General features: G+C 41.2%; 2 protein-coding genes and 1 pseudogene across 3 annotated transcripts; 1 reads left to right on the top strand and 2 right to left on the bottom strand.

The window, feature by feature from the left end:
* Positions 1-6,891: 6,891 nt before the first annotated feature.
* Positions 6,892-72,807, bottom strand: PCOLCE2 (procollagen C-endopeptidase enhancer 2). 2 transcript variants are annotated; one of them, XM_044251543.1, is made up of 9 exons: positions 72,596-72,807; positions 71,476-71,584; positions 34,431-34,686; positions 30,201-30,325; positions 26,820-26,956; positions 16,457-16,611; positions 12,368-12,451; positions 10,156-10,323; positions 6,892-7,467 (listed from the first exon to the last, which is right to left on the bottom strand). In XM_044251543.1, exons 1-9 carry the CDS (start codon positions 72,676-72,678, stop codon positions 7,337-7,339), a joined length of 1,248 nt encoding a protein of 415 aa, XP_044107478.1. In that variant the 5' UTR covers positions 72,679-72,807; the 3' UTR covers positions 6,892-7,336. The 2 variants fall into 2 exon arrangements, with proteins under 2 accessions (XP_044107478.1, XP_044107480.1); XM_044251545.1 differs by lacking the exons at positions 71,476-71,584; positions 72,596-72,807 and adding an exon at positions 65,447-65,539.
* On the top strand, positions 63,660-63,784 carry LOC122910930 (annotated as a pseudogene).
* Positions 72,808-131,968: 59,161 nt separating the features above from the next.
* PAQR9 (progestin and adipoQ receptor family member 9) lies at positions 131,969-140,647 on the bottom strand. Its single transcript, XM_044251546.1, has one exon. The coding sequence runs from the start codon at positions 140,645-140,647 to the stop codon at positions 139,514-139,516; it is 1,134 nt and encodes a 377-aa protein (XP_044107481.1). The 3' UTR covers positions 131,969-139,513.
* Positions 140,648-144,179: the final 3,532 nt, after the last annotated feature.

Consider the following 144,179-nt stretch of genomic DNA (forward strand, 5'->3'; position numbering starts at 1 on the left):
ATACTGACACTGAAATTCTTGTATTCCTCAGAAAATACATTTATAAAATCCAGATAGACTGAGGTTATAGGCAGGCCCAGAGGAGTAAACCAGTTGGGTCTAATTCAGAATTACACTAAGAAAATATTAATGGTAACAGGGATATAGCTGCCCTGAATTTCTCATTTGTAAGCTAGTTTATTAGCTTTCTGGCATCACTGTCCTGTTTATAAACATGTGTCTCTTAAAGATATACTTAGAAAAATCTCCAATTACAGCATTTCTCTTCATTTGATAATTTCACATTGTTTTCTTCTCCTGCCCCACCTTGTCCCCATTTTGAAATAAATACTTTTGATATGCCATTCAAAATTAGGAAAAATTTTATGTGACACCTACATGTTTTAAAAATAACCATATTTAAGAGACACGACTTCTGATGTAAATTAGATTACAGTAATACAAGAAGCAAAACAGCAGGTTTATGTAGGAGGTAAATGTATGTTTAAAAAAAGAACTGTTTCAGCCAGAGAAATGACAGGTAAGCTCCATTTCCTTCATTCTGCAGTCTAGAGTTTCCTCTGTATGTGTGTCTGTTTCTTGGTCTCTCTCTTCTTTAGAAAGGTTATTTAACCCATTCTTCAATTTTAGGCAAATTATTCCTATTGAAAGATATTAAGAATTATCAGGTGCTATTTGAAAAGAACTTTGAGGAGGAAAATACTGCCTCAGTAACTCATCCAGAAACTTAATTAATTTTGTAAGGTTATTTTAATATTTTAAATTTCAGATATTTAAAAACACATTGCCCCCATTTAATATTTCATTGGAAATAGCAAAGAGTCACTGTATTTTTTATAATGATTATTTTAATGCAGAGGCTTTTTTTTTTAAGTTATAAAACTAGGCAGAAATATTTCTCTCGATGTTGGTGGTGAATGGCACAAGTTTGCTGAATGAAAATTTAGCATTATCTACTAGGACTGACGTCCAGTCAGACACCTATCTAACAGTTTTATGCTCTAGAACCTATTTCATTGTTTGGATTGGAGGAAAACTTAGATCACCTACTTTAACCTTCTAATTTTATAGGTAAGAAAATCACATTTTAAGTAATTTGTCCAAGATTGGATCATGTCTGACTTGAGAGCCCAAACCCGATTTATTTTATCAATTAAGATATATTCCTAGAGCTTTGCATTTTTTAATTTTTCATGGTAGGTTTATCTTGGTCAGAGATGGGAACTTAAGATGCTTAGTCCCTGCCTTTCCAAATGAATAGTTTATTCAAGACTTAATTTATTACCAAGGACAGAAACAGAGACCAGTGAGAAGAGCAAGAATAAGAGGTTAAGAGGAGCGGTGGAGTAGTAAACATAAACAGACCCAGGAGTCAGTCTCAAAAAAATAACAAGCCAGACCATGTAGATTGAACCAAGGGCTCAGAATGAAGACACTGGTTGATTTTATTTCTGTTCCACTTTATAACCTGATCAATTTGGCTATTCAAGGATCTAGAAAATTTAAGACCTATATGGGATCTCAGAAAGGATCCAATTTGCCTTTCTCATTTTATAGAAAAGGAAACTAAAGTTCATAGCTACCCTATGAAGGAGAATTCAAGTCTTTGCCTCATCCAGGAGACGCTTAATTACATTATATCACTGTTGTTATTAATTTCCTGTTTGTAAGATAAAGCAGCTAGGTGTATGAAATCTTTAAGTTTTTAAATTTTCTTAATAGATTTCTGTACTCAAAAGCTCTATCTCACAGTTTAAATGTAACCTAATCTTAGTATCAGAAGGCCATGGGAATATCCTTCCAGCAAAAGATAACACTTCAGATTTATAATCAAAGTTTAGCCTTTTTAAACCTGATTGTTGACTTTGTGTTTTAGAGGAAGAAGCAAATTATAAAAACAAGTAGAAGTCTAGTTTTTTTTTTTAAAGATTTTATTTATTTATTTGACAGACAGAGATCACAAGTAGTCAGAGAGGCAGGCAGAGAGAGAGAGAGGGGGAAGCAGGTTCCCTGCAGAGCAGAGAGCCTGATGTGGGTCTCCATCCCAGGACCCTGAGATCATGACCTGAGCCAGAGGCAGAGGCTTTAACCCACTGAGCCACCCAGGCACCCCAGAAGTCAAGTTTTTAAAATATTTTTAATTGAAGACTAGCAGACACACAATGTTACATTAGTTTCTGGTGTACAACACAGTGAAGTGATTCAACATGTTTATGCATTATGCTGTGCTCCCCCAAGTATAGCTACCATCTACCCATACAACACTCTTACTGTAGCATTGATTATATTCCCTATGCTGTACCTTTCATCCCCATGACTTAAAAGTTAGGATTTTAAATAACAACTTCAAAATTATCCAGAACAAATTTCTATGTACGTCCCAGAGCTACTTGTCTGAATACCCAAGGATACTCCCATACTTATACAACCTCAGGCCCCATGTTAAAAAGGGGCTGTTAGGGGGCACCTGGGTGGCTCAGTGGGTTAAGCCGCTGCCTTCGGCTCAGGTCATGATCTCAGAGTCCTGGGATCGAGTCCCGCATCGGGCTCTCTGCTCAGCAGGGAGCCTGCTTTCTCCTCTCTCTCTGCCTGCCTCTCTGCCTGCTTGTGATCTCCATCTCTCAAATAAATAAAATCTTTAAAAAAAAAAGGGGGGGGGGCTGTTAGTGTACGGATCATGGCCCTCACATATTTAATTCAAAATGCTTAATTATAAAAGATTTTTTAAAAAATCAATATTTTTATCCTTGGGCTAGGGCTTACATATACATCTAAGGAACAAACTTGTAAAACTATTCATTCTAACCACTTACCTGCAGGGTTTTTTTGGCTTTTCTGTTTGAATTAGCATATACTCTTTGCATTAGAAGAGTCATTCTTCTGGGACACCTGGGTGGCTCAGTGGGTTAAGCCACTGCCTTCTGCTCGGGTCATGATCCCAGAGTCCTGGGATCCAGTTCCACATGGGCTCCTTGCTCGTCAGGGAGCCTGCTTCTCTCTCTGCCTCTGCCAGCCTCTCTGCCTCTGCCAGCCTCTCTGCCTGCTTGTGTGCTCTCTCTCTCTCCCTCTCCCTGACAAATAAATAAATGAAATATTTTTTTTAAAAAGTCATTCTTCCTGTCCAATATCATTCATCTCTTTTTCTTTCCTTACTACATTAACTAGACCCACCAGTGCAATTTTGAATAGAAATGTTGACTTTAGGCATTTTTGTCTTATCGCTGACATTAAAATGCTTTCAATATGTCACCATTTGCTGCAGGGATTTTTTGTCAGCTTAAGGAAGCTCTCCTATTTTTAGTTTCCTCAAGGTTTATTTTGTCATGAATTAATGTTGGAGTGTATCAAATGCTTTCCTGCACCCACCCGATGTGAATCGAGGCCCCAGGCATCCAAGACATTATCTAGGAAGGCCAAAGAAAACAGCTCGTGGGTGGCTGTGTGAACTGCTCCCAGTCTGGCCCTATCCTGTTGAGCTCTGGTCCCTGTGCTATAGCTCTGGGGGTGTTGGTAGTGAAAGAGGCCTGTGGTACTCATGAGTGTCAATGTTTAGTTGTGCCCCAGACTGCCTAGCTGGCATTGCAGATCTAGGAAAGCAGTGTAGTGTGAACATCGAATTTCCTGATGTAAAATCAATCATGCGTTCCTGGGATAAATCCAACTTGATCATGACCTATTTTGTTTGTTGGATTTTTGTCTGATAATACGTTTTTGTACCTATGTTTGTAAGTGAAATCAGACTGGATCCTATGTTTGCTGAAGTCTTGGCATTAAGATTATGCTGATCTCTTAAAAAGGATCACTGAATGTTACTTCCTTATTTATACTCTGGAATTTTGTGTGTTAGATTGGCAGTATTTGTCTCTTAGATATTTCATAGTCCTTCTGAGTCAAACTATCCAGACCTGGAACTTAATCTGAAGAGAGTTTAAATTACTGTTTGAATTTCTTTAATGGTTAGAGGACTGCTTAGGTATTCTGTTTCTACTTGAGTTTGAATTGGTAGGTACAGTTTAGCAGTTTGTTCACTTCATGTAAATTTTAAAATCTATTTATGTTCTCTGCTAGTTTTAAAGTTTCAAACTCTTTTATAGTTACCCTAGATATTTTAATGTAAAAACTTAAGTTATCAAAGTTCTAAATTAATATTTTTATCTTTCTCTCTCCAATTATAAGGGCCTTAGAACACTTAGGGCAAGCTCCTCCTCCCCACCTTCTTTAAATGTTTGTTTTCTACTTGAATTTATTTTTTTTTTTTTGAAAATTTGTTTTCACTTATATAAATATATCCATGAATTCAAGCCAAAGGAGTTTCTGCTTGATATTACTTAACTTATATTAGAATTACTAATCAGGGGGCGCCTGGGTGGCTCAGTGGGTTAAAGCCTCTGCCTTAGGCTCAGGTCATGATCCCAGGGTCCTGGATTGAGCCCCGCATCGGGCTCTCTGCTCAGCAGGGAGCCTGCTTCCCCCTCTCTCTCTCTGCCTGCTTCTCTGTGATCTCCGTCTGTCAAATAAATAAATTTTAAAAAGAGAGAATTACTAATCAGTAGCTGTTTTTTAATTAATTAATTTTAAGATCTATTTATTTGTTTGAGAGACAGCTCCAGCAAGTGTAGGGAGGGGCCCAGTTAGAGGGAGAGAGCATCCCAAGCAGACTCTGCACTGAGCATGCAGCCCTAGGCCAGGCTCGATCCCATGACTCCAAGATCATGACCTGAGCCAAAATCAAGAGTCTGATGCTCAACCAACTGTGCCATGCAGGCGCCCCTTCAGCTGTTTTATTATAAGGCTTTTCTTTAAAGAAGATTTTTGTTAATAGTTTAGTTCAGTAAGCAGTCAGAAGATCTAGTGGAAGCCTGGCAGCACTTTCTTACAGAAAGAGAAAAAAAGAAGGTAAATTTCTTCAGCTAAGGTTAACCTTTAACTAAGTAAGTTATATTGCAGAATTTAAGATTTGGGAACTTGGCAAGATTCATATATTTTTATTACAGAAATTGAATTCAAAACATGAAAATTAAGCTAACAGGAATATTAGTTAGTATGGTCACCCATTTGTTTATTGTGTGTATTTGATTCCCCAAGTACAAGAACTAAAACCAAATACAAACCTTAATCAGTTATACTTTAAAAAAATAAAATTTTAAAAAGAATTCCTAAAAGAGAAACAATTCCCAGAAATCATCTAGTCTAACTCCTTCAATTTATAACTAAGGAAGCTCAAGTTCAGTCAAAACAAGTGACTTATTAAACAAGAAAGAAATTAAGAAAAATGGTTGTTGGACCAAAAAGAGCAGTGTTACTATTCAGTTTATCTCTGTTTTGAATAATTGAATTAAAAGACAAACCAGTGCCGTTCATTATTAACCACTAATTCCCTCAACAGTTGAAAGTCTTGTGTCCGAGATGTAAATGGCATAAATAGTTTGGATTACTCTTCCCGATTTTTACCTCAGTGTGACCCAGAAGCCAATGGCAGTCTTTCTGCTGGAAGTGGCGGAGGCTGAGAGTTGGAAGCATGTTGCCTGTAATGCACCAATTAGAAGACAAGGAGAAGAAATTCTACATTTTTTTTTTTTTAAAGTAATCTCCACACCACACGGGGGCTCAAACTCACGTTCGAGAGATCAAGAGTCACATCTATGCTCTCCTGGTTGAACCAGCCCAATGCCCCCCAAATACTGAAATCTTCAGTCATCACTGCAAAGCCTCATAGCATGTGTTCTTGAAAGGAACTCACTTGCCTCCAGGAGGTTAGAATCCATCAGGATTCCACAATTACATCCTGGCTGTGCACAGCGGTGACGTCCAGAGGGTTGTGAGGGCCTTTCTAGAAGGTGGCACTGGCTAGGAAAGCCAGCCACCAACTCCTGTAGTTTATCCACGTTCTCAGCTGGAGAATTTTCTGGTACAGATGGGGGCAGCCCAGTGGCAGGGGTTAGGAATAATTCCTGACACCACAATCAGCCCGCATTCATTGCTTGCATGTGCTCAGTCAGCTGCCAAAAGAGAGGGATTCTTCCTTTTGAAATTCGTTTTTGTTTGTTTTTTGGGGTTTTTTGGCCTTTTGAATGTCTGGTCACTTCTAGGGCTGGGAATTGTTGTTTTTAACTCAACAGAATATTTTTCTTATTTCTAAAACTTTGGTTCTACCATGAGAGACCTTGTGATCCAAGTCTTTGCTTCTCCCTGAAGTGCCACCTCCTTCAGAGGGGGATGGTGGGACCTCTTCCACAGGTCCTGGCTGGCAGCCTCCTAAGGGCAGGTTGCCACAGCCGTGGCTGGTACAGCTGCAGATTAAACAGCTGTGTGCAGATGTGGGGAGTTCTTTCCCAGTTCTTTCACCACTGGGTAAAAAGGGAGTCTTCAAAGGCAACTGCAGAAAGCATCAGTTAACGGGATGAACAGGACTGGGGCATCAGACTCCCCTCTACTTTCAAGTCCTATAAAACGACCAGTTATGATTTGGGCTGCAAAAGAAACAAAGAGCAGATGCTGCCGAGCCAGGATCTGAGGATTTTCCTCTGGGCCTGAGAGGGCTTCTTCGCTGGCGGGGAGGGCACTGGGTTGGAATCAGGACTTCCAAGCTTGAGTGCCAGCTCTGTCCCTTGGGAGATGTGTGCTCTAGACAAGTCACTAACTAGACCTGAGCTTCAATTTCTGTCACAAACTGAAGGAGTTGAATTCGATCCCAGAGGGATACCACATTCTCTGGTTCTACAGAGAATTCTAGTCTACTTACATTACTGGATCCATCTGGTCCCCGAAGTTCTTGGAATGCACACTCTTTCAGCAAAGTGTACATCCATGCCAAATTGGTATGTAAAAAGCAGGGAATATTCTTTTTACAGTGCCCCATTTTCTATAAAAACAAGCGTAATGGCTGTTACGTAATCATTTAAAAATATTTTATTAAGCAGTGACTTAAAAAATGCAAGAGAATATAACCCCTCAGAGCAAATGCTTGAAGGTAAAACAAATATCACTATAAATATTGCACTTATAAAATCTCTTTTTTACATCTTCACTCCACTCATTTCTAAAATACCCTTTTACAGAGACGTATAAATAAACTGCTTCCACACTGTCAGTGCTTGATACATTCAGTTTCCTATCGCCGCACCAAGTCTGCAAGTTGTCAATCATGTATCTGCTCCTCTCGGCGCAGGCACAGAACTCCCACCGGTGGTACCGGAGTCTCATACCTACATCATGTGAAGAGTAAATCTTTCTGAATGCTCAATATTTAATATAAGACTTTTTTTTTCCTACAGAGAAAAATAGAGATCTTTCCAAGGCAATGACAGAATGCAGCTTAAATCGACACAGTTCATTATTAACATTGCTTGTTTTTCAAGGCATCCAGGAGCTTCTGATTCTTGGTCTTGAACATCATGATAAAGCTGTTTGGCATGATTTTGCCTCGCCCGTCTTCACCCACTTGGCCCATAATAATGTAATTTAGACCTAAAAAAAAGAGAACATAAATTAATTTTTTTCTCCATGTGTATATTTTTTTTATTATTCTTTTTAAAGATCTTATTAGAGGGGTGCCTGGGTCACTCAGTCGTTAAGCATCTGCCTTCGGCTCAGGTCATGATCCCAGAGTCCTGGGATTGAGCCCTGCATAGGCTGTCTGTTCAGCGGGAAGCCTGCTTCTTCCTCTCCCACTTGTCCTGCTTGTGTTCTCTCTCTCGCTATTTCTCTCTCTGTATGTCAAATAATAAAATCTTAAAAAAAAAAAAAAGATTTTATTAGAGCGAGGAAGCACATGCAAGTGCAGGGAGGAGGGGGAGAGGGAAAGGGAGAGGGAGGAAAAGACTCCCTGCTGAGCAGGGAGCCCCAACGGGGGGGGGGGGGGGGGCGGATCGTGCCCTGAGCCGCAGGCAATGCTTAACTGACTGAGTCACCCAGGTCCCCTCTATGTGTATTGTTTTGATAAAATTTAGACTATAACCTACCTCTAGATAAATGATCTGTAAATGATAAAACTACACGTTTAGTCTATTCAGGATAAAATCAGGTTTAAGCCTCTCATCAGAAAAAAAAATCTAAATTCAACTAAGTTACATGTTCCAGCTCTGCCAACACTAGGAAGATGGGTGGAATGGTGAGATCCTGTCGTGTCCTGCTCTGTGGTGCCGTGGGTCTGGGGCATTTACTGAGTGTCTGCTGTGCACGATGCCCTGTGTTTATATGAAAGATTGTCCTTCCTTGAGGGGCCGCAGTGCTCCCTGACACGTCCTCCTCAGATGGCCTCTCATCCTCTCAGAACACTTCTGGATTCCCAGGCCTTTGGCAACTAATGGGCCATGTCTTCTGCTCCTGTGGTCGACTTGAACTCTTCTCAACACCTTGAGCCTTTATACTACGTTCGTTCCTTGAGGACATGGTTGCATCATCTATTTCTTTGCATTCTCACAGTTCCTTGCAACAAATAGTTATGAAAAAGTACTTCTATCAGATAGACACTTTTTTAAAAAAAATCTTATTTGTCAGAGAGAGAGAGGGAGAGCGAGCGAGCACAGGCTGACAGAATGGCAGGCAGAGGCAGAGGCAGAGGGAGAAGCAGGCTCCCTGCCGAGCAAGGAGCCCGATGTGGGACTCGATCCCAGGATGCTGGGATCATGACCTGAGCCGAAGGCAGCTGCTTAACCAACTGAGCCACCCAGGCGTCCCAGATGGACACTTTTTTGTATCACAGTGTGTCTGGCTAAGTTAGGCCTAGACTGGGGCTCAAGCTGAGGTATGTCGGGTTCAACTCTGAAGACCTACCCTGTCTGAGAAAAATGTCATAAAGCAAGCGTGTATTACAGTCTCCTTCACTCTCCCTTTCTCCTGTGTGTCATAAGAGAAACATGTGTATCCTTTTTCTCTGTTATAATCCTTCCTCCATGGGCTAACATTGTCCTGTAGTGATCTTGAGCCTGTGCAAGTGTGGAGGGCTGTGCATGGGGGGCCCCTCCTCAAGGCTGGACTGCTAGCATTGTGAGGAGACCCTCCAGTAAGTATCTCCATGTATATTACTTGCTTCTCCTGGCAGTTCTGGGGAGAAGTGTTATCTCTTACAGAGCCTTTCCCTCTGAAGAATCAACATTCCGCTGCTAGCCTCCAGACTTTTCTGAACAATCTGAATGCACAGTAAAGCTTTCTGGAAGTGGATGTTCTCTTGCTCTCTCTGGGGTGTGTGTGTGTGAGTGTGTGTGTGTGTGTGTGTGTGTATGTGTGTGTGTGTTGTGGTTTGGTTATTGTAACAAGACTGAGGAAAGGAATGAGCTGAGATTGGATAGAGAAAGCATGGTATATCACACAATAGAATACCAGGCATTATCACCATTCCAGAGAGAGATCTATCTATAGGTTCTATTTGTGGAAAGATATCTGTACACATCATGTGGGGGAAGCTGCAGTAGAATATTATAGCACAATCTCATTTGAGTGTGTATGTGGGTGCTTTCTGTAGATAGAACTTTCTAGAAGGAACTTTCACAGTATCTCTAGGGAAAGGGAAAAGGCTTCACTTTTTATTTTATATCCTTACTTACTTAAACTTTTTAAAAACCATAGACCGTACACTACTTTTATAAGTTAAAGAACTTGTTAAAAAAAAAATCATGCACCTCGGGCTCTGGACTTTTTCCTTTTTTTAACTTTCCTTTTTCCATAATTTCTCCTAATCTGATTTCCATGTGTGGATTTAATGATTCTGTGTCTGAAAATGATTCCCAAATCTTTAATTCTAGCCCATATATACCTCTGTCTTCTGAATGTCAGCTCCGAATTTCCTGCTCCTTGCTGGATATTTTCCTCTAAAACTGTATTGGAACTTTAAGGGCAAAAAGAAACTCTCTTTCCCCCGAACTGCTCCTTCTGTGTTTGTTCCTTGTTGATCCAGCTTCAAATGCTTCTTAAACCCTTTTATCACTTCCACTGTCTCATCTTCTGCCACAAGTTACAAGAACTGGGACCAGAGCCCTAGTCTACCTGACTCCAAAGCCTTCCTTCTACACCAGAAGTGGCCAACAGATGAAGCTTGATTTTAGTTCCCTTGCCCAGCCAGGGCGTGGAAATATCCGTGACTTGCTCGGACTTTCTCTCGTTCCCTTCTCTCTCCCTGAGCTCCCCTCCAAGACAGACTAAAGTTTTCCTCCTTACCTCTCCTGAGGAGAGGGCACTGCTTGCAGACCACAGTGATCTTGGCACTCATGTTCTTGCCAGCCTGCTGAATTGCCAGATTTCCCTCCTTGTAGATGTTGATGATCGAGACAGTGGCATGCAAGCTTCCACCTCGGGTGACAGTTGTGATCACGGTGCCAGCCAATACTGCCGAAGAAAACATTTGGAAATAATATGACTGTGAAGGTAAATGTAGGCAGAACTGAAAATCACTGTACATTCTTCTAAGTTTCTGATAGGAAATGTTTTAATGTTCAAGAGAAGGGCCTAATAGAACTATCGGATTTGAGTCTGTGTATTTGTCCCCAAAATCCAGGTTGGAAAAAAAGAGGCCATGGAGCCATAATGTTACCCAGGTTACCTATGCCAGAAACTGAAATGTCTCCTGCCCTGCAAGCTACTGCTGAGATGGGGACTCTTGACAATGTTTTATCCAACATGGGGACCATTTACCAAGTAAGGCAGAGGCTTATGAGCCTCTACCTCTTAATTCTCAATAAGATCTTGAGTCTTTAGACACAATACTATACTGAGGTTGCATGGCAGGGGTTCAAGCCATTAAGACATGAGCCTTCCTGTTGGTATGGTTGAGTGCCTACCTCTCTGTATCTTTCCCCCTTTCTCTTTAGCTGTCCTCTCTCCTTCAACTTTGGTTCATCCATGGGTCCCCATCTCTAATTATTGGTATATACCTGTGTTTTTCTGGGTCTTTCTTATCTACCTTGTTTATCTCATTTAATAAAGTATAGAACTGAGTAAAACAACATTTTCTTGCTTTAAAACACACACACACACACACACACACACAAATGACCAAAAAACCCTAGCCAAACTCAGTTGCTTTTCATTATGTAATTTCTCTTTCTTCCATTGTGATGTAAGAGGAAAGAGTCTCACTTTGGAGCCACAAGGAAAGATGCTATGTTTCTCAAAGGCATGCTTTTGGCATTTTGTGGGTGACCATTCCATGTGGTGCAGGACTTGGGTTGGAAGACTGTTTTAGGAGCCCTGTTCCTGTTACCAGTGCAGGCGGAGAACCAGTGGGCCGCTGGGGATAGTATTTGGTCATTTTACCAGGTAAGAGAGTAACAGTGGACTTAATCAAGTTTTGGACTTGGCTGACAAGACCCTTGAGGTTAAGGTGAGAAGTCACTTCTTAGGTAGCAGGCAAAATTCATAAAATCAGAATTTTTATCATGCCCTACTTTGATTCCTGGTGATGTGTTCACTGCAAAATGTTAGTCGATAGCCAAGGGAACTCAGGGGGCTCCAAAGGACATGGAGGAGATTGCCTCAAGCACCTCCCACAGAAGACTAACCTGGGTGTGACAGCAATTTATTTTCATCTTTATGCCTATTATTTGAATTTCGGTACGGAAACTCCAGTAAGATTTAGGGCCCATTGGGTTCTTCAGTGCCTTCACGCCTTTGCTACAACTTATTCGTCTGCACTTCAGATAGGAAAAGGCAAGCAAAGCCTTTTCCGGGAGACTGTTCATTCTGGGTAACATACTTAGGTTTTAGCAACTTTCTTTTCCTGACAAGAATTTTCTTCAACATCCCTTTTTAAAAAAACCCACATAATTAAATTTGGTATCTCTTGCTTTTCAGTGATTTTTTTACAGGAAGTGCCATTTTTTTAAACTGGAGAAAGCTCTTAGAAATTCTAAATCATTAGGTAGTATCTCCTTAGGTTCCAACTTACAAGTCATTCCCAAAGAGATTTCAGGTTCCCAAGTCTTAATTTAGTACTTTGGAAGGACATGACAGAAGAAATACTTGAATTTCTTCCGAGAAAGGCCAGCTTGGATATGTTTCTAATTTACTTAGGTGGAATTACAGATGTGTGAAAAAGTGCTTCGGACATGAAAAATATGTGAGAAAAACTTTGTCGGCTTTTTCAGGATTACCGAGCCACTGAGAGCACACAGGGTAGCGGTATCATACTCCAGAGTCAAATTATTAAGTTAAATTAAAAGCACATTTTCTGTATATGTAGTATTCTCAGTTGTGAAATCCAACACTTTGAACAGCACTAGTCAACATACCTCAGGGTATAGGAAAATATTTTCTTAGGTAAATGAAGAGTGTAACTGACACTGCAGCGTCACATTCATGGCAGTTCCTTTGAGATTAAGCATGCGGTCTCAAGTTTCTGATTAAAGAGAAAAGCCTGGGTTTTATTTCTTACCAAAGTTACTTGAACAATAATTGCTCTCCAGAGTCCCCGTCCGTCTACACTTTTGTTGACACAGGGCCACGGTGGGTTTTAAACCTAAATTCAAAGCAGACAGACATAAGATTCAGGAAAATGAATTCAAGTATAATTGGTGTTTAGACCTGAATCCATCTACTTAAAATTCCTATTTATTTCCCTGGGCCACCAAGCTGTCATTGCAATGAAATAATTAGAAAACATTCAAAAGAAATTCTTTATGCTACTAACTACTGCTCTAATTTCCTCAGGGTAACTCAATGCTCTCTGCTGAATTTTAAACCTGAGATCAAAGATAACCCAAATTTAGCCCTATTCTCTTCTTCCTTTATATATAACAAACACTAACCAAAAATAGATGCAGTCTCCATGCACCCAGCTTAGAAAACCCAGTACATCAAATATGAACTCAGAAAATACATGTTAATTCTTCACTTTACAAAAGGAATCGACTGGTGTTCCCCTTGAGGATGGAGGGAGCTTTCTTGGTGCATTTAAAAATACCCAACTGTCCAAATGTGAGTAGTATGACTCTGTAGAAATACTGCTCATGTGTAAAGCGTGTTATGCCTGTAATGAGATGTAACTAGTCATTAAACATTTATTTTGAGCCCGTCATTGCCTATAAAGATCTTAAGAACTGGGAAGTTGACTAATTTAAAAATAAAACAAAATAGATAAACACAGTAGTTCTCCAGCAAAGGTGATTTTTGTCCTCGGGTGACATTTTGCCATGTCCGGAAATAGTTTTGGCTGTCCCAACAGGGTCGCTATTGGCCTCTAGTGGGTAGATACCAAGGATGCTGCTGAAAGTCCTACAAGAAACAGCCCCAACAGCAAAGCATCATCTGGCCTAAAATGTAAACACTGCCAAGGTTGAAAAACTGTGAGTTAACAAAATCAAAGTAGTTAATTCCCATTATCATCAACAAAGTTTCCAAAATATTTGTTAGTTATTCACTTACACGTGGCAATATGCGAGGAAGAACTAAACAAATCAACTGTAACAGAATTGTACTTGTTGGGCAAGAATTTGTGAACTCTTCTGTGAATTTATTATTTATTTAGTTTTAATTTGTACCTATACTTAACTCCAAAAAAGGACTTCAGGTGAATCACATTATTAAAATATGTACATATAATAGGATCTGTGTGTGTATAAATTTTTTAAGACAAAGAGCTCAGACAACATTTAGAGGGAACATTGTTCTAGAAGTTGGACACCTAAATATACCTAATTAACTGAGTCAAAAAGTAGTGGCATTAGTGGTTCTCTCTGTATGACGAAAGAACATCCTTTCTGTGGGCTCTGGAAACCGCTCCTCTCAGCTTGGGAACATCAGTCTGCAAAATGGGCGCATGTCCCACCCTGCTCATCCCCTCCCTTCAGGAGATCCCTGCGCTCTTGGCTTTAAATCAATGTTAGAGCACCCTGACCCTGTAACCTCACTGTCTTACTCTCTCCCTCCACTCCCCAGGTGCCATGTGGTCCCAGCCTTCTTCTCCGGGTGCATCTGCAACCACCTCACTGCGCCCCCCCCGCCACGGTCCTCTCAGTGCTGTGGCTCCATCACTCCCAGACGTTCCCTCTGCTCTGTGTCTGTCACTCAGTGCCAGGCTCACATGTCTTTCTCCTAGAGCTTCATCACCAAGCTCTCAAGCTTAGACATCCAAGCTGCCTCTCCTTCAAGCCCTTCTCTTTTCAGTCTCCTTTGCCATTATAGCTTCCTTTTTAAAAAGCTGGAACTTCTAGAGATTGAATTCCAGCCCTTTCTCCACCTTTCTCTCCTAACCTCTCCCTAGATGACCTCCTCCTGGGCCAACCATGTATATACTGATGATCTGCAAATGTAAATCTCTTGCAGAAATCTCTTCTGGAGGAGACCATGGATCAAACTGGACTTGACTAGTCCACTTGAGTGTCACACACTCAGGCCCAACAAGCCACAGCTTAACTAATGACTAGAGCCTTAAACCCAGTTCTCTGCTTCAGTGATGGTCTCATTATCCTTGGAACAGAGCAAGCCAGAGACTTGGGAAGCATTCTTGACACCCCACCTTATCTCCCTAATGAATCCTAATGAATCATCAATGAAAGACCTGTCAGTATCTCCCAAGGCCCCTGCCTTGTACAACAGCCAGCATTTCTTGACTCTGTATTTCAGCACAGTTTCCCTGGATAATCACAAGAACCTGTGGCCTCTTGACCCTCCCATCCATTCACTCACACTGACCAGACTGACCTTCAAAAAGTGAGAATCTAATCCTGAACTTTGCCTAAATCCATCAACAGTTTCCCCCCAAATTAGGAAAAAATCCCAACACTCTAAAAAATCCCCACACTTGGGACAGAATCCTAACACTCTAAAATACTTAGAAGCATAAGGAGAGAGGTGGTAGGACCTAACGACGGAGCTAGAGAGAGGAGCTAAGCACAGTGTGTGAAGGGTCTTATACATGGCATGAAGAAACTTGACGCCTGTACTGCCCATTCTGATAGCCACTAGCCACATGAGGCTTCTTACATTAATTAAATTAAAATTCAGTTCCTCTGCATCACTAGCCACATTTCAGGTGTCCAGCAGTGGCTATGGTATTGGATAGTACAGGTGCAGACAATGAATTCCAGTGGGAGACATGATCTGCTTTGTGTGTGGAGGGGGGCGTGCAGTGGGGAGGTAGGCGAGAGGAACTCAAGGATGACTAAGAGTGTGGCTACTAATGCTGTGGGCATGCTTGGGGAAGCCGTGGAGAAGCTGATTTAAAGCAGAAAATAGTGTGATCAAAATAAGTGGAGTTTGGTGTGTTTTAATTTAAATGTTTTAATTTAATTTAAATTTTTTAATTTAATTTAAATGTTTAGCAGTCACAAAACCCTAGGAGATAATCCTAAATTGATGCTTGCAATTTCAGAGAAGTTTAGGACTGAAGATAAAAATCTAGGGAGCCATTTAATTCACTGAAAGGAATAACAGAGTCCCCTGAGACGAGCTGGAGAAATATGAAATGGGGCTTCAATGTAAGGCAGTATATCTCTAGGCCACAAGGTGGCACAATTGTGGAGTGTCAGAAGAAACAGCCCTTTGTAGAAGCGCCTGCACTCAAGTCAGGCGGACTTTCGGGGGCAAGCAGAAAATGGTGGGCAATAAAGCTGGGCTCATTTTCAACCTGTCATGTATCCTAACTTTAGATCTTTCATTCCCACTTTTTTCTTTCTCCAGATTTAGATTTTGAGATCTGATGCCTGAAATCTCACTGGGTGGAGCTGACAGGCTGTAGGGACTCAGCATGGGGCTCCCCTCTTGCCGCTCCATTTCTTAGATCATGCTCCAGAGTTTCCCAACTAGCTACTATAACCCATTGAGTATTTCTGTTTGATTAACCCCATTTTGAAAGAAAAAAATGTATTTTGCACAACACATTTCAGAGGGAAGCAAAATAAAAACAAAAACCAAAAAAACTGGCAGATGGGAAAATAGACAGGTATCAAGACCCTAGAACTTTAATCTAAAATACTACAATTCTATGTAATAAAGTCATAATTTTTTAAGTACCAGAAAAAGAAAAACTGGGCTTATAATGATCTATGCCTATGTCAGGGTTCCTAATATTTTTTAAGTGGTCATAATTTTCTTAGATGACATTTGAAAATTATTAGCTTCTACACACTTATACCTTATACTTTTCTTCCATGAATGGAGTCATATTATTCCCTTAGATAAGTTTGTTGTTTTTTGGGTTTTTTTTTTAGATTTTTTATTTATTTATCAGAGAGAGAGGGAGAGAGAGCGAGCACAGACAGACAGAATGGCAGGCACAGGCAGAGGGAGAAGCAGGCTCCCTGCCGAGCAAGGAGCCCGATGTGGGACTCGATCCCAGGATGCTGGGATCATGACCTGAGCTGAAGGCAGCTGCTTAACCAACTGAGCCACCCAGGCGTCCCCCTTAGATAAATTTTCATCTTATTTAATTTAGTTTCAAGTATCTTTAATTTTTTTTTGTTTCAAAAGAATTTTTCTTATACTCCTGAAGTGTGTGTGCAAACATCAAAACAGAAAAACTCACCTGTAGTTACAGGGAACGTGGTGGTAACAGGTGATGCTGTAGTTGTAGGCAGTTTTTTTGGCCTGAATTTGTAGTGACCAATAAACCCATCTGCAGTTAAACTTAAGTCTGATAAAAACTGAATGAGAAGTTCATTTCTCTCAGATACAATTGGCCTAAAAGAAGAAAAGCATTAAAAAAAATTTTTTTTAAAGTGGCACCTCTCTGAAATGTAGACTTCTGCTCTCCATTCATTTCTGACAATAGATTACGGTATGTGTGAACTTAAAAGTGGAATACTTCAAAAGGCAAAAGTCTCAATCTGCTCAGTATTAATGCTACTTAGCTAACATTTCCTGAGTGTTTGTTCAGCTTAGCACTAGGCTTTAGGCAAACTCTCGAATTCCACCTTCACGGCAACTCTATTGTTATCCCTTTCTTACCAAAAAGACAACTGAACTTCAGAGTTCAAGTGATTTGCCCGAGGCCCTACAGCTAGTGTATGTGGGGAAGGCAGGATTTGAACATAGGACCAGGTAGACCTTGGGACCAATGTAAACATGGAAGCTGTGCCTGGTTCCTCATGAGCACCTCAGCTTTTGGTCTGACCTGGGAACCACACGCTGCTTTTGACAAAGAGTCGGGACCTAAGCTGGCCGGGCAGCTAGGGATGCTGGCCCCAGAGAGTCAGATGGAGAAATCTGAGGAACAAATTCCTACACCCCACAAAGACTCAGCCAGAGGGATCATCTCAGTGGGCTGGTCACTAGGGGATAAAAAAAGCCATGACTTCCATTTTATATTTAATGAGACCTCTGGTACATGCCCAAAATGGAAACATTTCTGTTTATAATCTCAGTGGCAGAATGCTGTGAAGGAGAAAGTGATTGCTTTGGTAGTTATGAACAACATCATGAAGAACTCTAATTTTAAAGCTATTTTGGGGGCTTGCTGATTAGCTGGCACTAAAGATTTACTGGTGATGATAACTGAGGCTCAGAAGCACTCATAAGTCTTAGGGGATAACTATTACATAAAAGAGTTTCATTTGAACTTTTTCTATTATAATTTAAGCAATGGTTTAAAAATGCTATGTGGCAGGCGCTCAGTGGGTTAAGCCTCTGCCTTCGGCTCAGGTCATGATCTCAGGGTCCTGGGATCGAGTCCCAGTCGGGCTCCCTGCTCAGCAGGGGGCCTGCTTCCCTTCCTTTCTCTCTGCCTGCCTCTCTGCCTACTTGTGATCTCTGTCTGTCAACTAAATAAATAAAATCTTTAAAAAAAATGCTATGTGGCTAATTCTATTTAAAGACTAGTTAATTGAAAAGTGGGGGAAAAAAAACAAAACCTGAACAGGTTATTTAACAGAGTTAACTGGCGGTTTGACTAAAGTTTTTTGAGGCATCTTCTCAGCCAAACTACTTCTCAGGCATTATGGACAGCAAATAAGGAGGCACTGCATCCCCCCGCGCCCCCCCCCAACACCTGACAGCTACTTTGAGTAGGAATGTCTGTGTGTGTGTGTCGGTGAAGGAGGTAGATCTGAATTTGACCAAACCAGCTAGAAAAACTGCAGGATCTTTTCTGCCTTGAAGGCTACTACCTCCTGAGCCAAGGGATGGGACAAACCTAAGAGTGAGCTTTGTGACCTATAGTTAGCATCCTTGTCATGAAAGTGATTGAGATCATTGAGAATCAAGCCTTTATCAGAAATATTCTGTCTTCATGACAAAGTGCTCCACATCACTCGGCAGCGGGGAAATACAAATCAAAACCACAATGAGATATCACCTCACACCAGTCAGACTGGCTAAAATTAACAAGACAGGAAATGACAGATGCTGGCAAGGATGCGGAGAAAGGGGGACCCTCTTACACTGTTGGTGGCAATGCAAGCTGGTGCAACCACTCTGGAAAACAACATGGAGGTTCCTCAAAAAGTTGAAAATAGAGCTACCCTATGACCCAGCAATTGCACTGGATATTTACCCTAAAGATACAAACGTAGTGATCCAAAGGGGCACATGCACCCGAATATTTATAGCAGCAATGTCCACAATAGCCAAACTATGGAAAGAACCTAGATGTCCATCAACAGATGAATGGATAAAGAAGATGTGGTATATATACACAATGGAATACTATGCAGCCATCAAAAGAAATGAAATCTTGCCTTTTGCGACGAAGTGGAAATAAGTTATTTCCACTTAGCGAAATAAGTCAGTTGGAGAAAGACAACTATCATATGATCTCCCTGATATGAGGAAGTGGAGATGCAGTGTGGGGGGTTTGGTGGGTAGGAAAAGAATAAATGAAACAAGATGGGATTGGGAGGGAGACAAACCATAAGACTCTTAATCTCACAAAACAAACTGAGGGTTACTGGGGGTAGGGGTGTCGGGAGAGGGTGGTTGGGTTATGGACACTGAGGAAGGTATGTGCTATGGTGAGTGCTATGAAGTGTATAAACCTGGCGATTCACAGACCTGTACCCCTGGGACTAATAATACATTATATGTTAATAAAAAAAATTTAAAAATTAAAAAAAAATTGTCTTGCTTTTGAAAACACATTCCATTAAATAAATACAAACAATGTGCATGAAACACAATTCCCAACTACAATAAAATGTTAAACTTGTTTAAATGATAAAATTACAAAAAGCACTTATTGTAAGCGGCAAAGGAAACCTCAAGACCTAATCAGGTCAGCCTTCTGGGCAAATGTTATAATTACAGTCATCATCGAATGCCTTTTCTATGAACTAATCTTGGGAGCGTTAAATTGGAAGTTGACTTTTCTCAAGGAAGAGTATTTTAGTAACAAAGACATATTTTTGTTACATTGCTACTGAGCTTTAGGCATGAATGTGACAGAATCACAGAGCCATAAATGTTCTGAGGGCCATGTGGTGCATCTGCAAACTAATGTTACACATCACTAGAAAGGCAAGAGGAACTCGCACTTGGGTTCATTCCATGCTGGCAGGTCCCGGGAAGGGATGGAGGAGGCTGTTTGGTCTTACAGAGCTAGCTGTGTTAGTGGTCGCTGCTTTGTCATCCAGCCTTCCTCATCTTCATCTCTACAGCCAGTCAACCACCATGTCCTGCCAATCTTGCACCCTGAGCATTTCTTAATCCACTTCCTGTCCATCTCTACCATTCTTTCCTGCCTCCTCAACTTCACTGGGACACCCTGCCGCAGCCTTCTTTTTTTTTTTTTTTTTTTAAAGATTTTATTTATTTATTTGACAGACAGAGATCACAAGTAGGCAGAGAGGCAGGCAGAGAGAAAGAGAGGAGGAGGCAGGCTCTCCGCAGAGCAGACAGCCCGATGCGGGGCTCGATCCCAGGACCCTGAGATCATGACCTGAGCCAAAGGCAGAGGCTTTAACCCACTGAGCCACCCAGGCGCCCCCTGCCGCAGCCTTCTAACCGGACTCTCTTGCTCGTCTTGTCAAAGATGGAGATTCTAAGGCAATGGTCCCATCATTTCCAGCCTAAATGCACCCAAAAGGTTCCTGCGTCTGCAGGATGTGGAATCCTGTTCAGCGCTCCTGCCTCCTCTCTCTCCCCCTAGGCCCCAGTGCAAGGTTTGTGTTCCAGAATAGCACATACCTCCCCTGTGTACCTCTATTAGCGGAGCTCCTTCTAACTTGGAATGACTCTGTCCTCCCTTCCACCTGTGACCAACACCAGCCCTTCAAGACTAAGCTTCAAGAGGCACAATCTCCTCCGAAAAACCTCTCCTGACCTCCTCACCACTTGTCCCGACTGGACTGAAGGACCCCTTGACCATCTAATGCCATTTCTTTTTTTTTTTTTTTTTTTTTAAGATTTTATTTATTTATTTCACAGAGGTCACAAGTAGGCAGAGAGGCAGGCAGAGAAAGAGAGAGAGAGAGAGAGAGGAAGCAGACTCCCTGCAGAGCAGAGAGCCCGATGTGGGGCTCGATCCCAGGACCCTGGGATCATGACCTGAGCTGAAGGTGGAGGCTTTAACCCACTGAGCCACCCAGGTGCCCCTCTAATGCCATTTCTATGAACTAATCTTGGGAAGGACTAATCTGACTCCTTGTCAGAAATCCTGGACCCGGGGGTCTTTGTCAAATATGTGACAGACACCAGTTTCTGTTTTGTACCTTCTCTTTTCCCTCTCTTGAAGGTGTATTTTGATGAGTAGAAATTATCATTTAAGTTTCCAATGCATCTGTAGTTGATTTTTGTGTGATAGGATTCATTTTACCCATAAGAGTAAGATTTATCCCTGCCTCATTTTTCAGTGGGCCATTTTCTTACTAGTGGACATGTGGGTCTCTGTGTTGTGCCTCATCTGCAGACATGTGTGGATACGTTTGTGGCCTCCCTTTGTTGTCGTCATTAGTCTGTTGGTCTATCTCTATTAAAACCACATTGTCTCAATTATGACAGCTTTCTGAAATGACTTCATCATGTAAGGCAAATCCTCCTGCCAGGTTCTCCTTCAGAACTGCCTTAGTGTCATCTCCTTCCCCCACCCCCTTGCAATTTCATGAATTTTAGAATCAGGCTGTCATGGCTAATGAAAAACGGATTTTGTTATTTTTAAATGACACTAATTCTTCCTATTCATGAGAAAGTATATAACTCCATTTATTGAGGTCTTTTAAAATACCTTTGACTAAGGTCTAATTTTCTCCATTAAGGTCTTATATAGAAGTATTAGATTTATTTTTTAATATCTTTTTAGTTGCTATGAAAATAATCTTTCTAAAAATACCAACTTTTTTTTTTTTTAAGTATTTAAGAAATGCAACCTTTTCTTTTAAGGCTCCAAGCTGGGCATGGAGCCTACTTGAACTCACAACCCTGAGATTAAGACATGAGCTGAGATCAAGATTGGATTCCCCAACTGACTGAGCCACCCAGGCACCCCCAAATTTTTTATTCAAGCTTTTTAAGAAAAGGAATTCTTGAATAATTAATGTTTCCAACCCCCCCCAAAAAAATATTAAATCTGCAAGTCACACTTTAATCTAGTAATGTATTTTCTAAGTTCAAACCAACCTCAAATTCCTGGTTAGAGCGTCTTTTTTATACATTGTTAGATTTGACTTCCTAATATTTTTTCTTTTAAGATTTGTTTTTCATCACATTCGTAAGTAAGATCAATCTTTAATATTCTTTTTTGGGGGGGATTCTGTCCTTACCTTGTTTTGGTGTGTATTTATACTAGCTTTATAAAATCAGTTGTGGAGGGGCGCCTCGGTGGCTCAGTGGGTTAAACTTCTGCCTTCTGCTCAGGTCATGATCCCAGGGTCCTGGGATCGAGCCCCGCATCGGGCTCTCTGCTCAGCAGGGAGCCTGCCTCCCCCTCTTTCTCTGACTGCCTCTCTGCCTACTTATGATCTCTCTATCTCTCTGCCAAGTAAATAAATAAAATCTTTAAAAAAAATCAATTGTGGAACAATCTCTGTTTTTCTCTGGAAGAATCTGTATAGTGTTGGTATCGTTTGTTCCTCAAATGTTTGTTGGCACGCATGGAGAAAATCAATCTGGGCCTGTTTCCCCCAAGAATGCCTCCCCCCATTAGGAAGACTTTTAACAACCAATTAAGTTTCTTTAATGATTATTTGGCAATTCTGGGTTTTTCTTTTCCCTATGTCCATTTTTGCTTAAAAAATATATTTTCCCCAGTTGCTGAATGTACTTGTTCCCTATTTATCCATTAGATAACCTATTAATTATTTTTCAAATCTTCTATATCCCATTTTTCCATCTTTCTCCAACTGACAGTTAATCTCTCAACTATTCAAAGAGATGTGTTAAGAATCTCCTACTGTAATAGTAACTTTGTAGATCTATTAATTTTTGTTTACCTATTTTTTGCTTTATATATTTTTCTGTACATACAAGTTTACAGTTATTATACCTTCCTGATAAACTGTACCTTTTATCATTACATAGCAACTATTTTTAGTAATGCTTTCTGCCTAAAATCTACTTTTCCCTAATATCAATAAAACTATGCTCGTTTTCTTTCAACCAACATTTGGTTCCAATATCTTTTTCTATCCTTTTAGTCTCAAATGTCCTGTGTTCTTATTTTTGTTGGAAATGTGTCTTATAGACAGCATATATTGGGTTTATTGTCCAGTCTAACATGCTTTGTCTTCTCACTGATGATTTGATTCATTTGCATTTATATTGATTACACATAGATCAAAATATAAGTCTACCATCTTATTTGGTAAGACTTTTTTTTTTGTCTTGCCTTTTTTTTTTTTAAATGTTTCTCCTTTTCTCTTTTCTTGCCCTCCTTTGGAATGAACTTCTTTCTCATTTCATGTTTTCTCTCCCCTGTTTTGGAAGTTAAAGACTCTAATGGTTGCCCTAAACTTAACATCTTCATTTACTTTAGCATCTTATACAGCTTAATAATATCTTCACCCTGTTCCTAAACGACACAAGGGCCCATGAGTCCTTCAGCGCTTAGAACCAGGATCTTTGCTCAGGGTTTCGTCCTGTAGCTCAGTCCTTTATCCAGCGACCGCTGCTTTTCCGCTTGAAGTACAGAATGTGAAGCTACTTTAGTTACGGTCTATTGGTAGAAAACTGTCTCAGCTCTTGTTTAAATGAAAAGGTCTTTTAACTTCTTAAATGAGAGGTTTTCCTGAGTAAATAATTCTAAAATGACATGTTACTTTGTCTGCATTTTGAGGATACTGTTCTAAGAGCTTCAGACTTCCACTATTGCTATGGAGAAGTCAGATGTTAGGCTAATTGGCTTCCTTCTGTGAAAATCTGTCTTTTCTCTCTGCTGTTTTTAACATCTCTCTGTTGTCCTGTGGTTTTGCTATAATACATGTAAGGAATTGGTATATTAATATATATACTGCTTAGGATTTGAGTTCTTGAACTTGATACTTGGGGTCTTTCGTTTATAATGGAAAACTTGGCTATTATTTCTTCAAACATTACTCTCCTATATTCCTTATTTTTTTCTTATGAAACTCCAACTAAATGTATTCTAGAGCCTCGCACTCTAGCCTCTATGGCTCTTAACCTCTCTTTCATATTTTCCATCTATTATCTTTTTATGCTATATTCCAGGTAATTACTTCACAACTATTTCTCAGTTCCCTAATTCTTTTTGGAGCTATGTCTTATCTGCTATTTAACACATGTATTCAGTTTTCTGTGTAAATTATCAAATGTCTCAGTTCTAGAAATTCTTTTAGGCTCTTTGTTAATTCTGATCATATCTCAAAGTCTCTTGTTTCTTCGTCAGACTTCCAATAATCTGCACCTTCATTTTGTATGAATTTCTTTAAGCATATTTATTTCACATTCTGTATGATAATTACTATATATGGCCTCTGATTATATTATTATTATATATTATTATATTATTATCTGATTATATTGTTTGTTTCTGCTGGTTCTTGTTTATGTTAACTTTTCCTTTATGTTTTGTGATTTTTAGATTGGGAACTTACATTTCTTGAAACTTACTTAAAGGAATCATTAAAGCCTATGTTAGATGCCTTCTCCCAGACAGGATTTGTGTTTTCTCCTCTCAGCCCCTCTGGGCACTACCAAATGGGAAACCTTAAATTCTGGGCTGCAGTTTTTTGTACAGTCAGGTAAAGTATCAATTCTAACCTCAGACTCACATGTGGACTGGTTTTTGGTTAGGAATTCTCGTGAGAGAATACCTTTTCTTCCCTTTACCGAGTGCCAAATTCCCAACAGCCAATTTCCTTACCTTCACCCTTGGTGGGGAGGAGAATGAGGTCAGTCACATTGGTGTCACTTTCTATGGGTGCCTGACTTATGTTCTGGTCTTTGATCCAATCTCACCTCTTGCCTGGACCTTGAGCTCTGTCTCCTACCTCGAAGCCTGGTCTGCTGTGAGTGAAGTTCTAGGTTACCAAGAACTGGCACATGTCACCTGCAAGTACTTATCCTTTCGGATATAGGTTTCTTAACATTTTTGACATCTTATGAGTTCTCTTATTTTTTATCAACTGAGCAATGCTTAAAAAATTTTTTTAACTTAGGAACACTGTTCAGTACTTATCCCTGTATGATTTTTATTTTTTATTTTTTTTTTAATTTGTCTGACAAACAGAGATCACAAGTAGGCAGAGAGGCGGGCAGAGAGAGAGAGAGGAGGAAGCAGGCTCTCCGCTGAGCAGAGAGCCCGCCCTGTATGATTTTTAAAGGCTATCTTCATTTCTGTATTGCTAGAAAATGAAACTTGAGAAAATTTTAAAAAAATATTTGAATATAAAGAGAAGGAGAGATATGGCAGAAAAAGCAACAGCAGGATAGAGTCAAGAAAGGGCTCCTTTTTTTTTTTTCCCCCTTAATTCAGTAACTTAAATTTACAGGTATGGGAAAGAAATAAAAACAAAAAGGAGGCAGAGGTTAAAGGTGGAGATGATGGAGAAAAAGAAGAGGACTATTGGACAGAGGGAAGTATCAAGGGAGAAAAGGAGAAGGTCAGAAGGAGGATATAGGCGTAGGACTGGCTTTGAATAAAGGAGTGTGTGGTAGGCTGAGTAGTGGCCCCTTCAGTGTGTCCACATTCTAATCTTCGGGGCTCGTCAATACGCTATCTTATGTGCAAAGGGACTTCGCAGGTATGATTAAGTTAAGGATCTCTAAAAGGGGAGAGTGTCCTGGATTGCTTAGGTGGGCCCTAAATGTAACCACAGGTGTCCTCAGAAAAGAGAGGTTTGACTCCAGAAGAGGAGAAGGCAATATGGGACAGAAGCAGAGATAGGAGTGATGTGCTTTGAAGAGCGAGGAGGAAACCGCTGCCAAAACATGCAGCAGCTTCTTGAAGCTGAAATAGGCATGGAAATAGATTCTCCCTCAGAGCTTCCAGAAGCAAACAGCCTGCTGACAGCTTGGCTTTAGCCCAGTGAAAGTAAGTTCAGACTTCTGACCTTCACAACTGTAAGGGAATAAATGGGTTCCTGCAAGCCACTCAGTTTGTGTTAATCTGTTAGAGCAGCAACAGGAGAAGAATACAGAAGGAACACCTTTTCTGAGAGCTTGGAAATGCGCCTTTCTCTAACACATTCAGCTGGAGAGTCAATTTTGGGTATGGTAATGTTCAAATTTGAACCAACTTGCATGTATTAAGAATTCTTTGTATTATTAATCTTAAGCTAAATGAATTTTTTTTTTAAAGATTTTATTTATTTATTTGACAGAGAGAAATCACAAGTAGATGGAGAGGCAGGCAGAGAGAGAGAAGCAGGCTTCCTGCTGAGCAGAGAGCCCCATGCGGGCCTCGATCCCAGGACCCTGAGATCATGACCTGAGCCGAAGGCAGCGGCTTAACCCACTGAGCCACCCAGGCGCCCAAGCTAAATGAATTTAAATTGAAAACTACTTTACTGTAACTCAAATGCATCAAGGGGAATCATAGACATGCATGTAAAATCAAGTGACACATATAATCTAATTGTGTTTAAGCAACAAAGTAGAAAGGGTATTTCAATTGGCATAATGGTGACTTTGACAGCAAGCTGTAGTAATTTTTTAAAGATGTTATTTACTTATTTATTTAACACAAAGAGATGGAGAGAGAATGAGAGAAAGCACAAGCAGGGGAAGCTGCAGGCAGAGGGAGAAGCAGACTCCCTGGGGAGCTGACACAGGACTCGATTCCAGGACCCCGGGATCATGACCTGAGCTGAAGGCAGATGCTTAACTGACTGAGCCACCCATGATCCCCCCCCCCCTTTTTTTTAGTAATCTCTACAGGCTCAAATTTATAACCCTGAGGTCAAGTGTTGCAAGCTCTACCCACTCAGTAAGCTAGACACCCTGAGCTGTGGTAATTTCAATTTCCACTCTGATGCCTGAGGTCACCTTTGTAGAGCAGTGACGTCTCCAGGTATCTGGCTAGCAGCTGACTCTGGGGCATCACCAACCCTGCTTCTGTTATCTGTCTGGCTGTCGAGGCCTCACTACACTCATCAATGTTGCCTTGCTTTCTGGGCTGGCTAACTCTTAGTGCTGGTGCTGTATGGGACTCTACAGCCATGGAACCCCAGAATTTGTGAACAAAACAACAACAGCATAGAATCCTCCAGAAAATAAAATATAGATATATAATACATATATTTATATATAAATAAAATATAATAAATATATTTGTATATTTATAAATAATTAAAATTTTAAAATAAAATTTATAGATAAATTTTATAAATATAAAATAATTTTTATATATTTATATAAACATAAATAAATTTCTAAATTAATTATAAATTTATAAATAAAAATATATTTATATATAAATAAAATATAAATATAATTGGTTAATTGACTAAAAAAGAAGTCTAGAGACACTGAAACATTAATGAAATAATACAGGCATTACTTACGCAGGTGGGCTATCGCCACAATATTTTCCAATTCTTTTAGCGTCATTGATTTCTCCACCATTGAACACAGCCACAAAATCATACCGGCAATAGTTGTCACGCTCAACATCAAACTTCTCAAATTTTAATTCTATAAGCTTTAGAGAAAGCACAACATTAGAAATATTAAGATAGCACTGAGGAATAATCTCAAACGGGAATCTTCCTCTCCCCAGATCTGCAAGATTCTCCTTGGTAAAGAATGTGTTCATTCTGTTTGAATTATTTGTTTCTTATTGTTTTCATATTTCTTCTCTAACAAAACTGTGGTATTTTTTATTTTAATCATTCTAAAAGATCAACCTTGGTTAAGATCTTAAATTTGAGAGATCTGTTCACCTACAGTTACAAATGTATGGGAACACCATGTAACCCTAACAACCTACGTTAAGAACATAACTGGATACGTGTTGGAGTGGGAAGCAGAGGTATATACCAACTTCATTCTTCTCCTCTGACATGTCCCCTATGTTAGAGTGTGTTGAGGTGTGGTGTATGTGTTACGTATTTGGGTAGGTGAGATGCTGGATAGAGTTGCTCCTCTTTCAAGGGAAGGAGAATGATATTCCTCTTATATGTAAGAAGATAAATTCTTTAGGACCAGAGATTCAGGAAGTAGAGATTGACTGTGAGTCTTCCTGAAGTTTGTTTGAAAAGTGTGCCTACTGAGTTGAGCACAGCCTACTTGGTGATGTGGTTGATTTCTGAAGAGGCTGCTTGAAAGCACTGATAAACAAAGTCAGTGTTAGAGTTCTTAAGTATTAGTTTTTTTGTACTAGTACCAATAATAGTATCCTTAAGTTATTCAAGTCAATAGGAAGTTTTGTTCTAATAGGCAACGTTTCCCTCACAAGCCGATTTTTCCAGGGCACCTCCAATTTGTGAATCAAAGGAAATCTCAATGGGTCATCAATACCCGTGGTACCCAGATAGCTGGTTCTAAGCAGGTGGGCAGGCAACCCCCCCTGCTGCTTAGAGAAGATAACGGGCATTAATTTCTGTTAGGCCAGGCCGTAGTTATTAGCTAAAGGAGACTCACATGCAATAATTGGATGAAGATGGTAACAGTAACAGCACCACAGAGGGACCAGTGGTAAATTCTGGCTTTGAACGTAACCGTCACATATCTACATATTTACCCACCTTTAAAAAGTCAGCACCAGTTATGGCTGAATAACAGCTTATTCATATTTAGCACTGTTTTAAATTATACTAAAATATTTCCTCTTTGGGTCCAATAATTTCTAACCGGTTACTAATAAAATGTTTTCCAGATTATTAAAAATTGGCTGAATTTTCTCTACTTAGAAATTAGTCACATAATAACTTTTGGAGAAAGGATTAAAAATGAGTAAATAAAAAGGAGAATAAAGGGAAAAGCTATGATTAAAAAAATGAAAATAAGTCTTAACTTATGCTCATAGGTTTGCACAGAAAGTACTTAGGACTTAATCTTCCCATTATATTCTACTTTGACAGTGCTTCCATGATTTCAGGCATTGCAATAGTCATTAAAAACTACTTGGCTGGGGGCGCCTGGGTGGCTCACTGGGTTAAAGCCTCTGCCTTCAGCTCAGGTCATTATTCTAGGGTCCTGGGATCGACCCACATCGGGCTCTCTGCTTGGCAGGGAGCTTGCCTCCTCCTCTCTCTCTGCTTGCCTCTCTGCCTACTTGTGATCTCTGTCAAACAAATAAAATCTTAAAAAAAAAAACAAACTTGGCTGAAGCCAAAAATCACATTAGTAAAATGAAAGCCAAATTTAAGTTTAAATAATCAAAGAGATGAACAATGGAAAAAAGATGCTGAATTGTAATCTGCAAGGATAACTAGGCTGAAATTATTTAGACTAATTAATACATTTCCAAATGTCACAGAGAGAAAAATGACCAGCACAATCTCAAGAATTACATAATGGAGGGGCATCTGGGTGGCTCAGTGGATTAAGCCTCTGCCTTTGGCTCAGGTCATGATCTCAAGGTCCTGGGATCAAGCCCCATGTTGGGTTCCTACCCCATGTTGGGCTCCTGCTCAGCAAAAGCCTGCTTTTCCCTTTCCCAGTCCCTCTGCTTGTGTTTCCTCTCTAGCTGTCTCTCTCTGTCAAATAAATAAAACCTTAAAAAAAAAAAAATTACATAATGGCTTAAATATCAAGAAATGTGATTTTTAAGTGTTAAACTATTAAAAAGTTCAATAAATTTGTAGAATCTTTCATCATTAAGTAAATGACCATATTTTTATTCTTGAAAATAAAACTGGGTTTGGAGATTATGTTCAAATCACTAACTTGCATGGTATATTTGCCTGAATAATTTTCCATTAAAAAATCAATATATGACAAATAGTATTTGTGTAAGTCATACAAAAAATAAGCTTAGAAAATTTTTTAAAGATTTATTTATTTGTTTTAGAGAGAGAGAAAGAGCATGTGTGCACACACGAGTGGAGGGGCAGAAGGAGAGAAGCAGATTCCCTGCTGAGTAGGAAGTCTGAGGCCTCCATCACAGGAACCTGAGATCATGACCTGAACCAGAACCAAGAGTGGGTTGCTGAACCAACTGAGCCACTCAGATGCCTAGAAAAGTTTTTTTTAGACAGTGTCCTAACACTCACCCTCTAGTGTTTGAGTAAAGTCTGTAGTGTTTATAACAATAATTTTTTAAAAGTTATTTCCCCAAGTCCACAAAGTAGACTTGGTCTATTCCCATGCTAAGTTTTGTCCTGAAATTCATATCTGAAAGTGGTTCCCAGAAATGGTAAAATTTCATATAACCACAAACTAATAAGCACTGGAAAACCAGACCTTCTCTGTTGGTTGTTTTATAGCAATGAATGAAGTTATTTGTGGGGAACCTGAATAAATTTTATATTAAACAACAACCAAAAAAAATACCCACAAGGCAGATTAGCCTTCAGACTCGTTCTCTGAGGGGAAGATGTAGTGTGCCTGCCCCAGCTTTGTCCGGGTGAAGGTGTCACAGTTTATCTGCCACGTGAACAAATGGTGACCTGAAACCTACATGTACTTGGGGATTCCAATCCTCCCATACTCAGTCACTGCTGTTTATAACACCTTCCCCAGGGTTCAGAAATCTCACAGGGATTTGCTTACAATTATACTGAAATTTGAAAATCATATTTATATACTAGGAAATTAAATGCACAACTTTTGTAAGTCAAATAGTGCAAAAGCAATTTTAATCTGGGTCTTTGTATGAAAAGACACCTGCATCCAGCAGGGCCTTCCTCACCCTGCATGCTAAGCTCTTGAGAGATGGGCCCCTTGCATCATCTAGGCAATTCACACACACACACTTTCTTCATGTTTTTAGGGAATCTTACCTGATTCTTTGGGGCTACAATGTGCCACACACAAGTGACTCCTGCAGGGTAATCTCGCTCTGGCCAGTTGGGGGTTTTAAAAGAGCCGGAAGGTCTTTCAAGGCGTCCTCCACAATACCGATCCCCTGAATTTTTAAAGTATGAAAAAAAAATCCAGGTTATGGCAATGCAACTGTAAGAAGACTGGGATTTGGAATATTGGTAATAATACAGTGAATAAAGCCGCTGGCAGAAGCTCTTCAATTTTTTCCTAAAACATGGTTACACAGCCTCCTACACCCCCACCCCCCACCCCCAGCAGCCACACACTGAATGATCTCTGTTACCTGACCTATCACATGAGCACAAGAGAACACAGGAGTGGAGTCAGGCCTATAGCTTCTTTTCTTTCTGTTTTTTTGGATAAGTGAAGACAGACATTTGGGCATGAAACATTCAGAAATCATGCTGGCTCAACAAATCATACAGATTTTAAAGAACCTTCATGACAGAGGTGTTTATTAATAGGATTAAAATGCATGCCCACAGACAAAATTTGAATATGTTGGCAGAGAATACTCTCATTACCAGAAAACTCTATACGCTATGCATCTTTAATAATTTTAAGAACAGATTTTATTTGTAAAAAGTGTTTATAAATTTTCAGCAATACAAAAGAGCATCAAGAAGAAAAAGAAAATTACCCCAAATCCAACCACCTAAAACTAACCATAATTAATATTTGAGAAACATCATTTCAGTGATGACAGTATATATACATGTCCATGCATATATACTGATAGGTCAATAGGAATAATTTCAGAACAATATATATATTTTTAAAATTTTTATTTATTTGACAGAGAGAGGAGATAGTGAGAGCAGGAACAGAAGCATGGGGAGTAGGAGAGGGATAGCAGGCTTCCCGTAGAGCAGGGAGCCTGATGTGGGGCTCAATTCCAGGACCCTGAGATCATGACCTGAGCTGAAGGCAGAAGCTTAATGACTGAGCCACCCAGGTGCCCCAAAACAGTATTTTAATACAAAGTTCTAAATTTAATTTTATTTGAATTAAACTAACAAAAACTGAACTGAAACTAAGAGAACTTAATATACTTTATATTATTTCTTTGACGCAGAAGAGAATCATTCTTAAAAGGCATCTCTAAGAAAATGCACTATAAAAATTGAGGCTGGATAATTTCTAAAACTGTTTATCATGGAAATTTTCAGGCAGATACAAAGTAAATAGAATAATATAATGAGCTTCTATGTATTCGTCACCCAATTTCAACAATTAATTATTATTCTACTGTTCTTTTTATTAATACCATTATCCAATCCCCACCATCTGCTTTATTATTAGAGATTTCAGGGAGATAAATTCATGTAATGTGAAATGCACAAATATTAGCTATACTAATTTGAAAAATTAATCTCCTTGTGTTAACCACACTCCTGTGATCATACAGAATCCATTTCCCACCAAATTCCTGTATCCCTTCCCAGTTGGCCAACTCTTCACACCACTTTTCTGAAAAATTTTACCTTAGATTAGTTTTATTCTAGTGCTTCCCAAACATGGACTCATGTACTGTGAACTCTTCTGCATCTGGCTTCCCCTGCACGGCATCTGAGATGGATTCATATTGCCGTTTGTATTCATAGTTTGCTGTTTTACTCTCCCGGGTGATTGAGGGTGTGGAAACACAATTTGTCTCCCTCTTCTTCTGCTGGACATTCCTTTGGGTGTTTCCAGTTCAGGCTATTGTGAGTGAAGCTGCTGTGAACTGTTCTGTACAAATCTCTTTGTGGACATGCATTTTCATTTCTCTTGCTCAAGTACCCAGGAAAGCAATTCCTAGGCCAAGAATAGCTGTCGATGTTTAATTTCAGAAGAAACTATGAATGATTTCCCCTCGAGGCTGCAGCATTTTGTAAGTCTCCAGGTACGAGCACTTCGGTCATACTTGAATGATGTCAGTTATTTTTGCCAATCTGGTAGGTTTGTAACGGTTCCTCAGGGTGGTTTTAAAATTTTTATTTGTTTGACAGAGAGAGAGATCACAAGTAGGCAGAGAGGCAAGCAGTGATGGGGAAGCAGGCTCCCTGCTGAGCAGAGAGCTCAATACGAGGCTGGATGCCGGGCTGGATGTGGGGCTCGATCCCAGGACTCTGAGATCATGACCTGAGCTGAAGGCAGATGCTTAATGACTGAGCCACCCAGGCGCCCCAGTAGTCTTTTATATTTACCATTTCCAGTGGCTGCCAATCCTATTACCTTCGTGTTACCCTGTGGGACCATTTCCCTTCAACTTAAGGAACTTGCTTCAGTATTTCTTGGGATGCAAAAAATGTCCTTAATCCACTTTCATTTTTAAAGATCAGGTACAGAATTCTGGGCTGATAGTTTTACTCCAGCTACTTTAAGAACGTTACTCTACTGCCTTCTGGCCTCTATTGTTTCTAATGCAAAGAAAGCCATCCTTCACCCCATCTTTCCCTTGTATGTGATTTTATTTCCATCTCTCTAATTTTAAAACTTTCTCTTTATATTTAAAGTTCTGCAATTTTGATGTTCCTCAGTGTGGCTTTTTAAAAATTTATCCTATTTGGGGTTTGTTGATCTTCTTTGCTCTATAAAATTAACGTTCTTCAATGAATGCGGGTGGCTTCAAGCCATTATTTCTTCAGACATTTTTCCTGTCCTACTTGACATTGCCTCACTCTCTTGGGCTCTTTTTCTTTAATCTTTTTCCTCCTGGTTCTTCAGATTGGATCATTTCTATGTAGATCCACTGAGTCTTCTGCCATCTCCAATCTGCTTGAAAGCCCACCAGGTAAATTTTTAAATTTCAGATTCTCTTTCAGTTCTAGAATTGCTCTTTTATTCTTTTTTTTTTTTTAATATAGTTTATAGTTTCATAGTTCTGTCTCTGTTTCTCTTCTGAAATTCTCAGTCTGTTTACTTACTACACATCTGTTTCCCTTGAAGTCCTTACGCATAGTTACAATAGTTTCTTTAAGTGCTTATCTGCTAACTGCCACATCTGAGTTCTCCTGGGACTGGTTTTTACTGACTGCTTTTCCTCTTGAATATAGACACACTTTTCTGGTTTTACCACATAGATAGCAGATATTATGAATGATACCTTACAGAGACTCTAGATTCTGTTGTGTTTGTGTGAAAAAGGATTTGGGTTCCAGCAGGCATTTCACTTGCCTAGACTCAAGCTCACGGTGGGTCTCCCTGGCCGCGTGCAGCAGCTGTAATCTCTGCTCACTTTCACCTTTTAGCTGATGCTTTTGTGACGGGTCAGGGGGACTGACCCGCACAGTCAGTCAAACACAGAGTCTGGCTGTCGCCCAAAGAGAGATCTCGGTGGATTTTACATGTACATTCTGTGCCTCCATTCCTCTGTAGCTCCCAGCCAGCATTTCCTCCCAAACGTTCTGGCTGCTCTTGGCAGCCCCAGAGCCTGTTCTCTGACATCTCCAACCGAAATGCAGTGCAACAACCTAAAGCAAGAGCAGACTAAGAAATGCCCTCCAGGAAAAGGCTGCATATTTAACAGATCTTGCCCAATCTTAACTCTTCAAGGTAGACGTTTCTACCCATGGGTGCTCATATGTACTGACATGAAAACACCCAATATGTAGTGCTTCAGTGAAAAAAAAAAAAAAAAAAGTTGTGAAATAATATGAATGTATGATCCCACTTAGATTTTTTAAAAGCACTGCAAAATTGTACCTAGAAAGGGATGGCAATCACTGACCACGTCTCTTTCCAAGATGGGACTATAATGGAGTGAAGGGATATGTTTTGATATCTGTATGTGTATATGTGTATGTTAGCTTCATATTTTTACTCCAGGAATTTCTATATTTGAATTTTGATAAGAATCACATGGGCTTTAAAAAAAGAGACTTTTTTGAAAAAATAATAAAAATAAACAAAATAAAATAATAAATAAGTATTATAATAAATATATATTAAATATAAATAATAATAAATAATACACGATTATAATAAATAAATAAATAAAATTTAAAAAGAGACTTTTTTGAATGGTCTCTTGGTGGTTCAACACCATTTATTAGCTCTGCCTGAGAAGAACTGCTCTTCAACTTTAGGCTAAAGGAGTAAATACATACAAAGAGCCTAAGACGAGGCTCAGCCAGGGACAGGAGGCACCCACTAACACGTAAGCCATTATTACCGCCGTGATTGCTATTATGTGAAAACACTACCTCTTTCGTTTGGTTCAGCAGCAGAGAACATGGCCATGAAGCCATTCCCAGCCGTGTTGGCATCGGAAATCATCTGCACCATCATCTTGTTACCGCTGGACACAAGGGCTCCAGGCCGGAACGTGCCACAGAAGCGCCCGATACGCTGGCCATTGGTGTGACCATTGTACACGTCTACAAAGTCATAGCGGCACAGGTTGTCGCTCTCCAGATCTATGAATCGGAAATTAAGAACTACCACTTTTCCTTCAGGAACCTGGAGAGAAATTACCAATTGGAAAACCATGTCATGAAAACAGTATCTGAAGTCTTCCCATCTAGCCTGAAGTGAGCAGATTAAAATACAATATACCCAAGACGATGCTTTTCTTCCCACAAATCTGAACTAACCCAGAAAAGGTTTTCTACCATAATGAATTACTAATAAAATATAAGTATTTATTGTATTTTGACAAATGCTACAATTCATGAGGGAACACAATCTTATTCCTAGAGAGTTTATCTCAACAAAGTTGCAAAATGTTGGGTTAGTCTTCAAATTTATTAGTCACTGCTTACAAAGAATACCAGTTCTGACTGGACCTTAGCACCCCCATTTGTAAATTGTAAAACATCATGGCACCCAGAGGTATTGCTTGGCAAAGAAATATTTGAAATAGCATTCTTCACAAATAATACAACAGGATAATCTCAATATGTAGAATACTTCTATCAAGTTTGGATTGTTTGGCAACTGTGCAATTAATTTACAGATACTTCAGTTTGGGTCCTGAAAAATCCAGATCAACTATTTATACTGATGATGCTGAGCAATTACCGAATCATCTCTTCTCAGAATCACTGAGTTTTTGTTTTCCACATGGAAACTTTATATACCAGGTGTCCTTGAAACACAATGCACTGATGAAAAAGTTGAGTTTTCACTTTCTTATACAACTTTCTTCACCATAATTTCCTCCATAGAATTCTTATGATGCTTCCCTCCTTGTTCCCTGAACAGGCAGAAAAATGGCTACAAAAGCATTCGGCAGGATTCTAACAAAAGCCCCATTTCTTTTTCAGTGCACACTATCTTTTAATTTACTCATCCAAGCATTTGATCATAAAGTCTCACAACCAGATGCATTTTATCTTTTCAGCTCGATGAGCTCTCCACTGTATGATGTAAAAATTTCATTTTACAGATGACAAAAAGTCAGTGATTTGAAAGACAAACCCACAACAGTCAAAGGTAGTTGGTTTATATTCATCTTAAGTAATTATCTCCTATTCAAGGGTCAATAGATGCTTTAATAGAAACGTGGCTTCCTACGTTGGTGAGTTCAGTGCCATAGTTGTTTTTATTTTTTTTTCCCCTCTGTGATAAGAAGCAGTGTTTCAGTACCATTTGCCTCTGGTGTCAAAGACATACACATCCCATGGCAAAAACCGTAGTGCAGGAGTCTCAAAAGGATATTTTGGCTTTGTCATGGCTGTATTCTAATTGCTAGAAGCTTATCTTAATAGTGTATTAGATGTTCCAAAGCCACAGTCTATGAAGCTGATAGCAGAAAATGCAATTTAACTTTTGAACATTCTCACTGAGATAGTTCTTGGAGAACTCCTCTGGGTTTTTTGGTTGTATTTATTTTTTTGCATGCAATCTCTAGTTAGCCTATGATCAGAAAATTACAAAAATGTGATGCCACATCTGTAATTGTAAATATAAGCTATCAATCACTGAAATTTTTCCAGCCCAAAAAAACCCCAAAACCGTTCTGAGCTACATTAATTTAACATTGGTTGTCTCTGCATGAAGAGTGACCGTGTAAATGTGTAGATAAACTGTATGGAGGGTAATTCAAAGCTCTGAGACTCTTCCACGTACAGATTAAGTAAAAAAGGGAAAAGGTGGAAGGACTGACCCCTGGGGGACTCTGATGCCATCGGGTCTTCCAGATACGGTCAAACTGAGTTAGAAAGTAGGATGCAATCAGAAGTCTGTGGTGCCCAGAAGCCAGGTGAAAAGAGTGTGTTGAAAGAGGAAGTAGTCTGCTGAGTTAGGAGTGGCTACTAACTAGGAGGATGTACTGGAAGATGACTGCAAGATGGCCACTGGGTTTATCAACCAGAGGTCGCTGGTAGCTCTGAAAAAGCTGTTTCGGTGGAGCAGCAGGGATAAAGCCTGGTAAGAGAAGGATCAAGAGAAATGGGTGAGAGGAATAGGGACAAAGTTTTCAAGGAGCTTTGCTGGAAAGATGAACAGAGTAATAGGTGGGTAGCTGGAAAAGGGGGTGGGAGTCAAGACAGGATAGTTAAAATGGGCTCTATTAAGGCTCATTTGCATGCCAATGGGAATAATTCCACAGAAAGGGCAAAACTGATAAAGTAGGAAAGAGATAGAGTTGCTGGAGAAATGGCATTGGGTAGGCAAGGGAAAACGTGCTCTAAGACACAGATTGTGGGGGGGAGGTTCAGTCTTTGAAAGGATCATGGACTGTTGTGCCTAGAGAGAGGAGGGAAGGCAGCGGCAGGTGGGGCTGTAGGTGAGGCTGTGAGAGCAGATGAAATTTTTCTTCTGTGAAATAAAGAACAAGGTCATCAGCAGCAAACATGGATGTGAGAGGAGCTATCAGGAGTCTGGGAGCAGAGGAGAGCTGTGTAAATGATTAAGGACGTGTAGCAGGAGTGTCAGGAGTGCTGAGAGCTCACTTGAGGCAAATAAATCAAGAGTGAGGCCTCTTTGCACGGTCGTGGTTTCCCCCCCAGCCACACACAGTTCCCGGGTGAAGATGCAGAGCAGGTGGAGGGCTGGACTTAAGCAGCAGAGCGTGGGAGGTTGGTGGAATGGGTAAGTTTGCCAAGCAAGGACTATGGAGGGAGGGAGAGCCAAGAGAGTTAAGGACATAGGCAGGGGAATGACCATAATGATGGGCCATGGCATCTAAGCTGGGGAAGGATAGAAACCTTGAATCAGTGGGGTGAGGGCAGTAACAACCTAGGTTGTGGTGGAGACAGGACAATGCAATGGAAGTGGGTGGCCAAGGAACAATGGAGGATAAGCTTATGGAGGATGGGAGCTGCAAGACCCAACAGGATCCCCCATGTAGGCACCGAAATTACTATGAATTGTGACAAGGAAGAGTGTTGAAGACAGTGGCAGCAAGCCAGAGGCCAAAATTTTTTAAGAAATGAGGAAAACTGCCCTGGGGATTTTCTACAACAAGAGGAGCAAAGAAGGGCAGAGGAGGGCAGAGTCTTGTTTCACTTGCAAGTTCTCAGTTCTTTGGTGCTAAGAAAGCTCTGCTGGTTCGTTTCTGTGGTCAAGCTGGATACTCATTTCCAATGGGATAAAGCAGCATTTGTTCGGCAATAGAAATGAGATTACGGGGGCGCCTGGGTGGCTCAGTGGGTTAAGCCGCTGCCTTCGGCTCAGGTCATGATCTCAGGGTCCTGGGATCGAGTCCCGCATCAGGCTCTCTGCTCAGCAGGGAGCCTGCTTCTCTCTCTCTCTCTCTCTCTCTGCCTGCCTCTCCATCTACTTGTGATTTCTCTCTGTCAAATAAATAAATAAAATCTTAAAAAAAAAAAAAAAAAGAAACGAGATTATGTCACTGAAATTTTGAACACCTGCTGATCCCAACAACATCCCCTGGCAAAAACTCCTTTGAAGGAAGGACGCAGAGATTGGTCGGTATCAGTTGTGGGTCTACTGTAACCAGAAACAAACGCCATTTTGCACTGAAGGCCAAGGGCAATCTGTTGCAGGTGAGATGCATACTTCAGGGAACCCTTTCACGACCACACAACAGCTGTTCTTCATTTTAATGTGAGTAATCAAGATTGTCTGGAGCCCTCCCATGTGAACTTTGCTTAGAGCTCCTAGAGGCTCATTCTAAAGGACTTTGTAAAGCATATTCTTCATAGGTGACCTCTCCACTTGAAGAATCTACAGTCTGTACTCTTGATTTTCCTTTGTTAAGGATATTAAAAGAATATATATATTATATATATGATAGAGTAATATAACAAACACCTAGGTACCAGCCATCCAGAACTAATTACTCTTAACATTTTGGCAACACATTTTTAATGTCTCCTTTAATAAAATAAATACAGGTTTTCAGATAAAATGAGGTTTATCGTCCCCATCCCAGGACCCATTTCCCCTCCTTTCTCAGAAGGGACCACTGTCATAAATTCAGTGGGCTTCCTTCTGTGCCATTCAAAATACTTTTGTATAAATATGTCTGTATTTAAGCAAAATACATGGCTGCATTTTTGTGTCTGTTTTAAAAATTAACGAAGATGGGATAATGCTCTACATATTCTCCAGCCTGGGCATCCTTGAGTTTTCTGGGTGAGGAAGAAGAGAAGGGGGAGAAATAAAAATAAAAACAAAACCACACAGGGGATACCTGGATGGCTCAGTTGGTTAAGTGGCCAACTCTTGATTTCAGCTCAGGTCATGATCTTGGGGTCCTGAGACTGAGCCCAGGTTCCACGCTCAGTGTGGCGTCTGCTTAAGACTTCTCTCCCTCTCCCTCTGCCCCTCCCCCTGCTTGTGCCTCTCCCTGTGCCCTCCCCCTCTCTCTCCCCAAAATAGATAAATAAATCTTAAAAAACAACAAAAAAAAAACCTCATAGGCCCTTCACAAGCTATTCCTTCTGCCTAGAATACGTTCCCACCTCTGCCCTTCTTTCACTCATGTTGAAGGTCTCAGTTTCAAGGTCACCGCTTCTTGGAGGCACTCCCAGACCCCAGCCCCTCCTCCCACAATGGGCTCTGCCCAGTGAGCTACCTGCCCCTTGTCCCTGAGCATGAGGTCACTCAACCCACCTACTCCCTGACTGTCTATTCTCCCTGAAAGATGGAGCTCTAAGAGGCAAGGCTCCCTCCTGCCTTGGTCACTGCTGCATCCCAGCTTCTGGACAGCGTATGCCCCCAATCAGAGGGGTCTCATGAAGACGTGTTAAGTGAATGAATCTGCCAGGTACTCAAAGGAACACCAGCTTCTTTGCACAAACCCTGAACAAGGCACCTACTAGGCAGCCCCACCTCTTGTGTCCTAGTATTTCCTACCCCCAAGAGCAGCAAGAGTTCCAGAAGGCTGCTCTCCTTTCTAGGTCATTCTTTACAAACAAAAGAAGATGCAGATCTTTTGGGAAACCTTATATTTCAAATCTGCTGGGATGCTAATACTTAATGCAGAAACTCCATTAAGATGCTTTTTTTGGTGGCAATGGAGAAAAAGCTGCTGTTTTGTGAGATTATATGGACCAGGGGATTCATTATCTGCCTGTAGAAAAACAATTCTATATTCATGCTTCTCCCTGTCAACAGCTGAGTCCTGTGTGGGCCAAAACCTCGTTCATGCTGCAACAATGACCTCAGCTCACCCCACAGACCCTGGGATGTCCTTACTGTCACCGGCCAACGTGCCAAGTGCGGGAGCTGCTGCCAGAGAACCAATAGGGGAAGTACATTTTAAGCTGATGGTTTGCATTTTCAGAATCCTGGGAGCAAAATGCAAATAGGAAGGCAGCCTCTTTTGTATGGAATCGATTTCTGTAGAAATGGTCATTCTCCTTCGTGTCTGCAGCTTTTCTTCCCCCAACACTCCATTTACAAATTTGAGCAAAAAGATCGGTTTCTGCAGCATGTTTGATTTTTTTTAAAGCCATTGTTTTAATCCTAAAACTGTCCTCTTCCACAAACAGACCTTTGGAACTACATGCTCTAAAATACAAGGCCGCCTTTTATTTACATGAAGTTCAAGAGGTGTGCACCTTGGTGTCATCTCACATACCCCCCGAATGCAATGCAGAGAAATTTCCGTGCAAACTATGCACCAATATTTGGCTCTATTTCGTTGGGGAGGGGGGCGGTGTGGAGGGGATAAACCAGAAGCTTACAAAAGTTTATTCATGTATATTCTTTGTATATTTAAATACTTTGTATATTTAGATATCTTTAGAGGGAATCTTATAAATGTTCAGAAAATAAAACATACATTTTCATTAATGGAAACATGTGATGTTTTCAAAATTCTGGGTGGGGGGAGATTGGTAATTTCACCAAAAAAAAAAAAAAAAAAAAACCTTTACAATCTCATGTCTGGAAGAAGGGAAGACACCCCCACCTCAAGCCCAGCCTGGCTGCACCTGTGGACAATAGGTCACACTCCTTGCTATAAAGTGTCCAAAACTTTCCCACTGTGCTTAGAATAAAATCCTCTCTCACTGTATACACTTAACATATATCACGTGCCAGATATTTTTCTAAGCGCTTTACACATGAGCTCGTGTAATCCTTTACAGTCACCCTATGAAGTTGATATTATTAGGCCTATTTTACAGGTGAGGAGACTGAGGCACAGACAGGTGAAAGCCCTGCATGACATGGCCCCTATCTCTGACCTAATCTTTCCCTCTCATGCAACAATTCGGCCATGCAAGGATCCCTCCAAACCGGTTTTCCACCCCAGGATCTTTGCACAATTTGGCCCCTCCTCTGGGCACAATCTCCTCCCAATATTCATGTGTCTGCCTCTGGGTCATCCTTCGGGTCTCAAGTGCTGCCTTTCCAGAGAAGCCTATCCTGAGCCCTTCAGTTGCTTTAGATCATGTAGATCGCAAAACCATGTTATTTCTTTATAGATTATTTATTGTCTGTCTCTCCACCAGAATGTAAGATCCAGGGATCAGAGTTTGCCAGTAGCTAATCCAATGCCTGACTATTACAGGAGTTCAAAATGTAGTTAGTGAATTGATAACCGGGATCCCTATACTCTTAATTTAAAAAAAAAAAAAAAAAAGAGTGCAGGCCACAACCCCCATTACCAGCACATACATTTATACAACAATGTGAACTCACTTACAGAAACAAGGCAAGCAGTGTCAGCACCCTTACCGGAAGTTAGAAACAGCTCAGAGTGGTTCTGGTGACTTACCTAAAGTCACCCAGCACATCAGCCGCAAAGCCCAGCTCTGACTTCTACCCAGCTGTTCTTCCATGGCCTGACACAAGGGCTGAGGAGACGCTCAGCCATCTTGTTTCCTCTGCCTGGGCACAGAGGACGTCAGCAGTTCCCAGCCTCCCTGCAGTTAGGTCGGGGCCATGGGCTGGGTCCTGGTCAATGGCACGTAGGTAGAAGTGACGCATCCACCTCTAGGCTTAGCCACAGAACGTCCAGTGCAATCTTTTTGGAGCTCTCTTTTTGCTCTTATGGAGAGAATTCAACAGAGGAAATAGGAACATTCTAGGAGACAGCAGAGCCACAGAGGAGTTAATGCTCAGAGGCCAGCTGCCTGGGACAGCCATCCACCTGCACTAAGCTGTGAAGGGTGCAAGACCAAGCCATTCGTTGGGTCAGGCCACTGAGACTTGGGGTGTCATTTGTTACAGCTCTGCACTTTGTGTTAATAACCCTGGTTAACAAACGGTTAGTTATGTTCACCTGTTGTCCTTACCCACCAGGGCTGTGACAGCAACTGTGGAGACGTTTGTTCTTTTTGCTGCATATAAATTCTATATGAATCAACACTGTAATAGAGCTATCTATCCAAAGGGCAGACTGTAGGCAATTGGGAGCAACTGCAGAAGTGAGTAAACTCGGCTTCACTGAGGTACCTCTGTAATTTCAGTGGCGGCTGCAAAAGTGTAACTCAGGCCTCTGGCTCCACTATCATGACCCTCTGAGTCTCTTCTGTATAGCCAGTCAGCTGGGGTGACACGGCAATCAACAGCCGTGAGTGCTTCTTGAACTGAGAAAAGACGTGGACCTTTTAGCCAGAGGCTTGGCTGTGGAATGAACCAGAAACTGGGCTTCAGAGTATGCCTCTTTTGCAAATGCTGCCTAAGGATGAAGAAGAAAATGCCAGAGGGAGATCGAGGCTGGGCTGGCGCCCCCCCCACCCCCAGCGCTGTGAGGGTTGCCGAACTCAACCCTGCCAAGAGAAAACACAGATGGGAAATACTGGAACACCAAAACAATGGGACCCCTGAGGTACTTACAGCCAGGATTGGGGGACAAGCAATGGGGCAAAGAGCTGTGGTTTAGGTCTTGCTTGGGGGAGGAGATAAAGTTTATAAATGTAGAGTCCAGTCGTCCTCCTCCATCCATAGGACATATGTTCCAAGACCCCCAGTGGATGCCTTTTCTACACTATGTGTTTTCCTATACATACATACCTATGATAAAGTTTCATTTATAAACTGGCATGGTAAGCCATTAACAAAAACTCATAATAAAATAGGACAATTATACAATAAACTGCAATAAAAGTTATGTGAATGTGGTCTTTCTCAAAATATCTCCGTCATCTTCTCTTCCTACGATGACGTGATATGGCAGATCGGCTCCAGGATGAGAGGGAGGGTGGGGGACGACGCAGGCGAGTGGCGTAGCTGGAGGCTGCTAGACCAGGGCCGACTGTGGGCAACCGTGGGGAGCAAAGCTGCAGATAAGGGACAATACTGTGTTCTTTCCACAGAGGTGCATCTTCTGGTTTCCCTGTGGCTACTATCACTAGGACCCGATGCTGGATAGAAGGGATGACAAATCTGAGCAAGCTATGCATGCATCGTCAACTTCCTTGAAAAACTGGAAATTCACTACTTGATTTTCATTAAACATGAGCTTTCTAGTTGTTTGTTTCTTAAAGGGTTTACTGCAAAATAAAAAAAAAGCATTACCAAACAGTACAATTGTTCAAAGCCCTGCCACACAATAAAATAAATATTTCTAAAACGAAGAGCTGTAAATTTACACCAAGCAGTAAGTAACAAAACCGCTGTAGCAAGAGCAGTCGGACTATTCCTCAACAGGAGGGATCAGCTTCCATTTCCCAGCATCTATCCCTTGTACAGCAAACCTTTACTTACCGCGTTGTGCACTGTATCAGCCAACTGGTAGCCTGGTGGCATCAGGCATCTCCCTGACCAGCGTGCAAACCACAGCACTGGTACCACGTGGCTGCTGGAAACAGCAGCATCGAACCCTTATCACCCCTCCCCCCAGGACAGGAACGTAGTGGCCAGTGCCCAAGCTGTTTCATGTGATTCGTGTCTTACTTAAATGCTGTTCTTAAAATGTGTTAACTGTGTCAAGTGAAGACGTGAGCTGTCACATTTGTCTTTTGCACTGAACCGTGTGTTGAAGAGAGAACTCTGGGCACGGCATATGTGCCTGATACACCTCTAGACAAGACCACAGCAGAAGATGCGACTTCAAAGTGAGCTCTACCAAGCCCATCCTAGGTTATTTTAATTATTGTTTTAAATTTAAATTCAATTAATTAACATATAATGTAGGGGTGCCTGGGTGGCTCAGTGGGTTAAAGCCTCTGCCTTCGGCTCAGGTCATGATCTCAGCGTCCTGGGATTGAGCCCCGCATCGGGCTCTCTGCTCAGCGGGGAGCCTGCTTCCTCCTCTCTCTCTGCCTGCCTCTCTGCCTGTCAAATAAATAAACGAAATCTTTAAAAAAAATATATATATATATGTATATATAATGTATTATTAGTTTCAGAGGTAGAGGTAAATGATCCATCGGCATTATATAATATCCAGTACTCATTACTCCCGTGCCCTCCTTTTTTTTTTTTTTTTAAAGATTTTATTTATTTGACATAGAGAGAGAAGCGAGAGCAAGCACAGGCAGACGGAGTGGCAGGCAGAGGCAGAGGGAGAAGCAGGCTCCCCGCCGAGCAAGGAGCCCGATGTGGGACTCGATCCCAGGACGCTGGGATCATGACCTGAGCCGAAGGCAGCCGCTTAACCAACTGAGCCACCCAGGCGTCCCTCCCGTGCCCTCCTTAATGCCCATCACCCAGGTACCCTATTCTCCCACCCACATTCTCTCCAGCAGCCCTCAGTTTCTTTCCTGAGATTAAGAGTCTCTTACAGTTTGTCTCCCTCTCTGATTTCATCTCATTTTATTTTTCCTCCCTTCCCCTATGATCCTCTATTTTACTTTTTAAATTCCACATTATCAGCGAGATCATATAATTCTTTCTCTGATTGACTTATTTTGCTCAGCATAATACCCTCTAGTTCCATCCACATCATTGCAAATGGCAAGATTTCATTTTTTGATGGCTGAATACGAATTCCATTGTATATATATACCATATCTTCTTTATCCATTCATCTGTTGATGGACATCTGGGCTCTTTCCATAGTTTGGCTATTGTGAGCATTGCTACTATAAACATTCTGGTGCACGTGCCCCTTCAGATCACTCCATTTGTATCTTTGGGGTAAATATCCAGTAGTGCAATTGCTGGGTCATAGGGTAGCTCTATTTTCAACTTTTTGAGGAACCTCCATACTCTTTTCTGCAGTGGATGCACCAGCTTGCATTCCCACCAATAGTGTAAGAGGGTTCCCCTTTCCCTGCAACCTTACCAACATCCATCATTTCCTGACTTGTTAATTTTAGCCATTCTGACTGGTGTGAGGTATGGTTTTGATGTGTATTTCCTGATGCCAAGTGATGTTGAACACTTTTTCATGTATCTGTTGGCCATCTGGATATCTTCTTTGGAGAAATGTCTGTTCATATCTTCTATTTTTTATTGGATTATTTGTTCTTTGGGTGTTGAGTTTGATAAGTTCTTTATCAATTTTGGATACTAGCCCTTTATCTGATGTAATTTGCAAATAACTTCTCCCATTCTGTCAGTTATCTTTTGGTTTGATATTATCAACTGTTTCCTTTGCTGTGCAAAAGCTATTTATCTTTATCCTAATAGTTCATTTTTGCCTTTGTTTCCCTTGCCTTTGGACATATCTAGCAAGAAGTTGCTGCCTGTGAGGGCGCCTGAGTGGCTCAGTCGTCAAGCGTCTGTCTTCGGCTCAGGCCACAATCCCAGGGGATAGAGCCAAGCAGTGGGCTCCCTGCTCAGCAGGAAGCCTGATTCTCCCTCTCTCACTCCCCCTGCTAGTGTTCCCTCTCCTGCTGTGTTTATCTCTGTTAAATACAAAAAATAAAATCTTTTTTTAAAAAAAGTTGCTGCCCATGTTCTCCTCGGGATTTTGAGGTATCTTTCATCCATTTTGAGTCTGTTTTTGTGTATGGCATAAGGAAAGGGTCCAGTTTCATTCTTCTGTATGTGGCTGTCCGATTTTCCCAATACCATTCATTGAAGAGACGTTTTTTCATTCCATCTTCTTTCCTGCTTTGTCGAAGATGAGTTGACCATAGAGTTGAGGGACCATTTCTGGGTTCTCTATTCTGGCCCACTGATCTATGTGTCTGTTTTTGTGCCAGTACCATACTGTCTTGATGATTACAGCTTTGTAATAGAGTTTGAAGTCTGTGATTGTGATGCCACCAGCTTTGGTTTTCTTTTCCAATATTCCTTTGGCTATTTGGTATCTTTTATGGTTCCATACAAATTTTAGGATTATTTGTTCCAGTTTTCTGAAAAAGTTGATGGTATTCTGATGGGGATTGCACTGAATGTACAGATTGCTCTAGGTAGCATAGACAGCTTAACAATATTTGTTGTTCCAATCCATAAGCATGGAATATTTTTCTATTATTTTTGTGACGTCCTCAATTTCTTTCATGAGTGTTCTATATATAGAACTACAGTTCTATAGTTTTCTATATGGTTTTTCTATTATTTTTGTGACTTCCTCAATTTCTTTCATGAGTGTTCTATTTATAGAACTATAGTTCTATAGTTTTCTGAGTACAGAGCCTCTTTGGTTAGGTTTATTCTTAGGTATCTTATGATTTCTGTGCAGTTGGAAACGGGATCAACCCCTTCATTTCCTTCTGCCTCACTGTTAGTGTACAGAAATGCAACTAATTTCTGTGCATTGATTTTCTATCCTACAATGTTGCTGAATTCCTGTATGAGTCCTAGCAATCTGGGGGTGGTCTTTTGGGTTTTCCACATAGAGGATCAGGTCATCTGCAAAGAGTGAGAGATTAACTTCTTTGCTGATTCAGATGCCTTTTACCTCTTTTAGTTGTCTGGTTGCTGAGGCTAGGACTTCTAGTACTATGTTGAACAACAGTGGTGAGAGTGGACATCCTTCTTGCATTCTTAACCTTAGAGGAAAAGCTCTCAGTTTTTCTTCATTGACAATGATATTGGTTGTGGGCTTTTTGTATATGGCTTTTATGATATTGATATTCATTCCCTCTATTCCTATATCTTGAAAAGTTTTGATCAAGAAAGGATGCTGTACTCTGTCAAATGCTTTTTCTGCATCTACTGAGAGGATCGTATGGTTCTTGTCCCTTCTTTTAACATAGTGTATCACATTGATTGATGTGTGGATGTTGAACCACCCTTGCAGCCTAGGAAAAAATCCCGTTTGGTCATGGTGAATAATCCTTTTAATGTGCTGTTGGATCCTATTGGCTAGTATCCTGGTGAGAATTTTTGCATCCATGTTCATCAGGGATATTCATCTGTAATTCACCTTTTTGATGAGGTCTTTGTCTGGTTCTGGGATCAAGGGGTTGCTGGCCTCATAAAATGTGTTTGGAAGTTTTCCTTCCATTTCAACTTTCTGAAACAGCTTCAGAAGAATAGGTATTAATTCTCTCTCTTTTTTAAAGATTTTATTTATTTGAGAAAGAGAGAGAGAGAGAGAACGTGCACGAGTGGGAGAAAGGGGCAGAGGGAAAAGCGGACTCCCCACTGAGTAGGGAGCCCGATGCAGGGCTAGATCCCAGGACCCCGAGAACCTGACCTGAGCTGAAGGCAGACGTTTAACTGACTGAGCCACCCAGGTGCCCTGGTATTAATTCTTCTTTAAAAATTTGATAGAATCCCCTAGGAAGCCATCTGGCCTTGGACTCTTGTTTGTTGGGAAATTTTTGATTACTGCTTCAATTTCCTTGCTGGTTATGGGTCTGTTCAGGTTTTCTATATCTTCCTGTTTCAGTTTTGATAGTTTATATGTCTCCAGGAGAGCACCCATTTCTTCCAGATTGCCCAATTTTTTGGTATATAGTTGCTCATAATATGTCCTTATAATACTTTGTATTTCTTTGGTGTTGGTTGTGATCTCTTCTCTTTCATTCATGGTTTTATTTGGGTCTTTTCTCTTTTCTTTTTGATAGGTCTGGCCAGGGGTTTATTAATCTTAATTCTTTCAAAGAATCAGCTCCTAGTTTCCTTGCTCTGATGAGAAGAATCACAGTAAGGTAATCAACACATTTAAAGCAAAATAGATGCAAACGTGAGCAGCCAATGTTCTCCTGAATGAGACAAAGTTTACACAGTAGCATTAGGCTGCTACAAGCTGGAACTAAAATTGTTTTTAAACCCTTTTTTTTGAATCAAGAAATTCTTGTCTATAGTTTATAATCTAATAGTACTACAAGGGGCGCCTGGTTGGCTCAGTGGGTTAAAGCCTCTGCCTTCGGCTCAGATCATGATCCCAGGGTCCTGGGATGGAGCCCTGCATCTGGCTCTCTGCTCTATAAGAGCCTGCTTCCTCCCCTCCCTCTCTTTGCCTGCCTCTCTGCCTACTTGTGATTTCTCTCTCTCAAAAATAATAATAATAATAATAATAAATAAAATAAAATAAAATAGTACTACAAGATTTTAATGAAAAATGAATCCTCACCCCTCTTCCTGTCCCCTGATTCCCCCTCCTCAGAAGCAATCAATTTTAACTCTTTCAGCTATTTTATCAGGCATCTACCTCTTTGCTTAATAACATGCTTGTGCTGCTATATCTTAATTTATCCATTTTAAACATCTCTTTGCTTCCTCTTATTGCCCAAATCCTTCATCAAAATTCTGGTTAAATCAAAAGTCAGGATTTCCATTACTACATAAATATTATTCACTGCTGAACTGAGTTGTTGCACTTATACAATTTTTTGCTTTTCCTAAGGCTAATCATTTCCTTGTTCTTTAAGTTTCCTTCGTTTTCTATCTACCTATCACAAAAACCCCTCTAAATAATGGCCAGGCACTGGTATCCTGTCAGTTCCAATTTCTTCCTGGAAACATCCAACCTAGAGCTCTCCATCCTCCTGCCATTTCTCTGTCCAGTCTTGATTAGCTGCTCTCAATGCATGCTACACAGCTAAGAGGCTGGGACTTGGCTTTATTCAACTCAGGAAGTCCCCATAGGGATCCTATGTCTTTTTTCTTGCTTGTTTTATTCCCTTATTTTGCTGGAGCTCATTCTCTTGCAATTTTCTTACAAAGGGTGAATAGGGAGAAGAAGATCTGACATTTCTAAAAACACCTTTAATCTGTACTCACATTGGTCTACCAGTTTGGTAGGGTATAGAATTGTAGCTTTAAAGTAATTTTCATCAGAATTTTTAGGGCATCATTCCACTGTCTTCTTGCTTCCAAAAAGCTGATGTTGTTCTTTCCTCTCTCTCTGTGATTTTCCCCTCCTCTAAAAGCTTGTAGGATTTTCTCACCTAAGTTGAACAAAAATGTGCCTTGGTGTTTGTCTTTTTCCTTTCATTGTGCTGATTATTACTTTTTTGATTATTCCCTCCCCTTCATAGTCTCTGTTCTCTTTCCCTAAAACTCTCAAAGAACTCTCATTAGTCAGATCAAGGCTTCCTGAATAGATCCTCAAATCTTCTTAAGATTTTATTTATTTATTTGAGAGAGATCTTGAGAGAGAGAAAGAACACATGTGTACACACACACAAGCAGAGAGAGGGGCATTGGGGAAGGAGAGGAACAAGCAGACTTCAGAGCCCAATGTGGAGCTGATCTCTAGACCCTGAGATAATGACCTGAGCTGAAATCAAAAGTCAGACACTTAACCAACTGAGCCACCCAGGCACCCCATCTTCCAGTACTTTTATCAATATTTTTATTTCCATTATCAAGTTATTAATTTCTGATCACGTTTTTAAATCTTGTTTCTTTCTTTTTTTCTCCTTCAAATTTTAATTTAATTCTAGTTATTTAACATACAGTACAATATTGGTTTCAGGAATAGAATTCAATGATTCATCACTTACATACAACACCCAGTGCTCTTCCTAACAAGTGCTCTCTTTAATACCCATCACCCATCTAGCCCATCCCCCACCCACCTCTCCATCATCCTCACTCTGTTCTCCATAGTTAAGAGTCTCTCATGATTTGTTCCCCTCCCCTTTCCCCCCCCAAAGGCTCATTTGTTTTGTTTCTTAAATTACAAGAGTGAAATCATAGTATTTTTCTTTCTCTGACTGACTTACTTCACTTAGAATAATATACTCTAGCTCCATCCACATGATTGCAAATGGCAGGATTCCATTTTTTTGTTTGTTTGTTTGTTTAAGATTTCATTTATTTATTTGTCAGAGAGAGAGCAAAGTAGAGTTGCATGCAGAGGCAGAGAGAGAAGCAGGCTCCTTGCTGGACAAGGAGCCTGATGCAGGACTCGATCCCAGGACCCTGGGATCATGACCTGAGCTGAAGGCTCAGATGACCTGAGCAGCTTACCTGACCGAGCCACCCGGGCGTCCCAGGATTCCATTTTTGTTTTTTAAGGTTGAATAATAGTCCATGATACACACACGCATGTGCACACACACACACACACACACAGCACATCTTCCTTATCCATTCATCAGTCAATGGACAATTGGGCTCTCTCCCCAGTTTGACTATTGTTGATAATGTATTTGTTTGTTTGTTTTTTGGCATTTTGTTTTATTTTACATGCATTATACCTCTTCTGATCTAAAGATAATAATAATCATCTTGAAATCTTCTTCAGCCCTGTGTATTGTCTGTTTCCTTGGAGTGTTTTGTTGTTATTGTTGCTGTTTTCCCGTTTGGGGCTCCACCTCTTCATGTAATCTGCTTTCTTCAAATGTCCAGTAACCCTTGACTATCCATATTCAGAGCTGAGGGGAGGCTGACTGGATGCTCTATGGGAGGATGTGCCACCATCATGTGACTGGGGACAGGCCGGTGTTTTCACAGGGCCTCTCAATAGTCATTATTTGGAGGTCCTATCTCTAGGGATGTTTTCTTTAAAATCCTTCAATACTTTGCCTGACGGTTAAACCTTTGCTGCAGTTTTCTTGGAAGGAGCAGGAAGAGAGGAGGTTGGGAGGGCCTCAGGGTTCAGGATGTAGACTTAATTTCATTACCTGTTTTCAGTGCCACACCTCGGCCCAGCCCCATCCGCTGGAGTTGAAGTTCTCAAGTCAGGAGCCCCTCTGGTTCCCAGAAAACAAGCCTTGCCACGATGGGAAGGGAGACAGGCCCCCTGATGCACTTAGTGGAGGAGGGAACCTGGAAGACTAATTGCTCTTAAAAGGTTTTTAATTGTAACTCCAACCCACCTGCTCTGCTGCCTTCCAGGAAATCTGGTGCCTCCAATTCCTGAGCCTTTCGGGGATTCTGGGGCATGCCCCTCCCCTCTAGCAGACAACACTGCTTTTCATTCTCTTTTTTGCTAACTCAGTTACCACTGACTATTTGCTTTCTTCTGAAATTTTGTTGATATCTCTCATCTACTGTTAATTCCATTCCAGTTCCCTTTGTCTTTGTGAGTTTAAACTTTTTTATTTCCTCACTAAAATTTTTGTGGGATTTTGAGAAAGGGTAGAAATAAATACACGTGTTTAATTCACCATGCTTAACCAGAAGTCACTAATGTGATTTTTATTAAGAAGTAATAAGAACATTAACACGGAGCACCTGGGTGGCTCAGTCAGTTAGGTGACTGTCTTTGGCTCAGGTCATGATCCCAAGGTCCTGGGATAGAGCCCTGCTCAGCAGGGAGTCTGCCTCTCCCTCTGCCTGTGCTTTTTCTTGCTCGCTCTCCTGCTCTGTCAAATTAATAAAAAAAAAGGAGATAACACTATATTCTGAGGTTATTTATAACAGTTTATATGGTATAACATTATAAAATTATATGTAAGAGCATATTTAAAAATAAAAGCCAGATTCTATTAAGCACCTGTAAATAACACCAATGATGCCAGATGCCAGAGGATTCAAAAGAACTGCAAGACAGGGTGCTCACTTCGGCAGCACATATACTAAAATTGGAAAGAACTGCAAGACAGGTATATTACCATTTTTAATGACTTTATGCTACTCTAATGTACACCTATACCATATTTTATAGAAACAATCACATCTTTTTTCTACATTTAGTATGTTTCTAATTTTTCATTAACATAAACAATGCTGCTATGAACATAATTATATAAACCATCCTCTGTGAAAGGGAATATTTCTATAGAATAAATTACTAGAAATGGATTTGCTAAGCTAAGGAATATAGGCATTTTAGATTATAACAGCATACTCCCAAGAAAAGCTAAATTAAATCACGTTATCATTTTTCACATCCTCAACTACACGGATGCTGCCAATAGTGATTAATCAGGTCGGCAAAAAAATGGGACATCATGGTTGTTTTAATGTCATACTAGGCATTAGCAAGGGGATGCTGGCTTCCTTTAAGCGGTGGAGTTGGAACAAGGGGCAGCCGGTAAGAGAAGCCTCATCGACACCGACCTCAAGGTTTGAAGTCCCATAGGCAGCGCCCACACCAGAAAGGCAGTGAGGAGAGAGAGGTTTCATGTTGTTTTGTTTTAGAGAAAGGTACTGCGGAAGGACAGAGGGTGTAATAATTTTGGTCTTGAATAGGTCAAGTTTAAGATATTAGAGGTATACAATTCTGTATTAGAAGCCAGTTAGAATGATGGCTTGAGGAAGGAGGATTTTAAAAGGTGTAGTTCTGTCAGCAAAGAGGACATGGAAAAACTTTTACAAGAGAAAACAGTCTGAGGCCACAGAAGACTCTTCCCGTAGCCAGACGTCTCACAAATGTGTAGCCACAAGGAGAGGGTAAGAGAGAAAGAGGGTGTGTGAAGGGAAGGACTCAGAGATGCCAGAAGCCACAACCCATAGGGCATGGCTGCCAGTGGTGGTTAGGAGCACAAACAAAGGAGGCACCTTCATTATTTCCAACCATCCAGTCCCAAACCTACCAACAACCTAAAGAACTTTGTTTATAAATTCTCTTCCACTCAGACCACCCCAAGAGAAGAATTTTTTTTTAAAAATGTCAATGAGATGAAAAACAAAAGAAAAGTGGATATAAACTAACATGCTATTTAAGAAAAACCTTTAGATTCCCAGAGGAGAGTTTAGTCAGCAAGAGAAAAGACAGTGAGTCATTTTGCTCCAATGGTGTGACATTTAAATTAAATGTTCTGTGACAACAACACATTTAGGACAAATCATAAAAAAGAAGACATTAGTGGATACGAAAGAGTAAATCGGAGAGGCTCCGAATGAACTCACTTGTCTAGAATGCATGTAACTGGCACAGATGGCTTGAAAAGTTTTGGCGAGGTAGAGGTAATTATGTTCAAACATGCCTGGCACTTCCTCCACGGTCCTTAGAGGTCCTATCTGTCCTTGTTCCTTCAGTTGCAGATTTTGGAATTGCTCATAAAATAAGAAAACCCAAGTTTCACCAAGGCCCCTCTCCTCAGCAGCCTGAATTGATGGCTGATGTTGAAGAGGGGGCATTATTTTGTGGTTTTTCAATTCAAGGGGCTGATTCTTAAAACTGAGAGTCCTATAAGGCCCCAGACACAGCCATTCTGCCATCATCATTCCCCACTTGGTCACATGTCTCAGGTGAGTCTTGGTGTTTCCTTAATATCCCAGACCCCATTCAGAACAGAATTTTTCAATCCTAAAACACTTAAACAAACAAACAAAAAAACACCTTTCAAGATGCCTGGGTGGCTCAGTTGGTTAAGTATTATGTAACTCTTAATTTCAGCTCAGGTCATGATCTCAGGGTCATGGGACCAAGTCCTGCATAGGGCTCTGTGCTCAGCGTGAAGTCTGCTGGAGATTCTCTCTCTCCCTCTGGCCCACCCTCTAACCCTGCTTGGGAAAAAACAAAAACAAAAACAAAAACCTTCATCATAGTAACATTTACACACCATACAACACACTAGTTGAAGCATACATTTCAATGATTTTTAGTAGATTTTTAGAGTTTGGCCAAGCATCATCACAATCCAACTTTCAAACACTTCCATTCCTGCAAAAAGATCCCTCATGTCTGTTCACAGTCAGTCTTCATTCCCACCCCCAGCCTCAGACAACCACTAATCTACTTTCTTTTCTGGACATTTCTATAAATGGTATCATATCACCTGGGCTCTTTTGCATCTGGCTTCTTTCATTTAGCATAGGGTTTCCAAGTTCATACATACTGTAGTGCTAACTAATGCTTCATTCTTTTTTATGGGTAATTAATATTTCCTTGTATGGATATACCGCTACTATTTATCCATTTATCAGTTGATGGGTATTTGAGAAGTATCCACTTTTTGGTTATTATTAATGATGCTTTTATGAACACCATTGTGCAAACTTTTATGTGGTGCATGTTTTCATTCTTCTTGCCCCTAAGAATACAATTGCTGGGTCCTACGATAAGTGTTTAACTTTAAAAGAGTCTGTTTTCCTAAGTGGCTACAATAGTTTACACTCCTACCATTAGCGCACAAGAGTTAGAATTTCTCCACATCCTCAACCACTCTTACTATCATCTGTTGTTGTTGTTGTTTTATGGTCATCCCTAAAACCATCCAGCCAGCCAGCAGAGGTGAAGCGGTATCTCATTGTGCTTTGGGCTGCATTTCCCTAATGACTATCTCTTCTTTTGCTTATTGGCCACTCATATATCTTCTTTGATGAAATGTCTCTTCAAATCTTTTGCTGTTTTTTAAATCGTCAATCCTAAAACGCTTTGAAAAGCATCAAAACTTGTCTCAAAATAAAGATAAGCATCTAAGTCACACTGTAAAATCTGGTTTCATATACCCATTTTAAGGCCAAAGGAAGAGGCGAGGCCTCCCTAACAAGCCTGTTTGATGAAGTTACTCTACACAGAATAACAGCGAGCTGACAACTCTCTGAGAAACCACTGGTTAGGAACATGGGCTTCTCACTTTTTAGTTTCTCCACAAGCAACCGTTCTACAAAGTATAAAAAGAAATAACTCCCTGCTAAGGATGGGAAGCCTCTCACTGCTTTGCAGAGGACAGTATGAAAGAGCAACAATTCAAAGACATAGGAAAGTTTTAGAAATAACTACAAATACAAACACTCTAATCAGCATGCTAAGTCATGATATAGAGTTGAACTCTATATGTTGGGGATGCCAACTGAAAATCTGCATACAACTTCTGTCTCCCTGAAACTTAACTACTAATGGTCCTACTACTGAATGGAAGCCTTACCAAAAACAGAATCAGTTGATCGACAACATATTTTGCCTATGCATTATTCACCATACTCTTACAATAAAGCTAGAGAAAAGAAAGTGCTAAGAAAATCATAAGGAAGAGAAAATACATTTCCAGTACAGTACTATATTTATAAAAAAAAAAAATCCACTTATAAATGGACCCATGCAATTCAAACAGGCATTGTTCAAGGGTCAACAATGATATCAGTAAAATCAAACTGAAGTGTGGACAGCTTAGAATAATCTGTGTGACTGGGAAGAATAAAAATGTAGATATGTTAAGATTGTTTAATCTAAGGCTCATTTTTCTCTTCTAAAAGTGTGGTTTACTTAATTTGTTGTTATCACCATAATACGATGTTCAAAAGACTTCTGCGAGCAATGGCAAACCAGTCAAGAAAGGCAAATAGATCAGTGGTGTGGAATAGACAGTCCAGAAATACAGCCACACTTACATGGTCAATTTTTGGCAAAGGCAGCAAAGCCCTTCAATGGGTAAAAGGACAGTTTTTTCAACAAAGGATGTTGCAAAACCTGGAAATCCACACAGAAAAAATATGAACCTTGACTCCCACCTCAAACCATTAAGCAAATTCATTTGAGAAGGATCACAGACATGAATGTAAATGTTAAACCTATGAGACTTCTAGAAGAAAACAGAGAATACTTTATAATCCTGGACAGCAAGAAAACACTAACTACAGAGTAACATTAGATCAACTGGACTTCAAAAATGTCCTAATTTTTGCTCATTGAAGGATACTATTAACAAAATGAATAGATATCCATAGATGGGAGGAAAATACTCGCAACACATATATCTGACAAGGAGCTTATATTTGGAATAAAGAACTCCTACAGTTTAATGATATAAGACAAATAACCCAATAAAAAACATGGGTGAAAGACTTGAGCAGACACTTCAAAAAGACAGACCAATATGCACACAGAAAGCATTCAACCTCAGTACCCACTAGGGAAATGCAAACTAGAATTACAATAATCACAATAAGACATTAACTACACACCCACTAGAAGAGCTAAAAGCAGAAAGGCTGACCAACACCAAATGCCAGAATGTAGAGCAAATACAACTTTCTACCATTGCTGGTGGGAGGGTAAAATGATGCCATCACTTTGTAAATTGATCTGGCAGGTTCTTATAAAGTTAAACATATACATATCCCATGACTCAGCAATTCCACTCCCAGGTATGCATCCAGGAGAAAAGAAAACATACGTTCATAATTAGCCTTGCACAAGAAGGTACATAGCAGCTTTATTCGTAGTAGCCCGAATTTGAAAAAAGCACAAATGTCCATCAACAGGAGAATGAATAAACAAATCGTGGTGTGTTTATACAATAGAATGGTAATTAGCAATAAAAGGAACAACTACTAACTCAACAATATAGACAAATCCAAAAACATTATACTGAATAAACTATGAAGGAAAAAAAGAGTACATTCCGTATCATTCCATTTTTATGAAGTTCTAGAATAGGAAAAACTAATCTATGCTACTTGCCTCTTGGAGGGATGGGGAATTGGCTGGAAAGGAGTAAGAGGGAGGATTCTGAGTGCTGAAAATGTTTCTTTTGATACAGGTGTGATTTAGACAGATGTTTGATTTTGTCAAATACACTGAATTGCAAATTTAAGATTTGCACACTCTATGTAAAGTATACCCCAAAAAAACCCAAACTAAAACAAGCAGAAATAGAGTGCTGTGCAGGTGGCATAAACATGTATCTATCAGTTTACTACCTTTAGGATGGTGCTTGTCACTTACTTAAGGCTCAGTAAATGCTGGTTAAAATTATAAGTATTATCTATCACAACAAAGCTACCAGCTAAGTGTCATCCACATCACCGTGCAAACTTGAAACCTGCTATTTGGGACAAGTCTGAAATTGATACGAATTACTATGAAACCCAGTCATCCTCCATCACCCTGTGACCTATCATAAAAATCTTACAAGTTTTTACATGCCACATCCAATTTATCCTGTCTTGTTAATATCAACTATAATCTTAATTAGAAATAACAGCCACTCCATATATAAATAAATGTAGAAAATATCAGTGGGTAATTTGACAATTTCCCAAAGAAGCTAAAGCTGGATTGTCATGGAGGGTTGTGACTTGTGGTTCTTGGCCTCTGCTCAGAAAAATACTTGAGGCAGGTGAGAAAACTGAAGCAGAATGTTGATGAGAACCTCAACTGCGACTGGTATGAAAACCTGTCATTGGTCAAACTCAGAAGTGCAATGGCTGAAAGCTCTTGACAAATCAATCTAAGTTCCTTGAAAGTGGGGCAAGGACCATAAGAGAACAATGACACTCTCTTGTTTTTTCCCAGAAAGGCGATCCAATTTTTTCCAATATAATCAAATATTTATCAACTACCTATGTGTCAGGTCCTGTGCTGGGGTCTAAGGAGAGGAAAAAGGTAACTGTGGCTTCTGCTCTTAAGGAAAGCATTATTCAAGAGGGTGTTTCTCCAACTTTTGCTCTCCATGTTACCATTTAATGGATATTGGGAATATACACAGTCAATTAATTTTAGGTCTGATTCTAAAAGCCTAAAATCAAGGGGTTCCTGGGTGGCTCAGTTGGGTAAGTGCCTGCCTTTGGCTCAGGTCATGATCACAGGGTTCTGGGATCAAGCCCCGCATCGGGCTCCCCGCTCAGTGGGGAGTCTGCTTCTCCCTCTGCCTCTGCCCCTCCCCCACTTGTGTTCTCATTCTCACTCTCTCCCTTTCTCTCTCTCTTAAATAAAGTCTTTTCCTAAAAAAGCCTAAAATTAAACTTATGGAAAGTAGTATAATGATGTACTATATGCTGGCTAATTGAATTTAAATTAAACAAAAATTTTTTTAAAAAGCCTAAAATTAATTTACACTTAATAGTATTTTCACATAAACAAGAGAGATGATTGTAAAGTATGCCAATACATTTGGTACTAGTCTGAAAGGCCGTCAGTTTGATTTTTTATTCTTATCACTACAAGTTAGAAAAGCCTAACTGAAAAGAATAACAGGATGTCAAGAATGGCAGCAAGTATCTTCTGGCTTTGTCAGATAGTTCCGGGTACTCAAATCAGATTAGGACCCAGAATAATGAGGTGATTTCTCATTATAAACTACAGCATTCTGTAAAATGTCAGGCTGATGGACAGATCACAATAAAGACCTAGAAAGCTGACTGTTTCAATCTGGGCAACAGCAGTGAATGGATTCCCGATTCTGTGTTTGATAACATTTAGCTCTAGAAAGTATTTTTCATGTTCTGCTCCAGCATTTAGGTGTGGCTTGAAAATACGCCCCATATTAAGTTACTGATTTATTTTCCTGAAAAGTGAAGAAAAACATCCAGTGTTGGGAGCATGCCAGACTCTCAAGCAACCAAACTGTTTGTAAAACGGTTCAATCTCAAAAGATTCCAATACCTTATTTTCAATATAAAATAGTGATATTTTGCCTCTGAATAATAGGTTTACACTATCAAGAAGCAGGATTTATTACTCTAATACACCAGAGAAGGCCTTTACTGGCATTATCACGGTTTACCATGTTACCATTTTTCATTTCAAAAAGCACCTTTATCTTCAGCTGCTACCACACCTAAACATAGCCATGTCTGCAACCAGTTTCGTGAACCTCACACTTTAAAGACAGGGGCTCACCCACTGCCATCTGATCACATTTCTACCTTTTGTTACTTCCTAAAGCACTGTTTCAAGAATAGGGAGTAAACCGTTAGCTGCCACCTGGTCTCCCTGCAGGAGACGTAGTATTCGGAATAGCATTTTGCTGTGAGATCTGATGTACACCTCCGCTTAACGCTGTCAAAACATGTGACCTCCCCCACCAAAGCAGCTGTACCCTGGCCTCCCAGTCATGGCTGATGGATTGTACTTCCATCCTTCTGGTTTACTCCAGCCAGTAACTGTGAAGCCATCCTCGGTTCCTCCCCCCCCACCCCCCCCCCATCCCACACTTCTTGGCTCTCTTTTAAAGTATATCCAGAAAATAACTAGCCCTTACCACCTCTATGGCTTCCATGCTGGTTCAAGCCATCGTCCTCCCTCATCTAAATTACAGGAGTTGACTCCTAACTAGCCTCCTATTATCTATCACTCCTGCACCCCAATCTCTGCTCTCAACACAGTATCCAGGGCGACCCTTGTCACTCCCCTGCTCCAAACCTGCAGTGCCTCTGTGATGGTTGGTTTCACATGTCCACTTGGTTGACATGGTTATTCGAATGCTAATCCAGGTACTGCCGTAAAGGTATTTAATAAATGTGTTAACATCTACAGTCAGCTCACTTTATGGAGACTATAAGACAATATGGGTGGGCCTCATCTAATCAGCTGAACGGCCTTAAGAGCAAAACTGAGTTATCGCTGAGGAAAAAGAAATTCTGCCTCAAGACTGCAGCATCAGCTCCTGCCTGATAGATTCCCTACAAATTTCAGACTGGTGAACCATCACAACTGCATAAGCCTATTCCTTGAAACAAATCTTTTTAAGTATGTATGTATATATACATGTATATTTCTATGTATTTGTGCATATGTTATTTAGAAGGACACATGTCGATGTTTGTTATGTGCACATGCCTTCATGTATATGCATATATATTTCCTACCAGTTCTGTTTCTCTGGAGAACCCTGACATAGGCTTCCTGTGTCAAATAGCTTCTATTTGCCCCTCCAGATCCGTTCTCCTTCCATTTCCACTTTACTCTCCTTCCTGAGTGGTTGACCTGAATAAATGGATCAACAGTTGTCCTCCAATTGCTTGTGGGAAGCACAAAAGGAATTGAAAATAAGAAAGGGAGTTTGGTCAGGACATTTATTTCCCCGGTTCTTTCCCTATGAAGTCACCTTAATACCACACATTCAATAACTAAATCCCCAAAGTTATCCCATGAGGTAGGGAATATCATTAGTCACATTTTAGATATGAGGAAAATGGGGCACAGAGAGGTTAACTAACAAACTCAAGGCCATACAGCTAGTAAGTAACTGTTTTGGTAACCTATTGCTGCATAAAAAAACATCCCAAAACTCAGTGGCTTAAAACAATGTACCCTTCTTTTTTTAAGATTTTATTTTTTCATTTGAGAGAGAGAAAGAGATCATGAGAGGGGGAGAGGGTTAGAAGGAGAAGTAGTCTCCGGGCTGAGCAGAGAGCCCCCCATAGGACTTGACCCTGGGATCATGACCTGAACTAGAGGTAGATGCTTAACTGAGCCACCCAGGAGCACTGTATAATTATTTCTTACAGTTCTATGAGTTCATTGCCCTCAGCTGGGTGGTTTCTGGCTTGAATCATCTTACATAATTATCATCAGTTATCAGCTAGGGCTTAAGTCATCTGAAGACATAACTGGGCTGGTTGTCCAAGATGACATCTTCACACCTGTGTCTAGCATCTCAGCTGGGAAGACTGGAATAACTGGGGCCTGCCTAGGCATCTCTCTCTCCCCATCTCTCTCCCTCTTCACCCCCACTCCCCATCATGAAGCCCCTCTACATGGCTGGCTTGGGCTTCCTCACAGCATGGTGGTCTTCACATGGCCACTAGTTCCCCCAGAGTGCATGTTTTGAGACTAAGGCAAAAGCTTTAAGACTTCTTATGCCCTGGCCACAAAGTCATGCATGTCCCTTCTGCCCCACTCTATCTGCTTCACAGGGCCAGCCCAGATTCAATATTTGGGAGTACTAGAAAAAGGCATAAATACCAGGAGGTGTGGTATTGGGGGGTCATCTTTAAGGATTTACACGACAATAGTGGAGCGGGTGTTTGAACGCAGGCAGTCTGACTCTGGGAATTACACACTTTTAACCACTCTATCATGAGGTGTCTCTATTAGGAATAAATGAATAAATTCGTTACTTGATTTGTGTGACTAGCAGAGACTATTCTGGTGATTGAGACTTCTAAGGCAAACTGAAGTCGCGATCTCTAAAGATAGAAAATTATTGGCAATTTTTAAGTGACAATCCTTTCCCTGTTTCTAAACATCCTAGTTTCAAAAGCTATGGGGCATTTTGGGTTGGTTCTGGAATGGGAGGTGTTTGGTCAAGGGGACATGGCTTGAGGAGAAGCAGGAAAGGTTTGGAAGTACTTCTGTGGACAAAGTCTTATGAAAGATCACATTTTAAATGAAGAAAGGACATAGTGAGTAGCAGTGGGTAATTCCAATGGGAGCTAGCCATGCCCCAAAGGGATTACCATCCAGCTTGAAATGCATTGGCTTGTAGACAAGTTCTACACAGACATCACCCTTTTATGCCTTATTACAGCCCTAGAAGAGAGGTTAGAAAAATAACCGCCACCATAACCACCATTTACGAGTGCATGCTTGTATCAAGCACCAAGCCAAGGACCTTTCATCTACTATCTCCTTCGATCCTCCCTTTACCCCTACAAGGCAGGTCTGACCACATGTCAGCAGTATGACTCTCCAATATCCATTCTTCTAGTCACTGAGTATAGCCACATTTACAACCTTTAACCATGAAACCTGTCACCTTGTGTCAGGGTGATTCACTCTGGGGACATCTCCTTGACTAGTTAAGAGCCTCCTTATCTCCTCCTGTCCTATTCAGGGATGTGGTTTTCTTCTTATTGCCATCTCTGCGCCCAACCCAGCATCTGGTCTCCGGTAGGTACTTTAAAAATGGTTTTAATAAATTAATAAATTATGATTTTTTTCCAGGAAAGGTAAATTGTAGCCTAGCGCTTTTAGAAATCTGTGTCTAGCAATCAGACTCCTATCAATTCATTACTAGGAGAGCAGTGATAATATGCCCACTGGCTTCCCTGTGTCCTTGTCAGTCTCACCCACGGAACAGCCCATCTCTGACCTAATGGTCTCTCCTCCCTCCACATTTTGGGAAACACTATTTTATTATATGTGGTGCTCCAGACTGTGCTGGGGGTGAGGCGATTTAAGAGAGGTGATATTTAGTGGCAGAGCTTGTACTGGTTTAATTCCACCTCCCCACTCCTCTGTGGGTGTTCCATTTATTTTTAGATGTTTATATTGGTTTTCCAAAGACTTGCCACATTGACTGTCATGATCTAACAAATAATATATCTGAAGAAAACACTTCTATTCTCCAAAGTTCCTAGAGTAAGACAGTCAAGTGTACCCCCAAACAGCTACTGCCACTGTTGTTAAAGCTGCTAAATTATAAGGTGCAACTGTGTAAGATGAAGGTAGTGATTGCATTTCTCGTAGGATCAAGACACAATAATCCATACGTATAAAACTTCACTGCGCCAGGAACATGGGACAGCAACCGTCACAAGAATGCTTTCCTACCTAAGCAGAAGAATGGAGGTGGGGGAGAAAAGAGAAACCTTGAGAATTAGGAGCCCCCTAAATGCTTCTCTGGCCTCCAGCACAGAGTAACCAACAGATGAGAATTCTCTCTTTCTCTGTGTATTGTCAATACATGATAGATTGTAAGGAATCTGCAAATTTATCGAACAATTCTAACTTGCCCATAATTTCACATCATAAATTGAACTCTGGAGGTGGGCAAGGAATGGGAACGTAATTCCATCCGTCCTTTTAAGAACATATGCCTTAAGATTCTTTCTGGCTGTTCTACCTCTGTTAAATGCCTTCTCCGTTTGTAGTGCTTTTTAATAGAGAGGTTTTAAATGTGTTATTTTGGTGCTCCGTTATTAAAGTGATGTTTCAGGAAAGAATGACTTTTTCGTCATTAAGATGTTATGAAAGAGAATTTTCTTCAGAAAAACATGAAGACTGTTTTCATGGTTTCTCATTTTCTTCCCTCCTCATTAGGCCCTTTCCAAGGCTTCTGGTTCACCCCTGCACAAAAAATACAGGCAGAACAAATAAGAGCATTTATAAAACATTAGGTTTTTAATCAATAAAAATATATTTGACTTTCATGGAAAGAACAAAGAAAAACAAAACAAAAGCAAGCAATAGAGGTCCTTAAAAAACAAGTAGAAAACTAAACAAGTTTAGAAAAACTGGACTGAGGCCCCAGTGGGAAAATGTCACCTATTTGCTTATTTTTTTAGGATTTATATTCTCCCTGCTTCCCAGGGGGATTTAAGGGAGCAGGAAACAGATTTATTTAGTTCTTCCAGTGCCTTACCAACTAAAACCTAATTGGGACAGTTTAAGTGCCCTAAGAATCACAAAGTATCTGAATTATACTCTCTTAATTAAAAAAGCAAACAAAAACCAGCTTTAGTGCTCTCGTCCCATTCTTACGGTCCTCAGCCTTGGGTAGACAGACATTCTGCTAATTATCTACATCTTTACTAAGGGGTCAGATGTAAATAATATTAAGTCAAGCAGGGGGTTAAATTACTATTCAAGGCAGCTGAAATAACCAAGCCTAGTCCAACAAATGTATATGTACGTTTTAAAAAAAAAACCTGTAGTTAAGATCGGAATTTAAGTCTCTATATAATTCTAAATTGTACATGTAGTTTAAAGCCAGGAAATATGTGTTTAAGGCCAAAAATTCCATTCTCCTATCTGTCCTGCTGTGGTTATGCCAGGGAAATAATAGTTACAGTAATTTTAGAACCCCTTGCCATACCTTAGGTATAATTAAGTGCCTTAAATGTTGAGTTCCCGTCTAAATCCACTATTTGTTTTCTCAAATTATATACCTAGCATCAATCTTAGAGGAACATCATTATTTGTTTCAATTTTCACACAACTCCATGCCCCACCACTGCTGTCTTTCTTCTCATGAAGCCATATGAAGGTTATTAGGAAAATATATATCCCCACCACATTTTTAATCTATCATTTCTTTAAATGTGAATGCCATTTAAACTTGATCAGGCTTTTGGAGGATGGACTCAGAATGATGACTTTAACATACCTTAGTGGCACAATCACCCCGAAGGCAATGATACAGGAATGCCCTTATATAATTATTTATTCTCATATTTGGAAATATCAAGGCAAGCACTATAAAATGGTCCTAGGAAGCTTTGCAAAGTGGCAGTATCATAGCCAATGAGGTTTATCCGAGGTGTGATTATTGCTAACTGAAAATGGCCCCACGATGTCAAACAAAGGATACAGTAACAATTTCTCAAGTCTTAGAGTAAGACAGATGTAAAATGGGTCGTAACATCTTTTACTCTTAGCATGAGGCAATAATTATTTTCATTTACTGAATCTAAGAATTTCAATAATTAAAAATGTAAATAAGACTCATTCCACATGATCAATACTTAAAATGACTTACAGTGAGCATCATAGTTATTTACATACATAACTGCTACTGGTTTTCGTGTCTAACTACTCCATACTAGATTATAAACTCCTCGAAGACAGAAACCATGCCTTATCTTTTTACCCCCTGAGCCCACCACAATGTTCAGCTCATAGAAGATGTTCAATAAGCATTGGGTGAATGTCCATTTATTTGCTCAATAAGCCTGTAACAGTGCCTTTGTATCAACTGGTCGAAAAATTCTCTAGTCTTTTCATATTTTTGCAGGAATGACAATATTAGGAGTTCTTTAGACCTGAGTTTCACTACTTACAAAATGGGCATCCTCTGACATCACAGAATTGGATGGGAATGAAATAAAATGATACAATATATTTGAAAGTATACTGAAAACCACACATTATTACTTTATATATTACTTTATATTATCCTATATTACTTTATATCTATAATCTATATAATAACTAGTATATTTAATTCCAGCTCGACAGAAAAAAAAGTTATCAAAATAATAGTATATGTATTACCTGGGAGCCCAAAGATCTTCAACATGTGATAATTTATGCTTTTTTATCTTCTGCATGAATTAGCTAGATAAAGAAAACTGCCACACACTTCCAGTTTAAATGGGAGTGAGTCCACTCATTGTTATAATTGTTCTCCCATTTTTGGCAAAGGTCTGTGACTTTCTGACTCTCCCACATTATTTAATTCAGAGTTAAAAGAACCTCTAATGCCTCTAAAATTTTAAATTCCTCAAATGTTTGCCGATTTTTCTCAAGCCAGATTTCTACTGAAGAAAATAACTGAAGCCTTCAATAACTGGCTCTCTAATTTCAATACTTTTAAATTTGGGGGGGGGTAAAGAAGAGATATAAATAGTAAATACTATGTAATTCAATAATGATCTATAACAACAGGACAACAAAAATGAAGTATCTCATTTTAAAAAATTTTGTAAATCATGCCCCGCTTCAACTCCAAGCACAAAATCATCTTCACCTTAACCTACATACCAACTGCTGTTTCTGTTAATGACGGCAACTGCCCAACACATTCAGATGTGACATTTAGTTTTAACTTTGATTTAAAATGACAATTCCTACATACCTATTCAAGGTGATTTCCCAGAAGGTTCTAGGCTTCCAGTTTCTTCTAATTTACATAGTTGCTATAAACAAAGATTCTGTTGGTTCCACTTAATCAGCCATAACACATGTAGCCCAAATCAAACTCTGAATAGTTGCTTTCACAAGGTATTACTTTGCTACTATGCCTATTTTTTCATTCAAAAATTGTGTCGGGCCATCAATACGAATCTGTAATTCTACTATGGGACTATAAAGTGAACAAGTTATGGATGAAAAGACCAAGGAACAGAAAAGGTATTGGTGATTTGCCACATTTGCACTGAATTTTTAATGACACCATTAATGGCATGGAGGTCAATTCAGGTGACCTTTGTCTCAACCCAGTCTGGCTATCCTTCCAAACCTGCTTAGATCAACCACTGTTTTCCAAAGAATTATACATACCTTAGCTCTCAAATCATACTTAACTCCCGCCTCCATCATCCACGTCAAGTAGGTTTTTTATGCAGATGTCCCTTAAATCCAGTTCTGAAAATCGACCCTCACAGGAAACTAAGAAACCTTCAACCTCATCATGGATTACAAAATATCTTACAATTTCTTCACCCTCAAATTCTCTCTTTAATGTCTAACCATATGTTTTTGAGAACATATTCAGCAAATTTTTTTTTCATAGTCAGCAAAATTAATTAGTAGAACCTAAGACTAGTTGAGGTCACCAAGAGTTGTACCCAGAAAGATAGAGCTAAGTCATGAGGTTTGAGTTCCAGTCACAATTTCAACACCACATAGAACAAGGGTCACCTTCCCCACTTGCAAAACAGAAGTACAACTAAGCAGCATAGAGCACCATGTCCTCATCATAGCTTTACATGAGTAAAATGAACCTCAGAAGTTCTCTGGAACAGCACTGTCCAAAGGCATTTTTTGTGTTGATGGAAATATTTATATTATATACTGTCCAATATGATAGCCACTATCTACATGTGGCTACAGAGCCCTTGAAAAATGGCTAAAGTGACTGAGACACTGAATTTGTAATTAATTTAGTCAATTAAGTTAAGTAGCCAATGTAGACAGTATATGGGACAGTGTAGCTGTCTAAGAAATAGCTATGGAAATTTTAAAGTACTATAATATAAGGACAAATCTAAATTTCCAATCTGTAGGCTATATTTCCATACCAGAAAGTCCATTACAATTGGCTAGGAAGTTTGGCTGTGACAACTAGCATTCAACTTTCTCAAAGCATACAGATACTAATGTTAGACTCTCCTCAATATCCTACTGATAAGATATAGTTTAAGGAAAACCATTTGGTGAGGAAAGCCACCTTGCTTGGAATATAACTCTAATCTGGGAGAACAGGATAAGAGGCAGGTAAGGAGTGAGAGGCAGTATATATTTCTCCAACTACAGGAACTAGAATTTTAGGGCCACTCTGAGACTCCCATTTTGAGGCATTTCTATGGTTTTTTTTTTTTTAATTTTTATAATAGTTTTACTGGTGATAACAAATTAAACGATTTTATTTGTTTATTTGGGGGGAGTACAGAGGGGAGGGGCAGAAGAAGAGGTAAAGCAGACTTCTGGCTGAGCATGGAGTCTGATGTGGGATCCAATCCCAGGACCCTGTGATGAAGGCAGGTGCTTACCGGACTAAGCCACCCAGGTGCCCTGAAGCATCTCTGTGATGTTTAATAATAAAGTGATACTGAATCACCCAGTAGAAATTCTATTCTTGGTTTACTGTCTGCAGGAGCAGGAAGATGGGACTGGATCCTCCACTTTGGGAAAGACTTTAATAGACGGCCTTGGATGAGGTCATACCAGAGCTCAGCCGCATCTGGAGCAGCTGCCAAGCCAGGGCCCGAAGCCTGGTGTATCCAGCCTTTCAGCTGGAGCCACTAGATCCTAACTGCACTCAGAACTGCTGAGAGAGCTGCTCTGGGCAGAATACTCCATGTTTTTTCATCTCCTTTGTTACCGCCCTTGTTCAATCCACCATCTTCTCTCTCCTGGATGCCAGAGTAGCTTCCTAATTGGTCTCCTTGCTCCATTCTCAACTCCCCACAACGCATCCTCCAGACAGCAGCCAGAACGAGCTTTACACATTGCTGTGCAACAGTCACCACTACCATCTGTCTCCGAACGTTTTCATCTTCCCCTAGGGAAACTCTATTCCCATTAAATACTAACTCCCCACCCCCAGGCTGGCAACCATCATTCTCCTTTCTGTCTCTATGAACCTGACTACTCTAGGTGCCACATAGAGAATGTGGAAAAATATTTTATATTTTTATAAAGAGAAAATATTCTATTTTTATAAAAATAGAATCATGCACTATTTGTTCTTTTGTGACGGTTTATTTCACTCAGCACAATGTCTTCACGGTTCGTCCCTATTGGAGCATGTGTCAGAACCCCCCCCTTTTTTTTTCCTGAAGATTTTATTTATTTATTTGAGAGAGAGAGCATGAGCAAAGGAGGAGCAGAGGGAGAAGAGACTCCCCAATGAGCAGGGAGCCCAATACGGGGCTCTATCCCAGGACCCTGAGATCATGACCGAGCCAAAGGCAGACACCCAACCGACTGAGCCATGCAGGTGCCCTAGAATTCTCTTACTTTTTAAGGCTGAATAATGTTTCCTTGCATGTCTATACCACGTTTTGTTCATTCCTTCATCTGTGGATAAATACTGGGGCTTCTCCCACCTTTTGGCTACTGTGATAATGCTGCCACGAACATGGATGTATAAATATCTGCTCAAGTCCCTGTTTTCACTTCTTTGGGGTATAGACCCAGAAGTGACAATGCTGGATGATATGGTAATTCTGTGTTTAATTTCTTTTTTGTTGTTGTTTTTGGATTATAGTTGACACACAATGTTACATTAGATTCAGGTGTACAACATAGTGACTGGACAACTCTATACATCATGCTAGGTGGCTATCATCTGTCACCACACAACACTATTACAATACCATTGACTACATTCCCTGTGCTGCACCCTTCAACCCCCTGACTTAACATTCCATAACTGAAAGTCTGTATCTCCCACTCCCTTTCAACCATTTTGCACACACCCCCTCCTCTGGCAAACATCAGTTTGTTCTCTGTATGTGCAGGTCTGATTCTGCTTTTCTCATGTTTAATTTCTTGAGAAATACTTTCCACAGCATGCTGCCTTATTTTACATTCCCACCACCAACACACGAGGGGTTCAATTTCTCTACATCTCGCCAACACTTGTTATTTTCTATTTCTTTATAATAGCCATCCTAATGGATATGAAGTAGTATCTATTTTATTTTTATAATACATTTATCACTACTTCATATTTTCTTTTTTGTTTATTTAAACATTCATCGCCTATCTCCCCAAACCAGAATGCTAGCTGCATGGCAGTAAGGAGTTTGGCTGCCTTGTTTGCTACCCTAACCCAAAAGCACCCAGCACTCAAAGCACATTTGTCGAATGCGTGAGAGACCTCAGGGTCACCAGCTTTACAGCTACCACAGTTCTCCTCTTTTTATGTTCCCTAGGATATACGGGAGCTGGGAAGTTCCCTTCTGCTACTCTGACAAGCCAGAGGACTGTGAAGAAGAATTAAGAAGATTTTAACAAATGAGTTAGTGCTATTCTCTATGACATACAAAGAGATATAAATGTTGTCAAACTCAGACCTTGAGAGCACCCATGGCCTTTGTGCACAACAGAGGCAGTAATTATAACCAGGAGAACACGCTGGGCTTCTCTGGAAGTTCTTGGTGGCAACTCATGCAAACATAAAAGACCCAGCCCCTTGGAATAGAATAAACTCAACTGACTAAGAGTGAAAACTATTAAGCTTTTGACTAGAAAAGCAAATTGTGTAGTCCTTTCTTCTATATTACCTATACTTTCTTTAAAAAAAAATTTTTTTTTTTCTTTTCCAAAAAGGCTGATATTTGTTACTCAACTTCATGAACATCACTTCAGGCAGCCTGAGAAAACCACAAATAAATATGCCAGAGACTGCTTGTCATCTGCCTGTTTTCCCTTCTTTCCACAGCTGATAGAAAACTTTTACTCAAAAGAAGGCTTTTGAATTTTAGCAGAGCACATGGACACCTGAAATGAAGCCTTCCTTTCTCGGCTTTCTTGCAGAGAGAAGTGGCGGTGTAACTAAGAACCAGCCAATGAAATGTAAACAGCAAGTTGCATGTAATTACGCACAATGTCCTTAAAGAGAAGACACATGCTCTTCTTTGCCTCCTTTTTGTTGGCTGAAATGTAAACATGATGGCTGGAACTGTAGCACACATCTGAGTATGGCAAAGCAGGGGGAGACAAAGATACAGAGTGCCTACTGGCTTGAAGCTGCCACCCCAATCTTGGATTGCTTACCTGTAGATTCTCTTATGTGAGAGAGAACCAAAGTTCTGTCAGAGCCATTGTTGTTCTAGGCCACTGTTATTGGAAGCTGCCCTAGTTTTGACTCACATGGAATCTTTTCAGTAAGACTACAGGAGAACCCAACACAGAAATAATTCTTCCTAGATATAGATGACAAAGGAGATTGTTTAGCAAGATTTGAGCTATTCTGAGCTGATGCCAAGCACAGCTTAGCCAGTGAGGTAAGGGGGTAACAGTGATCTGCCAAATCAACCAAGGGTCAGAAGGAATGGGAAGTCAATACCAACAATAATGAGGATAATGAAAATGATAATGGTGATGGCTAACATTTATTAAGTCATTTATTATAACCCCAACACTGAGCCAAGGGGATTTACCTGTACTAACCCATTTTATCTTCACAACAATTCCGAGGTTTAAAAAAGAGGAGTCCTGGTCACACAATTTATGAGTGACAGAATGAGAATTTGAATCCAGAGATGTCTGACTGTTGAGCCCATATGCCTTACCTTTACATTGCATCCAAATAGAACATCCACTATACTTTCCTTCCCCCCACCTAAGAATATGGTAGTCAGTCAGTCCTCTCCAGAAGTCTACCACTTCTTTACCAAGGAAAGTCCCCTGGATACCCTTCACCCATCAAAGTTTGATGCCACACCAACAATGCCCATAATACCCTAAATATATAGCCAACCATGAATTTCTACTTGTTAGGTACACGATGCCCCTCAGTTATTAATTTCCTTGGACCGTTTATAACTTAAATCCATTAAATCCATTAAATTGCAACTGAAAACCAAGTTACATATTTATTTTGAAGCCTTACTTCACATTTATGCTAATATCAATATTTCAAAGCTGTTTTTTATGACATATTCTCTCCTAGCCCCATGTGTTGCAATAACACAATGAAATCTGCATCAGTTCATCAGATAGTCAATATTTTATAGGAAAGTATCAGTGCAGACAGAAGCCACACCTTCTTTTATATATTAAGGAAGGGGACCCCAAATATTTGCCTGTTGGTAAGAATGCCTTGCTGCAAAACAGGTCTCATTCATACATAAAGTTGAACTTACCAAATGTCTGATCAAGTCAATTTACATAACTGTTCTAGGCCTCAGCTTCCCCATCTATAAAATGGGGATATAAGATTCACTTTCTCAGAGTGATTTCAAAGATTCAGTGAGGTTATACTTGTTAGCTACTTGGTACAGTGTCTAGTACACATTAAGTGCCCAGAGAGAGGTAGCTACTTTTAAAAATTATAATTAGTGGGTAGCACAATCTGATAGACTAAAGCTCTCAGTGAACCAATGTGTTCAATTACCAAATAACTTCCCAACAATGAAAAAATGAAGAAGACTCACTATCACACTGACTGGCAAGATGACTCATTTTGGCTGATTCTAAATTCAGACTTCCTTTTTAAGATGGCTGTCTGGAAATCTGACTTTTTGACTCAGCATCATCTATGTTATTACTAACTGCATGGGCATTTTATTAGCCTTTGTTTGCTGTTTACATTTTCCCACCCTACCCCACAATTATTATTATTCTCTATTCTTAAACTGCCTTTAGTGGTGGTTTTAAGTCAGGGACATTAAGTGAGATTTTCTTTTTTCCTTTTTCTTTTCCCTTTCACCCATAGTGGGTATAAAGTAGTCAGGGATGAGCATTACCTTTGCTCTTCTATTCCCCACTGGGAGACATTTATGTAATGCACAGGTAATAAATGGATTCTAAAAAAGTCATTACCACAGGACTTTGAAAACAGCCTTAATTTTGAAACCATGAAACTCAGCTGGATCAGGAAGGGTTTTCAGGAACACATCTGCTTTAAGAATTTATTCCTTCAACCGTTATCTTGTGCCCTTTCTAATCACTAATGCAGGACACCACTAGTTCTATTAATAAAAATCTCCCAAATAGTTGAGGTAAATCCAACATTTTACTATTTCAGGCATTTGCCCCCTACCCAAATCCTCACACCAGAGGAAAAATGCAGCAGCCTTCCACTGTTTCCAATACCCACTTCCAGGAGAATACCCTTAAAAAAAAAAAATGCTTACTGTGATTTTCCAAGTACATTTGCTATTTGGAGGGTACACTCCAGGGAAACCTTCGCTGCCAATAAATCCAGACTCTCCAGTAAGAATGCCGCCACATGTGAAAACAGGTCTGGGAAAATAAAAGAAGGAAACTTAATTTGAAACTGGGTCTAACAATCTAATGTCAACTTTAGAAAGGTTGTAGCTTCTAAATATGGATAAAGTTAATATTGATTAATAAATGTCTGCACCATATAAGGGATTTGAAACTTGCTAGTTGAGAATTTTTAAATTACAGTTTAATAAAACATTCTGTCCAGTTGCCATCTCCATCCTCATAACACAACATCTGTTTATCCATCTATCCATAACCAATCAAATGCTCCACGTAGTGGTAAAAGTTAATGGGAAATAGTCAATGGAAAATTTGACTGGGGAGTGGAGGTGAGTGAAAGAAGGTGAGAGCTAGGCCAGGTACACGGTCTTAAAGTCAGACAAGCAACAGATTAAAAAAAGTTTTAATTTCCTAAATGTGGAGAGATGCCTGCTTCTCCTCCCCTTTTCTGAAAACCATTAACCATTGGCAAAGCCTCGCATTATAAAGGGAGGCTGCTGGTGATGGAGGTGGAAGAGGAGATGCCAAAGGTGGCCACGGGATGGGTCTCCCAGCCCAGGTCCTGGGCGGTCTGGCAGCCCTGACGGCGGCTGACGAAGGGTTAACTTTCCGGGAGCGGCTCCCCGCGCGCCGCGCGACTCGGTTTTCCCCGAGGCTTTCCGTCTCTGGGCCGAGCCTCCCGGGGGAGTAAAGCAGAAGTGAAAAAGCAAAGACCGCAGCCTCAGGCCCTCGTGCCTCCCTCCGCCCGCAGACGCACTCGGGGAGAGGAGGCGCCGGTCCCCTTCAGCCCCCGCCACGTGGTGGTGCGGCCAGCGGCGGGGAGGTCGGGCTGGCCGAGCCGGGGGCGCGCGGCCGAGCGGGGGGCGGTCCGGGCGGGGGCAGCGGACGCCGGAGCCCGGGTGAGCGCGGGGTCGCGCGCCGGATCCCCGGGCGCCCCTACGCGGCTGCGGTAAAACCGCTGGGCGAGGCTGCAGGACAGCGGGACAGAGGCGGGGAGAGAGGGAGCCCGGGCGGGAGTCGCGTTACCTCTCCGGGGGCTGCTGCCGGGAGAGCTGCGCGGCCACGGCCAGCAGCAGGCAGAGCGCGGCCCAGGCGCCCGCGCCCCTCATGGCCGGTGTAGACGCGCTCGGCTCGCTCCCACCCCGGCGCGCACGCCGGTCCGCACACCGGGTCGCACCCACCAAGGCTCACACTCTGGCACACACGGGGAGAAACAGGCTCGCGCGCCGCACACTCCCAGCTCGCTTCCCCGCCCTCTCTCTGCCTCGCACACACACGAGCACACACACGTGCGCACGCAGCCGCGGGGCAGCCCAGGTATCCGGGTGTGCGCGGCGGGCGGGTGGGGCGCTTTTAAAGGCAATCACGGTGCACGCTGCCTCGACGCTGAATTTCCCCAGAGGGGTTGCTCTGGCAGCCACAGGCCACTGCTGAATATCCCGTTTGTTCTCCGGCGGCAGGAGGGGGCGGCTCTGAGGCCGGAGCCGCCTCCTGTCCTGGGGCGGGCGGGCGTCTCCTCGCTGGCCCCCCGGGATCCGCAGCGCCTGTCACATCCCGCCCGCAGGGCCTGTGGAGAGAAAAGGAGGGGGAAACCCTGCCGAGTGGTACCCAAGCGGGACCCGACTTCGGGATCCACAGACGATTCACAGAGAGGGGGTCATGGCTTGCTTTGGAGAGTGGTTTAACTTAATTGCTTTAAAAAAAAAAAAAAAAAAGTGTTAGCGCTCGCTTGCTGGTTGCTGGAAAACTGGGGTTCCCTCTTAATTTCTGTCGCCTTCAAACACACAGATCTAAGGCAAGAAAAGGGGGAACCAGAAGGGCGTTCTATCAAATTTTAACTCCTGCTCTTATCTTTTTACTTTAAACTCTCCCTCAATAGAGCCTTCTCTGTTTTTCCTGATGTGTGAGAATAGGGAAACCGTTTTCTGTGCAGGGATTTAAAACTGTATTTTCAGCCAAGCGATTTGTGAGTGAATTGCCATTAACTATGTCAACTATGTCAGATAATGAAGATGGAACCCAGATCAGGAGATCTCACCATGTTCTGTTCTGAAAATGGTGTTTAGTTGCCGGCATCTCTCTGTTCTTAAAGAATCGTTTCCAACAATTTCTTTCTGTAACACTAATGAGTTAAGAGTCACAGAGAATTTGTTTTTCTAAGAACAACAATTCCAGCCTTGTGGAATCAAGACTTTATTTAATTAAAGAAAAAGAATTTTAAACACCTTATTTTGTTAAGTGCTCTCCAATAGCTAGGAATTAATAAAAGAAAAACAAGAACAGAATGGATTCATTGAGATATTCAACAACCACATCAGCACAAGAGGGATAGCTGAATCTAGATGCCCCATATATGCTGTTCCCTCTAAATTATTTTCGCCTTTCTAACCAAACAACAACAAAAACCAAAAAACCACCACTGAAATAGTTCTTGCCAAGATTTCATTTCTAATAATGAACTTACAATGTTAAGAATGTAAACACTCCTAGCAAGAAAATTAGTAAAAACTAGCTACAGGGAATAATCTGTCTTTTAATAGTGGGGAAACCCAGGAAACAATAGTAGAAACCAGAATTTCCCTATGGGGTTTAGATTATCTTACTATTTTTGAAAAAATGAAGGAAAAAAAAAAAAAAGACCAAGAACTACAACTTTTAAAAAGTTCTCTAAAGGCTACCACACCCTGTTTATGACATTAAAAAAGAAAGAAAGAAAGGATTACAGAATTTGGCAAACTACATTATATCCTAAAACCTACACCCTCAACCCAATAAAAATTGCTTTAAAACACCAAAAAGGAAAATAAATGATTGTTTATTTTGCACACATTTCAAGAATATGCTATCCAACAGCATAAGTGTTTTAGATGACATTTTGTGAAAAAGTCAAAGTTTTAAATTATAAAGTGAAAATATTGCTCAATTCACTTTCTGGTAATGATCTGAAGTCATGATAGCCAGAAAGTACTTCATTCCTAGGACTAAGCTAAGTTTTTAAACTTTAAAATTCAAAAACAAAGTATAAAACCTGTCCCAGTACATAGAAAACTATTTGAACATAAGTAGGCAACAATATTTTCTTTTCTTAATTTATGGAATGATAACTGTGTTCCTATCCTCACTAAAGAGTCAGACTTGCAACACTGATGGTTCTGTTGTTGTTGAGACCCACAGGAAGACATTGATGTTACCATATGATTTTAAGAGTATTTGCTCTTAGAAAAACGTATTTGTCTTGGAACTACAGCTCCAAGGTGAAAATTATAACCCTTAAATGTCCTGAGAAACTTAACGTGTTAAAACTGAGACAGACCCAAGTGGACTTTGAACGTGTGTGCAGGGTCCATTTCTGTGAGACTGATTTCTGGACTTTAGTGATGCAGAACTGGCATAATGGGCAGGGAGCCAAAGAACTCCAGGCCTAGTCAGGGACAAGGGTAGAGAGGATGAAAGCCTAGTGGTAGATTCTAGAAAGAAAAGCAGAGTGTTAAATGAAGTGAGCCTTATTTTCCAAGGTATATATTACCCAATCTTTGAAGATAAGTAGGTTGCACAGAGAATCTAAGTCATGGAAATATGGAAATATTCGCCAATGAACCGACCACTTATAAAATTAGTACCCAAACATTTCTTGCTGCCCAACATTAGCATCTAGCTAGGCCCAATATGTCAACATCTTTGTTGTTTAGTCTCTGGTCAATTCATCAGCTTTGTAAACATCTGAAAATGCAATGTAAATAACAGTGCACTTTCAATCCATAGTGCTGTATTGATCTTGTAAAAGATCCAGAATTTATAAAATGGTTGCAAGTGAGGTTGAAAGAAGTGGGAGGATGATGGGCTTCTTTTGATGAATGAAGACTTGGATGAGTTACTCCGGAGAACTGACAGAAAAAGCTAAAGAAGGTTGCTGACCAAAGTCCCTTAAAAAAAGAATGATTTTTAATGCCAAAATATTAAAAAGGATTCCATGAGGGGCGCCTGGGTGGCTCAGTGTGTTAAGCCTCAGCCTTCAGCTCGGGTCATGATCTCAGAGTCCTGGGATTGAGCCCCCGCATTGGGCTCTCTGCTCAGCAGGGAGCCTGCTTCCTCCCCTCTCTCTCTCTGCCTGCTTGTGATCCCTCTCGGTCAAATAAATAAGTAAAATCTTAAAAAAAAAAAAAAAAGTGTCCATGAGAAAAATGAAGAAACTCTATAATAATTTTTCAAAATTAATTTTCTACAATATAGTGCTGTGAAAGTCAAGAGAAAATGAAAGGATGTTTATATTTTCTTAGAATTCATTTTTGCAGGGAAAATTATGGTCAAAAACTCCACATTTGACTCATTGTTCATTATGAAAATTGGCACATAGTTGCAAATATAAATTAAATTTTATTAAATACAAAATAAATTTTTGAATTTCCATTTCCATTTTTGAAGATAAAATCCTGAACGCTTTTTCAATATCTTTGAAAATTTGGAGCCTGTGTTAAGTACGTTTTAAGTGCCCTTTTCCAGTACAGTTAATCTCAGATATGGACGATCTCCAATTAACTTGAAAGGTGCTTGAGCAACAATCCAGGGCAGTGCATCAGACTGAGGGGGAGAAGGTAGGACAGGGGATAATGAGGGGCTGGACTCTATCCTTGGGTCACTCCCATTGTTCTTTGAGGCAGGGCCTTCATCTGAAACTTGGGTGTGGTCTGTGCTTCCTTGAAAATGACACTACTCCAACTGTACCACATGGGGCTCTAGATTTATAAATGCTACAAATGTATAAAAGGAATGAAAAATATCTGGAAAACAATTAGTGTGGGAATTCTTTGATGTCGCCTATGTGACAAGATGGTGGTTGTGATATTTCCCTAACATCTGTAGTTCTATAAAACCATCAAACTGGAATTTCTTTTTTTTTTTTTTTAAGATTTTATTTATTTATTTGACAGAGACAGATCACAAGTAGGCAGAGAAGCAGGCAGAGAGAGAGGAAGGGAAGCAGGCTCCCTTCTGAGCAGAGAGCCCGATGCGGGACTCGATCCCAGGACCCTGGGATCATGACCTGAGCCGAAGGCAGCGGCTTAACCCACTGAGCCACCCAGGCGCCCCGAACTGGAATTTCTATTACTTTTTAAAAAAATTTTTTTAAAGATAGTATTTATTAATTTATTTATAAATAAAGAGACAGAGAGTGTGTGAGAGTACGAGCAGGGGGAGAAGCAGAGGGAGAGGGAAAAGCAGGCTCCCCGCTGAGCAAGGAGCTTGATGCGGGGCTTGATGACCTGAGCCAAACAGACACTTAATGGACTGGACCACCCAGGTGCCCCTTCCCTGATTTCTTTAACTAGGAAAATACAGTAGTGTAGCATTACGATATTAATACTTTAGTGATAGAAGTGCCTCTTCTGAATTCAGCTTTTGGATGCTGTCAACATTTAAGAACTCCCCAGAATCTTTTAATTTTTTTTTAATTTTTTTTAAAGATTTTATTTATTTATTTGACAGACAGAGATCACAAGTAGGCAGAGAGGCAGGCAGAGAGAGAGAGAGAGAGAGAGGAGGAAGCAGGCGCCCCACTGAGCAGAGAGCCCCATGTGGCTCAATCCCAGGATGCTGGGATCATGACCTGAGCTGAAGGCAGAGGCTTTAACCCACTGAGCCACCCAGGCGCCCTGAATCTTTGAATTCTTGTGCACAGACTCATTACTAAATATTCTCATGAACAAGGCTTTTTAGAATTAAATATTATTTCAATTTTTTTTGATGTTTGTAAACATGCATTAGGAAGTACACCTCCCCCACTTTCAAGAATGAAATATTGGAAGGGAATTGTGTTGGTTAGTTTTTTTAGCCACAAACAACTGAGTCTGTTCTGGCTAGTACAGGCCATAAAAGGGATCCATTTTAAAATGGAAGGTAGTTCATAGAAGCAATAAGAGCACTGAAGAAACTATGTCAAGGCTAATGGCCAACGCCTGGCTTCCAAAATGGCCCAGTGAGAAATCAGTTGCCATTGCTGCCACCAAGACTAAACAATAATGGAAGTATTCCAGCTCACTGCAATTGTGACGGCTATGAGCACATCAGATGCATTTCTGCCCTGGGAAACTAAACCTTGTAATACGTCTACCCCAAAGGCCAGATAGCTCTGCTGCCACCTACGGAAGGAAAGCTTAATACAGACCTTCTTTCCTCATGTTAATCTCTTAAATCCCAAATCACATGGAATCCTATATGATAGGTAATGTCTATATCACACGAGTATATTTCAGCTGCAAGAGAGGCTAAGAATTCAACTGTTTGTGGGAGAAAGGGCCATATACTTTAGAGATTTCCCCCAATATTCAAAGACTACTCAAAACATAATGGGCAGGCACATATGATTAATGCCCAGGACAGGGTCCATAAAATTCAATTAGTCTCTCCTTGTATGCCCTTGCGGAGGGAAACAGCCCCAAGGGAGTCTTTATCTGTAAGTGTGCTAAGACAATGTAATGGATGTTGAATGAAATCAGCTCCACTCACCTGCCCGTGTTGGACAAAGGAATCAGCTGCTCTTTGTTGGTTTGGAATGAAACTTTATCCAATGGAACCATTTCATAATGAATCATCATCACCATCATCCCTAACTTTTACTGAGTACTTATTATATACCAGAAACAGTGATAAGTACTTTCTAATAAGGTTTCGTTTAATTTACTCAATAGCCCTACGAGGTGAGAATAATTATCACCATTTCACAGGTGAGGATTCTGAGGTATATAGAGGTTAACCACTAATCCAAAACCTGCGTTGTGTAAATGAAATACCAGGATTTGAAACTAGTCTGCCTAGAAAGCTCATGCTTTTAAAAATACTGCAGCATGCCAGTCCATCATCAGAGCCTCTCTCGGGACCCATGAATACTCCACGCACATGGAAACATTAGGTGTGGTGGACAGACTTATGCTGTTTGTCCCCCAGGATCACTAATTTCATTCATTGCTCCTCCAGACCCTGGATAGAACATATGGCCAAGGACTGTTCAATCAGAGGGCTCTCCCAGGACTTTCCTACTGGACATATTGGGGAAAAGGTTCTTCTGTTACTCCTTTTGTTTTCCCACTGGAAGCAGTGTGTAAGCTAGTCATTTCCTAGGGAAAGAGGAGAAAGCCTGAGGTGAATGGTCAGAGTAACAAGTCACCCCCCTTCCACAAAGAGATGGACCTATAAGAATTTGAAAAAGAATCTTTTGAGAACCCGGATTCTAACATATAATACAGAGACTTGGGCATGAGAAAAGACATAAAGAAAAGTTTTAATTAAAAAAAATTTTTGATCATAAAAAATCTTCAAAGTATGACCCTTTGATAGTATTAAGAACCATAAAGTAAGGAGTACTTATTATGTAATAATTAACAACACCAAACCAAACCAAAACCAAACTAAACCAAAACACCTTGGAATCATTTTATTATGTTGATCTTTGGGGGTGAACTTTGCCTTTATAAATGATTAGTGTTAAATGTAGATAAGAAATACCTTTTTATGCGCGCCTGGGTGGCTCAGTGGGTTAAGCCGCTGCCTTCGGCTCAGGTCATGATCTCAGGGTCCTGGAATTGAGTCCGGCATCAGGCTCTCTGCTCAGCAGGGAGCCTGCTTCCTCCTCTCTCTCTCTGCCTGCCTCTCTGCCTACTTGTGATCTCTCTCTGTCAAATAAATAAATAAAATCTTAAAAAAAAAAAAAAAAGAAATACCTTTTTATTTGTTAGATAAACTTCCTGTATTTAAGTAACCTTATCCAATATATTGACCCAGATAGTCATTTAGGTTCTTCCATAGCTAGCTCATCTGGCTATCTCACCAGGACTGAATACTACTATAATTATTAGTCATACCAAGCTGATAACTGTTGCAAGAAGACAATGCAATAGGGCCACTGGGGGAAGTTCTGGGATGCCAAAGATGAGAGGAATACCACTAAAACTGCCTGTTAACTAAGAGCCAGAAGTCTGGAACAAAAAATGCCCAAGTGCCTGGGGTTCCCTGTGCCCTCCTCACAGATTCTCAAAACTTGAAGCAAGAGTTTGGCATCAGCACTTGGACCCTAAACACACCAAGGAATGAAAATGGAAGCTCTCTCAAGCTGTGTATGTTTCCATTTTTGATCACCATCTCTTTCTTTTTTTTCTTTTTTTTTTTTTAAGGAAGGATTTCTCTTAGTATAAAGGAAATACATGCTCATTAAATAAAATCTAGAAAGTGTAAAAAAGGAAAAAGAAAAGAAAAACCGTTGACTTTGCCACCCAAAGACAATACTAGTGCCATTTTAGTTCCCCTTCCTTTCTAATGTGTCTCTTCTATGATGAAATTATATCTAGGGATTTGAAGAGTATGCTTTATTTCCATGTCCTTCTTTGCTTTTGGACGAGTCATCAATAAAGAAGATCAATGATAATGATTTTATAATGTCAACATTGCTGCAATCACAGCCGACTGAAGAATGACTTCCTGAGAAGAGTGAGAGTGGATCTTCTCCTTTTAAAGACCATTCACGAGTAACTTCCTGTTTATGCACTGCTACTCTAAATGTTCTTTGGAGAAACCAATTCTAATTGCAGACAGAGCTGATAAGTCTACCTCAAGGAATAGATGCACATTCATTTACATTCCATTCACATTGCTCATTAAACATCTTGAAATAAAAGAGTTTGCATTTCCAGTTTGAGCCTGGTTATGAGTTGCAAGATTGCTAAAGGGTTATTGCTTTTGAAAAATAAGACAGCTACCTAAAAGGTATTATCCAAATAAATATTATATGCAAACAAAAGCACTAGAGCCATTAAGAGATTCTTCAGAGTTCTGAGGTTAAAAGAAAACCAACTGCAAAATTCACAAAGGCATACCTTTGCAGTTGGATTTCTTTTAAGAATTCTGTAAAGAGGGGCGCCTGGGTGGCTCAGTGGGTTAAAGCCTCTGCCTTCCGCTCAGGTCCTGGGATCGAGCCCCGCCTCGGGCTCTCTGCTCCGCGGGGAGCCTGCTTCCTCCCCTCTTTTCTCTCTGCCTGCCTCTCTGCCTATTTGTGATCTCTCTCTCTCTCTCTCTCAAATAAATAAAATCTTAAAAAAAAAAAAAAAAAGAATTCTGTAAAGAATTTAAGGATTAAAGAACTAAAATTAAATTAAATTAAAATATGAGAATTTCTGTAAAAGATATAATTTTAAATACATAGATAAAATTATATATAAACAATAATATATAAAGCATTTATGTATGTAGTTTATACATTGTTTACAGATACACTTTATTTATGTTAAAATGTATATTAACTTTATTTGTATTAAATTTATATTAAAATCATTTATATTAAATATAATAAAATTAAAATTTATATTAGAATTACTTTATTTATATTAAAATTTACAGATATACTTTATTTATATTAAAATTATATTAATTTTATATAAAATTAAATTTATAGAAAATATACATAATTAAAATTATGTATATTATTCATATATATAAAATAATGGCTATCTACATTATAAATTGTGTATATAATTTACATATATACAAAATGATGGCTATGAACAGAGTCCTAAATCCATGGTATTAATAAAACTAGTCTCAAATATAAGCTCTCAGTCCTTTCCCCTTAAGATTCTAAAAACATTTTATAGTCCTGTAAGTGCTTTTGAAATAACCCCAACAAAAACACGCTTCTAAGAAACAAATAGAAATCCAAATACACATTTTTCCATTAAGATAATTGCAAAAGAAAACATGTGGAGAAACATCACTTTCAGTAAATTCTCAATAAAGCCAAAATGCCCCAACATAACATATATTTATTGTGGGTATTAAGTGGTTATTAATTTTAAAAATTAACATGAGATGACTTTGGTGGCATTTAATAGGATTACATCTCTTGCTGGAGTCCAGAGTCTTTTCTGAGGGACACAGCAATTGCTCCTTCTTAACGGAGGGATATTTGCCAGATGCTAATGACAGGAGTGTCTTGGCCCACTGGGTAGGACTAATTGCACAAATGGGAAGTTGTAGCAGGAGAAGCACAGCCTGGAGCTGGCAGTTGTGTCTGTTTTCTCAATTGGTAACGTTTCCACTGGCAGCATCTAGAGACTTTTGTATTTGTTTCATTTTCCTTTTATTTGTGGCATATTTCGGTATTACTTGGATATATTAAGTTCTGAGGAAAATAAGAGGTATACACATATGTGTCATATACATATTATTTCCTGCATGTCATTATTTATTATATGTAGATGTGGATGCCAGTGTGAGATGTATTTGTATCTGCATGTGTGCGTGTGTGTACACGCGTCTTGCACGGTCAGTGCGGGAGGCATACGAACATATTTTCACCCTGTGAAGTTCCGTTTTCTAAATTCTAAACTGACCATCCTCTTCTGTCTTATCTACTAGTTCTATACTTTTTCTTTCTAATGCTACAGCTTTTGTTTTGTTTTTCTATGCGTTACTAAAGCTTCATTAGGTTTTAATCACAGCTAATCCAAAATTTTTCTCCTCTCCCTCACCCCTGCCTTCCCTCTCCAGCCTCCTTCCATTCTCAAGTTACCGAGAGTTTGTTTTATTCCTCAGGGCTGCCCTAGGTAGGCCCTGGAGTATAGCAGATCTGGTTCAGTTAGCATCTTCACAGCCTAGAATGCTCTTTAAGGTTATTTCTTCAAATAACTGACTCCACTCATTTCATATTGTGTTGGTCCTCTGAGAAGAAGACATCAACACAGACTAAGATGTACAAGGGATATATTGGGGGAAATGCCTGTGGAGGACAAAGGGAAAAGGAAGAGGGAGTAGGCAGCGACAGGAGCTCCAGCAAGGAGCCTGTTACAGGAGACTTGCTTTGGGTAGGAATGGCATGGCTCTAGTCCACCTGCCTTGCTTAGCCATTGGCCAGGAGCAGCCTGGGTAGAGGGGGTCTTGACACACATCCTGCAGCAGAGCCTGAAACTATGGTCCCTGGAAGCTGCCAACTAATGCTAGTCCTTACAGCAACTTCTCTCCTGAAGGGGGATCTATATGGTACACTCCTGTGGCTGCCCTGTGAGTAAATTTTAGGGTTTTATCCTCAGAGGAAACTTCATTTTCAAGTCCTTGGTATTGATTTGGGAAACAGAGGCAGAAGAAAAGTTATTAAATTTCCTTACCCACTGACAAGCCCTTGAAACAGGCAGAGTGACATTCCTCTAGCGACTCAACTATCTCCACCTTAAGGCTTTACTAAGGGCAAAGGGCAACCTTAGTCTGACCTACCCCTACCCCCAGCCAGGATCCTGTAAGTCTACTTTAACAATTCCTTTGGAAACTACTTTTATCTCTAACCCCTCCAAGTAGTGTTGACAATCACTCCCAGGCATATGGCCCACTGATGGCCCACATCTAAAGGGTCTCACGACAAAGGTTTTATTACCAGTGATGAATAGCCTTTTTCCCAATAATAGCTAGCCCCTCAAGGTCCTGTAAACCTGTTTCCAAAATTCCTTAGAGACTTATGCCATCCCTGACCCCCTCCCCACTTACAAGTATATAATGGACCGCTCCACACAACCCTGGGCCAACAGATCTTTCTTCCCACGGGTCCTGTCCCTGTGCTTTAATAAACCACAATTTTGCACCAAAGATGTCTCAACAATTTTTTCTTGGTCATCAGCTCTGGAGCTCACCCAACCAAACCTCACTTATATTCTAAGACTACATCAGTATAGGTGGGAGTAGAGTGGGAGTGGGAGAAACATTTTGCTGCTGTACCCCAGCTGAAGGCTGCAGATATCAAGAATTCAACTTTATGATGCTCACTTCAGGGCGGACCTGTGTGCTTCCCAGGTTTATCAGAGTTCTTAGGTTGGGTGGGAAAGTTCTTAGGTTGGGTGGGAAAAAGCCCTCGAAATGCTACTTCATGGGAAGTGTATGTAGGGCTGTTTGTAAGGATGCGTTTCTTAGGAAGCCCAAGGCTCTGAATCCTTTTTTGCACTCTTGTCCCACAGTAGACACCTACCAGCGGTCGTGCACAGAATTAGATTCACAGCAGGCATCTCGCATCACCTTCGTCTTCTAGATTGCTCATGTCATGGTCCTTCTTGGGTCACAAATCTAGAGACATCTTTGGATTGCGTTTCCTCTTCTCTTAAAATAAAACCCAAAACACACCATCTTACGTCACCACCAACAAAAAAAGACTTGTAGCAGAGGAAAAGAACAACCAAGCAAGAAAAATGAATTTAAAAAGAAAAGCTAGATAACCAAGTGATTATCTCAAGAATAATTATGACTCCAGCACACTGTAATTCACTCCTTCTCCAGGTTGCCCTGTCATCAGATAGCTCTAGAAGGTGTGAGAATTTAGGCAGCCCAAAGTATTTTAACCAATGACATCCCAAGTAAATAACTCCCTGCCTTCAAAATCATTACCACCATGAAAATGTTTAAATACCAAACTCTTCAGAGCAAAAACAAATAAATAACCAAATCATTAAGTGTCTATGTGGGTAGTGTAAGGGCCTATTCAGCCAGAGCTGCCCCACCCCAGTTCAACAGCCATTTTGTTGTTTATGCAGTAAAACTTAAATTGACCCTGCCCACCCCCGCAGGGGAACTTACTTAAAAGCAAGTCCAGGAAGCCAGTTCCAAATAACAAACCCCAAATACAAGGGTGAGCCAGGTCAGGTGGAGACATCCAATCAGTAAAGCATGCATACTGTCTCCCTAGGTACCAAGGAGTGAGGGCCCCGCCTTTTGGGTGCCAATTCTGACCAAGGTGATAGGCTAGTTCAAATAGCTACTATGGGGTGAATTGTAATTCAATTGGCCACTTGCGTGGGGCCTAGCATGACTGTGTGTTACAATCTCATTGGTCACCTGTGTGTGGCCAGGCCCAACCACATGGCCTTTGCTCTATAAGTTAGTCTGTAAGGCAGGGAGGGGTCGCCCTCTCTGTAAGAGGTGCAGCCCTGAATGGTCGGTTTCATTCTTGATGTTTGGCTCGAAATAAAGCTTTGCTTGACCTTCTCTTTGTATCAGTCTCGCTCCTTTAATCACAGACCCATTATTGGGGGACCCAACATTGGGGGACCCAACAGTATTTCAGATAAAGATCTGGTAATTGGACTTTTTTTTTTTAATCTTCAAAAACTACTAGAGAAACAGGAGAAACTTGCTCCTTGGCTGCCAAAAAGCCAAGAAAATAGGAGAGCATCAGACACAATGAAAAGCCAAGAAAACAATTAGGAGCACGTCCTCTCTAATTGTTGTCTCTTTTCTACTTCTTTTGAGGTTGGATCTTTACATATCCAAAATACTCCATCACCAGGCTGGCTCAGATAGAAGGGCATGTGACCCTTGATCTCGGGGTCATGATTTCGTGCCCCACATTGGGTGTTGAGATTACTTAATAGATAAATTTCAAAATACTCACTCCATAACATTAATTAATTTTGAAGTATTTGATTAGTATAATGTACCTAGTTATCTAGATCCGTGCTGTTCAATGTGGAGCAACTAGTCATAGGTGACTATTTGAATTTAAATGTAGATTAATTAAAATGGAACAAAGTTCAAATACACAGTTCCTCACCTGACTAGTCACATTTGGAGTGTTAGCTACAGCTAATGGACAATGCTGATGGCGATGACTGATTGCATTTTAAAATAAATTGGCCTGGAATACAGGATAGTCAAATAGCTTCTCACTTGCAAATGATTAAATAAGAAGTGCATTTGACTTTAGCCAATGCTTACAACTTCTTGCTGTGAGAACTTCCTTCCCTGCTTTCCTTCCTCCTTTTGCTTTGTTTATCCTTTCCTTGTCTGTGAGGACTGCTCTGCTTCTAAACATTCTAAACAGGTGTAGCCTGCACCTCCCACCTCTGGCGTTTAAAGCCCAAGAGGAAGGATAAAGAAAAAGATAGACCTCAGACCAGTTAGAATTTCAAAACAGCAAACAACTAGAGTTTGTACCCTTCCCCCTGGAAATGAACTTTCTGATTGGGTTAAATTCAAGTTTGTTTGTTTGTTTGTTTGTTTGTTTAATTAAACAGAATTATATTATATTAGTCCTTTATTTTATTCATCCAACTAAAGACAAAAGAGCTCAGAGTTCTTAAAAAAATGAAAAATATGGGGTCCCCGAGTGGCTCAGTCGGTTAAGTGGCTGCCTTCGGCTCAGGTCATGATCCCATGGTCCTGGGATCAGCCCTGCCTTGGACTCCTTGCTCAGTGGGGAGCCTGCTTCTCTCTCTGCTACTCCCCCTATTTGTGCTTGCTCTCCTCCCCCTCTCTGTGTCAAATAAATAAACTCTTTTTAAAAAAAAGAAAAATACATTTGGAAATCAAGAAGAACCCCTTGATTATATTTTCAGAGGACACTTAAAAAATCAGTGGCTTATTTCTACAGACATATTTTTAGAAATTTTTACAATATGTTTAAAGAAATAAAAAATATTTTTATGGTTAAATTGGTCAAATGTCATATATACAATTAGGGACACAAGACCTTTTGGTTAACTCATTAAATCATATAATCTTGCTCATCAAACCAGGTACTAATTTTGAAGTCAGTAGTCTTCATACGAGTAAGAACATTCATTCATTTCATCAGTTATGCAGCACATATGAATCTCACAGTGATAGATCTAGGTGTCACAAAAATGGAACTTTCTCTATTATTTTATACAAATGAAACCATCTCTCAAGCCTTATCTGGCTGAAAGCCTTGTTTTACCTATTGACTCTAAACTCAGTCACTTCCTGATTCTTCTGTTTATTTTGGGTAAATCCTCCAGCAATTAAAAGATCATCACTTTCTTTCTCTTCCCCTTCTCCAAGCCGTGAGCTCATTCATTCATTCATCAAATATTTGTTGAGCTCCTACTATGTACCAGGAGCTAGGAACTGAGCACATGGCAAATACGACAAAAAGTCCTTGCTTTTGTGGACCACATGTTTCAGTGAGGCAAACGAACAGTAAGAAAGCAAACAAATAAATATAGGAAAAATACCAGGAGATAAAAGCTCTATAGAGATTTAAAACATTGTGCTATGATAGGGGCCTGGGTGAGCTGGGAATCTTCAATATTTGTAGTAGCTGAGCTGAGACCTGAATAATAAGAAAGAACAAGGCTTGAGAAAGGGAAAAGAGCACTTCAGGTGAAGGGAACAGCAAGCAAAAAGACTCTAAATTGAGGAAGCTTGACTTCTAGTTTGCAAAGTCTCCACTGTCTCCAACATCAGCAGAGGGGATTCTTGTACCTCCTCCCTGGCCCAGAACAATGCATGAGGCTGCCTCAGAAAGGGAGGAGCTTGGGCAGCCAGAAAATATTAGGAAAGAGAAACTTTCATGTCATCTTAGACCTTTATCACAAGAGTAAACATTCTTTCATAAACTTGTGCATTTCTTTCTTTTATATTTCTTGCATTGCCTATTTTTTGCTTTTAGTAGAAAGTAGAGACACTATTAGGAAAGTCCAGAGCTGGATATAGCATTGTTTGAAGCAAGAGCCAAGATGACTCTTTTCCTTTAGCTAAACTGTCATCTTTCTTGGAGGATCATGCTGGCCACTTGTCACTCTTGCCTCTATTGAGCACCTAAACAAGACAATATATGTGATAAAGTTGTTAGGGGCCTTCTTGACAGCAATGTGGTTTTAAAATTTTTTTTTAAAGATTTTGTTTATGTATTTGACAGACAGAGATCACAAGTAGGCAGAGAGGCAGGCCAGAGAGGGGGAGGGGAAGGAGGCTCCCTGCTGAGCAGAAAGCCCAGCACAGGGCTCCACCCCAGAATCCTGAGATCATGACCTGAGCTGAAGGCAGAGGCTTAACCCACTGAGCCACCCAGGCGCCCCAAACATATCACAATTTTAAAAAATCCAATATTCTTTCTATATTTTTTAAGTTATTATTTATTCCTTGAAGCTATAACATCTAACTCTCCATATCCGCCCATCCGTCCATCCAACCACCCACCTGTTAGGTAGATTTAATTGAGCATCCAAGGATCAGTTCCTTCTCCATTTAGTCTCCCTGGAAGGAGGCACGTGGAAAGGGAGTGTTGTCTCCCTTCCCTCAGGATCCCTATCGCCCTTTCTCCATACTGCACAGTTTAGTACTTCATGGTGTATACCTGCATTATCCATTCTGATCATTCCAATGGTGGCAAGAATTAAGGCAGATACTCCCATTTTGCTAATGAGGAAACCAAAGCCTGGAGTATTAAATATTTAGTGAGTGTTCTATTCTTCTATTAAATATCAATCTGCCTAGTTTCCATAAAGTTAAACATACAGTTTTGACCCAGGAATCCTCCTAGGACATATAAAAATATATGTCCGCACAAAGACATACATGACTGTTTATTGTAGCTTTATTCATAATAGCTCCAAGTGAAAATAGCCCCGGTGTTCATCAACAGGAGAGCAGATAAACAAACCGTGGTTTATGCCTACAATGGAAAATGCCTCAGCCACAGAAAGGAATAAACTTCTGATATATGCCAGAACATGGACAGATCTCAAAAACATTAGGCTGAGCAAAGGAAACTAGATCTATAAGAGCAAACATTTATTTATTCCACTTATTTGGAATTTTACAGTAAGCAAAGCTAATCTAGAGTGACAGAAAGCCTATCACAGCTATCTGGGGACAGAAATAGAGGTGGGTGGTGGGCAAGTATAGATTGCAGAGGAGCAGGGAATTTGGGGGCTGATGGAAATGTTCTTTTTTTTTTTTTTTTAAGATTTTGTTTATTTATTTGACAGACAGAGATCACAAGTAGGCAGAGAGGCAGGCAGAGAGAGAGGGGAGGAAGCAGGCTCCCTGCTGAGCAGAGAGCCCAATGCTCATGCTTCATCCAGGACCCTGGGATCATGACCTGAGCCGAAGGCAGAGGCTCTAACCCACTGAGCCACCCAGGCGCCAGATGGAAATGTTCTATAGCTTAATTGTGGTGGTGATTACATGAGTGTATGCTTTTGTCAAAAACCACTGAACTATACACTTAAAATGGATGCCCTTTATTGTATGTAATTTATATCTCAATATAAATAATTCTAAAAATACATATCTGCCAGGGTGCCTGGGTGGCTCTGTCAGGAAAGTGTCTGCCTGCAGCTCAAGTTGTGATCCCAGGGTCCTGGGCTCAAGTCCGGTGTCGGGCTCCCTGCTCAGCTGGGAGACTGCTTCTCCCTCTGCCTCGATTGTGGTTTCTCTTTCTGTCAAATAAATAAATAAAATCTTAAAAAAAAAACAATAAAATACATAGCTGCCTAAAAATTATATTTATATAATTTATATATATGTGCGCGCGCGTGTATGTGTGTGTGTGTATATATATATATATTTTTCCCCCCCTTATTTGTATAAGAAGGACTATGGGGATATAGGAACCTGTACATAAGTCAGAAAGTTCCAGAAATGGAAGAAACAGTACCAAGAGTGAGAATATTTCTAGCTTTGAGCATAGCATGCAAAAAGCAAGTAGCAATAGATTCCAAAATACAGAGTGAGGTCACTGCTCAAACTTGAAGCCCAACTCCAGGGAAGTGAAGCCTCTAGCTTTTCCAGCTATGAGATTCCAATAAGGTATAATAAAAAATAGAAAACTGAGGTTCACTATCTGTGACCTGACCTTGATAGACACAGGAATAGAGAGGGAGGAATTGGTAGTGGAGCAGAAGAGAGATGGAAAAGATGGTGTCTTGTCTGGCAGCTCAGCCAGGCCTCTCGCAAGGTTCCAGTAGTCTCTCCAGACTGAGGCTGCTCACTGGCTCCCCCCAGAGGCCAGGGCTTTCCAGTGGGAATGAAGACAAAAAAAAAAAACGTTTCCCCCAAGTGTAGACTCCATTAGGAAGATGACTGCTCCAGCTGAGAGGAACAAAAATGGGTCCTTCCAGAAAATCTGACTTCGTGTTAGTCGCCAGGGGTTCTGTGGTGTTGAATTTCTCATCTCTAGACTCCTAGTCACAGTGATATGGAATAACAGGGGTCAGCAGGACTTGCCCTGAAATGGATGTTTGTCATTAACTCCCCTTTCTTTGATAATAGTGCTGGATTGTCCTTCTCCTCTCAGTCCAAGTTGTCCTGGCAAAGACGGATCCGCCCTGGCTCTCTGGGGAGAGCAATGACTCAGGCCAGTGAACCAGAGCTTCACACTCCCTTGGCCACTGTGATCTCTTCAGGGGTGGACATAGGACTGCCTCCTCCACAGAGCCAAGGGGATAACACGAGACACTTTTGGAGAATGAGACATTTCTAAGAGTAGCATGCCAGTAGTACTTTTTGCTCTGAAGCTGAAACCTGAGAGAATGTAGGGTTGGATCTGCTCTCACCATCTTGATGCTAGTGAAGCCATCTCAGAGGAAAACAGATGAAAGACAGAGAGAAATCAAGTCCTGAAGACAGCATTTGGGCCCTGAATCCAGCCATGCCTGACAAGACTATCCCTGGACTTTTTGTTTCCACACTCAGTTCCCCCAGTAAGTTCCCATCTTGCTTAAACCAGTTGGAGTCAAGTTTTCTGTCATATACAACTCAAGTGGCAAGCTCTTCTTACTCCCTCTGCTGGCAAACACCTTCTTCTTATTCAAGACAGTGGCTCAGTCCTTAAGCGGCTGCCTTCTGCTCAGGTCAGGATCCCAGTGTCCTGGGTTCAAGCCCAAAATCAGGCTCCCTGCTCCGCAGGAAGCCTGCTTCTCCCTCTCCCACTCCCCACACTTGTGTTCCCTCTCTCACTGTGTCTCTCAAATAAATCAATAAAATCTTAAAAAAAAAAAAAAAAGACTCACTTTAAACACCAATGAGCTGTGAGTTTTTCCTGCTCCCCAACCTCAGGTGGAACTAGTCCCACAGTGATTTTCCTCCATTGTATTCTGCATACACTATCATAACACTTAAATTGCTTTAGAAACCTTGTTTGTTTGTTTGTTTAAGATTTTATTTATTTGACAGAGATCACAAGTAGGCAGAGAGGAGGGGGGCAGGGGAAACAGGCTCCCTGCTGAGCAGAGTTCAATGCGGTGCTTGATCCCAGGACCCTGGGATCATGCGCTGAGCTGAAGGCAAAGGCTTTAACCCACTGAGCCACCCAGGCGCCCCTAGAATCCTTGTTCTTAATGGGTATGTCTCTCTTTCCATAAAGCCGCAGAGTTGTTGAGGGTAGGGGCTGTTTGTGGGCTTTGTATCATCAGAGTCTGGTCCAGCCTCTGGCACACAGTAGGTCCGTGACTAGTATTGGTGGCACAAACTCATGAATGAACGAGTAAGAGTCTGCCCTCCAATTTTCCAGTAAGAGACATTCTCATCTTAGCTGGTAGACAGGGTGAGGCTATGGAGAATTGGGGATGGACAATGGAAAGAATCAATTTGTCTGTTTGCCGGTCATTCAGGCTATCTGTCTATCTGAATGTCCCTGTGCATCATTCAAAACCAGGACTCCTATGCTAGGGGGGTGACTCATGCTTGGGAATAGGCAGTTCAGGGCTGTTTATGTGCTGTCTAGGCCCAGCTTTGATTTTCCTGACAACTGTATTTGTCCCATAGATCTGCTCTCAGGTGGGGAGCTCCGTGGGCAGCTCTGGAAAACCAGGGACACAAAGGTTAAGGAAATGGAGTTGAAAAGGTAATGGAAGGCTGTCTAAGGATTTAATAAATTCTTATTGACCAATTGAATTTGTTTCTTACAGCCACTTTTTTCTCTTTATGAATATGAAAAGCTGTATGGAGTTGAAAATATGACCAGTAGCAGAATAAAGTGACATTGACAGATGTAAAAAGAAAATGTTTGCATGATCAAGTAATTATCTAAGAGTATCCTTGACATGGGGCACCTGGGGTGCTCCATCAGTTAAACATCTGCTTTCAGCTCAGGTCAGAATCTCAGGGTCCTGGAATAAGCCCTGTGTTGGGCTCTGTGCTCAGTAAGGAGCCTGCTTCTCCCTCTCTCTCTGTTGTTCCTCCCTGATCCATCATGCTCTCTCCCTCAAATAAATAAATCAAATCTTTAAAAAAACCTTAAAAATCCTCAAGACAGTATCAGTAAATAGATCTGATTAATTATTATGGTTGGTGTACTGATCTTGTTGAGTTTTCCTATTTCCCAAATCTAAATTTTTTTTTAAATTTTTTTTTAAAGATTTTATTTATTTATTTGACAGAGACAGATCACAAGTAGGCAGAGAGGCAGGCAGAGAGAGAGAGGAGGAAGCAGGCTCCCTGCTGAGCAGAGAGCCCGATGCGGGACTCCATCCCAGGACCCTGAGATCATGACCTGAGCCGAAGGCAGAGGCTTAACCCACTGAGCCACCCAGGCGCCCCTCCTATTTCCCAGATCTAAAGGTTACCAACCTGAGCTCCATCATCTATTAGCCAGAAGACCTTGAGCAACTCATTGAACATATCGAGTGTGTAATTTTATCACTGTTTTAATAGGACAATAAAACCATCATTCCTACTTACATATAATCGTTGTAATGAGGATTAAGTGAAAGGAAAGAAGGGGAACTAAATTTAACTTGCATGTCTTTTATGTTCTAGTCCTGGGCTGCTTACTTGATCTATATATTCTGTCTTGATTTTCTTGGCTGCAAGTGACAGAGGAAAAAAACCCAAATGGCTTTAAACAAAAACACAACACATTGGCTCTAATAACTGAAAAATCCGAAGACAGATCTAGGCTCAAATGGTCTCACTGGAGAACCAGTCACCTTCTCACTTCTGCTCTTCTCAATGCTGGCTGAACTTTCAAACATTACTGTCCCTTGAGGTCAGAAGATGCTTCCAGCAGCAGCAGACCTGATTCAAGTCTATTTGAAAGGAGTAATTACCCTTTCCCCAGGATTCACAACAAAATCTCCCCAAGTTTTATTGACTCTGTTTGGATCATGTGCCCATCCCCAAACCAACTGTTGCCACCAAAAAAAAAAAAGTCACATTCTTTCTGATTGACTAGGCTGAGTTGAGTCACATGTCCATACCTCAAACCAATGGTACAATCAACCCCACCATCATTTTATGAACTGGGAGAAGAGTTGGTAATCTTCCTGAAGGGAACTGGGTTATGGTTTCCAGTAGCAGGACTGGAGAACGGGTGACGAAACAGTATCAATTACCTGAATATAACTTTTTTTTTTTTTAAAGATTTTATTTATTTATTTGACAGAGAGAGATCACAAGTAGGCAGAGAGGCAGGCAGAGAGAGAGGAGGAAGCAGGCTTCCCGCTGAGCTGAGAGCCCTATGCGAGGCTCGATCCCAGAACCCTGGGATCATGACCCGAGCCGAAGGCAGAGGCTTTAACCCACTGAGCCACCCAGGCGCCCCTGAATATAACTCTTAATGCCTTAAGCCACACAAGATGGTGGTAGTGCTGGGGGGCAGACGGGACGGACAGAGTCACAAGACCAAACTAGAATTTGTGTGGTTTTACCTTCACCTGCTATGTGAGAACACCAGCCCCTCCCAAATTACTGGAGGGAAGGTCAGCTTCTGTTCCTGGAGACTTTAGCGAGGAGTCTCATGCGTACTTGTGAAACATTTCTTTTGGGTAGCACTCGGGACCTGTAGCCACTTTGTGTTTTGCTGTGGCCTCCTGGGATGTTTGCGTGGCTGCCAAGGCCCAGGGGTTCAAAGCACGATGCTGTTTCTGCTGTCCCCAGAGCCTTCCAGAGATAGCAGACACTGCTTGTGCTGCTGAAAAAACCCAAACCCTTTCAAAAATAGTGTCTCTTCCCATGTCTGTAGCAGGGATTCATTCCATGTGAGGACAGTGAAATCCCTCCACTGCCATTTCTGCCATCCAGTCTCTCTGACAAAGGGGGGTCAGGTGGTCTGTGTCCGGCCAATGGGTAAGCCAGGGGCTGGCACTGGAGTACAGCTATTTGTGATTATAAAGTCCAGGATTTGAAGCCATGGAGTAAGGGAAAGTCCTAGGTGCAGTGCCCTTTTCAAGTCCCAGTTCAGAGCCCAGGAGCAACAGGATGGAGAGATGGACTTGAGCTTGAGACGATTGCTTGATGATTTTCCCAGAGCTGCTCTCCCAGAGCTGCTGGCCTGGGCTGGCATGGTATTCAGAGAGAGGATATGGTTATGTGGCCACAGATATTTTAGTCACAGAACCCAGGGTGTTAGCACTTTGTCTTAAAGTCCTTTCACACTCTGAGCTCCTGGGGACTGAGTAGACTTCTCAGAACCATGCCTTTCCTTCAGGGGTAACTTAATACTGCTTGCATGGGCTGGCTCAGTGTTCCAGCTTTTTCTCCCTTAGGAGCTCCTCCCTCACGCAGATCCATGCTTGTGGCAGGGGTCACAGCAGAGTTAACTGCCCTGCTGGTCCTCTAGGCAGTCCTCAAACACCATAGGGTAGACATTACAGATAGTAATAACAACATATGGTACTAGCTGAACGCTGACTGTGTGCCAGGCAGAATTATCTTACTCACTCTTATAGCAATCCTATGACTTAGGATCTTACTATCCATAGTTTACAGTGAGGTCCTTGAGGCAAACAAGAATTTAGGAAATATAACTCTACCAAGAGGCCAGCTATTTGTCTGTCTCCATCCCTGATGTGTTTCCAGCACAGTGCCTGACTAAGAGTAGTTATCCAGTAGATTTTTTTTTTCATGGATGGATGCGTAGCAGGTGCAGTAGTGGGCCTCCTTGATCTGTCATTTAGGTCCAAGGCATTCATTCCCCCAGCTGCTAGGACGCCAGCTGCTAAAGGCTTCCAGTTGGCATCTGTCTAGGACAAGATTTACATCTCCAAGGATTGCCCCCCAGTGGCTGGTCTGTGAGGCAGTCAAAAGATTGGTCCAACTCTGAAGGACCATCGCAGTTCCCACTGAGGGCGAAATCAACCAGGCCTCATTGCATTGCAGTTCAATCTCTCCCCCTGCCAAGCCTTGCTTTCCTTACTTCTTTATAGGGGTTGTCACTGGCTAGAGCCCTCAGTGAACCACCTGCAAGCAAGTCTCGTCTGAGTTTGTTTCCAGGGAACTTAGCCCAAGGCAAATGGAGTATGTCATTCATTCGGCCTTGTGGCTCTGACATCAATAGTCCTCTCTATAGATTTATTCTTTTTCTAGTGCTGTTCGAGGTGACACGGCAGCTGGTTGCTTCACGATGTGCCATTGCTGTTGCAAAAGTCTTTGCTATCCTCACTGAAACCTTGAAAGTTCGGGAAGAATGCCACTTCTCATCTCATCTGCTCTCACTAACCCTGGAATTCTTTGTTCAGGCCTGGAGACCAGAGATGGCTCTTTTGCCTCACTGCCCCAGAGCAGATCCCTTCCAGGCTGCCATGGCAGCTCAACACACAAAGAAGAATGCTTCTGCCCTTCGAGATTCTCTCAGAAGCGCCACCCCAGCTTTCATATGTGTCCTTCACCCTGGCAACCCTCTTGGGTCATGCCAGGTACCAGGGCTTCATTGACCAGTACTGATGCTCCCCAGTGAACTAATAGTACCTCAGCCATTGGCTTGGTCTTCTCCTTCCTGCAAGGTGAATTCCTTTGAAACTCTCATGTTGTTGTTGTTTTTTTTCCCATCTGACTGTTGTCAGGGCCACATTACGGGCTATTTTATGGACCACATTCTGAACCACAAAATGGGTCCACTTCCTTCCCTCAGCTCCTATGTAAATTTGCCTGACTCTCCACTTCCCTCACCTCTCCTCAGGAACCATCAAGCTCTGAGAATATTGAACGTAGAGAAAGAGTGTAGGTGGAAAGGACAACATCTGCTTACGGAAGCAGGATTCAGGCAACACCTTGTTATATACAGCAGAGGACTGAAGAAGTCAGATAAACCTGGCTTCCTTTCTTACCCATCTGTCAACTGAAGACACTTCATTAAGTTGTGAAGATAAATAAGAATGCATGGTAAGCCCTCGACGTGGCATGGAGTGAGTGCTTAATACCTGATATTTGGGCTACTTATAGGTTTTTGTCTCTCAATTGCAAATCCACTGTTCTGTTCTCTGCTTTGTGGTGCTGGGTCTATCTGGGGCTCTACAGACCACATTTCTGCTTTACCAACTACTCCTTATTGGGCTCTGCCAGTGGAGAAACCAGAGAGAAACTAGAAGGCTGGAGGGGGGAGAAGGAACTTGCTCCTTCCTTGGGGGCTTACAGCTACTTCCTGTTCTGTGAGCAGCGGGTCAGCCATGTCTGTTCATCTTGGCCGAGGGCCGTCTGAACCCAGTTCCCGTGAGGAGCAACCTCATTGCACCTTCTCAGAGACACCAACACCAGCCCACTGGTACTCCAGCTGCAGGGCTCTTGGTCCCTCCTCCAACTTCTTCCTCTCTTCTGCACCTCTAGGGGAGGAAGCTACTTCCCACAGTGGCTACTGCTATGATTTCTTAGTGCCTCCATTTTACCTTTCAGTCACCAAGTTAACAACTTTATTATACCTGCTTAACAGTTTCTTTTATATTACATTCTCACTTCTCAGTCACTGGCATGGTTTCTGTCTACTGACAAGACTCTGAGGGATACAAAAGTTTTTCCATGTTGTGAATAAGAAAACAGGGATTCGTGTTGGTTAAGGAAATGCCCAAGGTCACGGTGAGGTTTTCTGGGATTTGAATCAGGTTTACTCTACCAGCATGCTACATGCAATGTAACACAGCTGCCATAAACCATGTTGCTTCCTACCAGGCCACTCTCACATTTGCTTTCCTGCCTTGGCCTTACCCCATTGGATGCTGCAATGCACTCCACCTACTACCCTGGGGCCTGAAGCTAAGGGCAAAGCACAGCTGTTGCATGGCTGAAAATGTGACAGAGAGCGTCTCTAAAAGCTAGGCTCCTCTCTGAAATCCTCTACTTAAGTAAGTTATTTTAACCAAATTCTGAAATTTTCATTAAATAAAAAGGAAGAAATAATAAATCCATCATAAAACTTTCAGATGTTAACGAATCTGGAAGGATTTCTTAAGGGTTATAAAATTGTTTTTGTTGAAACTGATTCACTGGGCTTGATCCAGAATTCTGTGGGGAAAAAGAAAATCTCAAAACACAGTTATTTTAATTTTACTTTTTTTTTTTTTTTTTAAGTAATCTCAATGCCCAACATGGGGCTTGAACTCATGATCCCAAGATCAAGAGTCACATGCTCTACTGATTGGGCCAGCCAGGTGCCTCTCACTTTTATTTTAAAAAGTGTTTCATGGAGCATTTTTTGATGGAAGACAGGTGGTCAGAGAGAAGAAAGGGAGCCAGGCCAAAAGAGACATCTTTCACATCAAACAAGGATGGACTGCTCATCTTTAAAAGAAACCAGCATTCTAATAGGCCTTTTGGGGAAAAGGCACAATGACATTACTGGGAATCTGGCCAAAGTAAGGACTATTACTGGATGTTTCTTACTTTGTTCAGAATATTCCTGGAACTCGATGTCTTTATAACGCCATACAGATAGAAGATTTTCTAATATGAAGAATGCCACAGTCTATTAGCTGAAATTGAGCTATATTTTAATTTTATTATAATGACTATGTAATTAGAAATAGAATCCCAAAGAAAAACAAATGAATTGTTAAATGATCATTGTCAAGAAATAATGAGTAATGTCATTAGATGAATGGAAAAAGCATAATGCAATGGGTTTGTGAAAACAAGAAAATACAATCCAACTCCTAGATCATTACCTAGGAATGAGGGCAGGGTTCTCATTCCAGGCAGTGATAACTTGTTATGCTTGATGTTTCTGTGCTAGAAAAACAAAATCATTTAAGCAAAGAGTCATTTTTACAAGTTTGAAGAACTAAGGCCACCTAATTTTGTGTCACCATGAGAGAATGTTCTTAGGAAACTCACTGACATATGTATATTTTGTGAGAAATTGGTTCTTAGAATCATGCCAGGGAGTTGAACACTCAGAATTTATTAAATATTAAGTGCCACCAAATGAAAGTCAAGCGAAGTGACTATTTCTCCTATCTAGCTTTCTCATATTCCAATACCTTCATTTTTCACTGACTGTATTCTACCTGGCTATTTCTTGGAGGTTGCTTTTGTTTATGGTATATACTCATTACTGAATTTTAAAGGAAAGATGACAGAATCTACAGCCTTTTCTACTGCTCTGAAAGGGCTTCCTAAAACCGCATGTTTTACTACCTTCTGTATGACATTTACTGAGAACAATGTTAGAACATTTCCTAAAATGATTTTTCTCCATTCTTCAAGTCAGCAACAAAAGCAGAGAGAAGTCAGCAATGTCAGCGTCGTGTCCTGGAAAGGATCATAAGCTCCAAGGGCCAAGAGATCTTAATATGCGGTCTTGGTTCAATCCTTCAATGGCTGTGTGACCTTGGGCTGGTTACTTAACCTCTCTGAACCTGAATTTCCTCATTTATAAAATTAGGGTGATGATAGTGGCTTCCAGTTTCTCTTCCATATCTCTCCCTGAGGGATCTCACTGCCCTCTTTGGTTTCACATCACTTACTACGTCGATCCTGAGGATACCCACATCCCCACCTGCAGCCCAGCCCTCTCTCCTGTGCTTCTGAACTACATTTCTGCTCATTTTGCAGACAACTTCACTGAGATGTCCCCCAGGCACCTTAAATACATTATATACCTGGCCCGTAGTATGTGCCCAGGGAGTTACTGTTTAATGAAAAGCCAAGAGTCTTTCCACCGGCTACTTCCTCTGTATGGAGCACTTATCTTCCCTCCTGCACTGGCATGTCCTGTTTATTTTTTATGATTTTCTTTGATCTCTTCCTCCAAGGAGATTTCCTGGACTTTCCAGACTAAGCTAGAGGCCTCTACTAGGTGCCCAAATAGTCCTTTTTGTTCCTCATAGCTCTGATGCTTCTGCATTGCGACTGACAACTTACTTGTCAGATTCCCCCTTTCGACCCCACGGAAAGGACTCTGTCTGTTCGTTGCTGTGTTCCCAGCCCCACCTACCGGCATGTGGCCCATAGCAGGTATTCAACAATAAGTGTTGGGTGAATGAACGCATGAACTCAACAGAAGTTATTACTATAATATCAAAAATATTCAGACACAGCAGCTATTAAGTATTACAATTGATCCACTCATTCAATCACTATTTACTAAGGACCCTCTATGTACGAGGCCCTGGGTTAAGAAACCAATTGTGAAAAAGCAAAAGAAACAGAGAAACAGGTTTATAAGGCAATCTGATGGAAAATAAATAAACACATAAGCAAAAAAAACCAGATGACCAAACCATACGGACACTGTGATTACGACTCTATAAAATAGGTAGGCAGCAGCCTGGTGTCGTGTGGTGGTTTCTAAGGTTTTCTATTTTTAGTTAAAGGCTTTTTGTTCATGTAAAATCTTAGAAGCTCAAAATATAAAAGAAAAAGGCAGAGGTCTGTAGGGGTGCTTGATAGAGGGGTGAGAGCCAGAGCCTGCCCGCGCTTCTCTTACTGTTCTCGCCCCGCTGCCCCTGTGCCAACGCCTCTCCTCCCAGACATGAGGGCAGCTGCCATGGCGTGTTCAGAGAGCAGGAAGATTTGAAAAGCCCCAGAATGGACTTCTGGTTAAACACTGCAGTTTAAAAACATGCACTTTGCTTTGATCCTTTCTAAAATGCCACTAAATTGACAGCAAAAGGGCCAAAATGGGTGAAGAGTCAGTGTCAACCTTTTTGGGAACATGGACAGCAGCTAGATGAGGGGAATCCAAGCCCCCATAGTTGAGGAAACAGAAACCTGAGCGTCTGCAGATGAGGAACTGTGAAGAAGGAAGCCTGTCTGGGGTATAGCAACCTGGAAAGGCCCTGAAATTGGAGGCACAGATACTTCTGAAAGACAGGGTAAGAGGCAGGGCTGTGGTTTGTGGAAAGTCTTCTGGAGGAGCAGTCAGATCCCCGACTCCTTTCCTCTTCTCTCAGCAGCCTAAGAATGACCTCTCGCCCACCTCAGCAGAAGCCAGGGTTATGCTGGAGATAGTGAAGAGGCTCCAGACTCAGGGACAGAAGCCAGGCCAGGGTGGTGGAGACATCATATGGCAAGAGAATGAACTGACTGGTTCTGGATTAGACATGTGACCCAAACAGGGCCAACCGAATCCATTCTTGGCATTTCTGTATTCTGAGACCAGGCGAGAAAAGCAGGGTTGGAAGCCACGTCTCCCCTTCACATGAAAAAAGCCTATTGAAATAGAAAAGAAGGAAGTAAAATGCAGATGAGAGGGAAAGAGAGAAAGAGAGAGAGAGAGAGGGACAGAGAAAGAGGGACAGAGAGAGTGGGAGGGGGCGGGGGAGGGACAGAAGTTGATTGTGTGTGTGTCTGTCTGTCTGTCCGTCCAGGTGAGTGTCCTGGATGTGTTGAGGCCCTGTTCTAATCTTTGAGATTACTTCTTTGACTTGTTCTTGTAACTCCTCCTTCAATTCTATAAACCACTCAGTATCCTTCTATATCCGTTTGCTAGCACTGCCATCACAAAGTACCACAGATTGGGTGGCTTAAACACCAGAAATTTATTTCCTCATGGTTCTGGAGGCGGGAAGTCCAGAATGAAAGTGTTGGCAGGGTTAGCATCTTCTGAGGCATCTCTCCTTGGCTTGTAGATGGCCATCTTCTCCCTTGTGCCTTCCCAGGGTCTTCCCTCTGTGCTCTCTGTATCCTACCCTCCCCTTTTAAGAACACTAGATTGGATTGGGCTTACCCATATGAGTTCATTTTTGCTTAATTATTTCTTTAAAGACCCTATCTCCAGATAGAGTCACATTCTTTGTTTGTTTTTAAAGATTTTATTTATTTATTAGAGAGAGAGAGAGAGCATGAACTGGAGTGGGTGGGGCACAGGGGGAGAGGTAGTCTCCCTGCTGAGTGTGGGGCCTGGAGACATGAGGCTCCTTGTGGGGCTCAATCCCAGGACCCTGAGATCACGACCTGGGCCAAAGTCAGACGCCTAACTCACTGAGCCACCCAGGCACCCCTGGAGTCACATTCTGAAGTATTTGTTGTTAGGACTTCAGTATATGAATTTTGAGAAGAGGGGCACAATTTAACCTGTTAAAATTAATACGGACAGCAAACAAATAGATTTTGAAATAACTTAAGCTATTTCTAACTTAGTTTCTGCCACTTGCACCTAAACAGCCTTGACTTAACATTCACTCAGCTCTTGTGTATCACCTTGTGGGCCTTATAGTTTTCCTTAGCTGTTTTTTTTAACCTGTACTTCCATTAACCTTCTCCTATGTTTATGTTCCTTAAAGTGAGAAGTAGATCATAGTTTGTACAATCTTTGGACCTAGATGATCTGATTCAAAGAGCTCTACTTATTAGCTGTTTGGTCTTGGTGAAGTTCTCAATGCCTCAATGTCCTCATCTGTTAAATGGGAATGATGATGATAGCGGGTTGTTGTGAAGATTCAGTAAGTTGATGAATGTAAAGCATTTAGAGTAGAGAGTAACATATGGTGAGTTTTATGTAAGTGTGTGCTATTATTTATTCATTCAGAAGTCTCTATAAAAATGACTATGTTATGTGCATATAGATGCTTAATAAGTATTTATTACCAGTTTTTAAAAGGAATCTCTATGTTCAACATGGGGCTCGAACTCATGACACCAGGGTCTTGAATTATTTATTAATTCTACTCCATGTATATATGTACTATAAAAGGGATTCGTAAAAATAACTTCAAATCATTATTTAATATATTGATATCTGCCAATGTAAAGTTTCTTTATAATGTTTTTTTTCCTTGTTTAGTCAATGGTCACTATAAACAACTATAACTCTGGACACTATCTTAAATACTTTAAGCGAGTTGATATAATAAACAAATATAGAGCCATTTTCTTGGACTTTAGAATCTCTGTCATTTCGGAGGAGAGGCTGTGGTAAAAGTTAGGGTTGGCTCTGGTATTGGCTCTACCTGTACACTGTGAGTCTGGACAAAATCTTGCATTCTTGCGGGTTTCGTTTACAGACTGAGGCTGGACTACGGAAGCTTTAGGGTCTCTAAGGTCAACATTCTATATTACTTAACCTATATTACTTACCTTTGAAAGAACATCTCATCTGATCTGTTCAGAGCTTTTAAAACATTACATTATCCCTCATTTCCTACTTTAAATATAACTTTAGTAATTCTGACACATAGTTAGATGTATGTCTGGGCATCCATTGGATGAATGAGAAATAAATTATTAAAATTTGGGGAGATCAATAGCAATTATAGTGTCTTTTGATAATTTGAGCATTTTATGTCTAATGAGTAACCCTGCTCTCCAAAGAAATCAAAGAAAGTAAGATGATAAGAAAATAATATAAAATGTTACTTTATTTTATTTAATTTTAACTCTTTGATCATTCTTAGTTTTTTCAGAGCAGTCTTTTGAGTCCTAGTCCTATACGGTTAATAGATTAGTCATTCTGTAATTATAGAGTCTCTGGCCCTGCTGGGAGGCAGGGATGGGGGGTGGGGGAAGACAAGAAATACATGATGTTTGCTTTTGTGCTCCTATCTTGTGCTGGAAACATGCCAACAAATCGTTCAGAAATACAAAGTTGTGCACAGGCCAGCGTGTGCCAAGTTAATACCACACTACTTTCACTTAACAAAAGTGTATTCATTGCTTAGCTCTGTTCCTGGGGATCGGGGCTGAACCAGACAAAGTTCTAGACCTCTTGGAGTTGACATTTTAGTTAAATATACAACTTTGAATCAAAGAAAAAAGTGAAGGTAAAGTGAGGGTTAATCTCCCTCCATTAGCCTCATAGGCAGGTTCATACTCTGGCAGTAGGGGGCGGTCTCCTCAGGGTGGGCAGCTCTGTGGGTCCACAAGGCAGTCTCACCCCTCCAGGGAAACAGCCATGTACCTGGTATATCTAACAGGGCAGGACATTGCTTAACCTTCTGCATACAATGTTATTTTTCAGTAATAACACTGAAACTAAATGAATAATCATAATAATGGACAGAAAAGAAACAGTGAGATTTTTCTTTTATTGTACTCTGTATATGTAATCATGTCAATAAAAATAATTATTAAATCATAAAATAAATTAGCACAGAATCAAAGAAGAGAGAAAAACAATGGACTAATATTTTTAAATTACATTAGTTTTTTTCCAAATGAAAGGGAAAAAGCATATACCTACATACTAGCCTGCCATAGACATGAGTAATCTAACAACTAATAATCATTAGTTTGCAATTAAGCAAGAAAAATAACAAGAAAAGATCCATTTCAAATTTTAAAGATACTATTCCAATAGAGTAAAATATTTCATGTATGAAAACTTGCACTTACCAAACAAGAATATTATAGCTTGCAGTTTACACTGTTTTAAATTATAATCATAGATAAAAGCTCTAAGTGGCCACATAGAATGAGGGGATTAAGTCGAATGAGAGAGAATGGAAGTAGCACAAGTTCTGTTACAATTACTTCTTTCAAATCTATATTTAAGTGCAGTAGCAGATAGTTCCACCCAAGGTGGAATCAGGAAAGGCACCAGAAGCAAGCATGGATGGTTCTGAACCACAAGGAACCTAACTCCCAACAAACACTTGTAGATGGTTTGGTTGATGCCTGTGCTCTTCTGACTTAACTTCTATGTAGAGATCAAGGCCTCTGGAAGGATGAAAAAGTATTAATTTTATTTATTATAATATTGAGTAGTAACTGCAGAAATTGTTGAGAACTTAGACTGCTAAAAGATCTGGGGGGAGGAAGAGTATTTTACATGAGATCTGACATTGTGTAGAATTGCTGATGTATGACTATCATTCTTAAAAGCAGACCAACTTTTAGCCTGTTTTTATTATTGTTTCAAAATTCTCTATAGACCATGCACACCCTTATTGTTTGAGATCCCTCCTATTACCACTCATGGACTCCCATGCCATAGGAAAGGAGGAAAAATAGTATAGGAACTATAACTTAGAGCCACATGTGTTGAATTTGTATGATTCTTCCTCCTTCCGCATTCCAGGCCCAGGGGACACAGCCCCACACAGGGACCTCACAAAGTCCCAGCAGACATTCTGGATCTTGCAGCAGAGTAAAGAGCCTGGGAGCCCTAAGTTGCCTTTGGTAGGTTTTGAAATGATAGTATAAAGTGGTTTATCTATTGGGAGAGTGCAAAATTGGAATTAGGGTGTGTATTCGTGTGTGTGTGTGTGTGTGTGTGTGTGTGTGTGTGAGGGGTGAGGTTTGGGAGGCTGGTGAAGAGCCTTAGGATACACATAAGATGAATTTGTGCCCCCTCCTGGAAATAATGGGAAATTTTGGTTTTAAAATTAATGTGGATTTAAATAGCCTCTCTCTTCAAGAAGTTTGAAATACTTCACAGATGCCCTTTAATTCCTATTTTCAGTCTCCCCATGAGTTTGGCAAGAGATGCCTATTATAGTTTACTAAGGAGGACATCGTGATAGGGATATGCAGTGATTCGCCCTGTCCCAGGACGAATGTATGAAACAACAGATGAATTTTAGATGTATGTATAGAAAAGGGGAAAAAATCAGACCAAATCAATAACAAGCAATTACTGAAGCTATTGTTTAGGAGTGTAACACGACACTGTCTGGTTCGGTTGAAGCTTCCCAGTGACCCAGCCAGTCCACTTGCAGAGGCACACAGAGCGGACATCTCCTGTATGTGCACAAGGAGACATGTGTGAGAACGTTCTGACAGACTGACTCTGTTGGGCTACTCAATGCCACCGATGACGCTCGAGGAAGAGGGCCTTCTGGGCCATTGCTGTGGAAGCCATGTTGTTCCTCTGCTCAGCCAGCTGGGCTCCAGGTCCCCCAGCTCACCCAAGGCACAGCCCAATCCTCACCTACCTTGTGCCTCACACTACATGCCTCTCCCCTCCTACCCAGGGCCTCCCTGTCATCACTGAGGTACAAAATACGACAAGACTGCCAGGGGCACACTGGCGTGATAGGGCCCAGGAGACTGCAGGCAGAAAAGGAATGTCCCTGGCTTGTGTCGGCTCATAGGCTGGTGGCTCTCACTGCCATTTCTTTATGGCTGCAAGGGGAGCCAGGAAACAATTCCAGAAGTGCGAGGCGTTCAGACCCAATGAAGCAAATTTCAACCCCAGAGAGGTAAAGGATGAGAGACAGAACCATAGATAAATTTTTCTCTTTCCTCTCTTTCAAAGGACTCTTCCGAGAACTGTTTCCATGAGGCTTTTCTAGAAACTTCTTACCTGACCGAGCAACAGTTGTGCTTTTTAGTGAAGTGGAGGGCCATTTAAGAACTTTCCTTCCCCCTCCTTTCTGCCTCAGTGCCCTGTCCTCCTTCACTCTTGCTGCTTTGGGCTTGGCATTCTTCCAGTAAAGATTCAGAATGTAAATTTTGCCTCAGACTATCGTTTCTAGGGATCTCAGACTCAGACAAAGAATGTTTACTGCAGCAAAATTGTCACAATGCTCAGACATTGTTTTATGATCTCAAAAATTAGTTAAACCATTAGAACAAAGAAAAAGAAGGAAAAATAGAGGGGGGGGAAGGGACTTTCAAGCTGAAAACATAAAATTAAAGCAAACTCCACACTAAGAACAGTCTATGACTTAGAAGGCTTCACTTCTGTTTTTTCTCTGTTGCTCTTTTGCAAGCTGTCCTATAACCTTATATTTTAAATCATTGCAAGATTGTGAAAAGCTTTCAGCTTTCAGCTCCTAAAAATATGCTTAAATATATGGATGCCAATGATTAGTCTAGAAAAGAAAAACAATATTCAGAAGAGTAGTTGCTGTTTCAGGTACAAATTTAATACCTTTAATTTTTGTAAAATTGACCCAAATTTCAGAAGTTCATCCAAGAATTCTGGGATCAGGTGACCTGGGATTAAAAACACATACGTAGCCATCACTTAGAAGTTCTTTTATTTCTTTAAGCTTCAACTTTCTCTTCTTTTAGGTAAGGATAAGATAGTCCTCAATTCATAGGGTTGTCTTGGGTTTTAAAAGAGATTCAGTGTCTGGTGCATAGTATTCAATAAACATTATCATTATCCATTATAGCCCAAGGAGGAAAATCAAGTGAGCTAAAATTGGTGCCGAACGATGGTACATTTATGCTTGTTATCTTGAGAAAGATGAATTCCAGCTGGAGCTTTTGCTCCAACTGGAATTGGAGAATGATATAGGATTTTTTTCATCATTGTGTGTGTGTAAGTGTGTGTGTGTATGAATTCATTCAACCTATTTTCTTGATCACCTATTGTAGACCTGACATTTTTCACGGCATGATAGATGGAAATCAAGATAGACTAGGTCTCTGTTCTAAAGAATTTCTTGTTCATTAAAAAAAAATCTTGCTATTGGTGCTTTTTGTTTTGTTTTGTTTTGCTTATCTGTTAGCTATTCAGGAGATATTCAGCATTTGATAAGGTGATGAGAGATCAATACCCCAGGACAGATGAGAAAACCCGAGGTTTGTAGTTTTGATACACTTAGATGTTATTTTGAAGGAAACCAAGAAATGTATGTTCTCTGGAAAGGTGTGGAAGGGGGGCAAAAAGAGACCACGGTTCAAATCCCAAGGTGACAGTTGTCGACAGTGGCCCCAGGGAAGTGCTGTTGCCAGGGAATTATTGAGGGCATGGGTGGAACAAGGACCACATCTGGGATACTGTTATCTCAGAAGTCCCAACCAGGTACTTTGCTGACTGCCCAGCGACTGGTGGGAAGAACTGAGGTCGGAAGTCCCACTAAAATTTCTGTCTTCCCTGGGGTGGGATTTGGCCCCTCTACACTCGAGGGAGCAAAGTTTTGTCCTCCCCTCTCCCGTTGCCTGATGCTCTCTTCTTATCTCTCTGTCACAAGCCGGGTCACCATAAGCAAGCACACAGAGGACTTCCCTTCTCTTGGGGAATTTTGCCAATTCTGTGAAACCAACTGTCCGAAATCATCTAGACATATAGACCAGTGTATGAGGGAAAGCCTGGTAACAGACCACCTCTTATTTTATTTTTTTTAAGTTTTTTTTTTAATTTTTAAAATTTATTTATTTTCAGAAAAACAGTATTCATTATTTTTTCACCACACCCAGTGCTCCATGCAAGCCGTGCCCTCTATAATACCCACACCTGGTACCCCAACCTCCCACACCCCCGCCACTTCAAACCCCTCAGACTGTTTTTCAGAGTCCATAGTCTCTCATGATTCACCTCCCCTTCCAATTTACCCCAACTCCCTTCTCCTCTCTAACACCCCTTGTCCTCCATGATATTTGTTATGCTCCACAAATAAGTGAAACCATATGATAATTGACTCTCTCTGCTTGACTTATTTCACTCAGCATAATCTCTTCCAGTCCCATCCATGTTGCTACAAAAGTTGGGTATTCATCCTTTCTGATGGAGGCATAATACTCCATAGTGTATATGGACCACATCTTCCTTATCCATTTGTCCGTTGAAGGGCATCTTGGTTCTTTCCATAGTTTGGCGACCATGGCCATTGCTGCTATAAACATTGGGGTACAGATGGCCCTTCTTTTCAAGACATCTGTATCTTTGGGGTAAATACCCAGGAGTGCAATGGCAGGGTCATAGGGAAGTTCTATTTTTAATTTCTTGAGGAATCTCCACACTGTTCTCCAAAGAGGCTGCACCAACTTGCATTCCCACCAACAGTGGAAGAGGGTTCCCCTTTCTCCACATCCCCTCCAACACATTGTTTCCTGTCTTGTTAATTTTGGCCATTCTGACTGGTGTGAGGTGATATCTCAATGTGGTTTTAATTTGAATCTCCCAGAGGGCTAATGATGATGAACACTTTTTCATGTGTCTGATAGCCATTTGTATGTCTTGATGGGAGAAGTGTCTGTTCATATCTTCTGCCCATTTTTTGATATGTTTGCCTGTTTCGTCAGACCACCTTTTAAAATGAAAACTCACCTTTATGCTCACCATGGTCCAAAAACACTTGTCTTTTTTCCCCCTATTCTTTGAATATGTCATGTTTCTGTTTCAGGGTCTTAGCACATGCTGTTCCCTCTGCCTGGAATTCATACTCCCAAATCATCATACAACAGGCTTCACTGTCACCTCTTTGGAGAAGCTTTCCCTGACCATCCTACTCAGTATTAATCATCCCATTTGCAGCCCAGACACTAATTATCTTATTCTTTCTCTTCCTTCTTTCTCCCTTCGTCCCTCCCTCCTGTTCTTTCATTTTTTTTTTTAATGCTTCAAGTAAAAAGCAGTGAGTCAATCGTATACCTCGATTCATGATACACTATTATTCCCTTTCTTTCATGGATATTTCTTTCACTCAGCCCTGATCTCCATTTTCATTCCCTTTCCTTTCACGTAGGCATCCCCTGTAGGATAGTAGATATATACTCTTTGATATAAGTGCAATACTGTAAAATGTCAGGTGTTGTTTGATATATGTTTTCTTTTTTTTAAGATTTTATTTATTTATTTATTTGACAGAGATCAGAAGTAAGCAGAGAGGCAGGCAGAAAGGTGGGGGGGAAGCAGGCTCCCTGCTGAGCAGAGAGCCTGATGCGGGACTCGATCCTAGGACTCTGAGATCATGGGAATCTTGCATGATACCACTACACCAGCGGCGCTGGATTCTGAGATCATGACCTGAGCTGATGGCAGAGGCTTTAACCCACTGAGCCACCCAGGCGCCCCTGTTTGGTATATGTTTTAAATTTTTATTAAAGCATTGTTCCATAGACCTTGTTCTATTTATGTTTTACAATCAGCAGTGGGATTTAAAGATCCATATGTATTTGTGTTCATTTCTTCCAAGCGATCCCTGGCATTCTGTAGAATGCATTTATCCCCCCTCAGGATGAGCTCCCAAAAAGAGCTTTACATTGACTATCCCCATCTTTGCCCCTTTATAGATCTGGGAGAGAATTGATCTCCCCATCTAACTGGGGAGGGATTGCTGGCCATATGTAGGTACATACTTACATACATATAAGGTCTAAATACTTTATATATATTAAATCAGTCAATCCTCACAAGAACCCTCTGAAGTAGGTGTTATTATCATCCCCATTTTACCAGTAAAGAAACCGAGTGGTTCATGACCTGTTCAAGGTTGTTAGTGACAGAGCTGCACTTTAAACTTGTAGGTGACTCCCTCCAGGTGAGTATAAGAAGAACCCCCAGTGCCCTAGCTGGCGCTGTCCTACCCCTCACCGCATCCCCTTATGCTCTACACAAATGCCCCTCAGAGAACAAGCACCCCTGTCCTGCCCTTTACAGAGACTGTTTTCCCCTCATTGGTAGTCCCTATCCCTTGGGCTGTGGAAGGGATGGATGGCCCATTGTTATCTTCCTTACCCTGGCCAGCCTCTGACACCCCTGGCCAGCTGCTATTGGCCTCAAGGTAGCACCAGGCTGGGCAGTGATTTGCCAAGAAAACAGCGGCAACTCCACCTCCACCATGCTCCAGAGATGACCTCCTCTGTTTCTCCTGTTGTTTGCCCCCAGCAGGTCACAGCCACCCCTCCTCTCCACCCAGGGCTCCTTTTGCCTCTTTCCTACACTTAACTCAAATTTGAAAATTCATGCTTCCCTCTGGCGTCGCGAGGCAACATCAGGTTTGGATTTTGTGGGGAGCCTCATAGTCTTCAGAACTCTAACCAAGACCTGAAATTGTCATCTTTGTTTATTTGTTTACCTGTTTATTATCTGTTAACTTCCCTGTAAGACTATAAATGCAGAGTGAGCAAGGACTTTGCCTTTCTCGTCTCTATACCTTCAGCTTAAGTTCAATACCCAGCATATACAGACTAAGGACGATGTAAGAAATAGCCTTGTGTTCCTTGGTTCCCTTTATGTAAATTCAAGGATCAGAAAAATATAAGTACAGATTTTATTAATGAAGGAAATGAGATCGTCGTGGATAATGTTCTTTATCTATTTGTGACTCATGGGAAGAGGCAAGTTTGGAGTAGAATGTAGACCAAGCTTATTGGATATTTTGTATCAGTCGTCCTCAAAGTGTGGTCTGAGGACTCCTTGGGAGGTCTCAAGACCTTTTCAGGGGGATCATGGGGTCAAAATCATGCATGCACAAAAGATCTGTTCAAAATTCGGGAGAGACCGATGGATTTTAAGATAACAGAGTGCAGAATAATCATCAATACGCTTTCAGTTTCCACACTGGAGCCAAGTTTTAAGAAACTTTTGCTTGTTAAGTTTTGGTATAGTAGCACAAAAGAATATCTTCCAATAATCTGAAAAGACTATTAAAATACCTTTCCAGGGGCTTGGGTGGTTCAGTCAGTTAAGCATCTGCCCTTGGCTGAGGTTATGATCCCAGGGTCCTGGGATCAAGCCCCATGTGGGACTCTCTGCTCAGCATGGCGTCTTCTTCTCCCTCTATGCTCTCTCTCACTCTCTCTCTCTCAAATAAATAAATAATAATCTTTTTAAAAATACTCTTCCAGCCCCCCAAAATAATTCTCTTTCATTTTCCAACATCATATCTGCATGAGGCCAAATCATCTTCATGTACTTTAATCAAAATAATATATTGCAATAAATTAAAGTGAAATTAAAGAAACTATGTGAATCTATAGTTGTCTTCTGATGAGCCAGACATTAAAGAGATTTGTGAAAAGGTAAAACAGTGCTACTCTCTCACTGTATCTTTTTTTTCATTCTGGAAAATATAGTTATTTTTCTTTTTTTTTTTTAATATTTTATTTATTCATTTGTCTGAGACAGAGAGACAGAGAGTGAGTACAAGCAGGGGAGGGCCGGAGGGAGAAACAGACTCACCGCTGAGCAGGGAGCCTGACCTGGGACTCTATCCTGGGACCTGAGGATTATGATCTGCGCCAAAGGCAGACGCTTAACCAACTGAGCCACCCAGGTGTCCCTGGAAGACATAGTTATTTTTCATAAAAGGATGTTGTTTATGCTACTATATAATAGGTTTATTATAGGTACTTTATAATTACTTAATATTTGAAAATCTCTCAGTTTTAATTTCCAAACTGTAAATATCAATAGATGTAACCACCAGAAATAGCTTTTTGGGTCCCCAATAATTTTTAAGAGCATACAGGACAAAAGTTTTAAGAACTTCTACTTTATTCCATTGCAAGGAGATGAACCCCAAGTCTATGAACTAGCTATAGACTCTTGACTTTCAGAACCTGGAGTCTTGATTTTTTTTTAAAAAGATTTTATTTGTTTATTTGGCAGAGAGAGACACACAGAAAGAGAGGGAACATAAGCAGGGGGATTGGGAGAAGGAGAAGCAGGTTTCCCCCTGAGCAGGGAGCCCGATGTGGCACTCGATCCTAGGACCCTGAGATCATGACCTGAGCTGAAGGGAACCACTTAACCAACTGCACCACCCAGGCACCCCTGCAGTCTTGATTTTTAAGAGCAATTTTTATATCTTAAGTCAAATTCATTCCCAGAAAAAAGTAATACGAATTCTTTACAAATAAACTAGTTTTATCGATTAGATATTACTGTGAACAAACATCCACAAAATCTCAGAGGTATAGGAAAATAAAGTATTTATATAGCTCCAAGATCGAGGGGTTGAGCATGAAGTCTTCCAAGGCCCAGGGCTGGAACCAGCACAGTTTCATTCTCTCTCAGTCTGTTGGCCAAACCCAGAGTTGAAGGACTCATCCTAGGGGGAGTAGATGCAAAGTCACATTGCAAAGAGAGTGGGCAAGAAGGAGTGAAGGATGGGCATCAAGGTGCTCTACACCAACTGGGTAAAATTAAGATGGCAAGTCCAACTTTCTAGTTACTGTTGCTTAACATTGGAAGCATGGAACTGCCTTCTTTACTCCAATCCTCGGAAACTTAGAAATCTCTGAAACACTGTTTTTTAAATTCACTATAAACTCCTTCTATAGATAGATACTCAATCCATAAAACTTTGTTTTTTTGCCAAATTTGTATATTAATTATATAAGTCAGCTACTTATTTAACTCCCAATGGATGTTCAAAAAACTCCAAAAACCATTTCTTTATAGTGCTCATCTGCAAATGTTGAGCGAGTTAGAGAAGCTTGGTCTCTAAAGCACTTTCTTGCACTATTTACTGAAGAGTTAATAGAGTAAGGATAGTAATTATAAAGTATATTACTGTATCAGTTCACCCAAAGGGGAATTCATTTTCGCACTAAACAGGGCAAGGCACACTTTTGAGGAAATATGTTTCTTCTAATAACCAACTGTATTAATTGTCCCACAGATTGGGTAGGGTGGAAGAAAGGGATAAATAAGTTAATCAAAAACATAAACTCAGAGTCAATACAATAAATACCTATCTCATAAAGAAGACCCTTTGCAACAATTTTAGGGGTCTAAGAGAAATAAGAACAAAACTTACATTTAGAAGATGCTGTTTTCCCAAGTGGTACAAAACTCTTTAAAAGGAATCCCTATAGACCCCGTTATGTGAAAGATAAATATTTTACTCTCATTTTGTGTAAAATCTTAATGAGTATCTGTGAAAAACTAAAACAATTGGTGAAAAGTCTAGTTATTTAATTATTTGACTCAATTCAACTTCACTCTCATCTTCTTGAGTAATTGATATTCTTCATATACTTTGAATTGATATTCTTCAATTGGTTCAATGGAGAACCAATATTTAATTTATTATCATTTACTGAAAGCTTATCACATTTTCGGCACTGAGGGAATCCTGACATTATAAAACTCGTCCTTGTTCACAGGATCCTCTTGTCTATTTGGGGAGGTAATCAGTACATTTTTAAAAAATTAGTAACAGGAGCACCTGGGTGGCTCAGTTGGTTAAGCATCTGCCTTTGGCTCAGGTCATGATGATCCCAGGATCCTGGAATCGAGCACCACATCAGGTTCCCTGCTCAATGGGGAGCCTGCTTCTCCCTCTCCCACTCCCCCTGCTTGTGCACCCTCACTCTATCAAATAAATCTTTTTAAAAAATTAATAACAGAAAAAATTCTGAAAGACCAGTGAGACTAGCTGGAGAAGAGACAGTGTTTTCTCTCCAACATCCATTAAACCTCAACCTCAACTCATTTTGGAAAAAAAAAATCGTTTTATATAGGTGGGATTATCCTCACCCCCAGCTCCAGGGATGATCCCTAACTGGCCTAAATCAATCAAAGTAATCCCAGGCTCTGGAGCCAAGTGATTCATGAAATTCCTACAGCCACAGGGACTGGGCATGGGAACTCAGTCAGTTGGAAGCTCAGGATTTCTGTGGAATTTTTGGAGTGCAGATACTCTCCCTCCTTCTGAGTGAATATGGTTGTGAGGCCTGGGCCTCCTTCTCAACACATTGCCGTATTGGGGGATATCCCACCACATGCATATCCATGGGGGACAGGGATGCCTCTCAGTGTAGAACACACTGAGAGCCAGATAGTCATTGTCCCAGGCAGCTTCACAGCTTCTGCTCAGCCATCTGAACGACCTGTGTGGTTCTGTGAATCCCGAGCTAGCAATGTGAAGGAATTGAAGAATTCATTTTGTAGGAGGCAGGTGTGGTGCATGGGAGCAACATGCAATGCCCTAGAGCAACAGTGTCAGAAGTAGTGCTTAGCATCCTGAATCCCAGGGTCGGAATGGAGCACACCATCTTGACCAAACTGCTTCTGTGGCCTAATTTCCACTGCAAATTTACCTAGGCTTTGACTTACCCAACATCCTTTCAGCAAATGTGATCAGTTAGAATCCATTTATAGTGCTCAGACTGAAAATCCTCTCTAGAACGTTTAGCCAAACATCCCCTTTCATTGTGTCTAAGCCCTCCTGAGCTGGACTTTCTGCTACGTGAAGCTAGAAGCATCCTAACTGAGTCTGGAGTACTGGCAGGACGTGTTCTCAGAGCTCTGAGCAATAACGGAGTGTCAGAATGGGTTGGGTATGCGACTGAACTTAGCCTAATGCATCGACCCAGTGCAGGCAAGGAGGTTGCAGCAGGGAATAGTCACGTGGTGACTGCAGGGGAGGGAGGACGGCAGCTCTGAACTCAGTTCAGCAGCCTCATTGTCCCGGAACTGAGGGTGAGCCTCATGCCCTCTCCCCCACCCTCTTTGTTGTGAGTAAGGTAGATAGGAAGAATGACAGGCTAGATCATCCTTCCCATCCCCACCCCAACCCAATCCTACTTGGATGTTATGAGCTAAGGGTTTGCAAACCCATCGTTGGGCTGGTCCTGCAGAGTTGGCTGTCTGTGGTCTACACTTTCGAGGGACAGATCTCATTCTGGGATGTGCAGGCAAGTGCCTCCCAGTTGGCCCTTGTCCAGACAAGCCCACTTGTTGAGTATCCCTGCAGCCTAGGCGACAGCTGTTCAGTGTTGAGGCCTTGTTCACAGGGTCATCAAGACATGAGGTTACGAAGTATGCCCCCACACAAATTAAAGAACATTTAGAAATTAGTTTGAATAAATACATACTGGCTTCATCATTATGCTTATTTTTCTGCATCTCCACTTGCACTTGGGTTTTGGCTTGGCTATTTCTTACCATTCTCTTAGCTCTTTGATGCCTCTAAGATATTTTTTCTAATCTAGCCAGCATTTTTAGTTCTTTTCAGTGGGAGAGTGATCCAAAACATCTTGGTAACCAATACAGTCAGAAATAGAAATCTTCCACCGAGTTTTTTAAAAATTTCATCATTATAGTTTTCATTCTTATAAGTTTCAGGTGGGCCTTAAGTCTCTGATCATTTAAAATGATTTCTTATTGCCTGTCCATATTTCAAGCCTGTCTTGTACTTCTTTAAAATTGTCAGACATAGTTATTTTGTATTTGCTGTCTGATATGTTCAGTATCTGAGGTCTTTGGAGTCCTTTGCTGATATCTACCTGTTACGCTGAATCTTGTTCACGGTGCTTTATGTCCTAGTATGCTTAAAGTGTTTGCTAAAAGACTGTTTCTTAGAAATTGTGTGTGTGTGTGTGTGTGAATTTCCAGAACTGATGGAAAAACCCCCATAGATTCAAAAAGAATCCTATCCTTACTCCCACTCCCCACCCAAAAAGAAAAATCTCTAGGACAAACTAAAAACATTCAGATACACACATCTATATTTATAATGTTATATCAGCTTGAAGAAGAAACATGGGAAGATGCACAATCTATTTTAAACACAGTCATGTGAGCATGGGAGTGAAGAGTGGTGTGGGTGATGAGGACAAAGAAGGTGGGGAAATAACAAAACAAAAAGGGAAACAAAACATGCAAACATGTATGATTATATTTAGGAATTTTAATAAATGTCTATCTATGTAGAGATATATATGTAGAAAGAAAGCTTAAAAATAAAAGGCAAACAAGATCTCTTTCACTGTAGAGAAAGATAAAATAGTTAGAAACTGGGACGCCTGGGTGGCTCAGTTGGTTGGACGACTGCCTTTGGCTCAGGTCATGATTCTGGAGTTTGGGGATCGCGTCCCGCATCGGGCTCCCAGCTCCACGGGGAGTCTGCTTCTCCTCTGACCTTCTCCTTGCTCATGCTCTCTCTCACTGTCTCTCTCTCAAATAAATTAAAAATAATAATAATAATAATTAGAAACTGACTTTAAAAGTGGATTCAGAGACTAATGCCCTGTGACCACATGCAAAGGTGGTTCAACCTTAAGAAATATATCAATGTAATTCAATATACTATAGTTAACTAATTAAAAGTCAACAATCCTATGTGAGAATAAATATACGCTTCTATTACCAATGACTGGGAAGACCTTTGGTAGTTAAGCACTTTTTTGGAGAAGATCACCTGGAATTCAGTGTATTGCTGTTCATCCCCCGCGGGACTCCTTTCAACCTCTTTGAGAACAAGAAGAAAATGAATAACATTAAACTCTATGCCCGCCATGTGGTCATCGAGGACAGCTGCGATGACAGAGCGTCTCAGTTTCATTCGGGGTGTGGTAGACTCCAAGGACCTGCCCTAGAAATCTCCCTAGAAATGCTCCAGCAGAGCAAACTCTTGAAGGTCATTCGCAAAACCATTGTAAAGTAATGATGCCTTGAGCTCTCCTCTGAGCTGGCAGAGGACAAGGAGAACTATAGGAAATTCTACAAGGCCTTCTCTAAAAACCTAAAGCCTGGAATCCATGAGAGCTCGACTCCTCGTCACAGCCTTTCTGAGCTGCTGTGTTATCACGCTTCTCAGTCTGGAGATGAGACGACTTCTTTCAGAGTATTATCTCCCACATGAAGGAGACCCAGAAGTCCATCTATTACAACATTGGGGAGAGAAAAGAGCAGGTTGCCACCTCTGCTTTTGTGATGTGAGTGCGGAAGCAGGGATTCGAGGTAGTCACCTAACCGACTGAGCCACCTAGGCATTCCTCATTATTCTTTTTATGAGGGTGATACTGTTTTATTCCCTTGAGATTTGAAAAAACTGAAGAGGTTATACTATCCTATGGGTTATATAATATTCTATATAATAACATTAACATATATAATAACATCATAAAAGATGGGAGGAACCAACATTCTCATCCCATGTTGTTGATGGGAGTGCAAACAACAGATTTTGAAATGTAATCAGACAGCAAATTTTGAAATATTAAACATGTTCATCTTTTGAACTTGCAATCTCATTTTGAGGAATCTATACTTCAGAAACAAATGAATCAGACAATACAAGGATGGTTCTTGCAGCACTGTTTATAAAACTCTGTGGGAAGTTGGGGGAAGTGGAGGGAGCAGGGACAGTTGAATATCCATCAGGAATAGAATGGTAAATTTTTTTTTTTTAAAGATTTTATTTATTTATCTGACAGAGAGATTACAAGTAGGCAGAGAGGCAGGCTGGGATGGGGGGGTGGGGAAGCAGGCTCTCTGCTGAGCAGAGACCCCCCCCCCCGATGCTGGGCTCGATCTCAGGACCCTGGGATCATGACCTGAGCTGAAGGCAGAGGCTTAACCCACTAAGTCACCCAGGCACCCCTAGAATGGTAAATTCTATGGGGATTCACAGAATGAGGTGGGTTTTTCCCCCCATTTTGGCATTACTATATTTACACTGATTATACAGAGAGTTATTCATAATAACCTACTAAGTGAGGAAAGCAGGATACAGGATGTAATAGATCATGTGTTGATTTTGCCGACCCAGGATTCGTTAAACTTTTTCATAAAATAGGACCTGGGTTTTCCTTTTGGGAGAGTTTGTGTCACACACACCCCCTCACCAAGTTCAAATGTTGAAATCCTAACTGCCACAGTGATGGCATTAGGAAGTGGAGCTGTTGGGAGGGGACAGCCCAAGAGGGTGGAGGCTTCAGGAATGGGATTTGTGCCCTTGTGAGAAGAGACATGAGCGCTTTCTCTTGGTCCTTCTCCGTCTCCCTCCACACTCCCTCCCTTGCACCTTACTCCTTTTCCTTCATCTCTTTCTCTGTCTCTCTCTGCCTCTGACTTCTCTCAGCCTCTTTGTCTTTGTCTTTCCAAAACAGCGGTCTGCAAACCAGTAAGAATGTCCTTACCAGGTACCGGATCTTTAAAGCACCTTGATATTGGACTTCCCAGCCTTTAAAATTGTGAAAAATAAATGCGTGTTGTTTAAGCTACTTGGCGTAGGATATTTTTATATGGCAGCCCAAACTAAGATAGACCCCTGTTCTCAGCCCAAGTGTGCCCATGACACATGCCTGGAGAATAAGAGCATTGCTCTAGCCACAGGGATTGATTCAGGGATGAATGTTTAATCTGATCAGAAACAGTAAGTTAAGGGGGCCTGGGTGGCTCAGTCGCTTAAGCTGCTGTCTTCAGTTCAGGTCATGATCCCAGGGTCCTGGGATCTAGCCCTATACCAGGCTCCCTGCTTGGCGGAAAGCCTGCTTCTCCCTCTGCCTGCTGCTCTGCCTACTTGTACTCTCTATCTCTGTGTCAAACAAATAAAAACCTTTAAAAAAAGGATCGAAAGAAATAGTGCAAAGTTTCAGAACTTTCACTGATTCTGTTGAAAAAGAAACATACTCGGGAATGCCTGGGTGGCTCAGTTGTTAAGCAACGGCCTTTGGCTCAGGTCATGATCTTGAGGTTCTGGAATCCCAGGGTTCTGGGATGGAGCTCTGCATCGGGCTCTTGGCTCAGCAGAAAGCCTGCTTCTCCCTCTCCCACTCTCGCTGCTTGTGTTCCTTTTCTCACTGTTCCTCTCTGTCAGATAAATAAATAAGTAAATAAATAAATAGAAACATACTCTCTTTTCTCCTGGGTTTGGAACTATAAGTATGTACACCCCGAGCTGTGGCACCCATCTTTGCCCCCACAGGGGGAGACTTTCCCAAAAATGTCCCAATATGGAGAAAAACTGAATCAAGACCAAGCTAAACCAGGGGTTGATTGTGTTGGGTCGGCGGTTCCGGGAATGCAGGAGGAACAATGGAAATGAGGAAATGACCGCCGGGGCCACCATCTTCCAGTCCCCTCCCCTCCTTCCTTAACCCTAGACTCTCCCGCCAAAAGGGTGTATGCCCAGATGACGTCTCCATAGGTAACCCCACACCTATGCAGGGAACAGGAGTATCAGGAGCCCTCACCCCATACCGTCCCATCACCAAATATGGATGTGAGTCCATGCCCTGCCTTGGCCCAATAAAAGACCCCCGCCAACTCCCTCCTAGTGCCAATTTCCCCACTCCCCTTTCCGGAGTTGAGGACCCTCGCCCAAGGATGCCCACCTCCTCCTGGTGGGACCTTCCTGGCTCCCCTTCTCCTGAGCCCTGAAACTTCGCCGGAGATGCCTTTAATAAATCTTGCCTTGCCTGGTGTTATGTTTACCTCGCCTGTGGAACTTTACAGATTTAAGTCCCTAGATCCAGCTATGCTTGCAGCCTACCAGGTTTGTGAACCAATAAATCCTCCCTCTTCCTTAAACTCCTTTCTTTTTCTGTTACTTTAATCAAGAGTCCTGATTAATATAGAGAACAATGTGGATGATTTGATTCTGACTTTTATAATTATGCATTTGTGTTTGGATAGATGCATTTATATGTATTTATTTGGTGTGGAGGATATACATTAAAATGTTAACATTGGGTGCCTCAGGGGGATGGGATTGGAGAAGGAAGGGGTGTTATACACCTCTGGAATCTTTGACTTGTGTGTTTGTATCTTTTGTAATTTTTAAAAATCTTATAAATTAAAAAAATGGATGTCATATATCTTGTGTTTTTCCAAATGTGGGATTTTATAGAGGTGATAATAGTGAAAGTGACCTGGGAAAAGAAAAACAGCTTAAACTTGATACAAGGAACATCTTTATAGAATAATCATATTAGCTGATGAAAACCCAGAAAAGCTTTTCTGAGTAAATTCTTGATTTCAGAACTTAAATATAATTGATTAGTGCTCTTTATATCTTTATATTGAGTTAAAATTATTAATGTTCTTTGAAATGGCCTTCTTCCTAGTTAGCATGATGCACCTATGGTATTAATCCAATATATTTAGGAATAAGAAACAGGATTTCTCCCTAATGATCAAAATATATCTCCCCGCCCCCGTTAAGAAAACAAAATAATAAATTACTTCATTATTGAGCTGGAAATTTGTCTTTCTCACATTCTAATTCTGAGTTAATAGACTGGAAGTTCTTATCACAGTTTATTCTGAAATATGTTTTAAACGGTTACTTAGGATAGCATTTGTGACGTTTTTCCATGCTGTCATCTTTGATTTCTTGATGATAATATCACCAACTATCTGATGGGCCCAAATGACCAAAATCTTGATGTTACGGTTTTACAAAAACACATTTTGGAGGCATATGTTGTTACAGTACTTATATGTGCATTATTTAGTAAGATGGCCTTTTCGCTCCAGAGGTTGGGGAAGGGAGATGGGGGAACACTAATGACATTGTACAGAGGAGAAGAACATGGCTACTCTAGCCTTTGAGCAGCATTTCACAGGTCCTCATCTTACAGCCCATTTTATTTTTTTATTTTATTTATTTTTTTTTAAAGATTTTATTTATTTATTTGACAGAGAGAGATCACAAGTAGGCAGAGAGGCAGGCAGAGAGAGAGGAGGAAGCAGGCTCCCTATTGAGCAGAGAGCCTGATGTGGGGCTCGATCCCAGGACCCTGAGACCATGACCTGAGCCGAAGGCAGCGGCTTAACCCACTGAGCCACCCAGGCGCCCCTTACAGCCCATTTTAAACCCAGGGAAAGGTCACTTACCTTCTCTCACAAGACTTTAACTCACTTGAGAGATGGGTTTAGCCAAAGATAAAGCTCCTGTGAATTGGTAACCTGGTTTTGGGAAAAGACTTGCATAGTAACTAAGGTGTTGAGTAAACAGACACTTATATTTATTTACAAAGCAGCCTCATAGCTATGATGATTGTATTGATTATTTCTTTGCAGCACAATGTAGCTGTCTTGAAGTTCCTTTTTCCAGGAAGAGGATCAGCTAAATTTAAAGTTGGGAATTGCTTTCTTGAATATAGGTATATCACATTACTAGATTGTATCTGCAAATCCATATACCATGTTTGTAGATAGAAATGATCATGTCTGTCAGTAATTTCTAGGGAAAACAGGGCATTTTTAGAAGAGTAGGATTTCTAATGAAGCATGTAAAAATATTACTCATTAAATGTATCAAGATGAAAATTTTGACAAGTGACAGTGAGTAAAATAAGTAAACAATGCCTTCTTTAAAAGTACAATATGTAAATAATTTTCCTGTTATAAAATCCATCCCCTAAGTGGGCACAATTGATTTTATTGATTTATAGTACCATCACCATTCTTGTAATGTAAAATTAAGTAGCTAGACTCGGCATTAAATTTTAAACTCAGAATCACCATCAATCTTTTATTTAGATCTGAGAAGCTCCAGGGGTTGCTTCAACAGTGGAATCTGAGTATGGTTCTCCCACATGGAATCATTCAGCTTCAGGATATTATGTCCTCTTTTACAATTCTGTATGCAGAACTATTACCTCTTACATTGGAAATCATGTACAACGAATTTTTTTTCCACTTTGCACTGAAGTGAGGATTATTTCACTTTGACTAACAACTTATATATATTTTTCCCTCAGCTTTATTAACTCTAGCCAAGTCCTTCCTTTTCATGGATAGAATTGAGAATGCTGTTCTTTTAATCTTCTGGGTTGAATTCTGGGTCATGCAAAGATTAAGTGAAGTGACTCCAAACCTAAAATCCTATAATTACAGACCCTTTGTTTAAGTTGGTATTTGGTCTTCCTTTTCCCTCTGCTTCTAAGTTGGGAAGAGAGCTCTCAACTACAAATTACGAAAGACTTGGCCTATTCATCTGTGGTAAAGCAAACAGATTTGAAGAGGCCGTCTATTTAGCTACCATTTGTTCTGTTTAATCTGAGATTAGACCTAGGTTTACAAAAGAAATCTACGAAATTCAGAGTGGCTGGGATTCTTTAAGACAGTGTTACTGGATAGTAGTGTCTTCCTATAGCTTCCTTTGAATGGCTTGTAATTTGCGGGGTGAAATGTAAATACTTCAAGCTCCGACAAACTTGAAGATGCACTTTAGGAAAGAACAGAATTATCTACAAATTGATCACGTATCTTGTTGAAGGACTTCTCAATGGTAGCACATGTTCCTTAACCGATTCTTTATTTATTAAAGATTGTATTTATTTATTTGACAGAGGGAGAGAGATCACAAGTAGGCAGAGAGGCAGGCAGAGGGGCAGGGGAAGCAGGCTCCCTGGGGAGCAGAGAGCCCGATGCGGGGCTCGATCCCAGGACCCTGAGATCATGGCCTGAGCCAAATACAGAGGCTCAACTGACTGAGCCACTCAGGCGCCCCCCCTTAACCAATTTTTTAAAGAAGCTTGTAATAATTGCTCTAGTAATCTACTGAATGTGTTTTTTACCAGTGACCATCACCTGAGGGAAGACCATGGAACTCATTACTGTAATGGCCTGTGTAAAGAAACCCCCATGGGGAGGGAAGACTTAGAATTACAACCTCATTTCTAATTGGAATCTGGTGACAGAGAAACTAGTCACAGATGGAGCAAAGAGCCAAAAGAGCTGCTTGCCCATCTGGGGCAATCGAGTCAGCAAGACTTTGCATTTGCCTATGAGGCAATTTTTACAGCCAGTTTGCAGGTTTAAATTCTGTACAGTCTCAAAGGGACCCAATAGAGGACATGTCATAGATTTAGAACGTGGCAATTTGTTTTAAGAAAGACTACAATGGGTAATGTGACCTTCCAACTTGGAGACATATTATTAATTAATGAGGGATATTAGTTTAGTCCTGTTTTTATAACTCCAGTAAACTTAAAGAAATATCTTGGTGGTCACTGAAAGTGGAAAACCATATTTATGAGGCTGTGCTTTTCTGCCTGTTGCTTTCTCTGCTTGGAGAGCCTGCTGGGGACAGGGTCGTAAGTAAAGACTCAGGACCAGGCAAACAGTCAGACCTGAGTTCCTACTTCAACTCTGCCATTACTGGCTGAATGGTCGTAAGCATGAAACTGTAACTGAGTCCAAGCTCGTTCTGTTTGCCCCACGACAGGCCAACAAGTTGAGAGGCAAGATGTTGGGGTAAAGAAAACTTTACTTTGGAAAACCAGCAGACCAAGGGGATGGGGTACTATTATCCTAAAGAATATCTCTCCTTGGCAAGAAATTCAGGCTTCTGCTACATTAGCAAAAGGGAGAAGCAGAATGGGGTTGGAGTCAAAAAGTGACTGATTATCTGTAGACATCCCAGGAAAGTCATTAACTTCTCTGACCACGGTCAGTTGATCTTTGTGTATGGGAGTCTGGTCCTGTCAATCCTATATATCTTAAACAGAGTATAGTCATTTCTGTACTTATTTCCTCATCTCCTCGAGTGAGGTAGATTTTGGGTAAAAAGCAGTTTATGTACATCTTAGCTGTAAGCAGAAGATTTAAGCCATAGGTCATAGCAGCAAGGGAAATAGAAGCAATATGTAGTTAGATATGCTAAGGTTTTCCCTGTTACAAAACTTACTGTTTCTGTTTCTTCAGATGTTTACTGGAATCATTATACTGAGGGGATGTGGAGATAACGAAGTTAGCTCATAGCAGATGCTCCAAAATGTTCCTTTACTTCTTTTTTCCCTATGTCTGTCTGCCTGTAAATCACTCAGCCTTCAGATCGACTCACTAATCTTCTTACCTTCCAGCTCTCCAGACTCCTCTCTTATCACGAAAATGGAAATATTAGGCTATCCTTGGGCTATTATTCCCAGGTGGTCTTTGGAACAGAAGACTGTGATCTCTTCAAAAGACACAGAACCAACGGTCTTCAAACAGCTAAGATTCCATCAGAACCTAGAATAGCAGACCACTTGGATCTGCAAAGTCTTGGGCTCCTGAGTTTGTTAAGGAAGATCTCTTGTCCTTTTTTTTTTTTTTTTTGTATAATCCAATCACAAGATCTTTGAAGTCAACCAACTGATAAAAGAGCTGTGCCTTCACCATTGACCTACTAACCTAATAACATCTTACCTGACTAATCTTCCCAACTGATCTGCCCTTTGGTCTACTTTTCTACCTGCTGTTTGCCTAACTGAGAAATCTGCAACATTTATGGTCTCTGGCCAGCCAGCATTCACAACAATTCAGGTGGTACACTAGCTATCCTTTGATAGGCTGCCCTCTTCTACCTCAGATCTTCAGAGTGACCCTCACACAGCTCTCTGTAAACTTATTGTCCTACTTCTATGAAGCGGGACAGTCAAATCAGTAGTTTGGATCTGCTCTGATGATCTGTCACAGTTCTTGCCCAATTCACCTAATCATTATTGTTCAAACATTTCTGGCTTCATTTCAAGTATTGGGTTAACTTGGTTTAGAACCCCACCTCAGAGCTAAATTTTGAAGTACAACTTCAGCAACCGTTTACTATACTTTTCCACAACTCAGAACACATGCCTAGTTTAAGCTTAATGGTTAATCTAACTGCATACATCTTTTGCCAGATTCTTCCTGTATGTCCTACCTGGGAAGGTTTTTTGTTTTTTTTTGTTTTTTTGTTTTTTTTACTGCTAATCATTTTATTCTTAATCATCTCGTAAAGCCTTTAGTCTCCCCAGTCATTGCTCCTAACCTATAGACCAAACATAGATTACTCTGAGTGATATTGAACAAAATGCTATGGTTCTTTGCTATTCACACGTGAGTTTAGTCACTTCTAGATTTCATAAAACAAACCTTTCACTTCTACAGTTGGGAGTGTTTATAAGTTGTTTATGTTACACCATTCCCCCATCATGCATGCTTTTCACTTTAAATAATGTAACCCATTTAAATCAGTGTTCTGTTGTGTCTATGATGTTATCAGCTGACGGTGTAAGTCAAGGTTGGCAAACTTTCTCTGTAAAAGGCCAGATAATAAATACTTTGAGCTTTGCAGGCCATGCAATCTCTGTGGCAGCTGTTCAACTCTGCCATGGCAGCAGTCACAGGCAATTTGTAAATGAATGAGCCTGCATGGCTGGGAGCCAACTTAACTACCTATAGAAGGCGAAATTTGAATTTCATGTAACTTTCATTGTGTCACCAAGTGTTACTCTTTTCATTCTTTCCAACCAGTAAGAAATGGAGCAACTGTTCCTAGCTATGAGCTGTGCAAAAATAGGCAGAGGGCTGGATTTGCTCTGTGGCTGTAGTTTTCTGACTATAGTATAGTTTATGGTCGGGAGCAGATCCAGGTTTTGTGGGGAGTGAACCCTTTATAATTTGGGGGGTCTTGTTTAAGAAAAAGAATGCAAAATTACAAACACAAAATTAGATACAGGGCTTTGGGAGGGACTCATGCACATGATATGTCCTTGAAAACTGAGTCTCTTTGGTGTCCTGGTTAATGTGTGTCTGGTGGTAATTGGACAATTCTGCTGCAGAATGTCCCAGACCCCGCTCGTTACTGGAGACACGGAGAGAGCTTTTCTAACAACAGTTTCCAAAGCCCTGACAGATTGTCTGAATTAGAATCTATGAGGATAGACCCTAGGAATCAGCTCTCTTGCCAAGCTCTCTAGGTAATTCTTATTTTTAAATTTTAATTTTTATTAATATATAATGTATTATTTGCCCCAGAGGTACAGGTCTGTGAATCATCAGGCTTACCCACTTCACAGCCCTCACCATAACACATACCCTCCCCAATGTCCATAACCCAGCCACCCTCTCCCCAGCCCTCCCAGCCCCCCGCAACCCTGTTTGTTTCGTGAGATAAGGAGTCTCTTATGGTTTCCTCCCAATCCCCTCTAGGTAATTCTTCTATGCAGCCAGGTTTGGAAACCACTATTTCACTAGCTATTTTATAATAACAAATGAATCCATTAGAACCAGTACCACAAACTCATTATTGCCATAACCGAGTGACCCAACCAGATATAGGTTTTAGCTATTGTTATTGACCCATTGCCCAAATATAGTTTTACCAGAAAGCTCTATTGTAGAAGTGTCTCAACAGAGATATATACATACTCTTAAGCTAGGCCAGTTAATCTCTTTTTACTGAAGGTTAACCTAGTCATGGTTAACTGACTCCTCACCATTTGGGCACAGTTTAATATTTTTATGTATTAATCTTTATTTTAAAACTGTTTTTAAAAATCTTAAATCTTTGAGTTGGTATACATTTTAGATAATGCATAAAGTAAATAAATGGCTATTGAAGAACATCTGATACTTGTGCCATCATAGCTGGGAGAGGTAGCTTATAAACCTAGGCATAAAAGTAGTAACTAAGTTACTTGCCTTTGCCACCATAATCGTCAAAATGGTAGAATTCTGTTTTTATATCCTTGTGAGTATTGTGCATCCTTTGAATTCTTCACATACAGTATAATTTCCGCATTGCAGAGAGATCTTCTTAGTCAACATTGGACAGTTCTGTCTGTAGAGTGGGTGGATAATACCACATCCACTCATTTATGAATTTGTTCGTTCATTCATTTATACATTCGACAAGTTCTTCCTGCAGCAGGCAAGGAAGGCACATGCCAGCTGCTAAATTCATCTCTGCAGTCCTACAGTCTAGATTCTCATGGAGAAAAGGAAACAATAAACAAGGTAGTTTCACGTGCTAGTGATGTGTAGGAAATAAAACAGGGTGAAGCCATGGTGAATGTGCGGGGTGGGGGGGGGGAGAGACCAAGATGGTTACCTTTATGCTCAAAGGTGTTGGTAACACTTGAGCTGAGACCCATATGGTGACAAGGAGTCTGAGCCATATTGTCCAGCACATAAGAAATTGAAGGTCTTGAAACGTGGCTGGTGAAATGATAATATTTAGGATCTACTGGGCTAAATCAAAAGTATTACTAAAATTAATTTCACTTGATTTTTTTTACCCTTTTAATGTGGATACTAGAAAATTACATATGCAGTTTGCATTATATTTCTATTAGACAGCACTGATGTAGAAAGAAAGTTAAATCAATTCCACTTTTTTCCCCAGAATGCACGGATTCCCCCAGGAACCTCATGGATTGGGTGTGCTATGGATTCTTAAGTGTTTTAGCTATTGCAACACTAGCTAAAATGTACTGGACAGTTACCATGTGCCAGGCACTGAGCTGAAAAGCTTTACATTCATTCACTGGATTGTTGCGTTACTCTAAGAGAGAGATATTTACAACCCCATTTTACAGATGAGAAAATGGAGGTCCAGGGAGACCAAGTAATTTGCCAACAAGACTAGGGAATAATGGCTCCAGAAGTCCAACCCAACTGAGGTCTGATGATGCAAGAGACAAATAGCTGCAAGGGAGGAAAGAGGCCAGAATTAGAGCACCTACAGGCTCAGGATCACGTGAAGGTGTCTCGGGTCGCCCTGGGACCTCGAGTTCCCTGGTCCCACCACCCAGCCCGCCGGCCTTCCCACAGGCACCTGCGCGCTGCCGGCATCACCCCCCACCCACTCGCGTCTGACCCAACCGGGGCTGCCCCGCGGCGCTGCAGCCACCTTACCCTGCAGACCTCCCAGCTCCTGCCCCTTGCGAGCTCGCCCATGCCCGCGGTGGGGAAAACGCACTCCTCCCTCTGGCTGCTCAGTGTATTCCAGAGCCCATGCCCGGCCTGCCAGGATTCCTTCAGGGATCTCCTCCGCTCTGTCTTCCGTGGTTCTGGAAGAGCCCTTTCTAGGGACCTTTACGGCCGGAGATTGTCCCACCATCTCGCAGTGACCAGGGAGTTTGAGTTTGGGGGTGTGCGCATGAGAGAGAGAGGGAAAGAGTGTGTGTGTTGTGTGTCCATCGCTCTTTAGATACCACTCTCTGGAGGAGGAGGGCAGGATCCCCACTGCTCCCACACCCAACTTGGGGGGGGGTCCAGCATTTTCTTCCCAGTTGTAAAGACCTGCGGGCAGCATCTACGCGAGGTTGCCTGACTGCGGTCATCCAGCTCCTTGGCTGCAGCATGGACAGTGGGGACAGAGCGCCACACGGAACCAGGCTGGACGCTAAGATGTCCCAACACTTAAGCAGCTATTCCTGATGCGGGCCCCCATTTTTCAGATTGGCACCTGTTTTCTCTTTGGGATTTCTTAGGGCCGGTTGTGAAGAGTCACCAGCCCTTGTGGAGGGAGCTGAGTGACACTGTGGCCTGACATAGGCCTTGTTAGAAGTATTTATGGGACTGGACAGCAAGGACAGGGAGTGAAAGGTTTATTTTTTAAGGTGTCCTGCTTTTCACATAACGAGCGCTGCTTTGTTATGCTCTGGAAGACTTGAATCTGGCTTACAGGATAGCTGTGACTCACCCGCCATCCTCCATCCGGACTGCTCCCTTTGCTACAAGCAAGCAAATGATAGCCCCAGGACTCAAATGATTCCATGAAGCAGTAGGACGGGGAGGCAATGTAGAATTCCATTTACTGGTAAGAAAACCCCCCTTTTCTTCTAACTCTTATTTTTAAATTCATTTTAGCCAGGTCCACCTGGTAATAAAACTGAAGGGAGGAACCCTGATTTATGCCACCTGTTGCGGATCCCTTTATGTGTTTCTGTGATAAATTTGCACCTATAAATGAACAAACTTTACATTTGGCAAGAAAGAGATTAACACCGGAGATCAAAATGAGGGACTTCTGGCAGGATTTCACATCTGCCATCTTAAATATCTGACCCTTTCTCTAGGTGCTGAAGGGGATGAAAAAGGAGACACCAAAATCAAAACCAAAAAATCAAACCAAGACAATGGAAGATAGGAGCATCATCTACCTACAGTTGGTGTATTATATGTGTAGCTTTAGAAGAAGTTTTCCTTAAACTCATGTCTTTTTGTGCTTTATGACATCTCTGTGTAACTAAAATTAGAATAGGAAAGAACTCTAAATGCTATTTACAGATCACTATCAATACAGATTGATAGTGAGTGAGGATGAGCTAACACAGGGAACCATTAAATTAAGAGCCAGAGGAAAAACCCACTCAAGTCATCTTGAATTAATAAGCTAGCTCTTAGGAAATTACATTTCGTACTGATAGATGGTCTCATGCCTTGTCCCTACCTCTCAGCTTTCCACATGTATTTTTACAGTTTCATAGGTTCAAGCAAGGTGGGAAGAATGGAAATTATTTAGGAAGGCAGGTATGGGATCTTTTTTGTTCATCCTATGGCTTTAGCAAGTACTTATAAACTACAAAGATAATCAGATTTCTTAAATTCTCACCACTCTTTTTTTTTTTTTTTTAAGATTTATATATCTCTGTTAGAGAGAGTGGGTGAGCTGGAGGGCGGGACAGAGGAGAGGGAGAAAATCTCCAGCAGACTCCCTGCCGAGCACGGAGCCTAACACAGGCTCGCTCTCAAGACTCTGAGATTATGGCCTGAGCCAAAATCAAGAGTCAGGTGGCCCAAATTCTCACCTTTCTTAAAGAATTCCTTCTGTTCTTGAGAAAAAAAAAATGTTGGCAGTCAGAACCAGGGGTCTTCTAAGACAGAGAGGAGGAAAGAAATTATTTACAAATGATTCAAAAGTCATGTCCTTCCCTTTCAGTTTACAAATTTTGAGTGGTGTTATGTCAGTCAATATGCTCTTTTCCTTTCTCTCACTTTTCCTTGTTATTCCCATTATGTATGTTTTATACTGTTGGTGGTTGTAGTTGTCCTACAGTTCTTGGATATTCTGCTCTCCCCCCGCACAGTCTTTTTTTCTCTTTGTCTTTCAGTTTTAGAAGCATCTACTGAAATACCTTTAAGCTTATTGATTTTTTCCTTGACTGTGTCTGGTCTACTAATGAGTCTGTCATGGGCATTCTTCATTTCTGTCACAATGGTTTTGATTTCTAGCATTTTATCTTTTATTCTTTCTTAGAATTTCCATCTCTTTGCCTACAATTACCTACCTGTTCCTGCACGTTGTCTACTTTTTCCATTAGAGCTGTTTGCATCATTGTTTAAAATTTCCAATTTGGTATTTCCAACATCCTGCCTTATCAGAGATGAGTTTTGATGCTTGATGTGTCTCTTTATACTATGTTTCTTGCCTTTTAGTAGCCTTCTGATTTTTTATTGAAAGACAGTTCTCGCTCCTGCAGAGGTTTCTGCTTGTGGGTTCCTATGTGTAAGTTGTAATTCTCTGTATTCACCTGTGTGTCTCTCTATTTTGAGGACAGCATTTTGCCCGCTGACCCACAATTCTCTGACAGATCAAAGAAGTGTGGTTGATTTCATGGCGTATTCAGCTTTTTAATTGTTGTTAGGATAGAGTGATAGCTTCTAAGCTCCTTGTATGCCGGACCAGAAACTGGAAGTTCTTAGTTAATTCTCTTTAGTTGCAAGAAATGGGAACCTTCTGGTTAACTTACAGGGAGAAAATAGTAAGATAAAAGCTATTGAAGTCCATGGGGTAGCTCTCAGAATTGCATGAAGACATCTGCAGGCAAGTCACAGAAAGTTCAGAATCTAGAGAAGCTCTGTGGTTGCAAACCTACCTTGGGTCACATGCCCATGGCTGCCAGGGAGAGCAGTCCTACCAAGGTTGAGTGGAAGGGGTCCTTCTTAAAAGGAAATTTAGGGTACTGCTGGAAGAAACGGATATGCATTAAAGCACCTTTGTCCAGGAAAAGAGGAAGCCAAGCAGCTGCTGAAGGTTTGGCTTAGGCTTCTAGAATTCCTATCCAGGGTTATAATTCTGCATAGTCTTAGCGGATTTTTAGTTACCAGTGGCTTAATCTCTATATGAAAATTATACGAACTTCAGTGATATGGGAATGCCCCTTATTGTTGTTGAGCCTTGTTATTTTAGAGTTCTTTCAACTGACATAAATTCTAAGTATTCATGCTGTATTTCTGTCCATCTATATTAAGTCAAAAATAAGGGGAAACAAATTTCTAGGCAATTCTCTTCCTAATGTTTCTTTTTTGCTTTGAAATAGATCCAAACTCTCTTAAGAAGCTGCCTGATCCAGAACCTGCTTTGTCTTCCAAGGAAAATTAAAGGTAAAAAAAAAAAAAAAAATCAGAAGCCTAACAGACTGTCCACCAATGATTGGTTTGGGGAATAAAGAGTTATGGCTTCCCATTGCCAGAAATTTTGATCACCCTCTTTTTCTGTGTACCTGCTGTATCAGTTAAGGTTCAGTTGGGGCTGAAGGGGATTATTAACAGGTGTTGGTTGGCTTACAAATTCACTAGAAGTAATTGGAGTAGGCTCGAGGTTGAGATTCCTAGAATAAGAATTATAATACCTCTGCTCTGAGGGCTGAAAGGAAGTGGTAGGATCAAGATGCTGACAAGTCCTTAGAGTATACTAATGTAGATAGTCCAGCTCACACTTTTTTTTAAAAAGTAATCTCTACACCCAGTGTAGGGCTTGAATTCACGACCCTGAGGTCGAGTCTCTTGTTCTTCTGCAGCAGGTGCCCCTGCTCTGGCTCACGCTTTGAGAAAATTGACTTCAGGCATGAACAGGTGAAGAGAGGTCAGAAAGGCAATTGTGAAACAGTTTAGCCAGAGAGGTAGGAGGGAATCCAGAGGTATGGGGTCACAGAGGCCAAGGGAAGAGTTTCAGGGGAGGGGAATGAAGAAGGATCTAAAAAATGCTCATCAGCCAAGAAAGGTTGTCAGAAATCATGTAAAAGCCATTCTAGTGAGATTTATGAAGCCGGAATGCAGTGGGTGAAGGAGTGAGTAGGAGGTATGGAAACAAAGACGGTGTACACCACTCTTGCAAAAAGCCTGGCTGTGAAGAAGAGAGGGTGGTGGTGGTTAGAGTGTGACATAGTGGGGAGAGGGTGACTTTCTTTATTTAGAAGATGGGAGATACTAGTGGTACATTTTTAAATGTTCGTAGGAAGAATCCTCTTGAGTAGAATTGGTTGAACATACAGGAGAACAATGCGTAATAATAGTGTGGTTGTTGAAGAGATGGGGAGTGGTAGGATGGGACATTTGAGGAGTGGGAGGAAGTGGGAAGGTCAGAGATATGAAGTATCTGCAGTGGAGAACAGGAGAGAATGTGGTTTAGGCAATCCAGGAGGGTCACTGGCAGCACTGGGTCCTAACAGAAATCTATACTTTAAAAATGAGGTATTTCAGGGGCTCTTGGGTGGCTCAGTGGGTTAAGACTCTGCCTTCGGCTCAGGTCATGATCTCAGGGTCCTGGGATCAAGCCCCACGTTGGGTTCTCTGCTCCGCGGGGAGCCTGCTTCCTCCTCTCTGCCTGCCTCTCTGCCTACTTGTAATCTCTCTTTCCCTCAAATAAACAAAATCTTTAAAAAAATAAAAATGAGGTATTTCAAATATCTAACATGCAGATCCTAAAATGTGGGACTGACTGAGTGAAGGTGGGATGGGAGCTGTGCAAATCCTGTCGTAGATGGCTGGGAGGTTACCAAACCTTATGGATGAGTTAAGATACTTCTGATTATAAGCAATGAACACTCAAACTAGATTGTAAAATGAATACAACTTCTTGGCTCACATAAGGGCAAGCCCAAAAGTGTAGGCTTCAGGCACAGATTGATCAAGCCTCCCTTTGTGATTGACTCTGTTCAGCCCCATTCCATGTGTTGGCTCTATTCTCATCCTGGCTTCTCTCTGGTTTACACTTAGGCTCCCCTGAGGTTAACTCACAGACCTTAATAACTGAAGCCAGATCTCCTTTGCTAGGGTTATTTGGGACAGAGAGACCACAAATTCACACACATCACCAGGGTTCTGGGACAGGCTGCACTGCACAAAAGTCCATAGACAACAAGTGCCTTGAAATATAGGGAAGAATAAGGAAAAGCTTCATTATCTGGGCTTAAGTATTTTCTTAGAAGACATGGTTTCAAAGTAATTCATGAACTTTCTTTTTCATTTAAATAAAATTGTAAAAATATATTAAGGGTGCTTCTTCAGGACTTCTATTAGAAACTTAACATTCTTCTGTTCTGCCAGCAGATTTTCATAAAAAGGATGCGTCTTCCTATCATGTGTATTAGTGTTATACATACTATTAACTTAGGAATTGTTTGCTGAAGGCATACAAATACAGACCTAAACACTCCGCTTACAAATAATTTATTCTTACTTCATACATTTGTTTTTCAGCAAAAAATACATATATTATTAATATAGAATTCCATGTTCAAGATCATAAGGAACAAATATCTCAGAAAACCAAAATCATAGCAAACTATACAAGAGAAATTAGTCACAATTTTGTTAGTTACATGCACAGAACTGACCAAAGTGATACCTATTTCTATAGATTTATAAGGTAACGTGGAATTATGATTAAATAATGCTTCTCTGGCAGAGAACACTATTGATTTGAAATCACATTGTATGTAGTCCCTGTATGGAAGTTCACACATCCTGAGAATCCTCTCTAGCCAGCTAAATACAGCTGTTCAGGATGTAGGTGATGGCTGGAGTCAGGCAGCCTAAGAAGAAATAATTTAGCAAGCAGTGGGATCTTCCCCTCAGTTTCTTTCTTCAGGCCTGCATTATCCTTTACTCCTTTCTCCCTCCATTATCACCATTAAATGAACTTAAAAAAACAAAAAAGAAAAAGAAAATACTGGTACAAGGAGGTCTCTATTTGGTCACTGTGAAATCCTCCCTCTGCCTCTAACCTGAGGGAAAAAATGAGTATGGCCTTCAATTAAATGCCCTTTACTGCGAAAGGGGACCTGCTGATTGTACATTCTTGTAAATCTGAGCACAGTAATCGTATTTAAATCCTTCGTTTAGAAATGGATGAACCTCATAAGGCAGATGGTTGGACAAGGCCTAGATACACATGAAATCCTTTTAGAAACCTTTCGTCTTAGAGGAGGAGGTTGTGAAAACCGAAGGCTTCCAGGGTGGTGGGAATGGCCTGGGGGAAGGCTGGAATGAGGAGTTCAGAGCCACCACAGGCTTTATGCAGATAAAAGAACAGCCAAGGGTTCATCCCCAGCCCTGCAACCAGATAGCCTTCTCCTTGTCTGGGTAGCGATGGTGTGGGGCTCTCTGCTCCTTCCCACTCCACAGAAACGAGGGGCACGTCTGTGCCCAGTTTCCTGGCTGTGTCATTTGCTGTGGTTATACCCTCATCCAAGTGAACTGTGCCTCATCCCCTTTGCCTTGGTACTCAGTTGCTTTGTTAGAACAATTTTGCTCATAGCCTCCATAAGAGAAAATCGACCCGGTCGAAAAGTAGACCTTCCATGCTAAGCCTTGCTGGGAGAGTGGATTTAATGAAGTTTCTAACTAGAATTTTTTAAAGACATTGAATTTAGCCTTGTTACACACCTAGAACATATCTGACCTGTTTTCTTCATTTAAAAAAAAAAAAAGGTTTGTTTGTTTTTTACCCTTCTGTAAACTATACATTATTTACATTTTTAAAGACCTACTAGGTCTTCATCATTTGGGTAAGAGCTCAAGGTGATTAAACTCCCAGGACAAAGATGAGGCTTTCCAAAATGCGCTGGTTCTCATCTATGTGCTAAGGCCTGTTTTTTTACAAACAAATTGCTATTATAAACTTGTAAGATAGAAAATTAGAATACCTCTTTAAAACGTTTTCCTATTAATTTTTTTTGCATCCAGCATATTAAAAAGATTACACTTTCTAACTACAGATGGAACTGAAAGAAGAAACGAGATTCATGTGTATCCCCGTATGCCCCTGACCTAGAAACAAAGGTTTATTTACATGATGTCCTTTCTCAATGTAGTGGGTGAGCCGTGAGGAGCAGGGCCATTTCCACAGCACGGTTAAATAACCATCTGAAGACCCTTTCACTCCTACGGGGGTGCTTATTGCATATTTTAGGTGGAGCTGTAAGGCATGAGAAAGGTGGCCTGCCACATTGACACATTCGAGAATACTTTTGCACATTCACAAAATATTCCTTGAGGAATGCCATGTTGGGAACAGCTTTCAGAGATTGTTCGAGAACAAAAAAGATGGAGGATCCTGCATCACATTTAGAAGCACAATACATTGGGGAACATTTTCCAAAACTCAAACAAAAGGCTCTTTTCCACCAAGTTAGATAGTAAATAAGTGATCATTTTGTTGCATGGATGGATGTGTTCCGAGCTTTCCAAAGTCACATCCTGCCACAGTTAGCAGCCACCAGAGCATTCTTGGCCTCTGACCTATATATAAACACTCTAATTCTGCAACTTGTTCACAGACTCTTAAGAAGCTATTCTAAAACAAAAATGTCTACAAGCTGGTTAGAAATCTGCAAACCAGAAATGCAATACATCTGTCCTTCTGAAACAACAGCAAAAATTTGTATTAGATTTTTGGAAGTGTAATTAAGAATCGATACCTATTTTCACAATTAAAAGATCATTATTCATAGTAGTGAAGAGAAGAAAACCTTCAGCAGGAGGGTGTGCAGTCTATCCCATTGGAATACAATGGTGCTCACTCAGCTTAACCAATGAATGCTTTCTTTTTTCGGTTTGTCTGGGCTTGTTTGCTTTTTGTCAGGCAATTTGTGTTAGAGGATATTGGCAGTCCTTCAAAGAAATGATTCAAAAGGTGATTTACAATTGGCTGGGCTATCCCCTAATGCCTTTTTGCCTTAGATCCTAATTTTATGGAAACAAATTAAGGACATTAAGCCAGCAGTAAGAGTACTACTCAAAATATACCTTGGCAGTAGTGCTCAGGTCAAAAACTACAGGATGTGGTTAGCCTGCCAAAGAGAATTCCTTGCCTGTCCATTTGAGAGCTAACACCATGCAAGTTCACATGCTTTTCTAGGGACAGAACGTAAAACTCAGGAGCAACTGTCCACAGTTGAACTTGCTGTCCCATTCTAACTGTCTGAGTCGAATCCTCCTTGTTCTCTCCTGCTCATGCCTTCTTCCTGTCTTTTTCAGATCTGATACTTTTTAAAAAAAATAATTTTTTCCAGAATAATTTTTTCTAAGACATGTTTTATAGATGACAACACAAGGACCTTAAAAGAGGAAAAAGGCTAAAGAACATGAGTTCGTCTTTGCGGACTGAAGCTCCTATTTTTAAAGCATAAGTATGCTCTCTATGAAATTCAGACACTTAATGATACCACAGTCTAGGCACTTTGGATGAATTTTGCTTCATAATGACATAAATACTATTAACCTCCCAAAAAGTGGTTGTTAGTAGCGTTTCCATTGATTAGTAGTAATAAAATTTTCAACTGTCTCCATGTACATATGCCTGCTATCACTTCACCTGCATCCTATTAAGATTTCTACAGCCATCAAAGTCACATAGGTCTAGGAGCAGACAGAAAAAGGAACGAAAGAAAAGGAAGGAAGGAATGAAGGGAGGGAGGGAGAAAGAAAAAAAGAAAGAAGGAAAGAAAGAAATTGCTTTGGGGTAAGTTAGCACGTTAACTGAAATAAGATTCTATGCATTGCCTCTCTGCAACAGAAAGGAGAAAAGAACCAAACTCAGTGGCTTAGGACATTCTGCTGTGGCCAAGGTCAGCGTTTGGTTCCTGGCCAGATGGCTCTCTAGTGTTCCCATCTCTGTTACCCCCCACAGACAAAGGGGTAATAGCTGTAATCATGTGGATGGATCCTTGCCTGATGGCTTACACGCAGTAGGTGCCCAGTGATCACTAAAAGGATGACATGGACAAATGTGGAAACCAACTCAAAGGATACTGACAGAGTGAAGTCAGCAGCGTCAGACTTCAACAGATGAAAAACAATCCAAGATGATAAAAACTACATAAGTACATTTTGTTTAAGATTTTATAATCTAAATTCAAGGATAACCACATCTTACTTCACTCTGTTTTACAATGATAAATGACCTATCTCTGTCTATAAAATAAATACTAGACATTATTAATCATAGATATATAATTACGGAGACACACATCTTCAATTAGTGTCTGTGTGCTTGACCAGGCATCACAGCCATGCAAACTAGCACATACTCCCAAGTGAGCACACAACCATCCCCACATTCTAAGGCCAGTTTGCAAACTTGATTCTGTCGCCTTGGTATAACCTATAGATGGAGATAATTCCTATTGTACCTTTTACTCTAGCTTTGTGCAAATTAAGTAGAGTTGTAAAGAGATTTGAAGATAACAATCCCTGTTTATTATTGCTGTGAGCTCTCAGATTCAGCACCAAATCAGAAAAAATAAAAATAAAAATAATAACCTCCATCTCCCAATTTTGCGTTCTTAGACAAGATTACCCTAGAGTGGCACAATGAATTGGGCTAAATGGTTTTTAACTGCAAGCAGTTACGGGCAGGATTTATGAATGGAAACATGTGAAGGCCACTCTGGCCAGCTCTGAAGCCCCATACTTTCTTCCTGGGCTATTTATAGAAAGTGTATGGCCAGTGGAAAAGATCACGCTTATTTTTACAAGCAGTCATGACATGACCAAAAGACTCACTTCGGTCTGGGAAGGTCATCCCTTTCATCTGAGGGTGCAGCTGCATGGACAGGAAAGACACAAACCTTCTTTAACCAACTAACTCAGCTGCATCAACCCCAGAGACCAGCCCACAGAATGACAGGCTCCAAAAAGTCAAACACCTTCACTTTCCAGGCATGACTCTACGACGCTGCTCCTTGAGATGTCATCTAGATCATGACTAACAAGTAAAAATAAAATGCATTACATAATATGCTTCAAAATTCCACTGCCAAAATAGGTTTTAGAGAGATAATGGAGTACATTCTTATTTATCATTTGTCCTACATTTCAAGCAGCTGAACACAATAAAGTAAAACTGAATCCTAATGGATGTGGCAAAGTGGAGAACGTGAAAAATATTTTTCAAAGATATTTTATTCTGATGGCCATTTTACCCCTGAAATATGTAATAACATACCTGGCTATTTCCATGCAAATGGAGATTCAGTAAATATATGCTGAATCTAAAATATCACCATTTATCTGGGCAGAAATCTGATATAATTTAGCAAATCACACACATAGTTTCACAAATCATCCCTGGTCCTATATAGCATATATGGTATCTTTTTGCAAATAAGAAGTGAAGCCAAACCACTGTTTTCAACTAGAATGTCCTTTTGTCAACGTTATATGTGGTATATAAATGCTAAGATGGAATGGGACAAAAGAATGTAAAGGAAGGAAACAGCAAAGGGAAGGAAAGTGAGTCCTCATTCTCCCTGGGGCACACTGGGTCTGAAAACATTGAGGGGGAAAGTGTGTCACCTTACTGGGCTCACGTATCATAATCACTTGAAAATGATATGGGTATAATTTTATCCTTAAGTGGCCTCTACTTAAGGACAAAGACACAGGGTGAGAAGGGAATTCTGTTGGCCAGAATTCTGGAGACCCAGATCTCCAACAAAAATTTAAAATGACAAATACAGGGTTTATTTCTTGTTCTCAAGCTCATGGACCGTTTTTAGATTTCTGCCCTTTGAAAGTTCCTTCTGAAAGGGGAGGTCCCATTTTACAAGGAAGCTACCAAACACTCCTCAACCCGTTTCTCTAGCTTCCAAACCAACATTCTTTGGGGCTCTAGAAGGGACAACAATGACATGCAAATAAGTTTGCATGTGGAAATATCCTGATTTCCACAACTGTCCTTGAATACATGCACTGAGTTAAGTTACAGCTGAGGAATAACATCCGTGCTGGGCACAAATTTTCAGCCTCTATCACCTAATGGGAATCTCCCTGCACTTTGCAAAAGGTTAGATACTGACATCCATCAACAAATGTGCAAAGTGTATTTACGATCCCATTAAGAGGTCCCAAATTAAATACAGACCTATAGAAAGTTAACTTCTGTGTGCAAATTAATGCACAAGGATACTGGCTCCTCCAGGGAACTGTGCCAAGCCTCTCTGTTTACAAATAAAGTAGAGATTAAAAGCATAAACAAAAACAGCAATCTTTTTAGGAGTTCCAGCCGGCCAGTGCTGAGGTAAGTGTTCATCTACCTTATGTGCTTGATCTAAATTATCCTATGAAGTCAAGACTTCCCATTCAATGACTTATTTGGCTCTTAAACAAAAGGACTTGTCAGGAAGTGTGGTAAGTTAAATAAGCCACCTCGGTGGTTTGTGTTAATCTAGAGTTGTTATCTCAAGTACAGGTTATCACTTATGAGAAACGTCTTAAATAACACTGGCCAAATGTGGTTGTCAGAAAGGATCTCAGGAACACGTTCACTAATTTTTCAGTGATTTAGGGTGACTGCTATTCATTTCCATAGCGTGGCTCCAAATGAGACCAGTGTTTAACCACGCAAAGTTAATGTTATTTGAGTCAATGTCTTCAGTTACAACTCAAGTAATATGCTCTTGACTTTCATAATATAACTGCCTCAGTTATTCCTGAATATTATATTTTTAATTATAAGAAGGATAAATGGCATTGGTCTAGAACTGTGTCTTCTCACCTTCCCCGATGGCTGCTTTAGGAACCATAGCCACATTAGTGGGTTAGCTCCCTTTCTCCTGGTAAGCTCCTTTCAGTTCTACCAAAATTTTAAAACCAACACCATCTTCCTTCCCTCTTGGATGGGATGTTAGACCCTGATTTACAGTAAAGTAAGAAAAGCTTATTCTTACTGCTCTCTCCATGCCTGAAACTATGTCTGAGGACCAGTCATTTGGGCATTGCTTCAAAAGGCACATTTATTCCAGTGGCAATTTAAATAAGTAGAGAAGGAAAGAATAAAATTAAAAACAAAACAAACAAAAAATTGGATGGGTTGTGTGGAATACATTGAAGTAAATCGAAACCTGGGGTGTATACAAATCACTGAGCTCCTCAACAATAGTTTAACCAGAGTCCCTAAGGTAGAATAATTCACAGTTGTATCATAACACACATAAGCCTTCGGAAAACACTGTTTAGAAAAGTAGTTGAGAATTCTCAAGCAGCTTGCCCTGATGACCAGTTCAAGTGTATGCAATGCAGAAGGGCTGCAAAATTCAAAACTATGTAACAAAGATAATTCAGTGCATATCACAAGCTTTGATAAATTATGAAAAATCATTGTATATATTACTATTTAAATAACATCTGAGAAACATTTTGAAATAATTAATTTGTGTTCACATTCCATGCATTTTCTAGCAGGTTAAGCCCTGGGTTTGTGTCTTTGTGCCCATTCCCTACAAAGCTCCATTCTTTTTACAAATCCAAGCATTCCTCAGACTGAAATGGAAGTATCCGGGGATTTTGTCTACTTACCCTCTTTACTGCATACCTGACCTCACCAGGACTACTCGTCATTACCACCGGCGCAGACGACGACTGGAAAACCAAACTGTTCGGGGTTTTACTGGGGATTTTACTCGCTCCCTTTGAAAAACCCTGGATGTCAGAAACACTACCGGAATTTTTTTTCCAGGAGCAAGAACCAGTGGTCCTCTCCCTCTTGCTTGAACCTTATCTCCCCTCTTCCAAAGGCCCCAAGTGCACTGAGACCACCTTGTTGTATTGACTTTTTCCCTGTAGTTTTGCAGCACCTTCCTGGAGCAAAGAAGTAAACACAACAAAACTTGAAAACAAACCAACAATAGCAACAACAGAAACTCCAAACAAATAGGTGGGTGAACCAGCAGCCTCCTCCAAGGTAAGGCGGAGGTTCACTTTTTACAGCAGAATTCGGTTTTGTTTAGGAACTTCTTGATGACCAGCCCCAGGCAGACCACCAGCAGCAGCATGTAGCCCACTGTGCCAGAAAAGGTGGGCGCCGCAGGTGGCGCCTTGAGGAATTGGCGCAGGCCTTCCTCCACGTAGTACACCTGGTCATAGATGCTAAGGAAAGTGAATATGTGGAAGAGCTGGTGACTGTGGCCAATAATGTCGAAGAGGCCCGGATGGATGCGCTCAGGGATCTTGCTCACATTGAAGAAGGCGGCCACCACCAGCCAGAAGTAGCGACGATAGAAGTGCACGAAGAGCGTGGGGTTCTCGCCGCGCAGGTCAAAGAGCCAGCTCTCGAGCATGATGGGGCAGGCCATGCTGAGGGGCATGACGAACACAAAAGTGCGAAGCGCGAAGGGGTAGGAGCACCAGTCCGTGCGGCTCTTGCAGCAGGCCACCGTGCAGGCCACGGCCAGCACGAAGGCCACCGGCAGCACGAGCGCCCGGTAGGCGGCGATGAGGCGCGTGCAGTCCACGTGCCAGCCCAGGCGCTGCTGCACATACGGCGTCATCACTCTGGCGTCCAGCAAGCTCAGGCCCGGCAACAGGTAGTAGTAGTAGGCCACCGTGCTGCCGAAGCCGTAGTAGCTGATGGACGCGTAGTCCAGGTAGAAGAAGGCAGCGCGCAGGCGCAGCGACAGGCAGCTGAACACGTGCGCTGTGCAGCTCATGGCGAAGGTCAGCAGCACGCCCGACGCGTAGCACCACAGCGGCAACAGCCACGGGTGATGAAAGGGCACGTCCTGGCCGCTCAGGAAAAACAGGCGGCAGAACTTGCTCAGGAACAGCAGCAGCGGGATGAAGTGCGTCCAGAAGTTGAGCGTCTCGTTGGTGGGCTTCAGCACCGAGGCCAGGCACTCCTGCGCCGTACAGGGCAGCCGCCGGTAGCCCGACAGGATGAAGCACTCCACGAAGTCGTCGGGTACCTCGTCCCAGCGCAGCAGCGGCTTGGCCGATGCCGGAGGGTCCCCGGAGGCGGAGGGGTGGGAACGCGAGGCCGCCTCCGAAGCCGCCGCGGTCGCGGCCGGCGGGCCCTTTGTGCCCGCGCCCCGGGGCTGCAGGCGCCGCGGCATGGTGCCTGGGGTTTGGCTAGGGCGCGCACAGGCGACCTCTGGCGCCGGCTCCCGCGCGCTCGGCAGTCCCCGCCGGCCGCCGTCGGAGCCTTTGTGCACGCGCCGGGGGCGTCGCTGCAGATTCAAGAGAAGACCTGATTCGGAGCCGCCGGTCCTGAAAAAAATAAATAAAAATAGCAATCAGGTTATGAGTCGCGCAGCGACTGGTAGGAGCGCGCGGGCTCGGCGGCCCCTGCGCCAGGCTCCCTGCCACGGGCTCGCGGCCGCCCGCGCTGCGGCAGCGACAGCGGCGGCGGTGGACTGCGGCGGCAGCGGCGGCGCTGCTGCGGTGACTGGGCATCGCGCGGTGCGGGCGCAGCCGCCGCCGCCCCCGGAGCGGGAGGCGGGGATGTGGGAGCCTAGGCGCTGGAAGGAGGGAGGGACGGGCGCACCGAGGGAGGGCGGGGGCCTCCCCGGCTAGTGTTTCGCGGCTGCCTTGGGGGATAGAGTTGTCCCTGGGCTCGGGTTCCGTACCATCCCCCCTCGGGCCGCAGGAGCCCTAGTCGGCGCGTAAATGATTGATGTGCGGGCCAGAGGCTGCGCCGGCGACTCCGCTGCGCGCGCCGAGGGCCAGGGTCGACGCCTGGATTCGAAACCCGACAGTCACTCAGGAGTTCCAGAGGACACTGGGCAGCCGCGTTCGCGGGGGGCGGGGAGCTGTGGCCGCGGGGCTTGCGGGGAGGGTGCCTGGCGCGCCCGAGCCTGGGCTTTGGCGGACAGATGCGCTAACGGTAATCTTCGGAGGAGGCGGGGGTAGGGGTTCTCCGGAAGTCGGGGGCCTTTAAGACCCGGTCCTACTCAGAGTCGTGTCCTTGTCAGATACCTGGGAAGGCGCTTCTCTTTCCGTGTCTGTGGTGTGTGTGCGCGCCTGCGCGCGCGGCTCTCCGCCTGCACGATTAAAGCCTGAGTTTATCTCCTTTGGTCTAGCGGACTTATTCAGGTGCGTCACTAACCTCCGCTCTCCTTCGTCCTGGTCTCGTCCAAACGAACCGTTCCTAAACGGGGCTCCGGTCGCGCTCACCAGCCCTCGGGGCCCGCAGCTCACCCATCGTTGTGTTCTTGTGTCTTTAACTAGGAGTCTGGTTTGGAGCCAAAGTCCAACAACTCAGGGCGGACTGTTCAAACTCCACGTTTTAATGAAAAATTTCAGATGAAGACCGGGCGATTCAAATAGCCTCTAACCATCTGAAGGATCTATCGAGAAGGGGGTTCCCGAGCAGAGCTGTGCCCGAGTCATGGGCTGGTCCGAGTGGAGCGCGTTGATGAGGGAGGACTTCAGGGAGGAGGTGCGGTCTAGCACGAAATGAAGAGAGCACGAAGACGAATTCGTAGAGACTCAGAGGGGGTGGCTTGGAAAAGGCTTTTGCATAATTAACCAGGCGTACCCGGCAGGCTAGGTTGGGTGGATGGAGGCCAGAAGAAAGGAAGGCTGAGGAATCGAAAACGGGTGTGATGCACTGCCGTGTGAAAGAAAATCTGCCCTTGAGCTTTGTGAAAGGAGGGGCTTAAAAACCCGTCGGCTCTAAAATGTACCATTTCACAGAAGTTTCTCTTAGCGACACCCTGGGGGTGTGACCGAGTCTAACTTGCCTCACTGACCCGCTGTTCAGTGTTATGGCAACAAGAGCTGATTTTAAAGGGACCAGGCACTGTTCTAAGTGCTTTGCAGTTTTAACATCTTTTAGGTATTATTATTTTTTCCATTTTACAGACTGGGAAAATGGAGGCACCACGACCGTAGATAATATGCCAATTGGTAGAAGGGAGATTTGAACCCAGGCAAGCTGCTTCTAGATCTCACGCACTTAAGAACATCTGACCTGCTCTGCGAAAAGGAAACTAGTAGGAAAGGGTATCTGATTTAGGAAAAGGCTTTCATTTTCATTTTATAAATGAAAGGCTACCTTCATCGCTACAGCAAATCCTACAAGTAGATCAAGAAAGATTTACTTAGTAGTGGCTCAAGAAGGACTTAAATTATTGATAAGAATTATAACTGAGAACTAATTCAATGTCTTAAATTTCTAAAATTACTTACGGGTATTAGAAACATTCTCTATAGAGGCTTCAGCCTTCTCTCTAAAAAATGTTTTCCACTAGTAACTGATTTAGCAACTCTTGCACAATTAGGCCAACGGTACACCTTGGTCTTGTGCCTTTCTTAACTATCACCAATTCCTGATGAATGAATTTCATATAAATGACATTTCCCTGTAGTTTACTCAACAAGTGCTTTGTTTTAGTATTTTCTGTTTTTCCACTGTCATCATACTGTTTTAAAGCAGTTTAAAGCAAAATTCCTTTAACATCTGGGCTAAAGTCCCATGCTAATTTGTAAAAGGGATTAAAATTTAGACATTTATAAGTCAATCCTGGGAATGAATAACTTGAATCTAGGACAGGGTAGGAAAGACATTTTCATGTTCTCTTTGTGCTTCACAAACAATCTAAGCTGTGCCTGAAGAAAATGTTGATCCAATAATAACCTCCATATTTACCAGTCTTTCAGTTTCATAATCACCTCACTTAATTGGAGAAAATATAATAGTTCATGGAGTGAAATAATAGAATTGATTATAAATGAATATGTAAAAACTTAGATAAAATAATATTTATCTTTCTGAGAGTGGTGAGACTGTCTGTAATAAAATATAATGTTCCTTGAAACAGTGTTTTACAAAGTCAAACAATCTGAAAACTAACTCTCAGAAAGTCTTTGTGATTTCTGCTTTTCTCTTTTCTCCTCCATCTCCCACTGCACATGAGAGCTTAAGATCAACTGATGCCATGGACTGGTGTCATGAAAGCTCTTTGGTGCCAGGGCACCTGGGTGGCTCAGATGGTTAAGTGTCTGCCTTCAGCTCAGGTCATGATCCCAGGGTCCTGGGGTCGAGCCCCGCATCAGGCTTCCTGCTCAGTGCAGGGTCTATTTCTCCCTCTCCTTCTGCCATTCCCTCCACTTGTGCTCTCTGTCTCTATCTCTCTGGCAAGTAAATAAAATCTTTAAAAAGGAAAGAAAGCTCTTTGATGCCAACCCACCAGCTATCTTTGTTATACCTTGACAAAGCCAAGTAAATAGAATGTAAGGAAACAGCAAAACTGATCTAACTTATTAAAAAACAAAAACCAAACCCAGCATTGTGACTTTTCCATAATTACTACTGATCTATAGAATTAATTTTTCTTGTTTTTTTTTTTTGAACTATAAAAATGTGTTCCCCAAACCCTACACAGACTAGGTTTTGTGGCTGAACTCTATCTAGTAAGCAAACTGCCTCTTGTCAGTGAGAACCATGCTGGCACCCATGGGCTTGGCTAAACCGATACAAGCAGCAGGCTAGGCTGGCTGCCATTCCCTGAAGGTTCACTGGGAGATAAGGCTTCTTGAAGGTAACCAGGACTGACTACCAAACTCTTGACAAGAAGAATCACAAGGTATTACACTGGAATGCCAGTGCCAGTGTTTAGAGGCAGAAACCAGCTAGTTCTCCTA

The sequence above is a fragment of the Neovison vison genome, chromosome 6, assembly GCF_020171115.1.
Source record: "Neovison vison isolate M4711 chromosome 6, ASM_NN_V1, whole genome shotgun sequence".
Taxonomy (NCBI): Eukaryota; Metazoa; Chordata; class Mammalia; order Carnivora; family Mustelidae; genus Neogale; species Neogale vison.

Bases quoted from the DNA above. Each gene is read 5' to 3' on its own strand.
- PCOLCE2 (XM_044251543.1), bottom strand. From the start codon at position 72,678: ATGAGGGGCGCGGGCGCCTGGGCCGCGCTCTGCCTGCTGCTGGCCGTG. The intron at 12,452-16,456 runs GTGAGTTTTTCT...CTTTGAATTTAG, and splicing joins CACGTTCCCTGTAACTACAG to GTTTAAAACCCACCGTGGCC. The intron at 7,468-10,155 runs GTAAGGAGGAAA...TCTTTTTTTTAG, and splicing joins GTGCCCTCTCCTCAGGAGAG to GTCTAAATTACATTATTATG.
- PAQR9 (XM_044251546.1), bottom strand. From the start codon at position 140,647: ATGCCGCGGCGCCTGCAGCCCCGGGGCGCGGGCACAAAGGGCCCGCCG.